General features: G+C 39.4%; 3 protein-coding genes and 1 long non-coding RNA gene across 23 annotated transcripts in view; 3 read left to right on the forward strand and 1 right to left on the reverse strand.

The window, feature by feature from the left end:
• The first annotated feature begins 7841 nt into the window (after positions 1 to 7841).
• On the forward strand, positions 7842 to 26840 carry HNRNPA3 (heterogeneous nuclear ribonucleoprotein A3). 17 transcript variants are annotated; one of them, XR_012044365.1, is made up of 14 exons: positions 9828 to 9979; positions 12067 to 12178; positions 12656 to 12679; positions 16682 to 16804; positions 16895 to 17041; positions 17124 to 17334; positions 17580 to 17669; positions 17731 to 17838; positions 17956 to 18036; positions 19109 to 19255; positions 20545 to 20670; positions 20759 to 20830; positions 23881 to 23955; positions 26241 to 26807. XR_012044365.1 is itself a non-coding variant. In XM_072874594.1 (13 exons), the coding sequence occupies exons 2-12, from the start codon at positions 12113 to 12115 to the stop codon at positions 20809 to 20811; spliced, it is 1176 nt and encodes a 391-aa protein (XP_072730695.1). In that variant the 5' UTR covers positions 7842 to 7988; positions 12067 to 12112; the 3' UTR covers positions 20812 to 20830; positions 20917 to 22047. The 17 variants fall into 17 exon arrangements, 16 of the variants coding, with proteins under 16 accessions (XP_072730695.1, XP_072730699.1, XP_072730702.1 ...); XM_072874594.1 differs by lacking the exons at positions 9828 to 9979; positions 23881 to 23955; positions 26241 to 26807 and adding exons at positions 7842 to 7988; positions 20917 to 22047; XM_072874598.1 differs by lacking the exons at positions 9828 to 9979; positions 23881 to 23955; positions 26241 to 26807 and adding exons at positions 7842 to 7988; positions 20917 to 22047 and having other exon boundaries at positions 12659 to 12679.
• Positions 26841 to 29392: 2552 nt separating this feature from the next.
• Positions 29393 to 55761, reverse strand: NFE2L2 (NFE2 like bZIP transcription factor 2). Of its 4 annotated transcripts, none has more exons than XM_072875300.1 (5): positions 55593 to 55761; positions 34859 to 35128; positions 34599 to 34694; positions 33740 to 33919; positions 29393 to 31680 (listed from the first exon to the last, which is right to left on the reverse strand). In XM_072875300.1, the coding sequence occupies exons 1-5, from the start codon at positions 55620 to 55622 to the stop codon at positions 30472 to 30474; spliced, it is 1785 nt and encodes a 594-aa protein (XP_072731401.1). In that variant the 5' UTR covers positions 55623 to 55761; the 3' UTR covers positions 29393 to 30471. The 4 variants fall into 4 exon arrangements, with proteins under 4 accessions (XP_072731401.1, XP_072731403.1, XP_072731402.1 ...); XM_072875302.1 differs by lacking the exon at positions 55593 to 55761 and adding an exon at positions 55068 to 55299; XM_072875301.1 differs by lacking the exon at positions 55593 to 55761 and adding an exon at positions 47328 to 47483.
• Positions 55762 to 56044: 283 nt separating this feature from the next.
• LOC140657771 (uncharacterized) lies at positions 56045 to 62569 on the forward strand. The gene is made up of 2 exons (XR_012044480.1): positions 56045 to 58186; positions 59357 to 62569. It is a non-coding gene; the product is annotated as an uncharacterized lncRNA (long non-coding RNA).
• Positions 62570 to 85759: 23190 nt separating this feature from the next.
• Positions 85760 to 144179, forward strand: part of AGPS (alkylglycerone phosphate synthase) — a 61035-nt gene continuing 2615 nt past the window's right edge. The window contains exons 1-20 of the mRNA XM_072874538.1: positions 85760 to 86064; positions 98396 to 98485; positions 102489 to 102579; positions 107130 to 107250; positions 107332 to 107406; positions 109089 to 109160; positions 111005 to 111084; positions 113302 to 113382; positions 116695 to 116820; positions 118893 to 119001; positions 119425 to 119552; positions 122160 to 122211; positions 124571 to 124647; positions 128260 to 128372; positions 130108 to 130177; positions 131184 to 131245; positions 133104 to 133193; positions 133648 to 133747; positions 135535 to 135592; positions 143376 to 144179. The exon at positions 143376 to 144179 is cut by the window's right edge and continues 2615 nt beyond it. Of these exons, the coding sequence (XP_072730639.1) occupies positions 85871 to 86064; positions 98396 to 98485; positions 102489 to 102579; positions 107130 to 107250; positions 107332 to 107406; positions 109089 to 109160; positions 111005 to 111084; positions 113302 to 113382; positions 116695 to 116820; positions 118893 to 119001; positions 119425 to 119552; positions 122160 to 122211; positions 124571 to 124647; positions 128260 to 128372; positions 130108 to 130177; positions 131184 to 131245; positions 133104 to 133193; positions 133648 to 133747; positions 135535 to 135592; positions 143376 to 143497 (1911 nt within the window). The 5' untranslated portion in view covers positions 85760 to 85870 and the 3' untranslated portion in view covers positions 143498 to 144179. The remainder of the gene's footprint in view (positions 86065 to 98395; positions 98486 to 102488; positions 102580 to 107129; positions 107251 to 107331; positions 107407 to 109088; positions 109161 to 111004; positions 111085 to 113301; positions 113383 to 116694; positions 116821 to 118892; positions 119002 to 119424; positions 119553 to 122159; positions 122212 to 124570; positions 124648 to 128259; positions 128373 to 130107; positions 130178 to 131183; positions 131246 to 133103; positions 133194 to 133647; positions 133748 to 135534; positions 135593 to 143375) is intronic.

A 144179-nucleotide genomic window follows, 5' to 3' on the forward strand; every position in this document is an offset into this window, starting at 1 on the left:
TAAAGAAGCTTGCTCCTGCAGACATATAGATTTCATGCTAGAACAGACTAAAGTTTGTGTTCTATTCTTACTGGAATACCACTAAAGTAAAACCCTAATAACAGGGTAAAACATGTACAGACATTTTTTCAGCTTACATACTGCCAATTCCCTCAGCATCCTAAGACCAAAATGCATGTAAACCACTTGGAAACATACATGCTTGTGTTTTAGCATAAATAGGATCTGAGATACAGATTTCACCAAAAAAAGACTTGGGTTCAAAAGATGGACTGTAGGCAGATTTTAAAATCAGTATTGACAGATTTAATCCAAAGGTCAAACCAGGAAAATCCGCCTCTTGTCATTGAAGTGAACAAAACAGAAAAAGGAAGAGCTTTAGGCTGGTGGCTGATGTTTCAGCAGTGCTGCAGTCATGTATAATTTAATACTCCATGACTGGCTAATAATACTCTTCTCTGTGTTCCTATCACAAGTTTTGCAATAATGGTCAAGATTTGTGGTTTCCAGCCGTCAGCTTGGAATATTGCCTCGCTGCTCCAGGCCTGACATAGTAGTCCTAGTTTTCCACTGGGATGTGCTATATAATTGCATCAGTCTGCTTTCTGAAACTCTTGGGAGGGTGTTAAGCTAAAAAAAATAGGCAAGACAGAGGCTTTGTTTGGGCACAGGACTACAGAACAGAAGAAAAAATAACTAATTCAGTTAATCTCATAGCCAACTTCACGAGAGGGAGGGAATAAAAGCAACAGGTGTACTGGAGCATTAGCACATGCCCATATGAGGACATAAAAAGCAGTTAATTCTTGCTTAGATAAAATGGCAACTTTAAATTACAGAAATAGCCAGCTGTGTGTTTTCTATATTTACATGTTAGAAGCACCTTTCTTGATTTTTAAATAAAATATTGTAAACTGATACACACAAAATTATAAGAAACTATTTTTATCATTGGAAATTCTGTGGTACAACTACAGCTGGATTCAAAATGGTACAGCCCTCTTTGTTGACTAAACTTAGAAAGAAACTCCAAAGTCACAGAGTCCCAGGTGATAATTCTTCGAGTTGGTCCCACTGAAGTGAAGCAATCAGACCCAATTATCTGCATGTTTTGAGTAACAAGTCTCTGAAATGGCATCCAGAGAGAATATGAAAATGGATAATACCTGCAAACTACTTAGGCCTGCTTAGGTTATAGGCCTCATCCTCAGCCAACATAAAGTGCAAGGAATGTACATCAGACAAGAATATGATCTCATAACTCTAAAGCCTTTATCCAGAATTTTTTGTACACTTTGGGGACATTGTTAGACAGTTTAATAAATCCCTTACCACAAACTCAAACTACATTTTAACTATATCTGGTACAAGATATTGTAACCAAGTCCTCCGACATCTGGATAATGTAGATTGATTAAATACATGTTAAATGCAGATGATAGAACTACAACAGTGTTATAGTTGCAAACATTAAAAAGGTACTAGCTTTTATATTACATTTCACCAAAAGCGATAGGTTTCAGGGGAAACTCCACAAAAAATACTTGTCTGTCATTTTTCCAAAAGCAAAATGGCACCATTTTAAGTGTGAATTGTTCCCATTTACACAACGTAACTTGTTTGAAAGTTACAGCCTTAAACATTAATACATTTTTATGAATTAGATAGTTGACCTTCTGTTAGATTTCTCTTGCATAATCTATCTGCTTATATTACCATCCTCTTATTAACACATAGAAAATGATTAATTATATGGCCAATGAATTCAAACCATGTGTGTCCTGAAGGCAGAAATGTCATCAGATTATATATTGCCATAAATATTTCCACTACTCAGCATTTTCCAACTGTGTTTATTGCACATGACCTATAATATTTGGTAAACAAGCATGTGCAGCCATTTCCATGGCAAATATTCTAGCATTACAGGGCATTTTTTTAAACTCATAACACCATTTTCTATGGAATACATCAGTTCATACACTTGAGGTCTCTGAATGTACAAATGACTAACTACCGGCTGCAGTTTCCTTACCTTTGGCTATATTCTTCCAGTAGTTTCAATATATTTCTTTTAATTAAGTGATTTAATTAGCCACAATGAGTAGATTGCTTCTTGACATTCTCTAGAGTTTTATTCTACTTGCCCAGCATCTTCATTGAACTCCTGGTATTGGTCAGTAGAATCATTTTAAATGTAGTGAGAAAGAATTATAAGATACTTAGCAGAAACTATTAAAATGCTTATGAGACTGGTTTAATTTACAACCACTTGTATTTGAGGGCATCATAGTTTTGTATTTAGCAATATCTATTTCTAACTAAATACAAAATTTCTGTGTTTGGAAAGAAAAAAGAAAACTTGTATGGAATTCATTATGAAGACTGGATGATTTTTTTTAAAAAGATACGCCTTAATGTTCCAAATGCAAACATTAGCACATGTGGCATTACCCTCTGGAATTTAAATTTATTTTGGCAGCTTTTGAAACACATAACCTTATTCACATACGTTTCATGCTATATATAAAGAACTGTACATATGTCCTTGCATCACAGTAATCTAAAAATCTCAGATACATGTTATAAAATTAATAAAATGTTTCTCAGCAGCAACAGACCAGAAAATAATTATGTAAAAAGTCATTTCAATGTATTTTGAAATATCTGACTTGCCAGGGGGGTGTCATACTTAAAAGTGGAGTACAATTTACAAACGGATTAAAACATAGCATGCCATCAAAAAGCATGATCCCAGCACCTTAAGCATAGCTGGGAGAGTAAGTACAGGAAAGGAATCATCTATGTAGCTGTGTTTTTAAAAAAATCCTGTCTGTGACAGTTGTTGGCAAAGTAGTTGTTAGGGTAGCTACAGTGTATACCAGATAAACAGTTAAAATTATGTTTGATATAAATCACAGCCTGAAGAATGTGTGCAAATTCAATTTAGAAAAAAAAAAGTGAGAGGTTTTCATGTTTAGCAGTCAGAAAAGGCATTTTGAGCCACACAAATCCAGTGCCAGATGTAAAGCTAACTATTGGCTGAACACTGACCATGTGTTTGAGCCGTGCGGATATGAAAACTCCTCCCAGAGCCAGATCTGCATTGCAGTCAAGGAAAGAACAAGATTTATTTCCCCTGACCTACTCTCTTGCACAGATAGGTAGGCAAGCAGGAAATCCACCTGCTTAATAAAATGTACCAAATAATGCTTACTATTTAGCTAGTTGTACAATTACTGCTAACTAGTGTTTTTCAAATTTTAGTAACAAAGAATGAACACTAAGATCAAGTATAAACATAGACTACTTTTTACAATTTTGATTTCAAGAACAGCACATATTACCTGCTACATCCTCCATTTTTCTTCTTTCTTCTACATCTCAGTTTCTTTTTCCTGTGTAGACAACATGAATCCCAGTTAAAAATTATTCCAGAAATCTTGTATTTCTTACCTTTTTCCCAGTTGTGATTATTTTATTACACAAATTTCAGCCCAGCTGACTCCTCATGCAGTGGCATCTCAAACACAATATATTAAATTTCATTTTACCTGGAGTTTTCAACTGTAAGTGGCTATCACATTCTTTTTTCCCCTAGCAATACATATATTCCTTTCTATTTGATCTACACTTAAAGAAAATGTATGTTTGCTAACAAAAGAAATCTAGCATAAACAAATTATATTGCTTTTAAGAAAGCCCTAAAATTACCCTAGAGCCTTGTGTAAATTGAGTAGCATAGAATGTTAGTCATACAATACTTTATCTCAAGTACGCTCCTTAAATATGATTCTTGACGCTTTAACATGACACCTTCACGCTTTGCCTAGTGCATAATTTTGCTAGTAACAGAATTCCTCCTATCCTGAGATCTAGACAATGAATGTGAAATTCTTGTGGACAAAGTTACAGAGCCAACTATGTTATAATGGCATCTCAGCAAGCTATCTTTCCTTCACTGCTAGAGGTTTTATTGTTTGGTTAGTCCTAATATCATTCCCAATGCACAGTTTTTCCTTTAATTTTTGTCAGAAGGGTTCAAGCAAATAAAATTTTAAGAAGAAAATTCAGATAAAACAGAGAGAGAGCAGGTTATGGAATAAAATAGAGTCTAGTATGTTCGGATTTAATTAGCATAAAAAAGGAGCAGAACAAATGGGAAAAAATATTTAGGAAACTATTCATTTTTATAGCAATCCAAAATGCAGGATTATTCTCCATATTACATATCTGGTACAAACATAAAATATTCTAAAGAATAAATATTTTATATAGAGGTACAATTTGTAGAAAGAATTAATACTGTGTCCCTGAATGAAATCAAAATATACAAAGGGAAAGCAGTTTAAAAGTATTTTTAATTGACATAGTTGCTAATTGTTTGATCTCTCTCATTTCCTGGATCACCTCTCTGAGATGTAGCTCTTGAGGAGTACAAGTCATGCAAAATTGACCTAAGGTCTCTGACAGATGGAGTCTAACGGACATAGTTGCAAGAGTTTGGTGTTATTTCCCCAAATGTTTGCTGGAGATTACTAAACCTGTAATAGGCTGGTGGACAAGTATGTGTGTTTTTGCTTCAAACTAGCTCATAGACTGACATATTACTTCAAACGCACCTTTATCAATTATTAAAGTTAATATAGGAGACTGTAAATTGAAGCAGCTGACCTATCTACATGCATTCAGTGACTTCCACAGGAAAAAAGCAGACAGAAAGGGGAAATACTATCTCAAACCACCGCAACTAAGTCCTGCAGAGACTGCCAGAGTTCTGGGGCAGAAGACATTTGAATTGACACAATCTGAAGTGGAAAGGGTCTTTAGGATTTGTTGTTTCTGGAGTGTGTGTGTGTATACAAATGTATGTATGTATATGTATATGTGTATGTATAAATAGTATTAGTAACAATTTCTGAAATAAAGCAAATACTGTAGCATAGTCATACTACTAATTTTGATATCAAGAATCAGGTTATTGTATCTATGTATTTTTAATTAATGAAGTAAAAGGTTTTCATGCACACTGCACTGCATACAACTACAAGAAGAATTGCCAAAATGTTACCAGACTTTACACTAATATATTATCCTGTCTTTGTTCAGCGAAGCTCAGCAATTTAAATCAAATTCAGAGAGGAAAACAATTGTTTCTAAATGAAGAAGATAGCAGAACCTGCAGTTGCTTGCACAATAGTCAAGTGTCTGCAGTTACACTTGCCCACGTTTAAATATACCATATTTCTACAACACAGAAAAAAGAACTGAATGTTAAACAATCTGTCGTCCTGAAGCTCACATGAATGTTTCACTATACAGCACTCAGGCCTTCTTATCAAAATTGTACTTTGTATCCTTTTCAAAGTATAAAACCTAAATATATTCAAACCAGCTACATTTACAAAACTATCATCTCAATACTAACATCTAATTAATGATTAGTCCGTTTGTTTCTGCAATCTAAGGGGCTTATGGAAAATATATTTGGTTCAGTGAATTGGCTCCATTAATATCACTATTCTGGAGACTAGAATTCAAGATCAATTTCATATTCCCATCCTAATCTCTGTGTAACACTAAAAAACCCCCAACCTTTGGACAATTTCACCAACAATATTTACATAACCAAAGATTCACTTCACAAACAAATGCCATGTAAGAATCAAGCAATAAAAACCTCCAACAAACCCACAACAAAAAGGGACAATTGAAGAGAAACTGACATTTCAGACACAGAAATATATAAAAGTTAAAAGCCTTTCACACTTGTTTTTTGAACCACGTACAAACTACTGTTCCCTTGGCTCACGAAGAGGAGAGTACGTTTGCAAACTCTGCTAGGAAAAAAAGAAAAGCATGCTAGCCATCTGCATAGATCACCAATACTGCATCTGCTACATTATATGAAACAACATCTGACTATGAAACGACATCAGACAGAATAGATACAGGTATATTAAATGCTACATTTTCTCTTAAGGAAATGGGTGATCCAAAATGGGAAGCAATATTCTACTAGATAACAACCAACCTGAAAACACTTTACTAGCAGAAAATTGTTTGCCTGAAATCAAAATTATAATTTTTCATCTAAGACCTCAAACTTGTGGATAATTTTCATCAGCAACTGTGAATCTTTGTAAAATGTGCATCTCCCTCATTTACTGACTTGACTTTTATGTCAGTGCAGTAAGCACAATATTATAAAATTATTACATTCTGTACAGTTGATTACGCATAAGGGAGGATGATCATGAACTGGAACTATAGCATTCAAACGTGATCTGCCTATGGCTGTGCAACCAAATGAGACTGCAAGACAATCTGCCTCCATGAGCGACAAACTGTGAAACGAATGACAATCAAACTAATAAAGGCATGGTATTCTTCAAATTCAGGGAGGCAGCTCTTGTGTACGCTACAAGAACCTTTGAAACTAAGAGACATATTTAGCCCGTACTGTTGTCTGTCTCACAGTATTCTCACCCTGTGGGTAACAGGGGCAAGAGAACAAGCAACATAAATGACACATATATGAAGAATTTTATTTGAAATAAAAAGTTAAATTGTGTGCTTTACTTGGTTCAGAGAAGGAAGATGAGAAATTGTTGGGTTTGGCCTCAACGCAGAGAACATCTGGAGGCTGCTGAGATTTCCAGTGAATTGTACTTTCTAGGAAGTCACCTACCTTCTCACAAAGATCAAAATGGAGGAATAATCTAAAAACTTCTTTCAACTTCTGTACACAATAGTAGCAAGAACATTTCTAAACCTATTGGGAATTTCTCTACGTACTAAGAAAATTCTCTTTAGTTAGAGAAATCAAATAGGTTTTGACACTTTTGCATAAATGAAAGATGTTAATCTGGAACTCAAATTTTTTTTTTTTTTTTTTTTTTTTTTTTTTAGGAACTGCAGGGTAAAGATATAAAGAAGTGAAATTAGCAGCTAATACGGAACTTCCAGGGATTCATAATCCTTTCAGTCAAGCATTTCACATGGGGGTACCCACCTACAAACCTTTCAGCAAAACCACATCAACTGGTTTACTCCTTTATATAGCATAAAGATATTTTTAAAGGGGGTAAGTGCCAACACCTCCTGCCTAGGTTAAGTCATCATACTAAAATAGCTACTGATACTGCAAGAGGATAGAGATACCCAAGGCACAAGAAACTTTGACTTTAAGGGTAAGTTTTTACAATGCTGTTTTTCCTGATGTCATTTTCCAGATAAGGAAAAAATTGTTATGTACGTGCTTAACTATGCTTTATTCTATACAAAATTCTTGCAGAAGACCCTTTCTTTTATACTCTGCTCGTTCATGATGACAAACGCCATTAAAAGATACAGGCAATTCCTCTGCTTAAGAAGCTATGCAGAAGTTTGTAAAACTTATCGCTTGGGTGTGTTTTGGTATTCAGTCAGAAATACACTAACCTACCCTCACTTTCAAAGGGTGAGCGCTAAACAGTTTCCGGAGAGCAAATCTTTTCGTTGCCTCCCTGCAGCGCCTCCAGGACAAAAGCAATACATGGAGACAAATAACTTCTTTTAGAAGGTCCTGGGCGCCTCAGGCATACCCTGATACTCCTGCAGAAGTCCTCTGTAAGCATCACATTCCCTCCTTTCCTTTTCTTTCCTACAAAGCGTTTTAACCCGTCTGATTAACAATCTCCCTCAAGGCCGGTATTTCGATGACTCCCCCTTCACACAGCAGCCCCCACGGCCGCAGGCAGACGAGATACAGACCAGCCACCCGCGGGCTGCGCTCGGGACTCGCGGCCCGCGCCAGGCAGGAGGCGGGGGCGGGCAGCCGTGGCGGGGGGAGGCCGCAAGGCCGGCGGGCGGCCTTACGTGAGAGGAGAGGCGGTGCCCGCCTGTGCGCACCAGTCACGGCTGCGCGCCGGCGCCGCCACCCCCACAGCGGGCGGCGGTTAGTGCGCCAGGCCAGCTGCCGGCGTGGGACCGACGAGGGCGGGAAGGTGCTTAACTGAACGCTGGCACGGTTATCTCTTATCTTCTCTCACCTCTCCTACCCCATCCCCACCCTCCCTCTCCGGCTGTCCTCGCTCCCGTCCTTTTCCGCCCTCTCGGTGGGGAAGGGGCCGCTCCGCCGAGCGCGGCCCAGGGCTCGCGGGGCGGGGGGAGGGGCGGCGGGCGCTGAGAAGAAAGCGGCAACGGCCGCCTGCGCGCGCGCGCGCGTGCAGCTGCCAACCCTCCCCTCCCCCTCCCGCCCTGTCGCGCGGTGCCTGGAGCCCGCCTTCCCAGCACGTGACCCCTCCTCCGCCCTCCCCCTCCTCTTCCTCTCGGCTCCATATTGATACCGAAGGAGGCGAGTCTGGTCACAAAATGGAGGTAACTGCTCGCCGCGTGGAGGGAGCGGGACTCGCTAGGCTGAGCTGAGGCAAGGGTGGAAGGGGAGGTGAAGCGGCCTCCTCCTCCCCGCGGCCGTAGAGCTGCTTTAACGCCCCGCCAGAGCCCCCGGGCGGGAAGGGGGGGCGCTGGGTGCAGCGGGCTGGAGGGCTCGTAGTGGTGCCCCAGCGGTTCCCGCCGCTGCTCCGGAGCGGCCGCCGCCTCCTTGTAGCGTTTCTGCTGCGCCCCAGACTCGTTTTTCCCTGCGACATGGTGCATTAGCCCGCAATGGCGTCCGCTGGCAGGAAGAGGGAGGATGCGGGAGAGGCTGCGCTTCCGCCGTGCGGCCCCTCGGGCGCAGCGACTGCGGCCGCCATTTCGCTGCGCTCCAGAGCGTGGGCGGGTGGGGGAGGCCTGGCCCTCGGCTTGGGACAGGGCTGTGGGTAGCAGAGGCCTCCTCAGGTATCCTGGGGGATGCCGGAACGCTTAGGCGCGTATTCGGGCGAGAGTGGGGAGAAGCGAGTCCCACACGTGCGTGTGTCATTGTTCTGTCCTCCCTGTGTGCCCCCCCCCCCCCCCCCCCAAGCTACCCGGAGTAGTGCGCTAGGGATATTCTCTTCCCACTCATTTTCCTGGGAAGAGACTTTTACCGTATTAAGGTCGTTTAGTGCCGTGCTCTGCTTCTCGCTGAGGAATGCTGGTACACGTTGCAGCACCTCCCTAATATCCCTCCCCCCCCTTCCCAAGGGGAGTTAGCACGTGTAGCGAGGCTTTGCTGCCCGGGCAGGTGGGGGAAGGCATAGTGCAAAGCTTTCTCGTATAGTTCCCATTTCCCTTTCTTCACTCCTCCAACCACACATGCACAAGAAACACCACATTCGGTGGCATCCCGCCATGATCCTGGTAGGCAACAGGAAGAAGCAGTCCTGCACAAACCTTGGTTCAGATTTTCCTCAACTTGAATGAAGTCGAGATCAAATGCACATTGGGCAATCATCTACACCCTACGTGGAGGGAAATTCTGTCATGATATCCCCCCTTGCTTTTCTTTCCTCTCTCCTCAAAATCTAAGTTCTTTTGCTCAAGTATTTCAAGTAAAGTATGGTGAGCAAAAATGGTGCAGGGTTTTTTGGATTTTTTTTGGGTTGTGGTTTTTTTTTTTTTTGTCTTGACCCCCTTCATTGCAAGCTGAAACCTTAGCAAATTAAGAACAGAGAAACCAACAGGTCACACTAGTTTCTGTTAAAAGCAGGGAAGAAACTGGATCCCTTAGCAAAACAGCTAAAAATAACTTTTCCATGTAAGCAATTGTTTTAGCTGCTTCAGAGTTGTTGAATAGTTTGACAACTGGGAGGGTTGATGGGTTCAAAGCATTTGAATGTGCTTCAATAAAGCTTGGAAACCCATCACATAAGTTATTAAGCTAATATCTTGTTTTTTTCCCAGCAGACGTTCCTATTGGCGTTGGGAATGAACTGCAAACACACTTAGAGCTGAAAATCTATTGTTTTGCTGCTTTAACTGTTAGGTTTGGCACAATATACCGTATGCACATTAGGTCCAACTTTAGCTATTCACAAAAAAGACCAATACATCTCCATAGTATTCTCTGAATGGACAGGTAAACTTCCATCTTTGGAATGTCTGTTTCACCTCTATTACCTTACTCCTTGTCTCTGTAAGAGATATGATAGCATTATAAGTTCCTTTGAGTAATGAGACATCTTCTGGTGACTTTCTGCTCATTATAACTAACAGATTTGTTCTGAGACTACTTTCAGTTCTGTAGTTAAGTTGCAGTATACAACTATTTCAGTGTTAGTTTAACTCGGCTGATAAAAATGTTCTGAATATTTTTATTTAGAGTTGAATATAGTATTTTGTTGATGTTAAGTATAACAAAAGCTAATATTGACAGGTTTTTTTAACAACTTTCTATGAGGCAAAATAGGAATAGGGCTGAACGGGGCTGTGTTCCACTTAGCTGAAGGTATGCATCAGCAAGGAGTCAAGTCTTTTGACCATCATGGCCTTCAGAGGCCATCGTGGCAGAGACCGTGCCTGAGAGCTTTATGCTGGCCAGCATGGAGCCTCACTGGGGAAATGAGCAGGTGACAAAATCAGAGAGGAATTGCATACTTTTCATTAATTAAAACTGTATTTAAATAGGCTTATCCCTTTCCTCCCTAACAATTCCCAAAGTTTTATTTTGCCATACAGCTACTTTTTTAAAAGCCCTTGAATTGTTAATGTTCTGTTTCATACCTCCCTTGTATGACTTAAGGAATTGAACAGCTCAGTTGAAACACTTAGTATCCCAATACCTCCTAAGTCAAACTGATGTTTGATTTAAAGGATTTCAAGAGCAGGTTTAACATTGTGTAGAGAGGAACTGAAGATAATACAAACACTTTGATGTTACTTCATAAAACCTTTACAATTGTTAATGCATTAAATCGTGGTACTCATGATTTCACAGTTGTTTTTAATTTGAAGCTGGATTTTAACATGGGATTATATTAAATAATAATTTTCACTCTGAATAACAGTACATATTGGTCATTAGTAGAGACCTGCCTGCCTTTCCCTATGCCATATTTGCAGGAATAAATTAAAAAAAAACAACCAAACAAAAAAACGCACAACCCAAACAAAACCCCCCACCGTAATATACACCTAATCTTGCAAATATCAATTATTTTAATGCAACACAAATGTAGTTTTACAGAAGCCTCTTATTTGACAGTATTCGATTTTGGCTACTGTAGTAAAGTTTCAAAAAACGTCCCAGTAGTGATAAACTGTAGCCAAAGATACTAATACAGTATAGTAAGACAAATTAGGTAACAATGATCTCAGGAAACTTGGAATAATAAACGATAAAGGGAATGTGATTTTTTTATTTGAATGCTGAGATAGGGATTAATTCACTGAGCTTATCTTGTGAAATACTTGATTTTTGTAATGATAGGTACATAACTTTGTTAACATTTATTGTGAGAACTTGGGCCTGTAAATAGAGAGTACAGGGTAGTAATCAAATACATCACTTGGAAGCAAAAGTAATGCAGATGGCTAGTGCTACAGATTGCTGAGGATCAAGTGTTAAAATTTCTGATGTTGCAAGAATAGAATCAGTGAAGGATTCTTGCACTGGTGTTAGTGGAAAATATTTTTCAATATAGAAAACATTTAACACATCCTCTAGTTTGTGTCCATCAGCAGTTTTGTAGGCTGCTGGATCACTGATTACAATAGGTTACACATAATTCTAATAAGCAGTATTTGCAAAACGTTAAATATTTTTTGATTTAACATCTAGAGAAGTAGAATTTTATTTATGTAATGGGCTTGGGTATCAAAGGTGGAATTTGCTTGCCCTGTACCAGTTGTATTCACGACAGTTATGTAAGACAGTCATTGACATAGGTTGTTTTCTACACATTTCAGCTTCAGGTTGTACCTAGTTATTCCAACAGTTGTAAAAAGACCTTTACTAGGGTAGCAGATGTTCCCTCTGCAGCTCTTCTTAACTGTGAGCAAAATAGTTTGAGGATTTTAACTCTACCCTTTTAAATGCTTATATTTTTTCTACTTTCACCCCTCTCCGGTTTCCTCCTATAAAGCCACACCCGTGCGTTGCAGCCAGAGAAGGCCCTGCTTCACAGGAATTTGGGTAAGTACTGACTTATCCAACCTGTTTTCTAGGTTTCCTAGATCTAAAAGAAAGGCTGAGTTAGAGTACCCTTCCAAAATGGCTGCTCTTAAGGAAGAGAGAGATGTGGAAGACTACAAGAGGAAAGGAAGACGATCCTCACAGGTGAGAGGATTGCTTTTTTTAATTTAAAAAAGTAGCTTTAAGGGGTAGAGATTAAAAAAAAAAGTAACCATTTCTATCTGATGTATTAATGCATAGCTTTTTTTCTACCTTCTTCATCCCCATATTAGCGGAGTAACTTTAAATTGCAGTATATTACTTAAATTGTAAGGGGTGGGGTGTTAAGCATAGTGGGGAAGTTTTGCTTTTCTAGTTTTCTGTTATAACAAAACTGATTAAATGTATGTTTGTGATTAAAGCAAGGTGTAATTATTTTTTTGAGAAATTCATGCATCCTCAGAGTATCAGCAGGAACTTGATTCCTTCCTATCTTCAAAATCCTGTTTTTAGTGGGAATGAAGACAGGTTCTTTTTTTTTTTTCTTTTTTTTTTTTTTAAATAAAAATGGTTGCCTAATAGTCACTGCAAATGAAAGCGAGGCTGTACTAAGTAAAAATAACTGTTTTCTTTTGCTTCTAGCAGAAATACCGTAGACTGAATAAGGTGCGTAGTATAGAGAAGATGTTGGGGCTGTTCTGGGAGGATGGGAGCTAGTTACTTTGGGGCAGGGTGTGGAAATGGGAGGGGGGAATAAAAAGTCTTGATACCCTTCAGAAAATAAACTCAATTCTAAGATCAGCAAAGAGGGTATTAAATATGCTTATGTAGCTTATAACTGAGACATTTTCTGATTGTTTATTTTTATTTGTTTGCTATCTAACATTACTTTTCCAGGGTGGCTGAATATTTTAGCTAGTTCAAGGCAACTTTTTCTGGAATGATACAGTACTGCAATGTGGGAGGGCCTGTACACTTGAATTAAGAACAAACCTTGTCCGAGTTGCATGTATCTGGTAGCGTATGGTTATTTTGTATTGAAGTACGGTGTGTAAAGTCCTTCTGGAAGGAATGTTGCAACTGTCTCGCTGATCTTGGACTTTGGATAGAATGTAACTCAGGTCACTCAGCTGCCTACTTAATAAGCTCTTGTAGTTTACAAAAGTAGCTTGACCAGGAATGTACTTAAAAGCTATTAAGTTTCTAGAGAAAATGTTGCCCAGAGTAAGTTGGTGAGGCCCCAGTTGTCTGTCAGCTTTCCCGTCTCAGAAGGCAGCCTAGGATTGGACTGCCTGGGAGACAGAGCAGTCTCATCTTGCAGGTTTAGCTGCAGATAAGCATAGGTGTGGTGCCAGGCATTTTCTGGACACTTGCTGCTGTTCATAGAGGTACAATGCACGGGAGGACTCCACCTGAAAACGGTGCCTTTAGAGAGAACTACTGCAACCCCAAAAGGCTGATTATTCAAAACCCTTGCCATATGAAAGTTAAGTTTATAACAAACTCAGCATAAAGGCAGTGCGAATCTGCAGCAGCGACGAGTTTTTTACAGGAATTGTAAAAAACTGCCATTTTTGCTTCCTCTTTTCTGAGAGGGGTACAGTTAGACTGCGCTGAGTGTTGGGGGTTTTAGGTAGGACGTAGGAACCAGTGGTTCAATTTTGATCGCGAGAAAGGGTGAGCAGAGGGAACCAGGTGTTCCCCCGCGATGCCGGCCTCTCCCTGCCCTCCTCCGGGGCCGCCCTTGCCGGCCGAGCGCCGCAGCCCCGCCAGCGCGGGACACTCCCATGGCGCCACTGCGGCGCTGGGACGTGGCCGGCGGGGCGGGCGCTGCTGCGCGCGCCCGCGCCCCGCCCCTCCGGCTCCATATTGCGGGTGGAGGAGACGAGATCGCTCACAAAATGGAGGCGGTCGGTGCTGCGTGGAGCTTTGCCTTGAGGGAGGAAGTCGCTAGTCAAGGCTGGAAAGAAAGTTCCACGCCTCCTCAGAGCCTAGTAATATGTTTGGGAAGTCCCTTAAACTGCCTAGGGGAGAAGCGAAGCTTCTTGCCAGCCTGCTGGTTGCAGGCAGGCTGCGCGTTCTTACCGCTACTCCCCACACCCCCGACTGAAGGAGCACTGCAAAATGGCGTGCTGGCCCACAGTATCAGCTGAGTGGGAGGGAGCCTGCTGATCTTGTTGAAGCAGTTGTAGTAGTTACACTAGGGAAGAAGGGAGAGATGTGTTGTGCAAGGTTGGCTGCCCAGCAGAGACTGCTGTTAAAACTAGCCTGCAGCAGAAGGACTGAGAAACAACATCTTGTGTTATAGAGGACAGCAGTCTGAAAACCCTAGAGATGCATATCGCCAGTGAGAACAAAATGCCTGAAAAAAGCAACTAATTCCCTAAGAAAATGTTGCCCTTTATTTCTGTGGATAGTTCCTATAACATAGGATATTTTCTTTAAATAATTTCTTTCCGATAGAAGGGAGAAGCTGTAACAGCAAGTGTTTTTCCTCCTATATGAGAGCAGCAGTTTATGTGCACATAATAAAAATAAGCAGAAAGGACTTCACTTTTCCTTTCAGGAGTGACCTGAAGAGTTCTGTGGTCATTTACTTTAGAAAGTAAAAGCAGTCTGAGTTGCTAACTGAAAACTCTGTAGCCTAGAGGGGTGTCAGAGAACTGTGAAAAGTCTGTCCAGTTTTATCTTGTATAGGTTTTTGGTTTTGGAGAAGTCTAAACTCTACAGTTTCACATAATAGATTTCCTTTAATATATGTAGGAGAGTTTGCAACACTTAATGTTCCCAGCTTTAACATAACTCAGCTAAAAATTAAGTAGTGCCAGTAGATTTTTAAAAAAATGCAATTAGCAACAGAAAACAATATTTCACTTAACCTAAATCAGTTTCTGTATACAGTAGGTGTGTTACCCTCTAAGATTTTAAGTTTATGTATAATTAGCAGTGAGATTTTTTTATTATTATTATACTTCTGTAGTCCAGACTGCTTGGAAGACCATAGAAAAGAAGCTTTACTTCGTAGTCACAAGATCACTGACTGCCAATCATTTATACGATGTTCCTGTAGTAACAAAGTTAGTGCCTTAAATAGAAAGTTGTTACCGAGAATGCTGGGGCTCTTTCTTGCTAAGTTTAGCAGGTATAAGAGGAAGGATCTACTTCCCAGCCAGCTTTTAATAATCTTAGGCATTGTTTCCTGTAGTACAACCTGAACATTATAAACCAATGGTTTCCTAAAGCAGTATATAATTCAGAAATTCTCTTTTGCCGTGTATTGCTTTACAGTATTCATTGCTCCTTAGTGTGGTTGTGTGGCACTCAAAGGGATGTATGCTTTTCTGACCAACCCTAGCCCCACCACCCCCTTTATTTAAACTGTGACAGCGGTTAAAGCACTTCACCTTCAGGTTTGAAGCAAGACATCTACATGTAGAAGTCTGGCTGGTTTTATATAGTTCAGCTCTCAGGCTAATGCTGCATCTAGTCTAGGTTAACCCACTGCAGCAGAAACAGTGAAGCCTGTTACGCATTCGTGCTGCAGAATTGAAGTCAAATGCAGCATAGCTAGCCAGCACCTTGTTGTGGAGTGTTTTACATGCACAAAAGTACCAGCTTGCTAAATAAGATTTTAATCTGGTTGCTTTTTTAAAGACTTCTCTGTTGTGGGGATGGGAGAAAGTGCTAAAATAATTTTTCATAAACTCCTGTTAAATGTATGGGGATATTCCCTGCCTAACTAAAAAACCATGCAACACTGAAATCAGAGAGCAGAAACACTAATGCACTTGTAAGCCCACTTTAATCAGGTTGTAAGAAACTGGGCTCTGAAAATTAGCGCATTTTAAAATATGGCTGGTCATATATAGGTGATATTGTCAAGAGCTTCAATTAAACTTAAGTTTCTTTTACGATGCTTGTTAAGGTACCAGTCTTATTCCAGTAGCTGTACTTGCTACTAGTCACTGATTAATAATTATTCAAGACTTTTTTTTATCTGTAAGATGTAAGTCCATGTTGACCCATGTTTAAGAGGTATTTCCTATAACACTGAGAACCACATATGTACTCCTACTTTCTTGCTTGCATGCACTCAACTGACAAAATTATCCAAATACAAAATTTACAGTTTTAAGGAAATAAGAATTGATAAACTTCTTCAAAATGCATAAAAATAACCTTTCAAAATGCATATCCCAAAAGACTAGACACTCAATTTGGACAATAACCTTTTTTCTTGTACACTGTGTTCTTAAATTTTTTATAGTTCCTCATGATTATGCTTCATAAAGTGTTAGAACTTCCCTTTATCTAGCGGTGCTTCATTGCTAATCCCTACAGAGCAATATGCAACTCGAACATAAGATAGGCATAAAATGAATGCAGTTCGGGGGCGGGGGGAGCAACCAAATTATTTAGTATATTGAAAGCTCTTTACTGTTGTTTGCATTTGAGCACTCTTGTTAGTTAGTTAGTGTTTTAATTAAAATCACACCTCATTAAGTGTTTACTATGCTGCTGCCTAAACCCATTAGAAGTCATTGTTTTTATGTAAATGTATTCCACCTATTTGTAGTTATAATGTGCACAGATAATTTTTAGTAATTCTGTGAAATTTTAACGCTGTAGTTTGTATTCAAAATACGTTTTTGATTTTTGATTTTGTAGGGCCATGAGCCAAAGGAGCCGGAGCAGTTGAGAAAGCTGTTCATTGGAGGTCTGAGCTTTGAAACAACAGATGATAGCTTGAGAGAGCACTTTGAAAAATGGGGCACGCTCACAGACTGTGTGGTAAAGTGTCAAATAGTAGTTTGTGCTTTTGAAAGGATATAGATACTTAATCTAGTGCAGAAATGCAGAGTACCCCCTATGTTTTTGCAGGTGATGAGAGACCCACAAACAAAACGTTCCAGGGGCTTTGGCTTTGTGACTTACTCTTGTGTGGAGGAGGTGGATGCTGCCATGAGTGCTCGGCCACATAAGGTTGATGGACGCGTGGTTGAACCAAAGAGGGCAGTTTCAAGGGAGGTAAGTTAGTGTTTCAGTTAACCTTGTTTCCTAATCTTTATCTAATAATTTAAAACACTGAACGTCATTTTTGGTGTTGTAGGATTCTGTAAAGCCTGGGGCACATCTCACAGTAAAGAAAATATTTGTTGGTGGAATTAAAGAAGATACAGAAGAATATAATTTAAGGGAGTACTTTGAAAAATATGGCAAGATTGAAACCATAGAAGTCATGGAAGACAGGCAAAGTGGAAAGAAAAGAGGCTTCGCTTTTGTAACTTTTGATGATCATGATACAGTTGACAAAATTGTTGGTATGTAACTCTTTAAGTGAGAAATTACTTAGGGGATAAAAGTGTGTAACGTTAGATTTCGGAACAGCAGTGTGTGGAATGTAAGACGTTGGCATAATGAACTGCTTGACTATTGTAAGAGATAGGGTAGATTTAATGTTCCTTTTAAAAGTGTGGTTGTGCCTTACAGTAGCTTGCTGTGAGTTTTACAGAATATTGCTTTCAATAATTTGATTTTCTAACTCCTATTTCACAATTTTCTCTAGTTCAGAAATATCATACTATAAACGGACATAACTGTGAAGTGAAAAAGGCACTCTCAAAACAAGAGATGCAGACTGCTAGTTCTCAGAGAGGTGAGTTTGGAGTTGTGCATGGTTATTTTATGTAACTGGTTTTCAATTAATGTAATTTAAGTAAAATATTTTGTAGGTCGTGGGGGTGGCTCAGGCAACTTCATGGGTCGTGGAAACTTCGGAGGCGGTGGAGGGAACTTTGGCCGAGGAGGAAACTTTGGTGGAAGAGGTAAATGACTGGAATGTTTATATAGACTGTGATTTCTGTTTTTTTATTTCCCATGTCACTTGACTTAAACACTTAACGTGTGTTCAGGAAAACATTCTCATCTGTTTTGTGTTCCAGGAGGCTATGGGGGTGGTGGTGGCGGTGGTGGGAGCAGAGGAAGCTTTGGGGGTGGTGACGGATACAATGGATTTGGTGATGGTAAGTGTATTGTTTGCTTCCCCCCCCCCCCCCCCCCCGTTATAACCAGCTGTAAGTCATGCCTTCTCCTTGGAAACCAAGTCTACTTTGGTGATAATGTTTTCGACATTGTAGAGCTGTGAAGAGTTAAAGCTGTAAAGAGTGTTTTGGTTTCCCCACAAAATGATGGGTGGAAAAAAAATACTCTGTATTTACCCTGTAAATAACCTCATGTCATGAGGTCATGCAGCAGCTGTTTATGATTATTGAGAACTAAATGAAGATTTTGCTGTCAGTTGAGATGACTAAAACTGAATAAAGCAGTGGCCAACTAACATACCAGAAATCTTTTCAATCAACTGTAAGACTTTTCATGGCTCAGTAGTATCTTTTTCATTATGAAGTTTGGATGGGTTTCCAAAATGCATCTGAAGAGAACTGTGGAAATTACCAAATGGCTGTGGAAGTAGCATTTTTGTGGGGGGGAGAAAATGAGGGAAGTAGCATGTAGTTATGTCCTGATTCTATAAGCAGATACACGTAGTGATGTTGAGTTCTTTGGAACAATTTTCCAGTTTGGAACTACTCTATCAAAATATTGGAGACCAGATCAGCATCTGGAATACTAAGTCTTTCAGATATGCTTTATGTGATCCTCTTGACACACGTGTAAATAAAACTGTACATCTAGATAAAAACTGTAAACCAGAATTCTTTTGAGGGCTTTGCCTACTGAGTCATTTCAGTTCGGACGAATAACGAGGATGATACACAGTACTGACAAAGCCATTTGTGTAAAGAGGCAGTTATTACATGTAATGGGTGCTGGTGGTGGTAGCAGCGTGTCTACGTATTTTTGTGTGTCAGAATGAACTTTTAAGTATCATGCTTCAAGGGTATACATAAACTAATGGGATTTTTTTGTTTGGACTAAATAGTTTAGATAAATTATGCAACCCCAACGGATATAATACAGGGAAAACATCGTGGGACACTTTCGTTGTGTGTTTTTGTTGTTTTTTTTGTTAAATGGACCTTTTCTTACCAATATTTCACTTTGGTGTGTTTACTTTGACTCCTCTTATATTCAAAGGTGGCAACTATGGAGGTGGTCCTGGCTATGGCAGCAGAGGAGGTTATGGTGGTGGTGGAGGACCAGGATATGGAAACCCAGGTGGTGGATATGGAGGTGGAGGAGGAGGATACGATGGCTATAATGAAGGAGGAAATTTTGGTGGTGGTAAGATGCCAGCTTTAATTAGACATCTATTTTTTTTAGGCGGGTCCGAGTTGTACAATGCCTGAAGTATGATACTGCATAAAATTAGTTGTACAGTTAGGTCTGAATGCAGAATGCTGCGTTACATAGGGAAAGTTCTTTTCCCTCTGGATCAGCTTTGATATGCTATACAACGTTATTTTGCCTGGAACTTATTTTTCAAAAAGCAGCAGCTATAAATCTGTGTGTAGCAGTAGAGTAGGAGAATTTTTAAACTTCTGACCATTTGAAGTGTGCTGTTGCTGTCAGATGCCAGTTCATATCGTGTAGATCATGTCCTCTTTGGTGAGGACTGTACATCTAAGTTTCTGTAGGCTTTTTTTATTGTTTGCCTGCGAAATGAACTACTCCAGTTATTTTTTATAAAAGCAGTCCTTTTGCCAGTTACACATTCTAATTAGACTAACTGGAAATTGCGTAATTATAGTACTGTTTTACAGCCTTAACTAGTGTAAGCTCTCGATGAGTATATTAAAAATCTATACTAATATCTAACCAAAATACATCTAGCTTTGTCCTGTTGTATGATCAGTTTAGCCATGTTCTACATTGTCAGTATGAATTTCCTTGCAGGGATTTCTGAACGATAGGGTTGATTTTTAAATCTGGGGTAACTTCTAGGGAGGCCTTTAATGATAGACAGGATGTTTCTGGTAAGGGTATCCCACAAATGCAAAAATAGCTTAGGTGCTTTACTAGAGTTGTTGGAGAAGGAGCAGTAAGAACTTGCAAGGACTAGTGCAAGTTTGGGGAGTTAAGCTGCAAAATCTGCTGCATACTTCATATGCATACTGCTGCATTCCCTCTGATGTGTATATGTAGCATGCCTGTTACACTTTTATCACTTTTTGGAGCAAATAGGTTGTATGTAGTTTACATTGTCAGACATGCAGAGCATTGGGCAGTGGAAGAATATGACAATGAAACTCCTGTGCTCTTCTGAGTTTGGAGGCCTTAAATTTGGCCTGTTGTATTAACTTCAAGTTGCCTACTCAAACCTGTATAAATTTTCTAATGTAGCATGGTGTTTTTCATCTTCAGTGAAATACCAGTTTCTAATCTTCAAAATGCTAAGGGTCTTCTGTCATTTGTGCATTGTGAGTAGAGGTAGCATGCAAAGTGCTTGCAGTTCTATTTTAAATTGTTTTAAACAATTACAATTTACATTTACATTGGATGTCATAATTAGGCAAGCTTCATGTCCTAAGTGTTGGAATGAAAGTGGCTTTATAAATCTGCATTTGTTTCAGGTAATTATGGTGGAAGTGGAAACTATAATGATTTTGGCAATTACAGTGGACAACAGCAGTCTAACTATGGTCCCATGAAAGGTGGTGGCAGCTTTGGTGGCAGAAGTTCAGGCAGTCCCTATGGTGGTAAATATGGTTTTGTACAGAAAATAATTATTTTTGTTTTAAATTTCTTGTTATTCTTGTATTTTAATATACACCTTATTTTTTGTAGGTGGTTATGGATCTGGAAGTGGAAGTGGGGGCTATGGTGGTAGAAGATTCTAAAAATGCTACCAGAAAAAGGGTAGGTGTAATGCATATTTATAATGATGATTAATAATGTACAACTGTTCACTGAGAGTAATAATTTTCTTATCCTGTATTCAACAGGCTACAGTTCTTAGCAGGAGAGAGAGCGAGGAGTTGTCAGGAAAGCTGCAGGTTACTTTGAGACAGTCGTCCCAAATGCATTAGAGGAACTGTAAAATCTGCCACAGAAGGAACGATGATCCATAGTCAGAAAAGTTACTGCAGCTTAAACAGGAAACCCTTCTTGTTCAGGACTGTCATAGCCACAGTTTGCAAAAAGTGCAGCTATTGATTAATGCAATGTAGTGTCGATTAGATGTACATTCCTGAGGTCTTTATCTGTTGTAGCTTTGTCTTTCTTTTTTCTTTTTATTTTCCCATTACATCAGGTATATTGCCCTGTAAATTGTGGTAGTGGTACCAGGAATAAACAAATTAAGGAATTTTTAACTTTTCAATATTTGTGTAGTTCAGTTTTTCCACATTTAGTACAGAGAACTCTATAACAGAAATAAAATGTAGTTTAGGGTGTTTCCTTGTTAGTTAATAGAGAGGATTAATGCATTTCTCAATTACTATTTTGTATTAATTTAAAGTTAACAATAGAAACACCTATTGATTTGCAGTCTTAAGGGGTCTAGTCTCAGTGTATATATGTAACTGTCATTGACATGAGTTACATAGGCATACAGAGGGAAAACATCTGTATGTTGCATTATAGTTTGTTTAGATGTATAACTAGGATTGAGTTACTCAAATTAGTGTTTGTGAATTATAGAACTAAGCTTTACCTTAATGAAAATTTCAAATTACTTTTTGGTTTGTGCATATTTTTTTAATTTGTAGTTCTGTATTAGTACTAGCGCTTCAAGAAAATAAGGCATGATAAATATTTTAACAAGACCAACTTTAGACACATTAAAGCTGTCTCCCGTCTCATTTGAGATGTATAAGGGATAACTGCAGTTGCTTAAGTCGTGGGTGAAGAGAAAAAGAAACTTGCTTTTTACCTTTATATTTATTGTAATTCCCAAGAAGTTAAGGTGGGGGGAATCAAGTGCCTGTTTCCTTGGGATATACAATGATTCTGTTTCAATAAAACTATACTTTGGGGAGGGTGGCTTGGAATTTTCATCCCCTTCCTTTGTCCCCATTTCCCTCTCCCTCACACCAGACTGCGCTGTTTCAATTAAATGAGGCGTCATAGCGAGAGTAATAGGTGTGTTCCTCAATAACTTAATGGCTATATACTTTCTTGCATGCACCCTAGGCAATTTTCTGGACACATTCTTCTGACTGGGAGCCAAGGGTAGCACAGGTGTAATCACTGACAGTCCCAGGTAATGCGTTCCAAAAGCCCGTTCACGATGGGCTCCAAGTAGTATAGTTCTCAAGCTTTTTCCCTTGCGAATGTCTGCACTCAGCTGAGAGCTCGAAGAGAAAACAAACCACGATCTAGTTGTATTTTACGGACTAGAAACACTTCCCACGATGTAGACTGGTACAGTCTTGAGTTTCCACAGGTAGAATGATAGTGTGTTACAATTTGATTTGATGCACTGGAGTAGCAAATCTTATCAGCACATGTGGCTAGAAAGTGTACCTAATTCTCACTTCTGACCCCCAAATGAAGGCACTACAGCCTGTCCTTTTCTCAGCTGATGTGAATTCTCTCTCGACTGTTGCCAGGACAGTGCTTTCTGTCAATTCAGACTCAGAAGAGTAGGGACCCAGTCAATAGAAGAAATGCTCAGACACTTGACAATATGGTATTGGAATTATTCACACCTGTTTCACTTCTGGGTCAATGTGCAGTATAAGGTAAATGCGATTCCAGTGTAGGAATGAATCTGCAAAGATGTATGAAATGGCTCAAGGCATAATCAGTCATATTAATAATGAATTATAATTTTAAGAAGTAGTAGAAATATGAGTGTGTTGTTTGAAAAAAAAATTAAACAATGTTATTTAAACACTGTTATTGGAGTGTATTTAGACTGCAGTACACTAAAACAAGGAACCGATGTCAAGATGGTAGCCTCCAAACTGGATTTCAAAGTCTGCTTATTTTCTGTGGAGTTTTAAAATCTCTAAAGTTAAAGCAAGAATTGGTGATTTAGTGAACGCTTCTGTTGTTGTACATATTAATTTGGGCTTGGGGTGGGGGGGAGGCTGTATTTCAATAAAGGCATTTTTTAAACAACCCATTTGGAGTTTGAAAACATTAAAACACAACTCACTAGGGAGTGAGCCACCTAACTACCGACTTGCTTTGTACGTTACTACGCCTAGAAGATGTGTAGACTTGTACCTGGGGCCTGCAGCTGATTGCAGGGACAACTGGAGGATGGGGTTGATGTCCCTTCTGACAATTGATCTGGTATTTCTAAATTTTTTTAGAATGTATTGACAGTGTTCTTTTTAACAGGGCCTCTTGTAGCTGTACTGTGACAACAATGTTAACTTTGAAAAATAGTGTCATAATAAACTTTATGAACAAGATCTGTATGCAACCTTTTAAGAGATGGATGTAAGTGACCGCTTTGTAGGTGGGTGGGGTAGTTTAGCTGTTGTTTGTGATGTGGAAAAGTGTAAGGACAGTGATTAACCAGCTTTAAAGAACCTAGGATGTACTTCTTTGATCCATACTTTGCTAAGGAGACTCATAAGACAGGACTTCAGCAGCCTATTGAGTATGGAGAAGTCAGCATAATTAAAGAATGACAAGGCAGCAGGAGCAACAGCTTCAACTTCCAGAAAAGTGAAGGCATAAGATACTGTGCTGATAGTGAGCAGCTTTCCAAAGGCTAGTTAAATCTGCTTATCACAGCTGAAATATCGAAGAAAGTCTAGCAAGAGTTCTTCACCTTTTGGAACCTCCTTGAGTGATAGCTACTTGAGTTGACTCAAAATCAATAGGTCTAGCGTTTAGACCTGAAAGGAAGGGCAATGAGCATAGGTAAGGTTTGCCTTTAAAATTTTTCATGAATTAAAGAGTAGTGGGAGGTTTTTAAACAAGGTAAGAGTAATTTCTTTAATTTTCAGGTTGAATGAGAAGCTGCTGCTTGACAAAATGGGGAATGTCTTGCACATCCTCTTCAGTTGAAGGTTTCTGACTGGGTAAGATTTGTAGTGTATAGTAAAACACTTGTTTAACCCTTATTTCCTTCGAGGCTTTCCTTTGCCAGCCTTTTAATATCAAGGAAAGCCTTAAGTACTAAGGAGCAAGTATTCCAGCATATGCCATCCAGTGCTGCCTGTTCTGGATGAGGGTTGCTTGCTGGCATAATTGCTACTCGAGAATCTCCTGTTCCTGGCAGGTACAAAATGGCTGTGTGTCTGAGATCAACAAGACAGAAATGATAAATGTTTTGAAACGTGTGCTCTGGTTTCCGGGGGGAGCATACTGTGGGGGTTTTGAGAATTGTTCGTTACCTTGTAATAGAAAGAGACGCCTTGCAGAAACCTGGAAAGGTGAAGACACTGAAGCTGTTCATCACAGTTCTTGGTAGTGTGCGCTACACTGCTGCTGCAGTAATTCTGTAAAGGCACCTTGGTCAGAGCAGTGATTTCCCTCCTAATACATTACTCTTGGCTTACCAGGCGGGTTTGTATTTCTCCGTACAATCCAAAGAGTTCCCGTTCAGATCTTCGGTGCTTTCAGGCAGGGTAGCTCGGTGGAGGCTAACACTGTCACGTGCTGCCCAGCTGAAAGCACAACTGCGTTTGTATGTACAGATGAATGGCAATGCAGGAACTTTCCATGGAATCTGCTTTTATGTGCATTGGTTCTTAACTCTTGGAACATGTATTTCCTTTTCTGCATCTTCGATTGTTACAGTCCTGGGATGTTTTTAACTCCTTTTATATAGTAGTCTAGTACCTATTTAAACTTACCAATATATTTTTGAGTCTGCATTATTTTTGTGAAGTCAGTTTCTATTTTAGTGTTGGTTATGCTTCCGTTACTCAGAAAATAAAGTCAAATGGAACCTGTGCGTTTCAGTTTAACCTGGGGCTTAGGCATGTTTGCAGACTGATTCAAGTATTTAAACGTGTTACCTGCTGTCTGTAAACATCCAGACAGCAAACTCTTGACATTGTAACGTACAATTAAAAGTTAACTTGGAAGTAATTTACAATGGTAATGATCAGGAGCGACTTAATGGAAATCTCACAATGACTGTATATATAGTTTAAAAAAAACACTGACAAATGTTTTTGGTTAGCCAAGGTTGAGCCAAAATTTAAAACCCCTGCAGTAAAGCCACAGTCTCTCCGTAGTGTAGTATGCTAGAGAGCTTGTTGCTGAGGTGACAAGCTGGCTTGCTTACACCTAGAGGTGGAAACCCTTTGCTCTTCCTCTGCTAGGCAGAGTTGCTCTTGTGAGCTCACCTAGGCATCTGTATGTAGCAACAGGCAATGGGGAAAAGCATTCGTGTGTCTTACGATTACTCAATTGAGGGCAAATGCTCTTGTACTTGGGGGGAGGGGGAATGTTACAATTTTTTAACAGTAAAATCTTGAAAATGTTTTAACAAAAGTAAGTTTTAACAAAAACTTTCTAGTTTGCATCCCATTAGTAGGCCTGTGTATAGAGCAAAGCTCTACCTTTTCTTAACAGTAGAGGATTCTACATTGCTGCAGACTTGTTCTGTGCTCTGGAGGGGTCTTCTTGCACCACATGTAGAACTAGATATTCACTGTTAGCATTATTTTCACACCTGGATTTACAACACTCTTGTTAGACTAATTTGTTCAGAAATAAACCTTGTCAAAGATAAGCACATCCTTAAGGAGTACTTGGTCAAGTGTATCTTTGTCCAAGAGGCACTTCCAAGAGTTAAGAATGTTGTTCCATGGCTAGGTTCTTCTATAGTGGCTGCTAGTGAAAATAGCAGCTGTAAATGGAGATGGAGATGTAAAGATACACTGTTAACGAAGCATTGGTCCCTAAGCTGCAGTTCTACAGAAGTTTATTTGATACCTATACCTGTGTGTTTATCTAAAAGCAAATGGTACTTCCAGGTAGTAAAAATGTATTTCCCCAAAAGGGGCCCAGGTTGATGCAGATGTGATGAGTGTTTTGTTGTTATAGAACACTGAAATTAAACACAGCATCTTAACTTTGATATCCTTTAAATGTTTAAGGCGGGAAGGGGAGTGCTCCTAGTCTTTCAAGCATTGATGGTGTGATGTACTGACTTGCTGTCTTTGGTTCCTGTGTTTAAGACATCAACGTTTTCATATACTGTCGACACTGCGGTGGAATATTGACTTGCGTATCAGTCTGTGGTCTCTGACAAGTGTTTGTATCTTAAGTTGTGTGGAGCATGAAAGATCTTGAGTATCACTAAAATTCAGATATCTGATGGATGATTCTTTTTCTGCTGTGGGTGCTACAGGTTGACATCTCTATCTAAGATTAGCTTTTTCCTGAACTAAAGTAATCCAAGTGTCTCCGTAGAAGAAAAATGGCCTTCATGTAGAAGATAATATCGCAAGATTGGAAACAGAATAATGTGCTATAATAACTGGCAAAGACTTCAAGAGCAATGGTGCTAGTGTGCTGAAATCTTAGAACTTGTGGTTAAACAAGTTGAAAAATAGCGTGGAAAGTAAAAATTTCAGTATAGTCCATAATGGATTGAAAATTGTTAAAATATTTCAATTTTGTATCAGAATAAAGTGTATGTTGTCAAATGACTTACAATCTAAAATGCGTTGCCATCACCTTTTTTTAGTGCTGTGAGGAACACAAAGCAGCTTAAATTATTGCAACACAGTATGAGTTACAGGATCATCTTTCCAACTCGGGACTGCAAGTCAGGAAACCTTGGTTCAGCCCAGCTCGTCAGCTTTACTTTTAATAGTTTTAAAACTGAATGTTTTGATCAAGAAATACATGGTCTCTGTGTGGAGCCTTGTCAGTGTATGAGGTCAGCATTGTGATGCATTAGACTTGGCAATGTCGCTGGTCACTCTCAGGTTTGTGAACATACTCTGTACCTCAGTAATAATAATAAAATGAAGGATATAGTTTGCAATCTGATGTTTTCACATATACCAAAATAACCTGATGTGGAATGTTTTTTTCCTTAATGATGTTGGGTGTTTCGAGGCGAGTACAACATTCACTGTGTTCATGATATGAAAAATACTGGTTTAAGTTGAATGCCAGTTGTCGTGATCTAAGTTACTTCAGACTGGTTCTTTGCCTGGTGGAATTCAAACAAGGCTTCTGCATTAACTGCAGGTTTGTTGTTGTTGCTCTTTTCATCTTGGTAATGGAATAACTATCCGCGTATTAAGTTTTAGACATGTGGGTAGTACAAATACAATGGCCCCTGCAAAGGCTGTGAGGATGCTGTTTGCCTTCGGCTTTTGCATTAGTGCTAAAATAAGGAACAAATTGAAGTGGAGGGCAGGGCTTTACTGAGGTCTCTGTTTTATAGCCAATTTGTAATTGAAGTGTTTCTATTACAGCTAGAGAGAACATTTTCTCTGTAAGTCAGACGTTTGATAGCCTAACTAATGGGGGGGGACAGGGAACCCAGGAGCTCTTCCTCTTCAGGTTCTCTGTGCTTTGCCATCAGACCTACCTGTGTATTACAGCTACTGTGTATCAGTGTTGAAAGCCAGTGTTGAAAGCCGGAGCCATAGCTCAGTGTGCTGCCTCCATAATGCTTATGCTCTAAAATTACCATCCCTAAATATGGATGAGATCCTCTTGCTTTAAAAGGCAGCATTCCCCTAGCATTCACCCAGGCTTGGTGATTGTTAGGGGTGTTTCCTTCCTAGGTAGTGCTGGTGGCGAAGTCAATAGAGGCACATTTGAACAACAGCAGCAAGAAAAATATCCCTCACTGCTGTGATGTCTTTGATTTAGTTTAGCTGGTGCTTGGCTGCCCTAGCTAGAGCAAATAAACCTGCTTCATCAAATCCAGCCTCTAGGTTTTCAACCATTGGCATTGACCATTTGCTCCAAAAAGGAGTGTTCTTGCATTCGGAGCATGTCAAGGACTGCGCGGTGGGATGGACTGATGTGCTGTTAACAAGGAAGGAGGTCAGTATAAACAAGGTAAGCAGCCTCAAAGTGCAAGCTGCATCACCTGGATTTATGTTTCCCAAGGTCTTCTGCAAAAACAGAAATGTTAGTACTTGATGTAACGGGCAAGGTTCCTAGTGCTTCCAGGGATGTTGGAGATCTGAGGCTACAATTTTTTTCATGACCTCGCTGTATCTGCTGCCTCAGAGCAAGTAACACAGTATGAGAAGTGATGTGAAACAGTTACTTTTCTCTTTAGGTAGGCAGGGCTGTAACAGCTGATGGCCCCAAAGACTTTCTTCCAGTACAGGCACTTGGCCCACTGCACCTGCCTTTTAAAGAGGATAGGATCATGGTTCCTGGCATTACGCTGCCCTGGAGCAAAACTGCCTTCTTGGCGAAGCTGTTGTTACTGCTCTGCTTTCCCACCCCTGCTCCTCTCTGGTTAGCTAAGGTTGCACTGCAGATGAAGCGCAAGAGAGTGAGTGTGTGTTTGCACCGGGTACTAGAGGGGCCTCTGCTGTTCAGAATCGGTAAATGAGTGAGTTAGCAGAAGATGGATGACTGACAAGGCTTGGAAATAAAATTATTTGGGGTAATGAAAACAAAAGCTGATTGTGAAGCAGTACACTGATACTACTCTGACCAGCTGGACAATAAAATAGCACCTACAAATTCCATGCATACAGGGGAAAAAACTGGTACCTACATAATCATAGGCTCCAAATTAGTTAATGCTGTTCAGGTGAGAGGGCTTGGAGTTGTTACTGGAGAGTTGTACAAAAGCAGCTAACAGCACAGAACAGTCAAAACCAGGAGACCTTCCACAGCATCCCCTGACAGAATTAATGCTCATCCAAACTATGGCTTTCTGTACTTCCTCTTTGCACTTTTTTTTTTTTTGAGGACACTCAGAAGGTCCATAAAGAGTGATACAGTACAGAATTGGGATTATGATAATCTAAAATTGTTCCTTGTCTCTCATGGCCAGCGATGAGATGCTTTCTGCTGGATATGTAACTCCAGCACAGTTAAAAAGTTTGGGAAATAAAAATCTCAAGACTGAATTCACCAACCACCATATCATCTTATTTAGCATTACTCTAACTTTGTGAATAATGAGCTAACAGAAGGCTGGTTTCCTAATCTGACATCCTTCTACAAACCCTTTTTCCTTAAACAATCTTTGTGGGTCCTACTCTACCCTTTTTCAGTATCTCCATTTCATTCTTTCAAAAAAAATGTACCACAAGGTCTTGCAAAACAACTTGGTGTTTAGTATACTAAATGAAGTTATGCATAATATTGTAATAGGCCAAATATTACTAAAATATAGAGCAGCAGTAGCAGAAAAAACATTTCAGATTAAATGTGCCTTTTAGAAGTTTCATAGGGAAGATAAGGAAGATGACAGTTTTTGATGTTCAGATCAATGTGTTATTTCAAATTACAAATTATGCATTTTCTGTATTCAAAAAATCCACAACAATCAAGTACAATGAGTCCATCTGAAGAGTAAACAAACCAATGCTATGTATTTGCCCAATTTTTATTCTCATCATAATTTAAACTCCACAATGCTTTTCAATTAATTGAGCACAGGTTCCGAACAGTGCAGTTGGTTGGCAGTTAGTATGCCTCAGTGACAAACGATGCTCGCTGGTCGGTGTCAGAGATACATGGTGTATTTCTAGAACAAGTACTCAAACATGTACAGAATTTTTAGTTGGAAAAATGCACAATGCTGACTGTCTTAATCAACAGATTTTAAATGCCTTTGGAGGAAAGATCTCATCATGAATTTAAGTAGTGTTCAAAGAGCAAAACAAAAATTACATAAACTTAGCATAGACTTGAAACTTAACTGTGTTACACAATCCTTCCAAATGGCAGTTAAAATTATGCTGAATGAAGCATTAGTAATGCTGACAATGCTGTGTGATACATCTCTGCTTATTAAGCATATTTGTTACATGAAGACTTAGCCTTGGAAAACTAGTGAGGATTTCCCTTCTTTAGGGAAATAAATGTGTATGAAGTAGAGTTAAAAAAAGTTTAATGAACTGATAAATCAAAATCAAACACTAAGTATTGACTTTTATACTAAATTAAAATATATTAAATATAAAGCAAGTATAAATGTGTAAGAAAAATGGGAAACAAACACTATTGCATATTTATAAAAAGTATCAGAAGGCATACTGTTTGTCTTGCAAGAAATTATATTTAGAAGGCTAAAATCATTTATATATATATATATCAAATAAATCTATGAATATAACAAGAGATAGGACCAGTATATAAATATGGTATCTTTAAATATTTACATGTATATGGAAACTAGTCAAAGTGGCACTATAAGACGGAAATGTCTGTTATAAAAGTGAGATTACAAATTTTGCATACATCCATCTGCATTATTAGTTTTAAACTTGCATCTTCCATAAACTAATTAACTTCAAAATTATCATTGCATAGAATTACTTGAAAAATATTACCTAATTCTGCATTCCACCTCACAGTAAAAACTATCAGGATAATGATACAAAAATAGTAACTCGGAGGACAGTAGCTAGCTGTGCTGCCCTTCAAAGTTTAGTCTCTGACTTCTTGCTTTTAGGAACAAGAAAGACATTGCCATCTCTAGTTTGCTGCAGTGAATATTCACTAGGAGAGTAAGACTTTCCATCTTCATCACGTAGCATGCTGAAGACCTCAAGGTATAAGGTGGTTAGTTGCTTTTTCATTTGACGAAGACTTTTGTCATGCTCTCCTTTTTCCTTAAGCAATTTCTCCTTCTCATCTTTTAGGTTACTCAAGTCTTGCTCCAGTTCCACTATATTTTCCAGTTTTCTTTTACGGCAATTTTGAGCAGCCACTTTGTTCTTGCCTCTCCTGCGTATGTCTCGAATAAGCGCAAGCTGGGCTTCGTTGAACTGCTCCTTAGACATCATTTCATTGAAGTCATCAACAGGGAGATTGATGATTTTTTCAACAGGAAAAGGGATCTGCAGAGCTTTTGCTCTTTGCTCATCTCTTGTGAGATGAGCTTCAAGGCAGCTTGAAGGTTTATCTTTTGTGAACAGAGCTTTGGGGTGGCCTGGACCAGCAGGGGGTTCCTTCTTTGGTGTGTTTGTACACTGCAAACTAGGTGTTTGAGTGCCTGACCCCACAGAAGAAAACACTTGCTCCTGGAACTGCAAAGAGTACACGCTAGCGTTGCTCTGCGGCACACTTCCAGGAGCACTATCCATGTCTTCCATTTCAGAATCGCTACAACCAAAAGTCTTATCTCCATAGGCAGAGGATTCAACAGAGTGTTCAGGCGATGCTACACTAGAACTTGCATTCAATGAAATACCAGAGTCAGACTCATTACATTCTGGTACGGTTCCTGAGTGGTTGCCATTAAAAGCTTTACACAGTGAGAAATCAGAAAGATCAATAGGTTCACTTAGAATTTCCGCAAGCGATTGACTGATAGCGTTTGTCGTTGCTGTGTCACCGTTCGCCTTTGTATCAATAAAGGTGGTGTAGAAATCCTCACAGAAATCAGAGTTTGAAGGGGACGTGTCATTTAAAGAGTTCACACTCAGCTGGCTGGTGTCTTCTGGTGGCAAAATGCTGGAGAAGGGACCCTCAATACTATCCAGGAAGTCTGGACCACAGTTAACAGCTTTTCTCATGATGGGTAACGAGCTGTAGTAATTATAGCTGTTGTGCATCTCTGTTGGCTTGGTTTCAGGGCTTGCGATTGTGCTTACCTCAGCCAGGTTATCATTTTCAATGTTAAGACACTACATGGGAAATGCAAGACAGAAGTTGAGCAACAGATCTCCAATTGATAAACCTTTTTCTATATATTCTATAAATATTTTAGCAATCAACATGCACGTAAAATGTGTATTACAACATTGCTATAGCCTAGATGACTACAACACACTTTTACTACGGAGAGGCAATCTAGGAAGAAGACTAGATACCTAAGCAAGAGTATGAAGCAACTTGTTCTGGACAAAGCTATTTAGACTGAGAGAGAGGAGCCTCTCAAGACTCATAGCAAGATGCTGAAGAGACCCATTCCAATGCTGTATGGCAGCTGCACAGAGCCCTCCTGCTCTGGTAAATTGCTAGCAGGAATCCTGGAGTTGCCAGGTCTGAACTTCTCACAAGCACCACTGCTAGGAATGGCATGAGTACAGTAAATGTAAAACTACTGAATGAGACTTAAGGAGCATTACTAGCAAACAATTACTTTTAGTACTCTTAATTTCATGTTATGTGATAGATTTCTGTTCCTCAAAACAAGATTCTTTTAGGATTTACTGAATGAAGCAGCTGTTCAGTGCAGAGAAATGTAATTCTCTGTGAAGTAAAAGGAGTACCAACATGAAGCCTTGCAAACATTAACTCACCCCACATACTTTTAGTTAAGCTGGCTAACATCAGCGTGAGTGCCGAAGACTATTACACGATGGGCTTTCATTGGCTACAAGACCAATGTTCTTTCAAACAGGGTGGCAGTTTCTTAATTGAAGCTGAAATAAGTGTGCCTGCTGTCCCCAAAGAATTAGGCAATTACCAAAATGATTCTGTTCCTCTTAAGAAGGGACCACACAGTGATTATTTAACCAGAAATCGTTCACGGCTTAAGCTAAGGTTTTGAATGCGAGAGTTCTTTTTTTTCTTTTCTTCAAACATAATTCATAAAAGGCAATGCCCTCAATTTAATTATCTCACTTCTTTCAGAAGATTATTCAATTACTATTCAGAATTACTGCAATAGATAATTTTGGTTTGGTTTCTTAATGTATTTTCAGCATCACTGCTGCCTCTTCACAGCCAATTGCCCCTGTTACTTATGTAAGGCTTTTAAGCCTACCACAGCAGTAAGGATTAGGAAGCTAGGAAAATTTTGAAAAATATAAAGAGACAAAGGGAAAATGTAGAGTGGCAGGAAAAACAGTTCCTGCAAACTTTTTTTAAAATATGATTTATATGATTTTTAAAATGATTCAGATTTATAGGCATTCCACTGAACATTCATCTCTTGTGTTAACAGCATAAAGTAGAGCAGCGTCATGCTGAAGCATGACGATGTTCTACAGTCATATACTTGAAAATAAATTTACTCAATTTTAGAGTCAAATCTAAGGAAGATATAAATAGAAACATAAGGATAGGAGAAAAAAAACCCTAGATGTCCTCTGTAATGCACAATTTAGAAATACAGAAATAAGTGATTTTTTTGTTCCTCTGAAATATTCAGTTCATGTACATTACATAATTAGTTTTTACTGAACATATATAAACAGTAGCTATATAACTATACATAGAAGAGTTAGGTATCTAAATGTATGTTCTATTATCATCTTTACAAAACCTTTTCCTTAGATAAAAGTTGAATGCAAAAGTAACCATGATTCACACAATCAGACACTGCAAAAACAAAATTTATGATAATGCTTGTGGAAACAACTCCTGTTGTAGATCCATAATTCAGACATGTCCATTTTTAAGCAGCTGAAATTTCAACCATGATCGTGCTGTAAGAAGTTGCATAAGAAGAGGCAAACAATGATTTGCTAAACATGGGGAAGTTCTGACTGGGAAGATAGATTGTGTTTTATTAAGGCCTTCTGATAAACAACTGATTTCCTTCCTCTTACATGTTTTTCAATGTATTATTTTTAAAAAATTAAAGCTTATATTGTTATAGACATCCTACAGGTGTAGAATCCAACATGATAGTCATAATCACTATCTGTTAAGATGCTATTGTATTGCATTCTCTGAAATACCATACTCCTCCAAAATATCATGCTATTTTTTTCAGGTGCTTACATAAACCTTTACCTGTAACTCTGGAAGGGACAATAGTTCTTCCCAAACTTGCTCTATGTTCTGCATATTCTCTGCATCAGTAAGTGGAACTAGGACAGGTGATTCAGGTGGATGAGTTTGATCAGAGGAAATGAAGACTGGGTTGCTATTGATCTGAGCAGGAACCAGTGACTGAAATGCAGCTGAAGAAGCCTAGAGTGTTTAAAAAAAATTTTTTTTAAATGAAACAAAAACAACAATAACAAAAAGCACCACACCACGCTAAAAAACCCACTCAAACAACTTTGAATTTTCTGAAGCAAAAATCTGGTTTTTGGTGTTCTACCATTTCTGCAGAACAGACAGGCAGGTATTTCTTAACAAAAACATTTCTGTGAACAATGGGATAATATAAAAATATTCCTATGAAAGGCATTTTCATATTAAGGAAAGAAATGGGAAAAAAGAAATCTAGAAACTGACTGGTGAAGGGCTTATCCTTACACATCAAACAGTCTGGGTCAGCACATGGAAATAAAGCAACTCAAATGCACTAACTCCAGAGAGCTGCACTAAGCTCACTGTAACCAACTGATAGAGTCTGCTACCGTTATTTGCAGTAATTGGAATGGTTGCCGTCAGCTGGCATTATACACTGAATCCTGGCTGCAAGATTCAGTAAGCAGAAGGAACACAAGAGTACCACTCCACTCCCTCCAGACACAGCCCTAGTTCAAGCTTACTACACTGCTTTATTCCATTTGAAGTCAGCTTGACCACAAAACTCATATCACAAATTAATATTATGCTGAAGACACATCTTAGTAAAAGACGACACGAGACTGATCCCCTAAAAGAGCACCTGTGAAACCGTTGTATTGAGCATTTTTACCTCATTGTTGTCTATAAATGGGAATGCTTCTGCCAAGAGCTGCATGCAGTCGTCAAAGGACAAGGCCTCTGCTTCTGGTTTTGAAGTCTGTGTGGTCTAAATAGGAAAGTTATGAAAAAATGTTACTGCATCTTTGAATAACTGAAGAATCTTCCATTACAGCAATGAATGCAAATTCATTTTAGGTAACCACTAACATTATGTCTTCCTGTGAATGGAAAAAGGTTTAAACACACTCACAAACACATATTAGAGTTTACCTGTGAAAAACCAATTGGTGGCTCAGTATTTTCTGGCTGAATGCGCTGAGCTGGCTGAACAGGAACAAATTCACCTGTCTCTTCATCTAACTCCAGCTGAGCCAGCAAGGCTTTCTCCTGCTCTTTTTGGAGCTGCTCTTGTCTTTCCTTTTCGAGTTTCTTCTGTTTCTCGAGTTCATACTCCTTCCGTCGTTGACTAAAATCAAAAACTTCACGCCTCGCCCCAAGGTCTATATCTTGCCTCCAAAGGATGTCAATCAAGTTCATGTCCTGTAATGGAAATGCTTTTTTTAAGCAAGCATCCTCCCCAGCAAAACTGGTTTAGAACAATAGCAAAGCTTTTAATTTCTGTATTAAACAGGTAGACTCACATAACTTTGTAGGATTAAGAGAATAAGCCTCAGTTATCTAAATAAAATATGGCTCTATATGACCTTTCTGAAGTGTGAGAACCAATGGTTTGGTTGCTGTGGCCCACACACAGGCTCATAGAAACTAAGCGATTTGTTACAATTGGTAAGGTAATACATGAACTAGGCGGAGGATAAATACGTTCTTCTTTCCTAAGTTAGCTCATAGAAAACATGAAGCTATAAAATGACTTATGCCACATTAAGAAAGGAATTTTTAGGAGAAAAGAACAGAAATTGAAAAGTTTGCCCATGTAATTTTTTTTCAGATTATCTTATAAAACTGTAAAAGCTGACTAAAAACATGACAAGGGCTGTCTGAAGTAACTACAATAGCCATACTGCAAAATGTATTTTAAAATATTTACGTTCCATCCTGGTATTAAGTATTAATCTTAACAATCAGCAAAACAGGGCTTCAGAGTCGGAGGACAACCTGGTTTCAAAGTCATGAAGTGACATAACATCACCGTAGCACTAAACACAATTACTAAGATGATTACTAAAAGACTGTAATTTAAAGCTTAGTCTAAGTTGATGTTCTAAGTGCAGTTGGTTTGGAGCAGCCGAGTATAAACTAGAGGTCAACAGGTCTCAAATTTTGTTAATCAGTTGGCCTCTGGCTCATCACAAAGTCAATCATTATCAGACAGCTAACAGTGACCTAAATTTCTTGGAAATCAGCCACCCCTTGCACCTGTAGTGTTTCAGAAGACAAATTAAACTCTGCTATTTAGGGAAAACCAACCGGTTAATATTATTTGATTTGGCTACAATTTCTTTAATTTATTGCTTAAGGGTTTTTGGGGGGGGAAGGGGTTAGCGGATTGTTTTAGTTTTTCACTGTTCAATTATTCAATATTTTTAAAGGCTGAAGTTTGGGCTGTTTTCTTCTGTGAAGAAAACTTAACACTCAAAAATCATCAATTTGGATGTCAGCTGATACAGAATTTTAATACTTGGTAGCCACATTTGTCAGATGGGTAAACGCCAACAATTTCTAACTAGTGCCTGGGAGTTTTGATTTTATGGCATGTTTCATTATTCTTAAAATTACCCTTTAGCAGCAGCACACAAAAATAATGTTCAGTGTTGGGCATTCTCATCAGGCTACCACTTTACAAATAGTATACCGAACACTACATTTCATTTAAACAGACCTTTACTGATTCAGTTAACAGTTCTACACCCAAGATAATTTGATATGATGGCAAAATAAATGTAAAACATTCCCTTATCTCCAAAGACTATTTTCAAACAGAGAAGCAAAGTAACCTGAACACCGAGTCATGTTGCCGTTCAAAACAATCACTTCTGTACAACGGTTATGGCAAAAAGCTTTAGGCCAAGTCCACATTTGAACAAACTAATTCAGTATTCTCATTTTTTTGTTAAAAATGCTATACCGTTAACACTCATATTTATACATTGCATGAACTACTTCTACCAGTTACTAAAAAAAATTACTTTTCGCTAAAATCGGGCAGTTACACAAAATATCTGTGTGTAACACAATGCAGGCATTCCCAAATCTAAGACACATTTAATATACCTTGCTGGGGAGACCAAACTCAGCTTTAATGGCCAGCAATGAAGAAGCTGAAAGACAGTGGCTGCCCAAGACAATGTTTGGTCTCTCCAGACTGGCAGGGTACAACGAACTAATTAAGTTCTGCAGTAACTGGAGATATTGCAATATGGTATAGCTTCATTAAGGGCCAGTAGTTTACCAGCTGCTCACTGTCTCCTTCTGCAGCAGATTTGAAACTGTTTCCTAGTCTCAGAGCATTTGCAATATGTTCTGGATAAAACTGCAGGATCTGGATTTTAGGGCTCACTTCTGAATTATTCATTTACAAGGCACCATTACAAATGTGACTCAAAAGATTTTTTGAGTGTGTCTAATGCAAAAGGCTGTGAATTAACAGAGCTGTTTCCCACCCTGAGTTGCAACAGACTACAAGCACAAAAATAGCAGAACTGGTGCTCAGTTTCAGTTTAAATCACAAAAAACTAAAGTGATTAAAAAAAAAAGGTACAGAAGGCATAACATGTTTTCCTTAAGAAGAAAACCCGTGTAGCCTTAGTACAAAAACTTAAGGCACAGCTATTAAATCTTTCAGCCATACTACTGGCTATATTCGTTATCAAAATAAGTAGCTTTGGGTGCTGCCTCATTTGTGGGATGAGATCTCTCCAAAGACACCAGCTGGCCAAAAAAAAATGCTGTGGCTGTACACATCTCTGTGTGTGTGCAGTTCAGCAGGCAAAATTATTTTGGAATGAATATGCTTGCATGGTTTTCAGGATTTTCAGCATCTTGGGCTGTTGTTTGAGAAATACGACAGCATTGACTGGCTCCTGTCACCATTTTTCAAGGGACCATATTTAGCCCAGTATCTTGTCTCTGGCAAAGGGCTGAGCTTGCTAAACAGCGTTGTGCTCTACCCTGGATAGCGATGCTTGTCAGGAACACCTTTCTTTATTTTATTTAGTTGTTGTGTTTCTGGCACTTAACACCAAAAGGGTAGTTTTTTTTTTTTTTAAGTATCACCATATAATTGGAAAAGACCCCTCCTATTTTCAGTTTTATAAGTTCTATATAAATACAACAATATTAGCCTTAACTTCAAGTAACAATTCAAGTAATTACTCTTCACATGAATGGGTTGCATGGAGGAAGTGTTCTTCTGTTCAATATGCTAATACTAATATTATCAAACAGCACACTGATTTAAATATTAACCTGCCATTTAACACTTATCTATAATTTTAGCCAATGCTTTTAGTAATACTGCCCTTTTCAAGAAGAAAAAAAAATCTGGGCATTAGTCCAAGGCCTCAGGTCAAAGTTAATGGAGTCAACATTGACCAGTGATTCACCAAGGAATGAATCACAACCCCCCAGCATGAGGTGATGGTAAAGAACTAAAAAAAACCCACCCAAATTTGCAGTCTAAAGAAAATATTTTGCAATTTTGTTCCTTCAGCCTCCCCACAGCCTTCCTCTTTAAATTATTTCTCTGCCTTGTTGAACACTATCACACACGTACACAGAGGTATTCACAGACATGGGCAGGCACTATATTAGGTTTATCACTGAAGCATTTTTCCCATTCCACTGTGAAAGCATCAAAAAATAACTGTATTTGATGCCTGGAGTGTTTAACTAAAGCTATTAAAAGGTATTTTACTTCTTGCCTGTACAACAGCTACCCTCTAATTTTTAGATGCCTCAACATGATATGCTGGTCTCAGAAAGATCCATTTGGAGGGATGAGCGAGCACAGATTCCCATCCAAACTGGAGCGCATGCACTGCAAGTCCTGTGAAAGATTCATCTGACCCAGGGCTGGTTGCTGCCCTTCAGAGCCATGCTAACCACTTCCCTTAATATTTACTGTAAAGGCACCAGCAGTCCCTCATGTGACAGAGTCCACAAGTACCCACTTGTTCTTTCCTCCATTGTGCAATTTCTTGAATTGCATCAGAGGAAACGACGGTTTTGGCAGGGCCAAGAGGCAGCGCAGGAAGAGCCAGGCCTCCCATGCAGGAGGAAGGGCCTGCGCCCAGGAGGGATTGCAGTCGCGATGGTTCCCCCTAATCTGGAGCTCAGCTCTTTCCCACTGAACACCAGCGCCTATTTTGAGGGGAAATACATTACGGTATTTAATGTGTGTATTACCATTGTCCAACATTTCTAACTTCTGGGAGAGTAATATGTTTTTAATATTTTTCCAAGCAGACAGACACTGATTTGATTTTATTTACAATATTTTCTTCACAATTTTGTAGACAGAGAAAGAACTTCCCTCAGAGAAGGACATGCTTTGCTTTCCCATGATCCATGTAAGCAGGAGGTGCCTTGTACTCATGGTTTGATTTTTTTTTTGTTCATTTAGTGATATGCTCTTCCAACCACATTGATAGCTTAGTTTGGACATATAAAGGCACTTTTAATAAGATAAACATAAATGTTAAACAATTCACATTAAGCCACCATCTGGCCCCCAATGGAAATTTTCATGTTTTAGATTTACATATCAGCATTTGCCATCTGGGCAGAGTCTGTTATACATTTTATGAGAAAATCTCTGACTACATTGTAAAGTTTGACAATTAACTCTTATTGCTCCTTAGCAAACATGTTTGCAGTAGGGTAAACAAAGGCAAGAAACCCTGTTTTCATGTTATTTTCATAGACTGACTTTCATGCTTTAAACAAAATGTTAAACCAAACAAGGATGAAACAAAAGATTATCTGACTGGTTTTGGTTTTGTTTGGAATATAAACTATTTACAGGTAGCATTGGTAAAGTGGAAACATCCAGTGGCCCAAGTGTCAGCAGAGAAACAGTCTCAGACAGCACTTTCAACCCATTATTAGCTATCCCCTAAATACAGAGCACATGCGTGGGTTTTGCACATTTAAAATCATGCCTTTTGCAACTTAATTGGGATAGCATTAGCAGTACCTCTCACCACATAAGGATTTGGTTTTCTTTCCCATGATCCATCAACACATAACTCCAAGAAGAAAGAATATTTCACATGGCAGCATGAATAAATGAAAGAGCAACAGAATCAATAGATATTGCATCCAGCTGGGGAGCCCGCACAGGAACCCTACAAGCAGCAGGAACACACTCCTATAGCTTATTCACAGAAAGAGAACTCAAAGTATCATCCAATTCCTATTTGCTTTTCAGAAAGTGAAAGGAATGAACAAAAGCACTTTAAATTTTTTGCTGTATTCAAAAAAAACACGTGGGAAATGAGGATCAAGGACCTGAGATACTCCAAGGCAAGAATGAAAGGGAGGGGATCAAGTCATAAAGGAAGTCCAAGAGAAGGAGCTGGGAGCGTCTTGCCACTTAAGAAAAGCACAGGCTGTGGAAGCAACAGCTGAACGTCTTCCCCTGATTATCTTCAGGAGGAACTGATTTGTTCAAGCAGGTTTTAAAAATTATTTATAAATCATTCAATGTTTTCAGATGATCTCTGAAATCACCCAAACTAGTGGTTTGTTTTCTAAATACTTTCAAGGTAAGTTACTTAGTTAATTACAACTCAATTACAGAAAATATCCTGGACACATGCGCCTCAGAGAAAGCACAGAAAGCAGATAAAGTTAGCCCAACACCACAACTTTTTAAAAACAATTGAGTTTTGAAAGCTGACCCATAATTTTCAATCCCTTACAACCGGAAATTGAAGAACGAAAGTTAATTCAAGAATGTGGAAGGGGCTATGAGGACCTGAAAAATCTGAACAAGCAACAGCCCTTATGAGAAGGATGGGGGAAAGGGAATGGCAGAAACTACAGTGGAGGGCAGAGGGGTACAATAGCAATTTTAGATGTCTGGATTTAGGATTTGGAAATGTGACAGAACAGACTGCTGTCAAACAAAGCCATGTGACACCAACCTGTGATTTGTGAATGCACAAGGTCAAATCCCTGATTGCCCTGTGGAGCTGCCTGCTGTCCCACATTCTTCACCAAGACCTTCCAGGCAATCTAGGAGGAAACAAGGTGCTTGGGTGGGTGTGAGGGGATGTCTTTTTTTCTATCTTTCATACCTGTGCCACTTACTACTGGTGTGACTGGACTGACACTAAACCAGTATGTCTTTACACTAGAGCAGCCTGCTTCTGCTTCTTGATGCCCATTTGCTCTTCCTGGCCCTAAAGAGTCTTTGGATGCCCAATAGCTTGTTCTGCAAATTCTTTTTAAGCCCTGGAAGGCTAACTTACCTGAAAAAGGACTCTAAAATGGTTGGAAAGCCATAGCTTTAAAGAACTGATGTTTTAAGAGAATTTCCACTCCATGTGTATATAAATAAGCCTGTTGAAAAATGCTGACCATGTGTCTTGGGACATTCTTCTGCCCTAACAGAGACATATGAGATAAGCTCAGTCCCTGAAAGGTGTTTATAGACAAATTCCATTTTCTTACTGAAGAAAGAAGCCTCTAGAATGCTTTGCCAGGCCAGGAACAGAAGTAGTAGTGATATTTCATTAGCTAAAAGTGTTTAGAGTCTGTTTTCTCCTAACATACATATCCTCTTTCAGACTGTACCTCCCACTGTATTCCAGCAGGCTCTCCTAATAAATGCCAAATTGTCAGGATCTACTCTTATAAATTAGATTAGTTGAAAAACCCCTCAGCTGGATTGTCCAGCATTCTTAAGAAAGTTTCACTACAAGCCTTGTCTGGGCATAATTCTGACAAAGACGGGGAGAAGTTCTGGCTGGCTGGAAGGACAATCTTCCCCTACAAATGCAACTCTGGATGCTACCCACCCACTCTCCCAACCCTCACTCCAGAAATAACTCCTCTGAGGTGGACGATTTATATGTTTCGCCTGAAGTGTCATCTTCCAGGAACAGTATCAACAAAGGCTACGACGAAGATCTGTACAGCTCCCAACATGATGGCTTTCCCATATGATACATCCCACGGCAAGCAAGCTTTCCAAACTGCCAGGGAAAACATATACCGCATATATTCTCCAGTAATAGTGAAAAGACAGCTTTAAGCCTGAAGAATGTAAAATGAGCAAGAAGGTAACTCCAATAAAGAATAGCTGCTGTAGGCTGTTTATGGTCATTAGCGTACTAACTTCATTCCAACTCCAAAAGCTGCAAAATCCTAATGCTAACAGCAGAGCAGTAGGGCCACAGCAAGCAAAGAAAAACACCCTCATCAGAAAGACAGCAAAGAGAAGGAAAAGGAGGGACATAAAGAGCAGTTTACTTCCTCACTTTGACAAGAGTTTTCTCTTTTTCTGCAGAAATCGATCAATCCTCACCTCCATGCCACTCCTTAAAATACTGAACATGCGCGATAGCCTCACAGCACTCCTTTCCAGCCTGGGGCACAGCAGCAGGAGCAACATTCTCCTCTCTGGCTCATTAGTCTCTGGAGTCAGAAATACATACATATATCCTTTTCCCACCACATTCAGTCTGCCTTGAGGTGACCATTTCTGGTACAACAGATCAGGGGATTCTTGCTCAGTACTGCAGACCTTTTGAAGAAGATCGTTCGGTGCTCTCAGGCACTCCAGAAGTAGCTGTGTTTCTAAATTGTTTAACCAATACATATTTTAGAAGGTAGATTTAAAATAATAAAGTTTAATATAGAGTATGTGGTTTCCAGGGGCTGAATGGTCCCCAAGACTGATCCTGCCTCAACATCTTTAAAAAAAAAAATAAGGGAAAAAAAAAGCTGAAACCCACTGTCTCATTTGCATGGCTTACAGAAAGCAAAGTCTTAAACCTGACATGGGTGCTTATGTTCTTTGTACAATATCTGATTTTTCAAAAGTTATTCTCTAGTATTCATTGCCAAATATGTCCTGCGTTGTATCTGCTCCAAATTTCCCTACTTCTGCCTTAGCCTAAAGGAAAAGACAGAGTGAGGTCTAATGTTGTGAGCTAACGACAATGAACTTTTCTTGAATAAATTTAACTATGGCCATATTTACAAGCACTACCCTGGCTGCTAAGCAAAAGCCAAAAATGGTCATAGGTGTCATCCAGCTTCTTCATCCCAGAGTGCTTTCTGGAACATCAGTATCTAAAGCAATGAATCTTACATGTTTTCAGAGTTTTGCTGTTTCAGTTAGATGGGTTCCATTCTTCCCTTTCAGGTCTTAATTATATTGTGTTAATCTAAATTCCACTTTTCCACAGTATATTTAGGTGGTATAAAACTGTTGTGGTCCCATCTACTCAAATTCTGAATCCCTCTTTCAGCTTAACAGAGCCAGTTACTTGTTACTTCTTTACTCACTCTTGCATCAGTACCATTACAAAATTATTAAGTCAATAAGCACACAAAGTTAATATGTATTCAAGTTACAATCTATTACACAAGTTGCATAATGAAATTGGGAGGCTGGCAAAAATACGGGATTGTTTTATAAAACAGTGGGTTAGTCTGTCTGTTTGTTTTTACATGCTTGATACATCAACAAAACTCTGCTGTGTTGCCCCAGCAAGTAAACTGAGTGATTCTGTTGTGGCTGACTTTCTAGCTGTTGTCTAATCACCATGTACTGCACCTCTTAACTCCATGTTGAAAAGTATTCAAATAGCAGCCATCTCAGACAGAAGTCTACTTCATTTCAGGAAAAGCTGGTCTTAATGGCTTTATTTGTGTTTGGGTTTCCTTCCTCCCAAGTTAAAACTGCATCATAAGAAAACTGGCATTTTTTAAATTTTGTAATTTATACAACAAAAAAAATCCTTACCCTACATGTAAACAAATAATATAAAAAAATATACAGCATCTGAAAATACTGCTGATCTTTTAACCATAGGAACACAAAAGCTTTTGTGTCCGAATTTTATATATTGAACCTACAGTACTTGAAAAACAATTACCTGTTAAATATTTATCTTCAAGCTATCCTGCTGTACCCAGCCAGGCATGTACTGTGTGTGGACACTGCCACAGGCTACTCATTAGTTTATCTACAAGAGGATTTATTTATAATAATGGTTCAGTCATCTGGGAAACACAATCCAGTCAAATTATAGCATGCTATGTCCAATGAAAGAAATCAGGAAGCAAGAAAAGTTGAACATAGAAACAGAGAAAAGAACCTAACAAAACTGCAAATAACATTTATTAGGTTAAGACAACCTATTAGCCACTATTTTGATTTCATCAGGATTACACACTTTTTGGAAAAGCATGTTTCAAACCAAACATTAAGACATTGTGTTTGTGGCTCGAAAGATTCTAAATAATCCTGGAGAATATTTCTTGCACTACACATTTTTACTGTACTGGGATCCTACTGTAAAGTCCCCATTTTTAGCTGTCATTTTGCTGATGGATGGGCAAATTATGGAGACAGGCACCAGATGGGTCACTACAGTTGCACTACAGCCTAGATGTGGAAATTGCGTGCTCTAGTATTACAAGAAGCATGTCTCACCAAGTTTCACTTCAGTGATCTCTCAAGCACCTTACTTTGTTGTTGTTTGTGGGACTAACTACAATGGCAAGCAACTAGAGTATCTGTGTGGGTCAGAAAGCAATGAGGTTCACTGACTGTACTGCCAGCATGCATCCACCAGCCCTCCTTCAGTAACAGACATCTACTCCATAAGGCTGCATCAAGAAAATTCTTTCACACTTCCAAGCTGAGCTGACAAAGAAAGAGTAAGGATGCTTTCAAACTCAGAGAACATGCCACACGAACACCTCATCAGTCTAGAAGTACTATCTTAAGACTAAAAGCTTAAGAGCACAGTTACATTGCAGGGAATACGGTTTGCTCCAGAGGTGGTCAGCTGTGACACCTTCTGTATATGTCAGCCCACACCTGGCAGATTATGGAGGTGCCTACCTCCCACTGCACCAGTGTTAAATACCTTTGTGGATCAGAGTCTTGCAATTAATGTGCACTTTTCACATACAAAATTTATATAGATAATGCTGGGAATTTAGTGTCAGTGCACAGTTTTGAATAAATAAGCAGGGTCTTTTTTTTTTTTTGAGTGTTCAAATGCACTTTGGAAAGGTTATTTAGTTTCTAACAAGGGGAAAAAAAAACCCAACTGAAAAAAGGCCAAAAATACGTTGCTATTCAACTGCTCACCACTGGACAGTACAGGATTGTAACAGATTTGAGGAAGGGAGGCCCAGTGTGGCAAATTTTTGCTGTGGCAACACTATCTTTCCAAAGATATAATTAATGGTTAAATGGTTTATTTGACACTATGCACAGCCTTCCTTAGCGACTGCACCTGGGTCAGGGCAACACCCAGTATCAATACAGCCTGGGGGATGAAGGGATTGAGAGCAGCCCTGAAGAGAAGGACTTGGGGTACTGGTGGATGAAGAGCTAGACATGAGCCGACAATGTGCACTTGCAGCCCAGAAAGCCAACTATGTCCTGGGCTGCATCAAAAGAAGCATGGCCAGCAGGTCGAGGGAGGTGACTCTGCCCCTCTACTCCGCTCTCGTGAGACCCCACCTGGAGTACTGTGTTCAGCTCTGGGGCCCCCAACATGAGAAGGACATGGACCTGTTGGAGCAAGTCCAGAGGAGGGCCATGAAGCTGATCCGAGGGCTGGAGCACCCCTCCCATGAAGACAGGCTGAGAGAGTTGGGGTTGTTCATCCTGGAGAAGAGAAGGCTCCAGGGAGACCTTACAGCAGCCTTCCAGTACCTGAAGGGCGCCTACAAGAAAGCTGGAGAGGGACTTTTTGCAAGGGCATGTAGGGATAGGACAAGGGGTAATGGCTTTAAACTGAAAGAGGGTAGATTTAGATTAGACGTAAGGAAGAAATTCTTCACTATGAGGGTGGGGAGGCACTGGAACAGGTTGCCCAGAGAAGCTGTGGATGCCCCATCCCTGGAAGTGTTCAAGGCCAGGTTGGATGGGGCTTTGAGCAACCTGGTCTGGTGGAAGGTGTCCCTGACCATGGCAGGGGGGTTGGACTAGATGACCTTTAAAAGACCCTTCCAACCCAAACTATTCAATGATTCTATGACATACTACAGAAAAGCTTCAGTAAATAACAATACCATTCAACTGTGCACTGATGACCAAAAATGGTCTCCCTAAGTTTACATGGAACATAATAGAAATCGTTACTTAATTTGCATGAAAGGAGTTTGTATAGCTTTTCCCCTTCCTCCAGTCACACCAAGATACATGATGAGAGTTGTTTTTCCATAGAATGAGGCAAGGATAGATTTTACTCATTTTCTTAAGCACTTGTAATTGACGTATTTCTCAGGAAAAAGCAATCCTCTAAAAGTCATCAACCCCCACAAAGGTTTCAGGAAACTCTTCCACTTGAAGGTCCTGCAAAGTTAAAAACTAAACTAGAAAGCTCAAGAAGGGCCAACATGTCAGGTGTCCACATGCCAATTTATTTTTTTTTTTAGTTTTTGCTTAAAAAAGGTAAACCCACTGAGGAACTGAACAACACTGTACAAAAGTAAAATTTTGTTTGTGTGGTGCAATCCAGCCCTCACTTTTTAAAGTCCTGTGTAGTACTCAATTTATAAATTTTGAAAGCAAAAGGAGCTAATTCATCTTTCAAGGCATGAACCAGAGTAGGTAAATGGTTTTATACCTCTTACCAAATTATATAAAAGCAGTTAATTCTTTATACCCTCAAAAGAACAAAACCCCCAAAACTCAACCATCGGTAATTGTGTCCTTCCACCCAAATCAAGAGCCTCCACTGCCCATCACTGCCCTTGGGGCTTCCATGTCTGACCCCCTGGAGTACACAGGAGGCTCACCGGCTCACAGCCTGTACAGCTGATTATCACAGGGCTGCCTCTTTCAGCCTTTTGATTTAATGGGTAGCTGTACCTAAGAAATCAAGGTAGAGGCCAATCCCCGATGTATGTCCCCTCACACATTCTACCAGCACCTATGATGGCCAAAACAAGACTGTTTGCCACAAATAATAAACATGTCAATATACCTTTTCCATCCATAAGCAGCAAACATACTCCAGGCTTGTTAAGATGGATAACAAACATTAAATATTGGAGGGAAGCTACCCAGTTTGCAAGTATATTAAGCAGACTGTTTCTAAAATCAGCATTTACAACTGATTTTTCTAGTAGAAGCCATTACAGAAGATTTGATTGCTTTCCAGATGTAATTAGAATCAATTTGTTGAGCAAAAGGGATAAGAAGATCACTTGTAACATAAGAAAATATGGAACGCAAAGAAAGTGTCAGGTTTGGATCTTAAACAGTTTTCTGCCTTTCACCAAAGCATTTTACTTCCTTATGCCTCAGTAAATACTTGGTAAAAAACAGATTATAGCAAATTATCAGTAAAACTTGCAAGATTCTAAAATTTCGCTATAGCATAGTTAATTCAGACAATTAGAGACAGAGATCTTGTTTGGGTAAATCACTACTCACAGAGTCAGCTATGAACTGTTAATTCTGTCATTACTACTTGCATTTTATAAGATCTTGTTCACCCTCTCTGCCACACACAATTTATCAAAACCTCTCATCCCACGCTTCATTTTGAATTTAAAACAATTCTATGGCTCTGACCTTAGTAACAGAATTTTTCAGAATACTTTAAAGCACTCCATTAACAGCTTCATTAAGTGGCTTCCATTCTTCATTTTGCCAGCAAAAAGAAACTTCAAGAGATGAGGGATGTCTAGAGATGTTCACACTGGTTATCAGCTGAGCAAGGGTTCCCAAGAGTGGTAGGTGCAGACTAGATTCCTGAAGTGGCAGATGACAGAGGACCACAAATCAAGCTGGAAAACATTCCACAGAACTACAACATTCCACAGAGTCACAACAATTTATACTAGTTGAAGAAGTGACCTGATAATATTGTAGTTCAAATACTCAAACCAAATTAGAAAGCACAGTATCAGAAGTCACTGTGCTGTAATTCTCTCTGTTATGGCATACACAGCTACAAGGCACCTAAACGTGATGTGCATTTCCATAGCCAGAGAACTCAATCTAAATAACTTGCAAAATCAGCTGTCAGGAGTTATGACTTAGGTTCAAATATAAGTTCTGTTTTATCATATTACACTATTTTAATTGTACCATTTTTGTTACTGAAGCACCTCCATTTTCATCCTTAGGTATCTTAAACCCTACTTGTTCCTAAAGTTTACTCAAGTTTGTTTGATTTATTTTACAAATATCAGTGGAACAATCTTCCAGAAATTCCTCAGCTGACACAGACCTGCTCAAGACCCATCTACAGTTGGAAAAAAACTGCAAATATAATTCAATGTTATAAAACAGAAAATATGTCTGTGCATCTCATGTCAAATAATTCACAGAAGATTGCACCAGGGTCTACAGTACACTTGTTCCAAGGACATGTAATGACTATATTATCTGCACAGGTGCATACGTATCAGTCACTACTTCTGCAATACCAGTGAAGACAAGCGTTACTGTAACAAGCTGGGGTGGAATATTCCCATTGACACATCTCAGATGACCCCTGCCACTGAAGTCTCCGTGTTCTCCTTCCAGCCATGAAGCTTCTTAAAAATTGTTACCTATCTGAGCTGTACCAGCCTTCAGAGCCACCCACCCACGACACCCTCTTTTGCCCATAATTGTATTACCCAGCTGGCTGCAGAACATGTCATCTGGTCCCATAACTGCACACAATCTCACTGGAAATACCCTGCTTTAGGACAAAATTCAGCCTTCTTACCCAACAGCACATAACTTAAGCAAACAGTTCCCGAAGACAGAAAGAAGAAATGACCGAGCATCCAGGCCCAGGTGGCACAAAATGCAAGTGCCACCTGTGGAGCAGACAGAAAGACTGGCCATTTTACATGGGAGCAGGCACCATTCAGAGTGGCAGACCTGCATCAACCGCGCACTGCCTGGGACTTCTGGATGAGGATCTCCCCACAGCCCAAGCAGCACAGGAATTGCTCCACTCTAATTATAGCAAAAAGTAGGGAGGTACTAATTTTACCACAAGGGTTCAAACAACCACCCCCTCCCCCCCCATAGATCTTTCTATCATAGCTTTTTATGGCTAAACAGTGGTGATGATCTAAGCAGGAAGCAAATCAAAGTCACAGCAGCTTTTCACATAACTCAGCTGTAGAAAAGTCACTGCTTCAACACTTAGTGGGCATTGATTTCAAAGACAGCAAATAGGCCCACCCTTAATCATAAAACAAACCTCTTCTTAAAAGCAGGCTATCAACCAAGCTCCTTCTGAGTCAATTTCTCAAGTATGCAAACTTTGTTTTGCAAGCAGTCTCCACAGTGGATTTTTTCATACTTACAAGAGACAGCATGTAAAACCAGTACAGCAAACAGCAATAAAACTTGGAAACTGCAAGACAGAGGTGGGGGCAAGGAGGGAAAGTTGGTATCTTTATGTTTCATAGTCATACAGAAGACACTTCCTTAAAAGGTTTGAAAGAGATGGTTTCAAACTGGTCTTACATAAGTGGTTGCTGCAACATCAAACTTAAAGGAACTTTCTTTTCCTTTCTCTTCTCTTTTTTTTAATTGCATTGCTTATAATACTGCAGAAGTTGGCCTAAAAGTCTTAAGACTCTGCAAGTACAAGGTTGGGTGGTCTCAACTCCCTCAGTACTGCAATAGCACCAACAACAGACACTTCTTGAAATGCTTTAGTTTAACTGTAAAGATAGGAAACATTAACAGTCATTTACAGCTCCTTCAAAATAACTTAGCTAAAAATAAAAACTATTTTATATTCCTTCTCCCCAGTCTAAAAACTGCAGCTAATCTGGCCAAAATCAGAAATCTAAACTGACATAACAAAAACTTCAACCAGATCTGTAGTATATGGATTGCACCCATGTAAGTATTATTTCTAAGCTATACCCATTCTACTACAGCCTTGCCAATTAGTACTTGTGCTAGGGATTACTCATATACCACTGAGCAGCGGTTATACTCTACTGGTAAAACAATGCTAAATTAACTGAGTTATTAACACTCTTATTAACTCCTATTTGCTTTCCATCATCTCCATGATCAACACATTGAAACACTTGAATTAATCCTTTTAAAGTGAATATTAAAGTAGAAATTAAAAGCCAAACACAAAGCCCATGAATCAACACGTAACTTTAGAAAAAAATCAATGTGGCAGTTAAAGAAAACTGAGCAAATATTTTACAAAGAATTCAAAATGGCTAAAGACAGAAAACAGAAGATGAAGACAAATCCTCTTCTGCAAAGCAGTCAAATAATTAAAACATTTTTATCTTTACTTGATGTTGTTACAGACTGCTTGGTTATCCAAATTAATATTTAATTTAAATGTATGTTTCTGAGAGACTTAGTTTATATTTGAAACAGGCACTGTTAAGCTATGCACATCAAGGTAAAACTAAACTAATATTAAAACAAGACACTCTGCTAGGGAATGTAGTATTTTTTTATTTCCTTACTTTAGAATGTGGTAAAGAAAAATGAATAAATATATATCTAAAAATCACTGAAACAAAGAAATCCTGAGACAGAGCTGTCCATGTGCTTGCTTCAGTACAGTGCTGCCCAGAGTAGTGATACTGTTCTTATACTTTAGAAAAACTTAAGTGCTATATGATCAATTAACTTCTTGCTACTGCAATTAATATGTGACTGTAACTAGCCTTGCTTTTCCTGTACAGAAAGCAGTTACTGGGTAGGAAAGATAAAAGTACACAATGCCTATCTTTACTTGAAATGTATTTGCCGGTAGCTGTTTCAGATAAGCCTTCCATGGTTTAATGCAATTTTATACACCACAGATAGCATTGCTGGCTTTATTTTTACTGGCTAGTTTAATTGTTTACCGTAATAAAACAAATATGCCATAAAAGCATTACTGTTGAGCAATCCTGAGCAGGATTTCAGTTCACTGTATATCAGTCATCTTTGGATTACATGAATTCAAATTCATGACTTCCAGCTCCTCCTACCTGACGTTTTATTGGATAGATAGGTAGCAGACGAAGTAGCAGACTCGTTCCAAAACCAGTTAAACCAGATTATTGCCGGAAAAAGAACTAATCTGGCCAACACATTGTATTCTTTTCCCTTCACCTAAAGCTGTATTCTGTGGCACAAAGTCCAACTTTGGTATAATACATGATCAGAAAACTGAACAGACTTCAAACCCTTTCAAGTTATCTAGGAATGTGCTATATTAAAATTATAGGTTACTTAGGGTTGGAATGAGATGGAGGCCAAAACAAACTTTAACTAGGTGATTAACCTGGAGACTTTGGAGGACTTTTTACTGGCTGCAATTCAAGCACAGCAGCAGGGGATTAATATTTAATTCGTGCCAACAGGTTACTGCTTGGACTTGCACTGCACTAGCCTCAGCCAACACAATCACTGCAAATACATCATACTCTCACAAATTGGCCTAATTTTAGTGAATGGTTTAGTCATTTTAAATCTTATCTTTACAATTTCAAAGGGAAAAAGAAAAATAAAAGAAGTAGTGTTCTAGATACAAAACAAATTTCTTCCTTCCAATGAAGCACACATCCAGTGTTACAGGCATGGGCACAGCTGGTGTCATCTACTGTCATAATCTGAACTTCCTATATTCTCTCATTCTCCCCTAAGCTCACCCTTTTCTGGACCTGCAACTGACTTTTTCCATCCTTCTTTAAAAGTCTAATGCTTTCCAAAAAATTTCAATGACAAATTCTGACAGCTTTTGCTGTTTTGGTGTTCATTGGTTCTATTGAAGGGCCAAATACAACAAAATTTTACAACTACTTAGAAAAAAATTATATTAAAAATAATATTAATTGATTTTACTGAGCAAGTGAATGACAAATATTTAACTTATCTCCTTCCACTTCTAGCATTCCTCAACTTCATCCCACAAAGCCCCACATATTCCACAAAGGCACCTGAGATTTCTTTAATGTAATAAACATGTTCAATATGCTATTGCTACATTCATTTCAGTCAGGATCACAAAAGTAGCAATACCTATCAAACAGATATTTTTCTGCTTTGCAACTTTAAGATATAGAACTTGAGGAAAAAACCCAAAAGAAAATCAAAAGGGTATTCAGGTGCAACAATAAATGTAATAAACTAACACATTTTTAACAATACCCTTGTCGTTCAGGATTATACATAACCTGCTGCATTCTTATTCAGGGTAAGTATTATACCATATCTATTTTTTCAATTACAAAAAGAAAAAGAAAAAAGGGACAGAGAGCCAAAATTTATTCTTGCCCATGAACATTAGTGCGAAGCATACACAAACCTTCCTAACCACCCACACAGTGCTATAAAAATGTCTCAAGTTCTTTAAAACACACAAGATCATCCAGCTGCCCTCTGCTTACACTGAATGTTCTTTTTTGTTCCAGTTCGGTGTCTTTCAAATATTTCCCAAGAAACTTTCAAAGCCAAACTCTCCTCCAACTTTGAGTCCTAACCACAAACTTCTTCAAGTCAGATTTTCAGAGGCAATTAACTTATTTCGCTTCCATCAATTTCCAATATAATTGTAAATTCTTAGCACATTTTAAAGACAAACTACAGAACAGTGTTCATATGATGGATATTTACTATAATAACAATAATATCCAATTAGCTGTTCTGAAGGGATGGACACGGTCAGCTCCTATCAGTCTACATTCATTTCGGCTAAACATACTACATTGCATTACATCCACTACTGGCTTAAGTGAAAGAGATTCTTTCATGAGTTTTGAAGGAAAGAAAGCTCTATCGGTGCAGCTCGGTATCAAGGTGAGCACAGAAGAACTGAGAGGGTCAGAATAAATGCATTTTTACTTAGGACAGAGCTTGTGACACTCATCTACTTCCTCCAAACTTGTCCATGATTTAATAGATAACATTATATTTGGAAATGTGGATGTTTTTTACATTGAAATTTATCTACATAGATAGATAAATAGGTATTTCTACAGATATCTTGATCAGATATTCTTATTCAGAGTTATTAAACCTCATTATCAAGAGACAAAACAAAAAAAAAACCAACCCAAAACCAAAGACTTGTTGCCAGGCCTGAGCAGTGCACTTGTTTGTCTTTGCCTGTAGAGTCTACCTCATGTGGAAATGATAGGCCATTAGGGAATAAAAAATAAACCCATTCACTTGACAATTTATGCAGCATGTCATAAAAAAGAGTATGTTTAATTCCTTGTTAAAGCCCTTTAGACTGACATCATCACACTAATTGAGCTGGAGACTCTTCAGGGCAGTTCTCTAGGTAGAAAAACCCTAACAGATATACTTACACAGGCACTCAATTATTTGCTTACTTGGTTTTGCCAGTTGTTACAGTTAGTCTTACTTCAGTCTAAGTGCAACCCACAGCTTCATTCTTTGTGTTGGAAAATGAATTCTTTTTGCTCTCTTCTTGTCGTGAGGCTCAAAATTTAACAACTGATGAGCTTGTTGAGCTGTTTTACAAGGCTACAAGCAACCATTTCAATAACTTCAAATTTAGTGACGAGAACAGCTACTATGAGAATATCATGCTTTCACATGTGATTTGAAACATCTTGACACTTGTTCCATTGCATTCTTTTTCCTTAGATGTTTTGATGTGTGTGTTGTTAGTGTGTAATAGGCAACATCCCATTTCACCTCTGCATACAGACGTGCATCCTATTTCCAGGCAGAGACGTGCAACAAAGGAATACTTTTTTTCAAGAATACTGCAGGCAATAGCATTGCTAACTCCCACAGAAGTAGCATATGATGGATATTATGGATACATAGCAGAAAGTAGCGATTTTACATTCTGGTCAAGGAGCTAGACCAATCCCAGTCCTTCAAATTCACCTTTACTGCTATGACAATTGCTACCAGGCACATAAAAGATTAAGAGCTTGTACTGTATTTGCACAAGTGCACACCCTTCCATCCACTGGCTTGCACAATCTGAGGGGCTAAATGAAGACCATGTTCCCTGTCTCTCATTTTGAGTGAACATTTTATGGGAAAGGGTATTTGAATTTTCCATTTAATAAATACATTTAAAACTATATGTCAAAGATGGTAATCATTTACTATCTAAAAAATGCAGTGCCTTTCCAGGCTAGGTCTGCAAGAGACCAAACCAGCAGCTGTTGAGCTCAGATAGGAAAACTGCAACAGGTGGATTGGTAGAAAGAGCTTGACAAAGGAGGCAAACAAGTAACAAAAGCTAGGTTTGCTGGCAGAGAAGTCACAGTGGCTTGGGCGAGAAGGTACAAAAGCAGGTACACAGGAACTAGTCTGTCAGGATTCTCTCAGAAATGAGAACAAAAATGCCATAGCTGGATACTATAGGCAAAAAGAAATTCACAGAGTGTCTACATAGCACAGGCCAAGAGCCTGATTTTTGTTGCAGTATTTTCCAAGAAGCCGAGGAGGCAAGGTGGAGGTCATGGCCGCGCTACCCAAGGCTAGAAAAACAGATGGGCCAGGCAGAGCTATGAGTGGCCTAAGACAGAAAAGCAACAGCATTCAGTGAACAGAAAAAGGTATATCCAACATTGCTAGAGAGATGTTACCTGTAGGAAGTACCCACATACATATCCTAAAGGACGGACAGACAATGTTAAAAGAAACTCTATTGCGTAGCATATTGTACTGACATACACTGAAAGAGCCTCAAAAGTCTTGAGTCTTAGATTTGTAGTATGGAAAGAACTAAAACAGCTCCAGATTAAGTTTCAAGTATCACTTCTTTAAACCTAATACTTAGTTGATAAGGGTATGTTTCCCATTTAAAAGCCCAAGAAAAACATGTAATGATTATATACATTTAAAATGGAGTTCAATTATGTTTTCAGTTATTCACCCCACTCTTATGCAACTAGTGTGCAATACAAGAGCACTGAACTTCCCCAGGCTTTCAGAGAAGAGGTTTCATAGCACAGGAGTACAAAACACAAATACATCCAAGAACCCCTGCGCCTCCAAGAGATTTGCCTTGGAGGAAACCACCAAGACTTAAATCTCCTCCTGCGTCAAAACCCCAGAGAAACGCTCTGGCTCAAAGCCGTCGAGAAGCGTCTCCAGCAGGTGGAGGTGCGAGGGGAGCACCCCAGTCACAGCCCCCCACCCGCGGCCCAGGCGAGGCCAGGCTGGCCCCAGTTTAGGCTCCTCAGGCTGCGTGTGAGAGGCTGAGCCAAACCCGAAGCCGCCCCAGGGAAGTGCATGATTGTGCAACAGCTCCCGCTGGCCCGCCCCGGGCCGCACGCCGGCGGGGACAGGGCCCCGGCGGGGCAACTGCGCTACAACAGAAGGAAACCAGCGGTAACTCACCCGAGTAAGGAGCGAGGCGCACGGACACGCCGGGGGCAGCGACGCGAGGCTGCGCCTGGCGCGGGCAGCCCCTCCGCCGGCGGGCGCCTCCCCAGCCGCTCCCTCAGGAGCCGGCTCGGCCCTCTCCCTCTCCCTCTCCCCGGCTCCTCCGAGCTCCTGCCCCGCCCGAGGCTGCCCGCAGCGGGCAGCTGCCGCGGAGGCGGCTCCTGAAGGCCCTGACTGACCTTCCGCGGCCGGCGCGGGCGGGAAGAGACCCGGCCCGGCCCGGCCCCCCCCGGCGGAGCGGAGCGGGGCGGGGGGCGGGGGGGGGGGGTTCGGAGGCCTCCGCGGCCCCGCCCCGCCCCCGCCGTGACTCAGCGCGTTCGCAGGGGCGGGGCGGCGCCACGTGCTCCGCCGGCCTCGTGACCGCCCGCCCCGCCCCTCGCCCGGACACCCGGCCGGGCCGGGCCGGGCCCTGCGGGGGGAGGCGGGGGGTGCCGGCGCCCCGGCCCCGCGCCCGCCCGCGCCCGCCGGCCGCGCTCTCACCTGGGCGGCGGGGGGCAGCTCGATCTCCATCGCGAGGGGCCGGGGGCACGGGGAGGCCGGTACGGCGCGGTGGCGGCTGGCCCGGCTCCGCCTGCCCGCTCGCTCCGGCGCGGTTTGTGGACGGAGGCGGCCCGGGCCGGGCCGGGCCGGCGGCCGCCCCCGCGCTCCGCCCCGCCGCCGCCCAGCCACTCAGCGGCTGCGGGAGGCCGCGGAGGTGGCTCCGTTCCCGGCAGCGGCGGCAGCCGTGCCGGGAACCTCGTCCGCCCCCGGCGCTTCCGCGGCCCCGCCGCCCGAGACCCTCTGCCGCGGCGCCTGCCTCCCTGAGGGCCCGCCCCTGCCGGCCCGCCCTGCCCCCGGTAAGGGCCCGCCGCATCTTGGTCCGGCCGCACCGAGCAGCCGTCGGTGCTTGTCCGCGCAACCCCCCGGAGCCGGGGGCGGCTCGGTGCGCTCCTCCTTGTGGCTCAGCGCAGCCGCGTATCTGCGGGCGTGTCTGTGCGTCTCCTGTCCGTACAGCACGTCTCGGCTTCGCGTAGTCAAGCAGTGAGTCCAGCACCGGTGCCGGAGACACGGGAGTGACGGCAAAAGCCGGCGGAGAGCGGCGATGGATCACGCTGCGGGGGCTGGCGCGGAAGAGCCGCCTCTGGGCCGGCTGCCGGCTGCCGAGCAGCAGAATGCCAAGCCAGTGGCCAAACTCGCACAGCAGCCAGAACAGAGATCTGGGGATTTGGGGTTCGACACGCACGAATCGTTTGGAATCGATACCTTCAGATGAGGTCCCTCACCGAGCAGTAGTGTCACTGGTCTTGACAACACCTGTGTCAGCCTTTTCACTTCTCCAGCTATTTGATATGCGCTCAACAACATACCGTATTCCTCGGGCGTAACAGCGAGCATGTGCCAGCACACCCAAAAGTAGGAGGGAATGCTTTACAGCGATGGGCCACAGGCCTGGATCCCTACCCCTATGGTCATAGTTACCAAATTACTGGAGTGTCTTATCTTAAACCACTTGTTGTTATTTGGTGAATGACATTAGTCAGAGAGCTAGCTGAATTCCACTTGGAAGTACAAGTAGCAGTCAAATAGTTACTCAATTCAGTGCACCGAATACGGCTTTGAAAAGGGTATGACCGCTGCCATTGTGTTTGTAGCCTGGCTGAAAGTATATGACAATATAGACCTTTCAAATGATCCTTTGGTCACCCTTTGGGCCCATTTTTGAGCCTACTTTCAGCGATCTAATATACCCAAGTAGCGTGGAATTAGGACACTTCCTAGCCATAACAGAAGATCTACCTATTCTTCTGCAGGTGCTTGTTTAGCTTCTGTGGCTTGCAGCCAGAGTGCTGCTATAGTCTCTCTCAGACTGGTGCACTATGCCTGCTTTGGCCGTTGCGCTGTGTTAGTGCACCTTGCAATTTAAACAGGGCTAATGTGAAGGTCTCATTTGCACGTTTGCCCTACAAGGTACAAGAGTGTGACTTTATAAATTAAAAAATAGCACAAGTGTATACATTTGATAAACCTATAATAATTTAAAAAATTCTTTGCACCATCATGTTGCAAGTGGGTGTCTACCCAAAGATATTGCTTGCTGTAATTATATGAAATTGATATATCCACTTGAAGGAAGAAGAACCTGTAATCTAAGTAGATTTATTGTATGTGTGTTTGATAACTGCACTAGATAGAGTGGAAGCACTTGCCTTACAGTGAAAGTTTATTTAAAAAACATCCATAGAGCCACTAAACATATTATGGGGGTCTAAGCAGAACATGTGCTGCATCACTGAATGAGCTAGGTATATTGAAGGAGCTCTTATGATGCTATGGCTTCGATTCCTTGGAGAGAGAATGCATGGTGACAATAAATCGTTTGTAATGGAGAACCAGCAGCAAAATTTTAAGTATATTCCTGTGTATTATTTTTGTAGTACCACTTTATTCTGTGGCCTAAAAGTGAACCCAACTGAATCCAACTGAAAGGACTCTGTTGGAGACTCTGGAGAAACAGAAGTGGGCTGTTGCAAGTTAAAAAACCTTTGAGTACAGCTGCTGCCAGCTCTTTGCAAATGATGTTTTTATTAAGCACCAGCTTTTGACATTTTCAGTATTACGAACGAAACAGCAAGCAGAGCACGTTAGCACAAAATGAGTAATACACAATGTCAGTTCATGAAAAATTGCCCTGAAGCTATAAAGGTGTCTTTTCTACATGCTTTATTTAATAGAAAGCAAAATAAAAGCAAATGTGAATCTTAGGCGTTGGCATAGATTGTATCATAGTGCAGAAACAGTATGCAAAGCTAAGCCGCTTGCTTGGAGCCTGGAGTGAAAAAAAAAGGCAAGGACACTTTCTGGCCAGGCCAGATAAAAGAGCATTGACTAGATATTTCGTTTGTGTTCCTTGCTTAATTTCTTTTCTCCTTTCCTTATCTTCACACCTTGAGCTCAGGCAGACCAGCATTTCATTTCTGATGAGAAGGCAGCCATCCAAAAATCTGCTTAATGAAAATGCTGTATCTCACTGCACTACTCCCACTGCACGCCACTGGCGAACGAGGTGTATGGCATTAGGAGCTTTCTGAAACAAAGTATGAGCAATACTTTTGCAATATTGTTATTTTCATCTGATTAGACAACCTGAAATACCTCGAAACACAGGCTTGTTTGTTAGTTGCCCTTTATAGCTTTTTGTATAGTAAAGTTTTGAAGAAAATGTTTTCAATTAACATTGCATCTTCCTAATCCTGGAGTTTCTTTGGCATATAGTAACATCTCCGTATGGTATTCGTAGAGGAATGTGGGCCCACATGTAATGCATTGGTCTCCACTTGTAAATATGAACTTTTGGCCAAGCACAGAAAAATCCAAATGCTTTTCCATTTGCTGTATTCCTGTTAGTATATGTTCATCTACCTTATAAAACTTACATACCTAGTCTATATGTATTGACACCCATTATTACAATATTACGGCTTATATGCAAATGAGATAGATATAATTTCCAGGAAATTTGAAGTAGCTGAAGTAGTATATTCGAGAACAACCCACGGTGGTACTTTACTGAAGAGTAACAAAGAGTATAGAGAACTTTGGATGACATACAAATTTTATTAGACATTCTCATTATTCCTATTCTTGCATTAGACTTTTTGTCAATCGTAATATTTCAAAAAAGATTTATTTTATTATCAGAATTTATTCTAAAATATTTTCATGCTCTTTTTAAAATGACAGGAAAATGGAAAGATCTGGCCATATTTTCAGATAATGGACTATTAACAACATTTGATGAAGTTCTTTCTAATGTATCTGCATAACATTTTATATTATTTTATATTAGAATAATTATGAAGATAGAAACTTCATAGTGCCACCTGCTGCTGAAAATACACATTTAAAAAACCTTGCTAGTTTGGGTACCTTCAAATAAAATGGCAATGGAAGAAAATATCTGTTGGAATAAAACCTTTCAAACCTCTGAAAAATGTTGGAGACAAGTCTTGACTTTCTAAGTGAATTTCAGTCACACTGAATTTCTGAACTTTGAACCAGTGACTGTTTTGACTGAGACTGTAATGAGAAGTGACGCTGAGGATCTGGGATTTTGACTAGAAGTTTTTTCAATGTTACATTTTTAATAAGAACTTTAATTTAAAAGTTAGTCCCTATGATGTCACTAGAAAAACACAGATGAAGGGATTCAGTGAAACAAAATTTATTTTTCACTCAGTGATAAGGAGACATCCTCTGTTTTACAGAGAGCTCTGCACGAGGTGTAAACCAAGGACCCTGGAATCAGCATCACATGCGGCACAAGCTGTTCCCTTCTTACATCACAAAGTCATAAGATGAACCACGGATCATTGCTTGGTTGTTGGCATAAGGTGGTATGTCCTCAGCCACGATGGTTGGAATTCATCTTCCCTAACCCTTACCATCTAAAGGTTAGGTGAGGTTAATGTACCATCTAAAGTACAGTAGCTGGTTCCTTCTTCACTTCATGGAGAAGACCCTGTCTCTAGTACTAGTGAAATAGTAACCATATGCCTACAACCTTTTCCCATGTCCCAGACGTTAAGTATTGGCTATGATCTCATTCCCAGAAACCACGGAAACACAAGAAGTGGTAGGACTTTGTACATGAGTACAAACAAATCGAATATAGACCCCTGTTCTTCCTGAGGAAAGTTCAACTTTAAATTTGGCTCTGAGGGATCAGGAATGGTTTGTCTTCTGCTGGTACTTGTCTCATCCTGTAGAATAAACTGACATTGAAATGCTTTGAGTGCATGATTGTCAGAGTTTCTGTCTTGTTATGGCTTGATGACTTAAAGATTAATTTCTTTTCAAGTTGAAAAATTATTGAGAGCAATGCATTTAAAATAGATAAAAGAGCTTATAAGGATGATTTAGCCACTTCGTGACAGTATTTTAGAAGCCTTTGGAGGCACTTTGCATGACCCCCCTTTTCATTCACAGAGGAGAAGGACTGCTGTCGTGACAGTATCACTCTGCAGTCCTTCAGTGTGCAACAGCAGCCTGGTCTACTCAACAGATAACAATTTTCAGAAGAGCTTTTTGTAATGTACAGATGCTTAGGTACAGGCAATTCTGGGTGCCTGTTTTACCAACATTACACATTAAGAATTCACCTCGTATTAAGTTAGCTTGATAAAAAACAAGATAAAGGACATTTCTTAGTTGTTGAGCTTATTGTGTCTTTCATGCAGTGGAAATTCATGCTGACTTTTTAATCAATTAAACTATTTTTTTTTTAATTTACTGAACTGGTTTTGGCTGGGATAGAGTTAATTTTCTTCATAGTAGCTTGTATGGTGCTATGTTTTGGATTTGTCATGAAAACTGTTGATAACATAGGGATGTTTTATCTATTGCTGAGCAGTGCTTGCACAATGTCAAGGCATTCGCTGATCCTCAGGCTGCCCCGCCAGCGAGCAGGCTGGGGGTGCACAAGGAGTTGGGAGGGGACACAGCTGGGACAGCTGACCTGAACCAACCGAAGGGATATTCCATACCATACGACTTTGTGCTCAGCAATAAAAGCTGGGGAGGAAGCAGGAAGGGTGGGGACCTTCAGAGTTACAGCGTTTCTCTTCCCAAGTCACCATTATGCGTGATGGAGCCCTGCTTTCCTGGAGATGGCTGAACACCTGCCTGCCCATGGGAAGTAGTGAATGAATTCCTTGTTTTGCTTTGCTTGCATGCGCAGCTTTTGCTTTACCTGCTAAACTGTCTTTATCTCAACCCGCAAGTTTTCTCACTTTTACCCTCCCATTATCTCCCCCATCCCACTGGGGGAAAGCGAGCACGTGGCTGCGTGGGGCTGAGCTGCCCACTGGGGTTAAACCACGACAGTCCTTTTTGGTGCCCAATGTGGGGCTGAAAGGGTTCAGGGTAATGACAGATTTGATTGGAGTTTGCTAGACTGAATTTATAGCTGCTATAGCTGTTTAGCTATGAATTGGCAGGGTTCTGTGTTTGCCATGGGGCTCGCTTGCCTTACTGTATATTACAGTCTAGTGCTCATTAGTGGCTGCTTTTTGCTCTTGCTGTTTGCTGTAGGGCTTATCATCTCCCCCTGCTGTGCCTGGGAGCATTTTGATAAGAGCAGTGGCCATGCGCCTGGGCTGGCCGATGGCCAGGGCATTGCTGCTATTCCTGTGCTGCTGTACTGGACAGGCTGGAGCTCCAGTGTCAACTTGAGTCGAAGGGACTTGACCATGCAGGAACAGGACATCCCAAAGTGTCTGTGGCTGTGGCTAAGTTCATGTCAGAGCAGAAGCGTCTGTGGCCGCGCATGTGTCCACACCACAGCAGGTATACCCCTGAAGGGATTGTGGCCCAAAGATAGGTCCACACTGGAGAAGGTACACCTTGAAGCATCTGTGGCCATGGATGAGTCCACAACACAGCAGGTACACCCCTGAAGGGACTGTGGCCCATGGATAAGGCTGCACCGGAGGAGGTACACCTTGAAGTGACTGTGACTGCGGGTATGTCCAGGCCACATCAGGTATACCGCTGAAGAGACTGTGGCCCATGAGGAAGTCCATGCCGGAGCAGGTCCACCCCTACGGGACTGGCGTCTGTAGATAAGTCCACGCTGGAGCAGAAGCAAGGGGAGGAGAACACTGCAGTGTCCAAAGGGACCAGAGGTGGAGATTGTAATGGATATAGCTTTAAATTATTGTAACCTATGATTCGAGTTGCATGTTACAGGAAGTACTATAGCAGGAACCACCACCAGTGGAGGACAAGCCTTACAAGAAGCAGTGCAAGTGCAGCAGTGACCCAACCTGAGCTGGCTTTGGTGCCCAATAACTCCACACAACACACCACCTCTCCTGTCCTGAGTGACCACCATAACAGATAGAGCCCAAGTCACCGACTAGTGAACTCAATGGACATTTCATGGACATTTTATGGACATTTTATAGGGGTGGTCCACAGACTAAGGGAATGATATCTATCAAAGGATAGAAAGGGGGAAAGTGGCTAATGTGAATCTATTGGATAGTGTGGGACCTGGATAGTGTAGGTATGGAATAAGGTGTGGAGATTGTACTGGCTTTGGCTGGGATGGAGTTAATTTTCTTCATAGTAGCTTGTATGGTGCTATGTTTTGGATTTGTGATGAAAACAGTGTTGATAAAACACTGATGTTCATGCTTCATGGTGTGATATAGGGGACGCCCACACTGTGACAGAGGAAGGGTGAGCACTCTCACTGTTGGCTAGGTAATTATTTTGCTCATAGGTGCACAAGTTACAAGTTATGAGTTAATGAATTGTGAGTTATGAATTAGAGAACTTGTGAGTTAGAAACCTCATGACTTATGTGATGAATTAGTGAATTCATGTGCTAGACTAGCCTGTACAAAGGGGACTGAGCCCTTGTTTGTCATGTTTGTTTTCTTTCCTAGCTCATAAAATAAAGTTTAATTTACAGAGTACATTGTCCTGTAAATATGAGAGATCCAAATGGACCATGACACAGAGTGAGTAGTCTGTGGCACTTCTTCCTATTACCTGTCCAAATACTTTAAAACTGCTTCTTTCCAAAGAGCGAACAGGCAGTGACTAGGGACGCTCCTCTGAAAGGAGCAGGGGAAATCCTTCACAACACTCAAGTTCTGTGTTGGTTGTCTGCCCCAAATTCCTGTTTTGCTTTAAGGGCCTTTGCCAAAGACCTCTGGTGTCTGCTTCTCTTCCTGGGTCAGTTATAATCCACCCAGTCCTTCCCTCTTGTTTCACTCACTATGGACTATGGACTTTCAGTGTTAATGTGTGTCAGCCTAAATAATTAAAAGCAATGCACACTGTATCCCAGAAAACTAGAAAGGTTGCAAATGTGCTTCTTCCTTCTCAAAGAAAGGCACAAACTCAAATCACAGTCAGCAGGAAAATGAATAAGCTATTTGGTGATACCGTGTACAACAAAATAGCATCATAAAAATGAAATTATTTAAAGTAATATTCAAATCACGCAGTCATCGTTGATTTAGTTTCCAATTATACAGAGGTAATTGTATTAACGAACTGCCTCATTCAGTTTGGTGGGAAAACAATTGAAAGTTTTAATGTCCTAGCATCTGCAGATAATAAATGATGTGATCTGTGCTCCTAACTCAACTAGAATCCTAATTCTTGTTTTACCCAGGGCATACTACAATATCGGTATGTCTGATGAAAGATACTTCTATGACCTTCTGGAGGCAAGACGATTCTGGAATAATTCTAGAATAGAATAACTGCTCTAGAATTAAATATTGAAATAAGCTAAAATAGATGAAGGAACTTATTCCAGAATTAATGACCCTGTATATATAGCGATTTAAAATCCAAGTTAAATTCCGTGAATAGAAATGTTTGCAGCCTGCATTTCACTGAATATACTGGGAATAGTTTTAAAAGACTTTGTTTTCTGACTTCAACTGCTGAAGGCAGACTAACTATAAATAAACATATTACAAAGAGTCTAAAGTGCATCATGTGCTTTGGAGTCAGAACCCCATGTCTGATATGCTGTTGAACTCCCCACCATCCTCTAAGTCTTGGAATACATTTATGCCATAGGTGAGCTGACCCAGCTCCTGCCTGCCTATCTTTCCCTTTAAATTCTCAGGTGTTCCCAGGAGCTCAGAGACCCTAGCCATTTCTCAAATGCATACTATAATTGTTCATGGATTTTTTGTTGCCCCTTCCACCCCCCAAAAAATCCAGAAAGTGTGAAAGCGGGAATAATACTGAGGTCTCTTTGACTTTCATTTTCTGATGCAAGAGATAACACAAGCATTGGGTAGAATATCTGTCCTATCAAAGCATTTTAGTATACTAGCAATATCTATAGAAATATAATTAATAACTCAAATAGTGTTTAATCTATGATACATTAATAATCTCTTCTAGGAAAGACCTTATCCTCTAACTCATCATTCTGTACGTCCTCTGCTGTAACAAAAGCATTTGCTAAATAGGGGAAAGCCCAAGTTATTTCCTGTTCCGTTTTTCAAAGAGAAAGGGAGAAGCTGGTTGCTTTATTGCCACTTACTTCCTTGTCTTTTCTCTTTTCTTGAGATTTTCCTCCTGATAGCCACATGATGCAGGAAAATAATATGTTGTTTACTCCTTCAGCCTTTTGTCATGCCCCATATATTCTGCTAACCCAGCAAGCAGTCCTTACTTACCATGTTTAAAATATAAGCAACCTGCTGACTCTATTCACACTGTTCCGCAAGAGCTGCTCTTGGAGCAGCCGCACGCACAGGATGCTCTGCTTCTCGTCGCCAGGGCTGTTAAGCAGGCAGCCTGGTAGCTATCAGCAGCTGTCAGCGCTGAGCCTGTCCCGATGTATCTGGTGGGATGCTAACTTCCACGTGCACGCAGGGTTGTGAAGATGGGCATAGGTAGGGCAGACACCAGTGCTGCATAGGAATGCTCGTGCCGCCTCACTGCTAGCTAGGCAGCAGAGGTAATACCTTGAAAAAGTTGCACAGACTGGCTTCCAGCGTCGACGTGTCCTCTATGCCTCACTATGAAGGCAACAGTCAGAAATGCAGAAACTCTGGAGTCACGACGTTTCTGTGGGTATTTTGCCTGGTTCTTCTTTGTTTCCTTTCTAGCTTAACTTGCATCTCTTTCTCCTCTCCTAAATATGTCATTACGTACATGGTGTTGCCACCCATTAGCCTCACTCCTAATCTCATCTCCCTTAGTGTGCTATAGGGAGAGGGTAACGCATAGGCCTAGGGATGAACGAAGACTGTATTTGAATAGGAAGCAATATCAAGCAATCGGTGTGATCCTCAGCATTATACTGGACCGTGTGCCTACTTTTTATTTAAATATGTGGTAGCAACAGGGAGGTTTGTCTCTGGAAGTGAGTTTCTGAGGAAACAAAAACTAAGCCCAATTCTCAGAATATAAATGCAGCCCTCATTTTTATGCACTCTTTTGGGATCTGCTACTAGAGTAATTTGGCGGCTGCTCAGCAGCAGCAGCTAACAAAGCAGTTTTGAGATCTCTGGCAGCCCATGACCTGCTGACCCTTTTTTTCCTACTTTGTATTTATAAGTACTCTGTTCCAGAAGAACTCGTCCATTATGGCTTCCCCTTAATCCCCCTTAAAGGTTTGGACAAGTTAAATATATACACGTATTTCCAAACAAATCTGGCCTCCAGCCGTTGATGGTTATTCTGGCTATTTTCAGCACTCTTTCTCATTTATCTTTTGTCTTTTTGATAGTGGTGTGAATGGAACTGAATATTTTAAGCCAAAATCATAAAGAAAATGACTTAACCTGATGCTGTTACAGCTCTTCATGTAGAGTCCAAAGTGACATTGCTCTTTTGCCTTGCCATACCCTGTGCAAACTCACACCTAGTTGCCAGGGTAGAAGAAGGAGAGTTTCCCATCATTCTCTTTTCCAATTCATGCTATTCAAGCTATTTCTTCCACTGAAAAATTATTTGGATTATTTGTACACTATTTATCAGTTTGCATTATTCTAGATCAAAACTATTACTTTTTGAGTGCATCATTTCTTTACACCCCATCTGTAATTCTCTCTTCATTTGTATTTGCAGCTTTTTGTGATGTACAATTGTAAATGTCAGGACCATGCTGAAGTTTACTTTATTTTCCTGATGAAAATATTAAAAAAAAATCAGCCCTCACACCCATATCTATCATACCCCAAACATCTCCTCACAGTTCAAGATATCATATGTCTTTGCAACACTGTATTGAGGTTCCCAGTATATACTGGGGGTTCCAGTGTACTGTAAGCCAGGTTTGAGAGGGAGAAGCCTACATGGGAGCCGGAGCAGCAATTTGGTAGCTGGCAGAAGGAGGCAGCTGGGCTGTAAGCAGCCTGAGAGCTTCCCAGGGAAATAGCTTGCTGCTGGCAGGGTGTCATTAGTAGCAGCAGGAGGACATAAGGAGGCAGGAGACACAACAAAACTGCATATGTGACTGGCAGAAGACTGGTGTCAAACGGTCCCAACAAGGCCCACCCCATACGATCGTAACCCTCATTTGAGATGCAGCTGCAGGGCTGATAACGTTGCCACTTTTAAGAGTTAATTGTGCTTAAGGCAGTTGCCCTGTTTGTTCTGAGAAAGCCATAAAGCAGTCGCGTTACTTCTGCAGACCCTGCGTGTTAAAGGACAGCCTGGTAACTAGAGCCTGCAAAGCCTCCTGCCTCCAACACCTCCAGCGCTTGGCACTGCCCGGAGGAGCCCCAGCTGGGAGGGGACGTCCTCGCCCGCTGTCAGGGCACAGGTGCTCCACAGCAAACTTACAGCTTTCCTAGCAAAGCCAGCTTAATTCATTTTTCAAGTAAGATTTTTATGGCATATGATTTGAAACCTTAACAAAAAATACTACATTACATCTGCTGCCTTCTCTTCAGCTATTCCTTTTATAAATCTGTCCTAATAAATCACTTAAGTTTGCATGGCAAGATTTTTTTTCATAAGACCACAGTGTTTGTTGCTTGTGGCCCTAGAACATTCCAGATGTTGAGCGATCGCTGTGCAATGTTTCTAGTATTGCCCACTAGGAACAGAAATTATGCTTATAGAGAGACTGATGCCAAGTACCACTCTTTTTTCTTCTGAAAATTGGTGAGATGTTTGGTGAATAAATGCTCCTTGGTTTCCTACATCTATTGTGATGATAATTTATGCTAGAATTATAATAAGTGTACCACGTGCATTCCAGAAACTACTGCAGAATGCAGCTAGCATCCCTTGACCCCTGCAGCAAACGTAAACTATTTCCTGTATTGACTTATAGTTTCTTAATCAAACCATTTTCAATCAAGCTATCTGTTTGCAAGGTCACAAAGGCTGTTTTTAGTAGCGTGCGGTGTGTGTTACGTTAGCTTGCAGACTGTTTGCAAGTGCAACAAGAGAGCTGGAGGTATATTGCTCGATGAAAACAAGTCCACTGAACACGTATGTATTGCTTAGGTGAGCTGACAATACCAAGCAGAAAAAGCAGGCCTGCAGTAGCCCACATGCTATAATTTGTGACGTTCAGGAGCTCTGCAAGTCCTTTTAGGTTATTATGCAAACTTATCAAGAATGAGAACTTTTCAGACTATGAGATTTTTACTGCAGTTCATGCATGCAATTTTTTCTCTGCTAATACAGACAGTAAGTTGGCTATATTAGTTGGCTAGCTTTTCAACAAACTAAATTCCTGGGACTCTGCCTGACTTCCTTGGGAAATCTGAAGCTGTTTTTAAGGAGGTTCTGTGAGAAAACGCAGCAGAGTGAATTTCACTAACTTTGGCTGGCTTATAAGGGAAAGGCTTGCAGTTACCCTCAGGCATGAACTTGATTACATAAAGACTAAGAAATACAAAATAAATCATATGCTTTAATTCTAAATTACTTTATTTGATGTAATAAGAACTTCCATACCAGATCAAATCTAAATTAGTTGTCTGCCAATAGTAATCCCCAGATGTCTCTGAGGAAATTGCCCTAGTCTTCAACCTCCTTTCCTCCCTCCACAAGTGTAATGGATAATTATATATCAACCTGACTATAGGCGAAGTTCTTTCCTAACCTCGGGCTGGTGGCTGACTTATGCCCTGAACTGTGAGCATTTATATCCATTAATAATTTTTATCAGGTGCAACCTAACTCCCCACATAAATACATGCATATGTATGTATAACCTTTTCCTGAATCCTGCTAAGCACTTGGCCTCAATGATACCATTTGCCAGCATGTTCCGCAGGGGTATTACTTTTGGCAATTTTAAATATATTGCCTTTTACTTTCATTATTACAGTCAGTGTTTACTTGGGGAATGTATCAGTGGTAGCAATAACTCCCAATACCCTTTTTCCCCAGTCACTCCCTGCCCTGAACAGCTCTGAAGCCTGCAGCCCCAGCTGGAGCCTGGGTGCCCGTGCTGGACCAGAAAGCAGCAATCTCCGGGCTGCTGACATTTCCTGCTCCATCCCCTCATAGACCACACCTCACCTTTTACGTTATGGGTTGATGAAAGGCAGAGGGATGATGCTTGCAGTAAATGAAAAGGTTAAAGTGTCCTAGGACTACTGTCATTCTGCGGCACCATGACTTCCTGAATTTGCAAGTGTCATTACAATTTAATGTCAAGAGAAGAGTTTATTTTGGGGGGAAGAAGTTGTTTTGGACTATGGGAAAGAAATTAATTTTGATTTGTGTTGGGTCGGGTAAAAGAGGTGCTTTTGTGAAATACCGGGGAGGGAGGGCTTAATCTTGGGATGGGCTATTACAGCTACATTTTATTGTGGGAGGAGGGTAGATTATCTTTGATTACAGGGAAATTGGTTATACCTGGTAAAAGAAGGTTGGATTAGGAATGATTCTGAATAGAAAAGTAAGAACTATTTTACCTAAAGAAGGAATTTCACTGTACGTCTATGTGGGCTGACTACTGACATAGAAAAGTGGTTGGGCTTTGACTAGATGCAAAAGAAGATGGGACAGACTGTAGGGAAGACCATGCAGAAGAAGCAAGAAAAGACAATGTTTTCCTTTCTCCTCTCAAACCTGGACATTACGGGTAGAATCTGCATTCACAGAAATTTGGAAGGCAGGCAATTCCTAGGGCTGTCAAAGGGAAGAGGCACCCTTGCAAATCAAACCTTGAATAAGCACCTATCATGAAAAGAAGGGCATGAGACCGACTGCAATAGTTCATATATGAAAAATCTTGAGTTTGTGAATCCTCAAAACACACTCTCAGTGACGAAATATTATTGGGCTGAAAAAGTTCATTTACAGAGAATGGGGATATATGCAAAGCCAACAGAGACATTCGGAGCAGTTACAACAGACAGCAGAAGTCGAGAGGCAGTAACTGCATGCAGAGAACTTCAGTGATCAGGGTCAGTACAGGGCATCTGTGGACGTAGCCACAAAGTTTCAATTTTGGTGTAAATTCTTTAGTGTGGGAGTGCTGAGACATGGTCTCTTGTTGCTTCACTTAATTATATAATGAACAGCTGTGAAGTTTTTATTTGGATTAAAATTTCCCTGGAACTCAAGGTAATTTAGATCTGAGTTTTTGGCTCCAGTCCCTTCCCAGCTTGTACTCAATATAAATTACTGCCCTAGAACCATGACACGTTCAATATTTCCTCCATTTTAGATGGCTGAAAAGTGCATGCATAATTCTGTGCACACCACAATTTCTGTAATCTACTGTGACAAATAGACCAAATGACTGAAACTACTAGGTAAGACACTTTATTTTAGTCATGAACCCACACCCAGCCTTAGTTTTAATACCGAGCAAAAATGACATTTGAATTATTTGATTTGAATCAATGCCAAATTCAATCTTATGCAAACTCAGAAAGAGAGAGGGAAAAAAAGGCTTGAAATAAACCCAGTGATTTATGCATGGGAACATAAGGCAATAACAAGCAGCAATCGATTCAATTGTAATAACAGGAGTGGACGGCCATGAACAATCTGACAACTTTTCATTGGAGCTACTGTGACTGAGGGATTGGGAACAGGGCGATATTTTTACACATGGATAATGACTACAAGAAAAGTAGACTCAAGCACCGGCATTCCCAATTCCACCTTCTATCAAAAATGCTGGTCAAGCTCTGTATGCCATGCTCCCCTTGCACCGTTGTGAGTTCTCCATTGCCCAGTACAATGGAGGATGACAAATATTCCCATTCTGGAGAGAAAAATAGAAAAAATAGTTGTATCACACCTGTCTGAGAGAAATATATTTATTTTCATGATCTAATTGCAAATAACTATGTTAAATTAAGAGCTGTATCCAGAAATGACAAACCTTGGTGTTGAGTTTTGATCTTCTGGGTCAGTCTGATTTGCTTGTTAGTGCCATGAGTTCAGGTGCAGGGAGGCAATGTCACCTGAACATCCCCCAGGGAGAAAGCAGGACTGCCAACAATTTTGTCAGACATCCCACAGGGATAATGTTTTCCAGGATTATTTTATACTCTGAAGTATTACTATTTTTCTTAGGGCTTTCTTTACTATGTAGCAAGCCTTTCTAATAAGGCTGTGTTTGCATAACGAAATGCTAGGAGTTCAGTTCAGAAAGGCAGCCGAGACAACTTTTTAACTACACCTACTAATTCCAACATTCAACTCAACCCAAGAAAAGAGACTGGGGGGTAGTTGCCTAGAAAGTTCATTACTGCAGTTCTCTTTGGCCACTTGTACCCAGAGAGACCCTGAATGAGCTTTCTCTGAAGTTATGCTCAGAAAGGTCTGACTCTCTAAGCAATTCTGTCCTCAGCCAGAGATCTCTCCTCTAATTTGATACCTCTTGGTGGAAATTTTTTTTCTCTGAATTGTCATGCCAAACAGTTGCCTGCTTTGTTGGTTTTTTCATAGAAAGGCACCTGTTCAATTTTAGATACTGTTCAGCCTGTTCCACTTCAGTGGTCTGCACTACTCCTCCGAGAGCCCTGAGTTTTTCACATATTTCAGGCTGCCAGCTCTCTTATGTGCTTTTCCCCAGCAGCCAATTTTGCGCTGAAGCTCTTACGACTGAGCCAACTTCCATTCCTTCATAAAGGGATACCCTCTTGTTATTGCAATTGAGGAGTTCCATAAGAGGCTTTTAATGTCTCCAGAGTGTTGTTATGTACAATAAAATCTTGAATTAAGCTGTACCTAACACTTGTTCATGCAATATTCATTTATTGGCAAATTGCATTTGTTTCTCCTGTTGACAAATACTTTTAGGTTTATTTCTAATACTGCAAGTACATGATCAGATTAATATATGACTGAATAAAATGTTGTATGCTCTGTTTGGGTAGCAGGAGCAGCTCAAAGCCTGAATTCACTACAATGTACGCTGCCATCTTGTGTTCTGAAGTTCTAGATAATATAAAAGTGCACACTATACATAGAGCTTTTCACAAAATAGGAGTTGGCTATATGAGTGCAATATGCAATGTTATCAAAAGATGTTTACTGTCATTTTCTTTTCTTTCTTGTAAAATGTAGAATAGTCCTTGAAATAGCAAGTCTCACTGGTAACTCTGAATTCATCCATTCCATTTAATAAGGATCCATTCCATTTAATTCCATAAGGATCCATTCCATTTAATTAGTGATTTGTGGGTAACCCAATAATAAAAAAAAAGACTACAGAGAAAATTCTGCTACAGCCAAGCCATTCTGTTTTTCCAGCAATAAGGTCCAATATGGAGTCCGAGGAATAGCTCTGTTGCAAGGCAGCCTCTGAGCTGGTGTAGAGTTGCCAGGGGAGTTGTATGCCAAATGCCTCTCTTCTGCAAAAAGGGGGTATGATAGAAAAGAGGAAAGACTTGTATTATTTCTGGAATCTCTGTCCCTTTGGAACAACTGTAGGCCGAACATAACTAGATCATCCCTGAGGCTGTTCCAGTATGCACCAGAGTACTGGTCACTTGGTTGAAAGAGGACCTAAAGTGCCATTTACTTACAAAATGACGAAAGTGATCTAACATCTCTGCCCTGTGGTGTTTATTCAAAACTGGTCTCAAAACACAAAACCAATGACACATCTTGGTGGATGAAGTAAGTACTGCACTCTCTTCCTCTAAAAATGATCATTCCTTCATTATGTGCTAATCAAAGAAGTCTTTTTGTACATGCATACTTCCAATTGCTTTCACTGTATAACAGTATTTAGCTCTGCCTTTTTATTATGTTTTTATTAATTCCAGCTTCTTTCTATAGTTGTTTACTATTGCAAACAGGTAGGAGCACTCTTAAACACAGCTTTGAACAATGGCTCTGTAAAACCCAAAGGATTTATTCCATGCAGCTGCTGTTGCCTGAAACAAGCAAAAGCATGAAAGGGAAAAGGGTGCCAAAAATCAAATACTAAGCTTAGAGACACCTGGGGCAGGACAGGAAATAGTAAAAGCATATCAAGGTAACAGATGCCAAGGTAGAAGGGCAGAACAGCAGAGAACATTAGCAGGGGAGAGAAGCATGCTCAGCCTTTCTTGCTCAGAAGTTCTCCTCAGGTTAGTTGCTTTCCATGCCAGAAACCTTTCCTTCCACCTGTTTGGCATTTCTTAGCCCATTTGCACATACTTTCGTACGTGAACTTAGAGTATCATTTGCCACCTCTGAAAGGCAAACGCTTACGGCACCCATTATTGAGTGGTGCAGGCACTGTCTCCCAAGGTTACATTTTATGGCTTACATGCATAACATACTACTGCACAAAGTTTAAACAACCTCCCTCTCTTGTGAAATGAGCAGTTGGAATGATTCAAAAGAGCTTTTGCTCCTGTAATGATACTTTGATAATATTTTACTGCTTTTTAAACTTGTCTTCAAAAGGCAATGCGTGTATTGTGGTCTGGTTGCATAACCTCCTGTTTCAGTAGGAGGAGAACATTAGAACTGTTTGCACAACACATTGCAGTCAGTGTTTAATGCAAAAAGGTTATTGAAAAGGACTTTGTCATTTCAAAATCTGGAATGCTTTGCTAAGATTGTTAATGCTATTTTATTTACTTTATCTGCCTGTAAGATTCCTGCCAGTTTTCTTAGTTTTCTAGCATAGAGTCATACTTTCTTAATTGTATTCTTTGCTGTGTTGCCATTTGAGAGATTTTCAGAAAGAAAAAGCTAATTGGCTACATATGAGGAATAATAAATCAGTAACTCAAATTGTGCTAGAAATTATATCAAATAAAGCAGAACACTGTTTTCTGTAATCTCTGTACTACAGTAATCTCTTACAGGGCATACATATACCTCCCTGGTGATTGAATAGCGCTGGCTGTAATAGTTACAGGAAAAGCAGAAGGAGGAAAACTACTGCAAACAGAGCAGGTCTGGGAAGGGAACTGACGCCTACTGTGTCCTCAGTTCCTGGAGACGTGGGTTGACAAAGCCTGTGACTGTGGTCAGTCTAAGCCTCTTGAGCACCCTATGCTCCAGCTTTTGAGTGTCTGCCAACTGTTGCCATACTGCGTTGGACTGCATGATGTCCTAGCAATGGATAAGAGTTTGTTGTTTCCATTCCAAGTTTGTTTGTTCCATTAGCTAGTTCATTCTGGCATTGTGAGACCTTTACTGATGCTAGAAGATGCCTGTCCATCAGCCTGCCTATGCTGGTAACTATCTACTGTGTAAAAGTTAACGGTGGGAGATACAACATTAGGGATAAGTCTAAGCATGTGAGTTGAACCTGTCCCCTCTGGATAAGTAATTGTACATTGCAGTACCATGTCTGAGCTGCTGGGTTAATCTTGAATGTGAACTTTGGAGAAAATGCTAGCTGAAGTTTAGACTTTCACGTTCCCATCTAGGAGCACCCTCCAAGCACCTGAAGTCACAGGCATTAGGCAGAACTGCAACCACTGGGTGCAGCTGGGCCCAGCTAAACCTGCAATGCCCTTGGGAACAGCAACAAACTTTCAGAGAAAGAACAAGATCAGAGAATGGCAGATAGAGTTTCATTGAACAAAACATCAAAACATTTATTTATATTTTTGCCTGTAATTAAGCTTAATATTTCTAAGCTTTTCCAGGGATATAAAGCCTACTGCTTCTGTTATTGCAGCCTTTCGCACTCCTGGTAGAAGTAAACCACCACACATCCCTGGAGTACATGCTACACTTCCCAGAGGCCTTGCATGTATTTTACTGCTCAAGGAGAGCTATCTGAAGAAAAGGGAGATCCACCACAGAGCACAAAATAATCAGGCCTTGAATTTAAAGTTATCATAGGTTTTTGTTTTCTGTTTTAACAAAGCTGCATTTCCGTTAAAGTGTCCATCTGCAGGGCTATAAATGTTAGCAAGAAAGCCTCTGCTTAGGTTTGTTTTCTGTTACCAAGAGCAGTTGGCCATCTGCTGGGTAAAAGGAAAGCTGTGCTTTGTTGCCTTTGGAAACAAAGGTCACAAATAGCACACCCCAGTCCTTTGCCAATGACACATTTAGGCTTTGTCTGATCAGAAAATGTCTTTTTAACCCACCCTGCTCAGCTTACCAGATCTCCTTAGATCAGAACTCAGTATTGTGCAACTTTAAATGGCTTTCACATAGAGATGCTGTCTATATGAGACTCTTCCTGTCCCCAGATGTGGTAGGACATAGGAAAAGATGAGGCTTGCTTTTTGCCACCAGATTTTGGGGTACAGCTTCAGCCTCTGTGTTCCAGCATGTGAGGTGGGGATGTCTGTGCTGGCTGGGGACTCCAGGACCCACTGCCTGCTCTGTCTGGCCTGTGCTGGGACTACCTGCAGGGATCTGCATGGCTGCGGACACTGCAACAAAAGCTCGCCACAGAGGTGCTGATTCAAATCAGCTTGTCACAGTTCAGCACTCCAGAAGTCTGGGACACACTTGCGTGCAGGGGCTGCTGACTCCGGAATCTTGGTCCAACATTTAGTACATTTTAAAGAGTCCTGGGGACAGTGGGCAAGGTAAGATGGAGTGAAAAATGAAGGGCTGGGGGGGTTGAAATTGGAAAGCTTTTCTGTTAAATCCAGTCAAAGCATAACTGACTGAAATCTCAAGTAAGATTGACAAGGCGTAAGGATCAAGTCTACCTCTTTTAACACAGCCAACAGTGCTGTATAAGTAAGAGCTTCGGAAGGCAGGAACGCTTGGCAGTTCTGGGATACACGGTATCACCAGGAAAAGAAATCTGAGGCAAATAATTTTTCCTTTTTAATTTTTAATGGTGTTTAGAAACTGGTTAGAAGCTACAATAAAATTTATTTAGACACTATAACAGAAGTGTCTAGAAAATACTTTGCTGATAAACAAATACAGACTTCAGTTTACTACAAAATAATTGCTGAAAAGCTTTCTGTAGAAGGAATGTGCTATGTCTTTGCATTCCTCCTCCAAGAGCAGAGAACTCTCCACTGAAGACCCAAAAGCAGTGCTTTCTGCTCTGAGTGTTGGAGAGTTTGGATGGTGTACTGAGCAGTAAATGAGGAATTTAAACATCTTATTGAAGGAATAAGACAGAAATGGTCTCTAGCCATTTAATGAAAAATTCAAACACAGAAGAAAAACTCAAATTGAGGACTCAAGAACAGGTATTTCAGCTCTGTCTTGCTTTTCTGTGTACCAGGAGTGTCACCCTCTCCATTCCAGCTGAAATTTGGTATTTAAATAAGGGTAAGGCAGTTTTAATGCTCTTGGCCCAAGCTGCTTTGTACCAAGATGTCCAGGGTAAGTACTATTATTGTCACAGCAAGACAATTGTCCTGATAAATGTCTCAGTTTTCTAACTCTCCCTCTGCTGAATTTGTTATCATGGTTTTATTCTTCCTTCAGTCACAAGGTTGTACTATTATCCTTAACTGCCCTCTTAAAACTAATCCATACATTGGCCAGGAGGGAGTGCTCTAGCAGGGGAGCCAACACTATTATCCTAGAGTCTTGCTGTTCCAGCAAGCTTGGGAATGATTGCCCTGAGGTTTCTCACCAAGCTGCTTTCAGTTCACAAGAGCATGAGGAATCACTCAGTACTTCTTTTTATGCCTAGCCATTAGGTATATTTACAGTAGTGCTTTCTCCCTCAAAGTTTGGCACTGCTTTCTTTGCCCCCACTTTCTGTTTTACAACTGTTCCTTTGCCCCTAAACTTCCAGTGCTGCAGCGCTGAGGAGCCGTGAACACAAGGACAGTTTGTTTTTTTACTTCTCAACATACAAAGAATGTTGTGTTAAAGAGAAAATAAATTCTGTCTTTCTCTCATTTGAAAATGCCTACCTTCTTCAGCAATATCATTGCATGTAATGGAGCAGTAAGCTGGTCCCCTATCAAACAAAGAAAGCAGTAGAGATTAATTATCTCACAAATATTTTGGAGAATCAAGCAGTTCACCCATTTGTGCTGCTCCATTTCCCATGTTTTCAGCTGAAAGAGCAGGCCGCTGTCTAAATTGATGGCATCCTTTTCAGCTGAGACCAGCTTAATCTATTTTGTGTTCCTCAAAAAAGGAGCTGCCTTTGTTATCCCTTGTATGCACCACATTTCTCTATTGAAACAAAGCACTGGTGAACAGCACTGGCTTGACAGTGCCCGAGACTGGAGCCCTCAGGTCTGGCAAGGCAGCAGCAGCAGGAGCATTTAAGGTGTCCTGCTGGTGCAAATTCAGCAAGATGAGCTGAAGCTATGCCTTAATTTTATATAATTAATTAAACTTCTACAATACAATAATCAAATACACAGATCAATTCAAATCACATCATCATCAGGAAGGAAACAAAATTTTAAAAAGTTAAAATCAACAAATTACCAATAATTCCAGAGGTGAAGGGGCGACAGTCTGCCAGGCTGCCTGCTATGACTCTCGTGATTCAGTCCGCTCTAGCAGTGCTTGCTTACTTATAGGTAATGATGCTTTTTAACGGTTCTTTCCCATGACTGTCCACTCTACCCTTCTCCAGGACACTCTCCCTCTCATCACAAAGACAGTTTAGCTGCCTGCGGAGCAGCTGCTGAACTGCTCTGGTTTATGGCCTTGCATATTCAGGTAAATTACCACTCATTCCTCTTAATATACTGTGCTGTAATTTGCAAAACCCTGAAAATCATCCCTTTTTACTAGCATCTCTGATGTTAAAACTGTATTTTAAAAACTGCAACAGATTTGCATCTGAGCAGAAATGTTGCTTTTACTCGTATAAATATTCTGTTCAGCTGCCTTTGACTCCCCAGCCTAAATTATAGTTGAATCAACATTTGTTTTGTTTCACAGAATGACAGAATTAGCTACATTTGTTCAAACTTCCTTGATTTACTACTTGATCTCATTATTACTACTTCAGCCTGTCTCCTCCTTCTGGTTTTTGTTTCTCAGATGGGGCAAAACTGAAGAGCTTGGACCCAGGTCTGGGAAAAGAAGAACGAAGATGAGGTGTGGCAGCTGCATGCTTCTGCCCAAACCAAAATGCAAATGCTGTCGTACTGGCATAATGATAATCTAGCTGAATGTAAACCAGGAAATCACTCCCTTTCTGCTATGGTTAGCCACGAGTGCAACACCACATGGTGGATGGTGCTCACCAGCCTGAGGTTAAGCTCCCTGTTCATGGCTCTGTGCCTCTGGTTCCTCTTTTGGTGACTGCAATTCCCCCTCCCCATTACTCCATTCCTCAAGGAACAGCAGAGGTACAAAAGAAATATGGTAAAAGGACACAGAAGATCTTGTGTTCATGGCATTGGCAGTCTCCTACTGAAGCTTTCTGAGGCACAAGCACATAAAAAGCCATTGCTAGATGTTTGGTTTGCCTCCATTATCTTGCCATATAATTGCTTTGGTGCTTGATCCCCTCTTGGCACAGCACATGAAGAGACCATTAAATGCCTAATACCAACACCTGTTTCTGTCTACACTCTGCCTGACTCTTATCTAATCTATTCTCATCATCTTTGCATGTATTCTGGAATGTCTTTCTAAACTCAGAATCCCAAAGCATGTCTCTAAAAATGAAGGTGAACTGTATTAGTCCCCTGTATCTACTTAGTACATACAGGGAAAGCATCTTTGATTTGTCAGAAGGCACGTCCGATGTGGCAATGCAGAGGGAAGCTGGGCCAAACTAGAAAGAATAATATAGCATTGCAGGAAACCCCGGGGGAACAGACTAAGAGGGAAGTGAATATCACTGAGGGCTGAACACAGACACAAGTACAGTGGATCGGGAGGATGGTGGCTGTTTGGATAAGAGTGCATGTAGCTTAGTGCATAAACTGCAAATCTGCTGCAGGACATCAGGACACAGCTTAACCCACACCCCCAGCAGACCTTAATGGAAGGGATAATATTCACACTTAGCTGTGTGTTGAAAGACGATGGACCTGAATTATAAAAGGATATGGGTGCCTGCATATATCAGAACAAATGCGGAGGCTTCAGAGTAGTTGTATTCTGTCTACCATTTTCACAAAGCATCTATCATGCACTGGGAAATTCAGATGTTTAATAACATTCTCTCCTATTAGTTATAAAATCTTAACTTCCCGTTAGTAGCTGCCTTTACAGGACAATTGTACTATTGTGTGGGAGATAATTATGGAGTAATATAAGATCATCTGAGGATAATATAAGTATTATTGAGACAGAGTTAACAGTTTTAATCTAAGCTATAGCTGTTTCATTCTGCTTTGACATCTAGTTCCCTCAAGATCATGGAAAAACCTATCATTCTAAGAAAAGGAAAAAAAAACCCCAGTTGTTTCATGTGAAAAGTGACCAAAAGAATGGCACTATTTTAAGGGAACCCTAAAAGTAGAATCAAGCACTTTAGTCAAATACAACTCACATTTAAAGAGTGTTTTGTTCATTTTGAAGAGTCACATGATTGTCAGTGCATTACATTTGGGAACAGTTTTTGCATGGTCTGTTCAAACACTCTGCCTGTCCCAAATACGGTGTTTATGCAATTACATTGCTTAATGGTGTGTCTGATGTTGCATACCTTGGTATTCCCTAGAGCATACTCAGGTAATTGTCTTAAAATGTAATAGGCACTAGAAGAAATTGTTCCTTCTCATTAAACTCTGAGGAAGGATTTGCAATAGCTGATTTGTTTGTTAAGCTGCCTTGCTATCTGATCTAGGAAAGCGTTTTTTTGAGTTAGCCACAACAGTTAACTATTACAGCTTTAAATGAAATATGTCAAACATTTCTGCTAAGTTATTTGATAAATGTCCATTTTCCAGCAGTAAAGAATTCTGTAATAAGATTCAGTCAAGAACTGCACAAATACACTAGGCTTTTCACCAACACCTTTTTCGTATTTTAATTAAGCAAGTAAAAATCCAACAAACTTAAACTGCATTCAAGCACAACCAGCTCTTTCCATACCCTTGTACTTGTCCTCCTCCTGAGATGCTATTTCTCACCCAGAAGTTGTAGAGCTCTTGTCATACCTATAATCTTCTCAAAAGGATACACAGGCCTTGAGTTTCTAATTAAAACCCAAGCAACATCCTCTTCCACAATACAGTTTATATGTTATATACCCTTAGGAGTAAAACAGTGGCTATTAGAAACAGTAATATGTCTAGGGACATAAGCAAGGGAAATACAGAATTAAGAAAATGCCATTACTAGGTCATTTCTTCTTCCTCCTCTAAATTCTGAGAAATTACGGCAGACTGGGAGAATTTTAGTGCATCAAACTACATATATAGAATGGATTATTTAACAAAATGCTATAATACAATCTAGCTTCCAGTATCTCTGCGGAGGATCAGATGTACATGGAGATCCTAGCAGTATCCTGAGCTGATCTCACACTCCATACACATTAGAGTACAGGCGACAGGAGAGTGCCAGGATATAGGATTATCAGGGCAAATTGTTGAACTTGGTTAGTGTTTACTACACCCAGCTTCTCCTGCCTCAATTCCCCATGGAACATTTCTCTACTGTCTGCTGGCTATCAAAGCAATATATTTTGGGAAAACAGAGAAGGGCATCTTTCCTTTCCAAACATACACAACTATCCAAATGAGGAGAGTATTATAATTATATGAATTAAATGTCTCAAAAGGAAACTACCAACTCTATTCAGGAGAAATTCATAAAGTGGGCTGAGAAAGGCAATGCTCCTTCTCAAAAGGGGATTTTTGAAGTTGCAACACTTCCTGCCAGTCTTCCACAGGAGGGCATAAAGCTGGAATGAAAAATGGAGGTTCTGAAAGTAAATAAAGAGAACTGAGAATAGTTATGAGATGAAGTCACCAAGACAAAATGCAGGTGTACAGGAGTTGCAACAGCCAGGGAAGTGTAGAGTCAAATAGTTTCTTCAGAAGCTCCCTTGTCATGCTGGGCAGTTACACTTCACTTTAATTGACAGGTCTCTTAAAAAAGGGGAAGGAGAGAAAGTCTTGGAGCAGTAAAAAAGAGTGTGCAAACCACACTTGAGCTCCTTTGGGATATGCACCTTGAAAGCTAACTGTCTGTAAATGTAAAATTATGCTTACTTTCACCAACACAGCCACGGGAAGCCATATGTGGTAACTATGTTTGGTTTTACTGAATTGCCTCAATAAATAAATATGAAAGCTTTTTCTCTTGACAAGCTTTTGACAGACGTTGCGCAAGAGTCGAAACTGGGCAGCGCTATACATCTCTACGCAGACTTTTCTAGGAAGCTTGCCTTTCTTCCCTTCAGTTATTTGGATGCAGCAGGACTGTCATTACAGTAGAATAAAGAAGGTGACATAAGTTCACTGGGAATCTATGAAGCATATACATTGATAAACATATCTGCCACTATTGCTACCAGGGATAGAGTTTAACTGGTTTCACTACCAGAAGTAATCAGAAGAAACAAATAGAAATGTGTCTTATTCAGTTTGCAAAGGCCAACCTTGAACTGATTGATGCACAAACTCATCTGTGCATACAGCTAACAATTAGCAAGTATTTTTCTTTCATGCACAATGTGATATACAGAAAAGTCAGATCTGGAGTTATTACTAGTATATAGATAATAATAATATATGACTAATAAGTCTGCCTTGGGGTACCTGTGGAAGGCTTAGTGAAGTCACAGCAGTTTCACAGAGGAGTTGATATGCATTTTTTAATATATTATGGACAAGGATTTAGCACTTGCTTCTCATTGATCAGTTCTTGTTCAGATACAGACTTACTTCTAAACTCTAGCATTTAGAAGCTGTTCAGATCATCTTGCTGACTGAAAGCTGAAATAGTTGATTATCTTTGATGCTTTCTCTCTTTACCAGGATAGAGTTGACCACCATGTACAAAAACACCTGTATTTTTTGTATGTTTAAAGAGAGAACATGCTGCCCACTAACCTTTTCTGTATAAAAAAGGTCAGCTTCTAGTTGGAGATCCTTGGATAGGAGGTTTCATTCATGGCCCATGCTCTGCAGGCTTTTATCGCCTTTTTCCTAGTTTCCGTTCCTCCTATCCTTGTGTAACCTTTCCAAATCCAGGCTGATCCTTGCCAATAGCTTGAGGTCCTGCAGGCTTCTCCCTAGCTGTAAGGTCTGAGACCTGGGCCCTTCTTGTTCTGTGGCACTGAGGCCTGCAAGCTGAGCCTCATATTGCCATAAGCTGGTGGTGGGTGGATGGATGGATGCGGAGCCTTTCCCCCAGGGTCTCTGCTGACTCTATAGAAATGACACAAAGCCTAAGCAGGTCTTAGACAAATTGGCTCCTTTCAGGCAAATTTCTTGGCCCATTCAAATATCAACAAAACTCCTCCCAGAGCATGAATTACTTGGTGTTGAATGACATGTTCACGAATGGGTGTAAGCTTTCTTTTTCTTTTTTTCCTCTGGTGAAAAAATGACTAATCCAGAGGTGATCTCAAGGGCTTATGCCCTCTTCCACCTTTTATTGCCCTATCAGCTTCTTCTGAGCCTATGATTCAGCTGTGGATGTCCCACACCCATCCTGTACCTAGGGCTGCCAAAACCCCACCTCTTCTGTAGGTGGTGGCTTTTTGTACAGGGGTACAGAACAAGAAGCTCTTCTAATATATATGTGTCAATCACATCTGAATAGTAGTTGAACTGGAGAAAGCAAGAACATCTAAAACACACCTTATTCAAGCAGGCGTTTCCTTCTGTTTTAACCTTGCAAGTAGTGCCATGAAATGAAGACTCTTGAAAAAATTCGTTTCTAATTTCCCATCTTTCTAGAAAGCAAAGGGTTCTTTACGTTCATTTTCTCATTGGCTACTACTATGATAATGTTCTTCTGTTGCCCACAGAAGCAGTGAGGTGAGTTAAGAATTATCTCATAACTCAAAGCTGTGCTACTTTAAAAGTGAAAAATAAGTAAAAAAGCTATAAGTAAATAGCCTTTTCTGCTATTTAGTCAGTAAAGGAACAGCACGGGTGTGTACTACAGCACTGGCAATTCCTGCTAGTTTCGGCTGGGACCAGGAACTTTCACAGGTTTCAATAAAACTTCTATGAAATTTTTCAAAATTCTTTTTACAGTTTAAGTTGAATATAGTACTCTACCTTCTCTTCTAGATGTGTGTAGAGTTGCTATTTCAGCAACTTCTAAGTTGCTGAAGCTTCTAAGGCTGGATGTGTATCCCATCAATTAATTTTCCACATCTGATACCTACATCTCAAGGGCTCTCATGCTACATTAGGTGATTTTCAACAATCTGTTGAAGAACTTCATTCAAGGCAAGAAAATTTGTCAGAAGAGTCTTTTCTTTTCACAGCCTGTGTATGGGTTGCCCAAGAGTGTAGCATTTGCCCTGAGCAGCGTGTTCCCTCTGTGCTCTCCCAAGGGACTACTGAGTGCTAGCGCTCTGAGATACATTGTTATGAAGACCTCTCTTGAAAGTTTAAAGTATTTTGGCTACTTTATTTTGTATTACACTGTAAACTCCCTTTAAAACTATGTTTCTTGAAAATGCCAGTTTGCAGAATTCTGGAAATGCAGGTCTTTGATGACATGAGGAGTGTCACGTTGAGCTGGCATCTCACTCACACTTGCAGATGCACGCAGGCATGTGGGAAAGAGCTCACGGAGTGGCAAATGCTGCGGCTTTGGTTCGGCAACAATTAGCATACTTCAAACCACCACGTTGTAGATCTGCTGGTATTTTTACTGAAATCAGTTCTCTTTGGTGCCACACCCTTATTACTTTCAAAATTGTTGTGCTTCCAAAGTTTTATTTTCAGCACTTCTACTTATCAGATAGACTTTATATGAATCAATTAGACATATTTTTTGAAAATATGCCAGTGGTTCATTTCAGGCAAATGATGAAAACAGCGACCTCACGATCCACCAGTATGTTATGTTACTGCTTCTTTTTATGAAGATTGCCACCATTCCAAGGAAGCTGAGGATTGCATGCAGAGCACTGGCAGAAACTCAGCATTCTTACTGTAAGCAAAGACCCCTCTTGCACAAAAACAAGGTGTCGCTTAGCTGTACCTTTGCTCTGCATAAGACAAGGGCTCTCACTGGTTTCCAAACCATACCACCATGCCTCTACCACCCCCAGTTAAATCTCCAGCCACACACACACTTGAAAATTAATTGGGAACTTTTTGGAGAATTAAGTTCTGAGGTGGTGACAAATATTTCTTATCAGATACTAGTTGAATTCAATTTTTTACTGGGAACCTCTATGATTAGGATCAAATAAATGAGCAATGGGCTCATTATTGTTCCTTACAAGTGACTGTGATTGATACAAAGAAACATTCTAGGAAATCTGAAGCCTACTACAATGAATCTAGTATCTCTTTGCCAGTGTTCAGCAACGTGGAAAGATTTAGATAACTGTGACTTAAAGTCCCCCCAGCTATATCCAGAACTTCAGTAAACAATGTGAATGGAAACTCAGTCGAGACCCGTGTTTGTTCCCTACAGACTGCCTCCACAGCAGCAGACAGTTAAATGTGGATATGCATGAGTTAATCCAGAAAGTAGTATACAAATTATTCACAGGGGGGAAATTTAACTCCATAACCAAACTATCAAACTGCCGGCACAGCTGTTTATGTTGCAGTAATACCAGAAACCTAACCTAAAGCTGAGACCCCATTGCAACTAGTGCAATTCCTGCCCCAGGAAAACTACAGACTATTTTTGAGTCAAAGTACACAAAAGACATAAAATCAATTAACAACGGTGAGAATAAAAGCAAAACAAATAGTAGTAATACCTGGGTGGCTTTTATGTACTGCTTTTCATCAGTAGGTCTTACAGGGGTTGATCCTATATTGCCACACAGTCCTTAGTGTATTTATCTTCAAATCAGTCTCCCTAGGGAGATACTGTTATCCCTGGTTTATATATGGGGAGATATGACTCAAAGAGGCACCGATATTGCATGTGAAGTAGGGAACGGAACCACCATCTCACTGCTTGTGCACTACATACTGCTCCCTGGAGAACTTTCGGCTAGATGCTGCTCCCTGGAGAACTTTCTGCTAGTTGCTTAGCTAATGGAAAGGTATCATGTTGAAGTATCATGGGAGAAATAGGTCCCTGAAAAAGTCGAAAGAGGGTAAGGTAACAATTTTATGAGTTTTCATGCGATTTTATTTCACATACATGACATAACAAGCATAGGGGTGTATGAGGAAGGAATGAACAAATAAATCAACAATGATAGGCAAAATGTCATTATGAAAGTATTAGTAATCATCTAGAAATTAGCATTCTACTTCAAGACTTCCAAAAAACTGGTCAGTGCCATCCAACTGCAAAAGCTGATCATGAAAGTAGCTCCTGTGTGACAATTAAGTAGCCTTCAACAGTGTGAGGTATTTCCCATCACAGGGAAAAAGTTTGAATTAATCGGAGTAGGTCATCTAGCCCATCACCTTGCCCTGAGCAGAACTGCTTATAATAATATAACCTCTGATACATGTATGTTGTCTGTTCTAAACGCTGTCTAATGAAGGTGACTTCATTCTCTATTTCAGCAGACTACAACAGTTTTTCATTTTCACTGCCATTAGAAAGTAGTCTCATGCTAATACTGAAGTTACGTCTTGCAGTTTGAGCTCATTACTCCTCACCAACATAGCTGGGACACGAAGGGCAGATTGATTGCTCCCTTTCACTTCATAGCAGTCTGGACTCAGTTTGTTCAGCCTTTTTTCATTCTCTGATGAAAAAAACCCTCTTCTCATCTGTTCTCCTTTAAAACCTTTCCAGTTTCCACATCTTTTCCTGAGTGGAAATTCAAAGCTGACCAAAGGACTCCGGTGCATGATGGTAAATTCCTAGTAGCAGACAGCACCTAGGGTTGGCATCACATCTGTACCTCCTCTTAAATGCCAATTCTTCTCCCTCTTCAAAGCGATGCTACAGGGTGAATCCCAGGTGTCCCCAGAGGGCTCAAGTGTGGTCAGGATTGACAGTTCTATACCCAGCCATGGCTGTCCCAGAAGGGACATTATTACATATATTCCCACCAGCCAGTCAGCGTTCATTTTGTGGGGTGGGTTTACGGGAGCCTGGAGCCTCTCTTCCAGCAATCTGTGGTGTGGGAAAACCAGCCACGTTACACAGCCCCAGGCACCTGGCTCAGCAGCCCGTCACTCACCAGGGCCTCGTGTACCTGTCAACAATCACGGTGCAATCTGTAACTCCTGTAGGATTATCTGTCACCTCACCAACCTATGTCTTAAGTAACCCACCTATGTTATTGCCATTAATTAGCATTTCATCATTAACTTAGGCAATCCTCATCTTTAAAGAACACACACTCATTTGCGTTCTCTCAAATTCGTTTAGAGATCTAACGGGGTGATAATTACAGCACAAGACGCGAGAAATCGCCAATAAAGCCTTTTTTTCTCCCTTGTTTTGTCATGGAAGCCCTGAACTGCTGAGGCAGGCAGCTACTCTGCTGCACGACTGCTTATGGAAACAGGCCTCGGCTTCGAAGCTCCAGCAACATGCGCGTCCTCCGCTGCCGTCTGAGGAAAGGAAAGCCGACCGGGACCGGGTCATGGCACAGAGCAGAGCGGGCCGGGCCGGGCCGCCCCGCCCCGCCCCGCCCCGCCCCGGCTCGGCTCGGCTCGGCTCAGCTCAGCTCCCGAGGCGGCGGCAGCCCCGCGCCTCAGCGGGTCGGGCCACCTCCCCCGGCCGCGGGGCGGGGCGGGGCGGGACGGGGTGGGGGGCGCGCGGGCGGCGGTGCATGCCGGGACGGCCCATGTGAGGGGAGCGCCGGGAGGCGCCTTCCGCTCGCCCGACCTCTCACCCGGCGGCGATCGGCGGCACAACACGGAAGCGCGATGGCGGCCGCGGCGGAGGAGGCAGCGGGAAGCGGAGGCGGGTCCCCGTCCTCCGCCCGGCGGCGGCTGCGCATCATCTCCGGGCACCTGCGGGGCTCGCCGCGGGCTCCGGAGCGGGAAGCGCTCTCCCCGAGCCCCTGCAAGGCGCAGGGGGGCTCCGCCGGGCCGGCCTCCGGCTCCATCCCGAAGAAGCGGTGGGTGCGGGCGGGGGTCCCCGCGGGGCAGCGGGCGCCGGGGAGTCCGCGCTGGGCTGGGCGGGCTCACGGAGCGGCCGGCTGTCGGTGCGGGTCGGCGCTAGGGCAGCGTGTGCCGCGGAGAGCGGTCTGCTCCCGCCTGGCAACGGGCGTGGGCTGAGGGGACCCGGGGAGGCCCCGCGTGGGCTGCACGGGGGACTGCGGGGTTAGCAGGGCTGGGAGATGTCGGGCAGGCCGCGGCGGGGGGAGGACGAGGCTAAACCCAAACGCGGGTACAGCGCTGAAGCGATTCACCGCTGTAGGGACTGAATGAAACCGAAGGAAGGTGGTCTTCCCCCTCCAACTTGTTTCTTTAGTGAGTGGAATTGTGTTAAAATGGAAAGTCATTCACAGTCATCTTAATAACTGGAGCAGAGGTTCAGTGTTTGCAAAATACTTTGAGGCCACTTTAGTGAAGAATGGCACATGTGAAAAGCAAGGCTTGTGTATGGGCTTCCCGTCCTCCTCTGTTCACAGACACGTGAAACCTTCACCTTGTGTGAATGCTGCCAAAAATGTACTCGTATATTAGGATCTAACTCAAGTTTCTTAGAAATGAATAGTTTTAAGCATGTTAACTACCTTTTTTGTTTCTTACAGTATTTTGTAGTAAAGAATGTCAGGTCACATGAGACCAAGGGAGAACAAATAGTTAAATTGTCTAGTTCAAAACTGTTTCACTGGCTCTTGGATTTATTTTCTAGTAGATTCTTTTAAATGCTACAATTACAATACCTTGATATAGTTTCATGTAACTTATCATGAGGCTCACCTTTCTGCTGGGGCAGACTTGTATTTGTTTTGTGATTTCCCCTTTCTCGGATGTGGGTTTTCTATGTATGCGTGTTTGTTTGCTATCCTGTAAGAGCATTTTAAGGTTTAGGTTATAGACAACCTACTGCTCTCCATCGAGCTGTGTACAGGGACTAGTATGTTAGTGTATGGAGGCAGTGAAGAGGCAGACAGGGCAAGTAGTGGTTGAGAGAGCTGTTCCTGCTTTGAGGAAAATCCACTCAGCCTATGGTTTGCTCTCAGCTTTTTCTCAAGACGAGAGCAAGGGACAGTCTGCGTTATTCTAACAGGCCATTTGTGGCCCAGGGCCACAAGCTGAGCTTGCCTGCTTTGGGACTGGGATGTCATGGGCATGTAGTCAAATGTTAACAACTTTGAAAGCCTTTAGTTCTCACTGAGCGGGGTTTAATGCTCTTGCAGGAGGTGTGTTAAACAGTGCTGCTCACTGGGAGAAATGGGTCATTCCAGAATTGCTGCCTTCCACTTTGAGTTTTTCTTTGGTTTGAATTTAGGAAGAAATCACTGTTTCTGGAAAAAATACCAGTTTAGCTAGTTTTGTGTATTGTGTAATTTCTACAGCCAGTTATTGCATCCTTGAAGAGCAGGAGAAACAGGCTTTTGTGAAGATGCATGTGACCAGAAGAGTAGCTTCTTTCTCCGTGGAAACACAGGCATAGTGAACTTAACATCTGTACTTCTACAAGTTATCGACATAACTCCCCCATTTTAGGATTTGCTATAGGATCATAATGGCTTTCTATTTTTACTCTAAATAACTTGTTCTGGATTAAGAATAAAAATTATGTTGCTTCAAGGAGCTTATGATCAAAATGGTACAACTGCTGGATACCTTACTATGGGAGTGTAAGGGAGCTGCTGGAAAGCTTGGTCCGCACCATAGGTACAAAAGTCTTGATGTAGCTACAGCCCAGCCTTTTTGTATGTATAGAAACAAAATAACCATAAAGGGAGCTGCATCTGTATCTTAAGGTTCCCTCTGAACATCTGAGATGTGGTTGAAACATGTTTGAGACGTTGCCTGTGAAAATTCTGATACGTAAATATAGCTTGAATATGAGGATCTGGGTAGAGTTTGTGTTAGAGGATAATACCCAGGTTTTACTGTGAGTAGTGGGGGAGAAGGACAATTCTGTTGCCTATACTGATTTGGAGGTGGCAAGTGATGAACACCTGAGTCCTGTTCTAGTGCCTTCCAGCTAATCTGGAGCTGGTTGATCTATTCATGAGACCTAGAAGGTTGATTGAAAAATCTGGTAAAAATAACTGACCTATAGATGGGTACAGTGATACTGTGTGACTTTTATCAGCAATATTAGGACAATTCAAACCCAGATGCTTTTTTCTTGCAGTCTTCTCTATGATGATTCAGCTTTTCTGCCTCTTTTGAACTATTACTTTAATTTTTCCTAGCAAAGCTGCAGTCAAAAGTACCTTAAGCAAAATTTTTGTTCATTATGCCTGTTGTATCTTTCCTGTAGTGTCTGAAATGGTGTCAAAGCTATGGACACTATTGTACCAGATTTAGGTGCACTCTCCTCATGTTGCATTTCTTCCACAAAGTAGAACACTCCCTATGATGAAAACCCTTTGTAGTACTTTAGGTGTATGTCTCCGATCATGGAAACTTTTTTCTGGCTGCTTATCCAATAGTCACTAGACAGTGACCTGCAGAAACATGGCTTTCTTGTTGATAGTTGAAAGACCAAACTGTTAAGGATCTTATCCAGACATTTTTCATCACCAGTGAGAGGAGGAAAGAGAGTATGTGGAATTGACTGAGAGTCTGTGGGTGCTCATCTAACTGTACCTGTTTCCAAATAAAAATGCATCTGAAGGCTAAACAGTGTGTTTGCAGATTGATGTGTTTAAAGATTGCAATATGCTTCCTAATTTTTAAAATGACGGTTATCAAGATGAGGAAATTCCTCAAAAAAAAGACAAGCAACTCTATTCTTAGATGAGTATACTCTTGAGGGAAATCTTAGGTACTATAAGAGTGGAGGAGATGTTATTTCTTGGTGGCATTCCTGGCTTGAATTTCCTATTTTAATTCAGTGTTGCAGTGGAAGATGGGGATCATAGTTATACAATGTGTGTCGAAGCTTTAACAGGATGATGGGCATGCTGAAAAACTTACTACAAAAATTGAATAGGAAAAGAACTCTTCCTTGAAATTATTTCTTCTGAGCTTTTATGTTATGCTGTTGACTTTTGCTGACTGGTTATTAGTAAGCTCACTTTGCTGTGAGACTTGAGTTAAAAGCTTACTTAATCTTCAAAATAACTGCATGTATGTGAAGTGTTCAACTTGCTCTTCTTTGGACATGCAGTGTCCAAAGCAGTACGATGAAGCTGGTGAAGGGTCTAGAGCACAAGTCTGATGAGGAGCGGCTGAGGGAACTGGGGTTGTTTAGCCTGGAGAAAAGGAGGCTGAGGGGAGACCTTATTGCTCTCTACAACTACCTGAAAGGAGGCTGTAGCGAGGTGGGGGTCGGTCTCTTCTCCCAGGTGACAAGCCATAGGACGAGAGGAAATGGCCTCAAGTTGTGCCAGGGGAGGTTTAGATTGAATATTAGGAAAAATTTCTTCACCGAAAGGGTTGTCAAGCATTGGAACAGGCTGCTCAGGGAAGTGGTGGAGTCACCATCCCTCGGGGTATTTAAAAGATGTTTAGGTGTGGTGCTTAGGGTCATGGTTTAGTGGTGGACTTGATAGTGTTAGATTTATGGTTGGACTTGATGATCTTAAAGGTCTTTTCCAACCTAAATGATTCTATGAAAACAGTGAGGTGCTACAATTCTCTAGAACACAGTTGTACCACAGTTAACTGTTACGTATGCTAGAAAGTAAGGGTGCCTCAGAGGTGGAGCATGCACTGACATCAATCTTGCCATAATAGCTTGTATTATAACTTACTCAAATCAAACTTTAAACAATTGGTCCCTGTTAAAAGGGAACATTGATTGAGTGTAACTAAATGTTGACTCAGTAGCTTGTAGGCTTAAAATTCTTCTGTCCTGGAGCAAGAGAAAGCAGGGCAGGATTTTCTGATTTTTCCTGTCTCTTCATGGAGAAGCTTCTTTCCTGTGGGATGAAGAGAGGCTTGTGGATATCTATTAATTATTATGGACATACTGTTATCCAGGGTAAACTAAGGGATGAGTGTATAGCCAGCTGCCTGCTCTGTATCAAGTTCACACCCACATTGCTCAGGATAATGTGTTAATATTGGCATACTTTATATAAACTCTTGCAATTCTTGCTGTAGTTGCTGGTAATGATTATGACTATATTAAGCAGCAACATGAATTAACTCTCTTTAAGAGAGTTGGTACTACTTGAATTTAACAAGTAACATCAAAGAGGCTTCATATCTTGACACCAATACTCAGAGCAATCTTTATTTCATTATAAACACTTAACTCGGACAACAGTGTTTAAGCAACACCTGACACTAAACTGAATCCTGGTATAGCTGACTTCTAAGCTTAAAGTGGTGGAAACTTAGGGCAAAGAAGGAAAGGGCTGCTGCCACTAGAGAGCCTTAACAAATTGGAAGAGTAAGAGCCTGTTGCATTGAGGAAGGTGTGGCAGTTCACAGGAGGCTCTGACTGCACCAAAGCAGTTAATTGCTAGTCAAGGTTAATTATTGAAGTAGAGGAACAGATGAAGTAAGAAGATTCTCATATGGAAACATTAGCCTGATAAAATAAAATGTCATAATCTGAAGGCAAATGTGACTTCATGTGCAACTGCATTTCCGGTCTGTCATCTAGCTCCAAGTAGTTGAATGTCAGGCAGATGACACGTAAGATATCTGTAAGAATTTAGGTAATATAATATGTATTGTTAGATCACTTGATACCAAGTAAACCAAACTGGATATATTCATTTGTTCAATTTTATTAGAAAAAACCTTGATACAAGATAGAAGTGTAAAGTATGTTTGATATAAAAAGTACAATATGGATTATTATATGAAAGCAAGTAGCAGTTTAGAGCAAAAACTAAAATTTTGTAGATCGACTTCTTGGTATCTACTGAGATCTGAACTGTTATGTGCAAGAAAATGAATGTGTATATATTGCTATTTATTTAAGCTTGATTTCAACTGAATAGAATGCTGTGTTAATGCAATAGATTAGAGTAATTACTTGGACTTCCTAGAAGCTACTTTGAGCTGGAGTAAAGTAAGGACATCTGTAGTGTAACAGGTTGCAGCCAACTAGACTTTCGTGAAGTGTTACTATACCTCTTAGTAGAGAATAAATAACGTGAGGTATTAAAAATAATTGTAGTCTGAATGTGGACAAGCATAATGGCTCTGTAGTGTTGTTATATGCAAAACTGGGCTGTTTTGTGCAAGTCTTCAGGCTTGAAGGTATAGGCCAAAAAGTGTTCTTCAGCAGTTATCTGATATATATGCTACAGAGCATGCTAAAAATTCCCTATGCAACAGGTAAAACAGTGTTGTCCAGGAACTGAGCTTATTTTGCTTGAGCAAATAAATGGCAGACAAGTGATTCCTTCATTAACTCAGGTTTTTTTAGATAGTGAAGAGATTTCCTGGTTTTGCAAGCTTTCCAAAAATACTTCTCAAAGGACTGATCTCTAGTGTTTGAAAAATCTTTAAGTGGTTGTTTGTTTACTGCCTGGAAGTAGCTGTGTGCATGCATTTTTGTAGTAGAGCAGTCTCTTCAAAGATAAAAATGAAACAAGTGTCAACTGAAGTAGTAGGTGGAATAGAGATAGCTTCTAGCAAAGTATTCTGTTGCATAAGAATCATCATTTGGCTAAGTGTATACTGAGAAGCATAGGTATAATGGCTTTCCTGAATCTTTAATTCACCCTAATTGACTTAACCTTTCTATGAAAGAACACTAGAGAAACACCAATTTCCTTATTCCTTGGGGTTTATTACAGTGTGGTGAAATGAAGAGTAATGAAATAGGCGAGGCTAGGAACATGTGTAAGGAGAATTAACATTTGTTTTATCAAAACAGTTTTTTAAAAAAAAAAGCACACTCTGCTTTGGAGTACCTAAACCCTTGGAAGTCTTATTTTATGCCTAAAATCTTGTGTCTACATTAGCTGCTTACTGTAGATGTAAACTGAAAATATGAACCCAGGTTTGTGTGCTGTATTGGATATTCAGCAAACAGAATAGCAACTGAATTGGGTGTCTGTGCAGCTGCAGGGGTTTAGCTGAAAGCGTGGGCTACAGAACCTGAATGTGTCTAAGGTTATAAAACAGATGTTATGTGACTTCAGACTTGAGAGCGATTATGTTTGGTTTGCTGCAGGGAAGATCATCCAAGAGGGAGGAAGTATAAGAATGACAAACACAGTAGATACTCCCTGCCTGCAGTACGGTGTTCTTCTCCAGATAAATTATGCTTTCACAAAGTGGTTCTTGAAGGGATTCTTTGGGCTACATTCCCTTTCCTAATTTCCAGGCACCTGATACTAATTCACTACTGGCTTCAAAACCACTCTGGAGTGGCTTGCTTTACTTAATTGAGAAGTGTGACTATATAACCCAGAGAGACTGCTCCAGAGGAGAGTGACCTTCTGGTAGCACCTGTGGAAAGGGTTCTGAATTTGCAGCTGGTGGTCTGAGTTGGTGACCAAAAATCCAGCTGAGATGGGCTTTGAGGAGTTACTGTTTGGGTAATGTCTTGTAACTTCTTAGCAACATAATACTGCACCCATGTGCTGAGTTTTGCAAGAACTCTACAACCTGCAACACTTTTTTGCATTGTTACATTAGGCAAATACTGGTGCTTTAGCCCATGTGGTAGCCCTTAAAACTGCCACTTTAAACTCATTTCCACAAATGTGCTGGCTCTTGGATCATGGAACACAGGAGTGTCTGTGATTATTTTCTGTGTATGTTGTTTTAATGCTGAGCATCAGCTGGTGATTGAATTGAAAATGCTGGTGGTTATTGTGAAGAAATTGATGTGAGCATCTTGGCTTTGCTCCACCTGAGTAGCATTGATTCAGCTGGGTTGAACTGCACTTTCGTCCTGCTTCTCTGAAGAAAATATGTGAAACTGTCACTTGTCCTTTGAGTAAATTAGCCTGTTTGTCTAAGCTTTGTGTATAATGTACCAGATCTTCAGATTATTTTGGAGAAGGAGGAAGTTCTATTGATATTTATGTGCTTAGATGGTATGTCTGTGTAATGAGGCAGTTCCAGTCTTTGTTAAATCACATGATGCTAATGTTTGGAGTTCATTCATTACTTTATCTTGGTTCTGATATTTCATTGAACGTAATCTCATAACTTCATCATAAGTGAGAACTTTCTGTTTACTTCTGGTGTTGTAATATCAATGTGCTTTAGACCTTGGAAAACAAAAGGCTCTGTAACTGTTGGTGGTACTTTTCTTTTGCAGTATAAAGCTCTTCTTGACTGGCAGTTGTATGTATTGTATATGCACTTGTGATGTGAATTTGAAACTACTGAAAAATTATGTCCATGGTATAATTTCCATGTGGGTTGAACTTTGGGTGCTGAGCTTGGATACCTGTGGGAGACCCTGTGCTTGTTCTTCAGTTTCCTAGGGAGATACAAGAACTTTCAGCCATTCACTGTGCCTCTTACTAAAACATGAGATTTGGAGAGTGCTGGCAGATAGTTTTGTTGAAATAGTGTAGGTCCGGAGGCCTCTGCCTGCCCAGCTGAGTGACTGGGTGCCTTGGGAGCAGTAGTTCAGCTGGGGGCCACCCTCCCACCCCCCTGAACTGGGCATGCTGCCACCTCGTGAGCTTCTGCCCAGTTTGTAGGCACCTTAATGATTGCTTGGGGGCTTAATATAATGCCTTGTGCTGTGACCTGAACAGCATCCTGCCCAGTGTCTCCTTGATTGTTCCATAGCCAGTTTTCCAGAAAACGCTTGATGTGTTGAACAAATATTTTGTTGTAAAAATCCTTATTGCATTGAGTCAATTATTTGGTGTTGGGCATTGTAATGAAAGTGAAATATTTAAATTCACTTAACCTAGTCGCACTGTTTTCAGCTCCTATTGTCACTGTTTCCATGGTAACTTGTTTTCTTTCAGGTTTTTTCCCTTCAGGCAATATCATTTTGTGTGTGTGTATATATATATAATATATATTTTTAAAATGTTAATCCAGCTTTGATTTATAGTACTTCATACATTTCCGTAGTGAATTTCTGGCTTTTACATTAGAAGGCAAGAAAGCACTGGTCACTTCCTACTATTTCTGGCTAAAATATTCCATATTTCTGTCAAAGATGAAAGTAGGGTTAGTGAACTTGATACTTTGTTGAAGCCAATGCACTGAATAGGAAAGGTGTTGTCTTTAAATGAGACAGTTCAGGTACAATACAGAGCTGAGTAACATTGAGTTTAAAGCAAGAATAATGCCAAATGTTGATGAGTCTCTTTGCTATATATATTTTTGGAAAGGGGGCTGGGAAGAAAAATAGAAGGATGTGTAAATTATGTCTTTCCACACATAGAACATGTGTAGCATGAACATGTCAGTTGACTAAGCCAAACAGGGCATCTTTCTTTTTTCAGGCTGGGGCATGAAACTTTTAAACATGTTTTGAGATATTATTCAGAGTATTCAGAGATTATACAGGGTATTTGGGTTACTTTGTTGTTGTTGTTTTATCATTTAGCAGTCAAATTCTTGAATTTTTGAAGAATGAGGATAGAAACAATTACTGCAAGGGAAATTTTGTTTCAGATGGTACAAAATACTGAAGTGTTAGAGGATACATAATTTGTAAAAGTTTATGTAGGTATAATGGTGGTACATATTAGTTGCAGATCAATGTGTAGTTTGGGTTCCTTGGTCTCAGAGCCAGGATTGGATACACTGACTGCTCATACATGGAGGGAGCTTTTAATGTGTGCTTAGGTCTGCAGATGCTCAGCAATTCTTTCTGCCCTTTATACTCTTCTGGAATATGAGATTTTGGGAATGAAAACCTTGGGAAATGTAGAAGGCTACATTGATTGCTCAGTCACAGCTTGGATGATTCTTGAGAGCCGAGGTAAACATGATGCTAATCTGGCAGGAAGCTCTAATTGCTACACCAGGGCATTATGGAGGGCAGTACGAGTTCTACACTGGAGCTGAGGTGTGAAAAGCTTTTTCTAAGGAATGGTGACTGTATAAATAATGGTGCAAGAGGGCAGTATGAAAACAAAGGAGGAGGAATGCTGTTACAACACTTATGCTTAGAAAAATACTTTTTTCCTTATTTGCCTTCTGTTTCTTATTATGCTGTCAAATTACAGTTTTAATTTCCAAATGTAAGCTGGAAAGACAAGGAAATACAGAGCAGGCCTGTGTTATAGTGTATTTCCCTTACAGGAGGGAGCTGGGGTAGGGAGGCAGACCTGGGGAAGAACAGCATGCTGCCCTGGCCTCTGTCTTGCAGAGCTGCTTGTGCCTTTTCTGAATAATATGTCAATTCATATGTAACAGTCTTCCAAAAAGTTATGTTACAGTCTTTGAATTATATCAGTATGACATTGACATTGCCTCAGTAGTCAAGGAGGCTTGTGGATCTCCTTTGGATGTCTCCTGCTTTCCTCTGTGCTGAAGGTAATTCTCTTGAGTGTTGAGGTTCACCAGCTCTTGTTCATGAAGAGCATACCTTTCAAACGGTGTGTGAGGAGATCTAAACAGCTTGGTCTTCACTGCAGGCTATATCAATTACAAATCAGAGCTGACTAATCAGTCTTTCTTTTAAAATCTGGTCTTTTTAGGCTGGCTTTTTTAGGGAGCCGCATGAAGTATTTCCTCTAACTTGTTCTTAGTGTGTAGGCATGAAGTGCTAGGAACTACAATAAGTAAATCAAACAGCAGTTTTTAAACTGGCAGTACTCTGGTAAGGTGGAACAAAAGAGAATAAATGTAAGATGACTCGTTACAAAAACAGCCCTTCCTGTTGCCAAACAAAACCTCAGACTTGCTCAGTATAGTTTTGAAAATAAAAATTAAATGCTTAACTCTTTGTTGTGGTGTTTACCTGTCACAAGATATAATACTACCCATTGTGTGGGGGCGGGGGGCGGATTTCCTCACTTTGTGTTGTGAGGTAGCTGAGATGTTTTAGAACCAGCTGTTCTACAAACATGCAAACTGTTATATTAGATTTTAATTTAAGTATTCTCATCACACCAATAACAAGAGCTATGTTGTCTGGCAGAATAAACCTTTGTGCACTTACTTTGTTCAGGAATAGCTCAACCTGAAAGTAAACTCTTAAAGAGTTAAAACTCTTAACCTCTGTTCTGTATTTTAAAGCCTGATGAAAGCACCAGGTAGTTTAACACCAATCTAGGAAAGTAGGCCTTTAGAAAAGAAAACTGGGAATGCAGTCAGCTTAGCAGAAAGACCTAGTATCTGGGTCTTTGTTCAGTGCCTTAATTGATAGTACCTCCCCTGGATTTTGTGGGAAGTATCTGTCTGTACCGACATCAGGACTAATGACAGTTTCAAAGCTGTGCTTTATCAGTGTATCTCATGTCACCAGTTCCTTTAGAGCCTGGTCTTTCGTGTCTAGGTCTGATTGACTCCAGCTTTGCAGCTAGTTTCTCTAACCTGTTTCATGCATCGTACTTGGCATACTTATTTTGGCACTGCCTTGCAAGAGGAGTTACCTCTTTAAATTAGGGGGGAAGATACTTGAGCCTTCCTCAAATTATGCTTATTAATATCAAGTCTGTTCTGACTTTACAGGATTTGACAAACTACAGGTGAGGTATATAGAAATACTACATTTAGTCAGCAGAGGGAGAAATCTTGCCTTGACAAGGACTGCAATGATGGGGATTTGAAGGGAACATTTAGTTTAAAAAATAAAATAAATGCCACTTGAGTTGGCCAGTTGTGTCAGTCTGTTCGCAGCTGGGAACAGCTCACCTATGTATGACTTAGTGTCTTTGTGGAATTTCTTATAAATATATACAATATTTATAAATGTGCATATGTAGAATATAGGAATACATGCAAAAATAGGCAAGACTGCATAACATGCATTAAGAACACTTTTTCATGATCCCTCATGTCAGTGCAATAGCACAAGGCATTCCTGTGCTATTGAACGAGTGGATCCTTTCCCTTTTCTGAGTGAACACTACATGTGTAAAGATCGAGTCTATTGAGAGAGGAGGCAGCCAGAGGGGCTTCTGTATCTGGACAGCTGTCTGCTCAAACAGTTTAATTTTGGCTGAAATTTTAGAATCAGTTCCTCAATGTGGAAGAACAACATAACCTGGCTATTTCACAAAACTGCATCAGTTACTGAGTACTGAGACTGCTCTATAAAGTTTGCTTAAAGTGCTAAATTTGTCAAAGGCTTGTTGAAATGTCTGATTCAAAGAATTGTAATGAAATACGTGTCCATATTTTTTTCCATTTGATTAATTAAAACCTTGTGTACAGGCAGTTTGAAGAAAATGAATTTTGATTAAGCCAAGTCTATTTAATTACAACACTGACAGTATGTCAGCAGCCTGTGCTAATATTGTCTTTATAATGAAGGCCTCTGGTAATCAATCATCACCCAGTTATCTTGTATGTAATGCTGGAGTTATAACTGACTTGAGGCAGTGCTTTCTCTGAATCGTGAGGTCTTTTTGAAATGGTCGCCTGTGATCATCATCTTACTCTTGCATTATACAGTCAAAGAATAAGAGCTATATTCACTGTATATAGTGGAGTGAGGTAATAATCTGTTTTCAGACTTCTTTAAGATGCCTTTTTATTAACTAAAATTCAGTTTTTAGGTTACTTCATTTCTAATGTAAATATATGTCAGACTTTTTAAGCAAAGTTAGATTAATATGTAATTACTCTTTGTGTATCTCTGAGTGTTGAATATATTTACATTGATATACTTCTGATGACTTTATCGTAATTAAGAGATCCTCTGTTTTGGTATGGTTGTGCTTAAGGTATTTCAATTTTGTGGTTGTATTTTGGCAGTTGTGGGTTTGCTGGTTTTTTTATATTCCCTTTCTTATGGTGGCATGATTTGAAGTCACATTCAGATTGTATTTGCTATGTTATTTCTGCAGTTCTTGGGGGTTGGGTTTTTTTTATTTTCCAAAATGTATTTTCAATCCAAATGTGTCTGAGTGCCTCATCAGGTGAATGTTATTAAGAATGCAGTGGGATTACAGTAGTGATGTCAAACAACTAAAACTTAAAATTATTCTCTTGACAGAGAATAATAATGCTAAATGTCTTTTTAAATTCTGAAAATAAAGCATCTTGTCTTTCAAGTCTTAGGATGCAATCTGAAGGAGTAATGGTTGTGGCTGCAGAATGACTTTTTGCTCTATTAAGCTATGTACTTTTGATATGTACTTGATTTCTTGAATTGCTATCTGATAAGACTTTTTTCCAAAGCCATATAACTGCAAATCATTTTGGGCTTGCAATATGCTAACATTCCTGCTTCTATATTTTTCTCCCTTTAAGGCAAGAACTTCTGAAGTGGAATGGATGGGGATATAATGACTCCAAATTCATCTTCAATAAGAAGGGTCAAGCAGAATTCACAGGAAAAAGGTAAGTTGAAAACTTATAATACTGAAGTATCTTATTTGGTGATTTTTTTGAAAAGAGTTTAACAACTACACTGTTCAGTTAAAGTTAATCCAAAGAAGGCAAAAAAACTTGCTTTATCTCATAGAATAGGTTATTAGCTGTTCTGCATTTAACAGGTTTACTGAATTCTATGCACTGTAGTCTAACATAGTAAAATAGACTGTGTGGCTTATTGAAAGGTTTATTAAAAGTATTATAAGGATAAATTAATGTGAGTCTTCTCTGTAACTTGATATACTCTGTGCATTAAACTTCCCTTGGAGAATGGAATCAGACTGAGAATCTGCACCATGTTCTAAGGCTTTAGATAACGTGCAGCAGGTCAGTGCAGTTTTGGTAGTTTTGAGAATCTCTTGAGCATCAACAAGTTGCTTTATTAAACTTCCAATTTGTATTTTAAGTTTCTTAACCATTGTGCATGGAGCTACTTTATCCCCTGAGCTTAAAATTAAAAACTGCTTTTCAGTTGTATGTTTTGTAGTGGCAACACTTCTGACTTATTATCTACTAGCCCTTTGTACAGCAAGCTTGTCTTTCTGAGAAATATTTTTTGAGTAAATGACATTAAAATTAAGTCTACCTGGGGATCTCTTAACTTTCTTCCAGTGGGATTTAAGCCTGTCACTTGACATCTTAACTGTTTGGGTTTTTTTTTCTGCCTCAGTGGAAAGTAGTCTTGCAGTCTCTTCCCTGGGTTAAAAAAATATACTTTTTGTAAGAGTAAAGAAAAAGAACAGGGAAGAGAAATAAGTCTGAAATAAGTACTGTCCTTCAGAAAAATTCCTTCCTAGTCTTTTTGGTTGTGTAAACTAGCATAAGCTAGTTTGAGTCAAAGCTGCAGAAACCTAACTGGGATGTTGAGCACTTTAATCCTTAATTTCTTAATTTTCAGTCCCAGATTAAAAGGCGAAGCCTTATCTTAGGCACTTGAGTTCACTGTATAATATTTAGGGAGATCTTGGTGGGGTCTATCCTCTTGCCAGGATTCTGACTCTTGTCACTTTGTCACTCATTCTTTCATCTGATATCTTTAGTTTATCTGAGGTAGGTTATGCTGTACAGAAAACTTACGCAGTGTGCTTTGAAGGAAGAAAAGGTAAAGAGCTGGACTCAGATTTTTTTTTTTTTTTTTCAGGAGGAAGCACCGAGGCTGCTGAGTACTAGTCACTGTTCTAGAATGGGGGGAGAATGTTGTTTTCCCCCCATCTGCGTTCTCTCTCTCTAACTTATAGATAATATTAGAAATGCCCTGTTGGGCCACACCAGTGTAGTTTCTATGGAATAGTTTGTCACAGTGGCAAAAGGAGAGTATTTGAAGTGAAAATAGGAGAATAGGCATCTGCAAAGATGTTGTAGATGTGTTGTCCTTTTAGTATCCCCTTACAGATCTGTAGTCCATAAAATTTGTCTAATAGCTTTCAAGTCTGCTGATACTGTCTGCCTCTACAGCATCCTGTTGCAGCAAGTTCCAGGTTGCTGTTGTGTAAAGTACTTGTGTTTTAAACCAAGTATCCCTTACTGTGTTGCAGGATTAGGTGAATGATAGTTCTTCAGCCTATCTACTGCTTTGTTGGTTGTATAAGACTCAATTGTATCCTCTCTTCCACTTTCTCTCCGTGCTGAGGAATCCTGGGCCCTTTAGTCTCGGCTTGTAAGGCCCCTTAGTCTTTACAATTGCTGTTCTCTGAACCATCTCTAGCTCTACTACATCTTCTTGGAGATACAGGGACAAAAACTGTGTGCAGCATTCAAGGTCTGGATACACAAGGGTTCTACAGAGCAGCAAAAAGAGATGAACTGTCTTCTTTCTTATACCTACCCGGTTGATGTGGAACACTGTTGGCTCCTGTTGTATGTTGTCAGTGAAGATGCTGTGATTTTTCCTATACTGACTACCAGTCTGATTCTGCAAAATATGCAAGTAATGCTTTTTTTTTTGCTCTTGCAGTTATCTACATCTTATCTTCCATCTTCACTTGTCTGCTCAGGTTTTTTAAGGTCCTGAGTTCCTTCCTAACAGTGTAGTATCTGTCTACCCAAAAGAGCTTAATATTATTCACCTGGTTGGAGAGTCCACTGATGAATCCAGATCACTGATGAAGGCATTATGTAAAACTGGTCCCAGTACCAGTGTGTGACAAGCTGCACTCCTTAGTCTGTCTTGGACAGTGATCAATAAACCCTGCCCTTTGCTTCTTATCTTAACCTTCAGCCCGTAGAAGAACCTTTCCTTCAGTACTGTAGCAATGTATTTTCTTAAATAGCTTTTTGGGGTGAACGCCTGTATAGAAGGTGTTCTAGAACACCTTATACAGAAGTATAAAGGAGTATGGAATTTAATGTTTGTTGTATCCGCTTTAGTCACTTTCTGTTTTCACACCCTGATAGAATTCCAAGGGTTAGTGAAACAGGATTTCCCTTTATGAAAGCCATGTTGAATTTCCCAACAGACCATGCTTTTCCATGTTTCAAATGATCTTCTTTGGTGTGTGTGTGTGGGGGGAGGAGTTCTTTTGGGGGGGCTTCTTGCACCATCAACATACATACAAAGCTTGTTTCCTGAGCAATCATGTGTTGCATTCTGTGCAGTAAACTCACTAACTCCCTCTATGCTGTGACTTCTGTCTGTGTCTTGACTTAAAAGTTGTTGGATTTCTGATAGCTTTAGTTTGTCCTTTGAATTAAGTGATTAAGGTTAACCTTGCAAGCTAGCTATAGTGATAGGTTGGCAATACCAAAAAGTATGTCTAGAGAAGAAAATACACCAAGCTGAGTTGAGTCTGTACCTTTGTTGCAAACTCCTGATGCAAATGCATTAAACTTTCATTGCTTATTGCACTTTTCTTTTCATAGAATTCACTTAACTGTTTCATATGGGTATAATGATACAATAACAGCTGTCACAGGAAGAATGACTGAATGCTGTCTTTGGAGCTGAAGCATCTAGCTTGAGTATATATATGGCTGTAGCCTTTTATCTCTAGGAATAGAGTAGGGATTTTTTTGTAATAGGAGAACTGGGAGGTAGTTGACTTGAGGAAACAAAAGGAATTGATCTTTCTGTGCAATAGGTGACTTAGTTGTAGAATTGGTTGCAACAGCTGTGAAGGACAGGGTCATAATAGGATTAACAGTGATTGAATAATCTTGGAAGGAAGACCCATGAGGCATAATGCAGTGACCCAGGTGCAAACTATAGTAAGGATTCTCAGCAGCTGAAAGCTCTTAATACCAAAGAAAGGTCCTTTTTCTCTTCTCCTAGGAGAATGTTTGTGCATACATAAACATGCACAAGGAGTGTATATGTATACAATTAATAGCAATAGTTTCTTCCTGTTTAAGTGTGTCCCCAGCCTTATTTGTTTTCACATGTGGTGCACATGTTCACAAATAGCTCCTTTGTCCCTTGTCTGTAAGTCTTCATCTGTCACATGGCTAAGCTCTTGCCAAAGAGTTTGCGATTAGAAATAAATTCACATTGCTCAATGGAATCTGATGCATTCTGATGATGAGAGAAGAATCTTTAACACTGTTTTTCTTCAAAACATGTAAGGTGTACTGAGCTGGGTTTGCAGTGTGTCCATACACTCATGGCCTCTACCTGTAACTGGCATGTAAACTGTGACACTGCTTTCTGCATTACTGAAAGCGAGAGACCTTTCTTAAAAGTAAAGATGGGGGGATGGGATATCTGAAAAGCCTTATGCCACAATTCCCAAAGATCATGAAAGAAAATAATACCTAAGATGTTGACAATTGATTTGATTTTGTGTGAAGTACAGAACAGTTAAATACAATGAAATGTGCAGTTGCATGAAAACTAAATGTGCAAAAGCTTTGCAGGCTTGTAGGTGGAGAATTTGATTTGAAACTTAACTATTTGTGCATATGTAGAATCAAAAGAAGTGTATCTGACATACAGTCTTTTAATTTAAAATGACCCTATGTAATATTGACTTTTCAGGTACAGATTAGGTGGTATGGTATTACCAACTTTTAAGGAATGGATAGAAAAAACCTTTGGAGCAAGTCTGGAGCACAAAACTACCTCTAGAGTAAGTAAATAGCTGAACCAGTTCCTTTGAACATTAGTCTTGGTGATAATCAAGACCACATTGTTAAAGATGATTCAGCTGTTGTCCTGAAGGTCACCTTGCATATGATTTAAATATGGTGTGTCAATACCTCAGTTTTTGAAAAAAGTGTTCTACATGAAACATTCAGTGACTTAGCATGACTTGTGGTTCCAGGTTAACTGGTAGTACTTTTATTGGAATGAAAGTATCCAACACAGGGAAGCTTTTTGTCCTTGTTTGTAGGTTGCTTTTCAAGATTGTAGGAACTCTTAGCCTAGAGGGAATTGTTTATGCAACTTCACTGTTGTTCATGATAACAAAGACAGAAGATACAGTGAAGTTAAATTGTGCTGTGTTTTCAGTGTATTTAATGATGTCCAAGTTCTTATTTGACAGTAATTTTTTTTATATGTCAGGGTTCTGAAAACTGGCTACCAGAATACTCAAGATTGAACTGAATGTTTTCGGAAAAACAACGCATTGAGACTGTTCTGGGTTTTGTGAAGCATCCATATTTTTCTTTTCAAGAAGAGTAACTCGTGTGAGAGTCACAAGACCTGACTCCCTTCTAAGAATTCCTTTGAGGCTGCAGGTTCCTGACTAGATAGCTGCTTAAGCAGTGTTGGAAGCAGGCTGTGCTTGTACAGCAACTATAGCAGCCCTGCTTTTGGTAACCATTTTACTCGTTTCTTGAGTGAGTTCAAGATTGCATTTTCCCTGAAGTAGATAATCTCATAGAGCCTGAAAACTTGAACACTTCTTCAGTCTTCTGTTAATCAAGGCATTCTTTCATCTGCTATGACTTGCAGGATCTCCATCTGCTAATATATTTTGAAAAAGTTCATCTTTATGTGCTTTCCTTGATCAGGATTGGTCTTAACTGGCAGCTGCTTTAATTTGCTGTGGCCAGGGGTCCTGAGAGACGTTGTTCCCTTTCTACATGCAGAGGAAACATAGAACAAACTAGAGTTGGGGGACAAGGGCAGATTCTTGAATATTATCTTGATTTCACAGCATGTCTTGCAAAGCAGCTCTTCAGGATATCTGCCAGCAATGTTGAATGCTTTCCTGTTATATTGTGCCCTTCCAGTTCTGATGTTCTTGTTGCAATCTGAAACAGGCTGACTACCTTGACACAGAATAGGACTCTGGAGTCTCCAGTATGTATCTGGACTTCTCATAGCTATTCTCAACTGCTACTGCAGGTCCCCAGTTTCATGACTCTGTCATAGTTCCTAGTTTATATTTCAGGTTGTCATGCTATATTGGTTTTTCACCTTCTACTGTCATCAGAGCATGAAGGAACTTGAGTATAGGAACAGCAGTAGGAGAGGAATCGCTTGGTCCATTTGTCTTTCTATCTCATCTCGTCCTGTGTCTATTCTATAAGACTGGAGGGTTCCCTGTTGCATGCAACTTTTCTGTTATAATTAACAACAGTGAATGTACCTGCTTCTGTGATCCTCAAGGCCTGATGATGTTTTTTCCTTTTTCACACTAGACATACCACAGACAGCAGCTTAAACCTATTTCACGTAGGCTTCCTGTCTAGCCTTTCAGTGCACAAATCTTAAAATATTTCAGACCCATAAGAATAAATAAAGGTATATTATTGTTTTGCATTGTAAGATTTATATGGATGAATATTAACTCTCCAATCTTGAAGATGAAAACTAAAGGATTAAAATACTTGTGGAAGATAAATAAAAATCAAGATACTTAAAGCTGTAACAATTCCTTGCAGATGGCTTTAAGTAGTTTGTGTCCCTCTTATGGAGAACAAAGATCTTCAAGCACTTGGTGTTCAATTTGAAATGATACGAAATAGTTCTGTCTATGGAAATCCATGAAGAAATCAAACTTTAAAATAGAAAATGTAAGCACAGCTAGCCAGGATTTTTTTTAAAGTGGTTTAAAGATCTTTATTTGGTACCTACTTGTTTGTTTCTCATGATTCCCAAGTTTGTCAGAGCTCTGCTCTTTGGGTTAGCAAACAGCACTGTGTGAATGTGCATTAATAGCAGAATAGTAAGAGCAGCAATCCAAGACCTGACTTCCTCTGTGCTTGTTGTGACTGGCCCCTAAAATCATGACCTCTCAGTAGCAGTGTACCTCTCACCTAAGCAACACTTAATCTCAACTTCTGTGTTCATGGGTGACCAAGTGAATATGTTGGAGGGAGAAGCCTTTTTCTCAGATGTCTGACACCTTATTTCAAGAATAATAATATTATCCTTAAAGCAAGTCAGAACAGCACATACCCTCTTCTAGAAGTCAAACCATTGTTAAAACTATATTTTCATTAGGTCATGTGTCCCATATGAAAACCCTAAAACAAACACTTGGCCGTCCTTTTGAACCTCTAAATGTTATTAGCTATCAGTCATGAACATATCTCATGCAGATGTTGCTTTCTGAATTATCCCTGTAAGTACTCTTAATTTCTACATAACCTTACATAGTTTCTTTTAGAGTGGACACTGGTAGGCAAGCTCCATCACCGTGGATCTTTTAACTACCTGAAAACCTTCCTGTTGAAGGTTAAATCTTCCCTTCTTTAGCTCTCAGTACTTTGAGACTCAACTCATTCAGAATAGACTGCTGTGGTGGCAGATGGGAGACTATTAATCTCTATTTTCCTTGCTGTTAGGTTGGTAACTGATGCTATCCTCTAAGCTTTTACCTTAAGATACACATTGGCAAAAAACATCAGCTGTTCTGGAGGTTATGTAGAGCAAAGATAGGCAAAACTCTATTCCAGGAAAGAAAACTTGGATTGGTAGGTATACTTCTTTGTAGAAGACTGAAACTTCAGAAGGTGAAAGAAAAGTGAATTCAGTTTTGCTGTTTTCTCTTTGTACTTGTCAAGAAGCATAGGCTAGGCTCGTCAAAGAAATGTCAAAGTTTCTTTGACTCTGTGGAACACTGTATACAAAATAACTTTTGGTGGTAGAGCTGTAAGCAAACTCTTTCTGGCATCATTAGGCAGCCTATAGTCTTTCCTGATGGCTTTATACCAAAATTGCAAGAACGTTCTTCTATTTGAGTTGAAGGTCATGTTGGTTAATTTGCCACCAAGGTTTTCATGACAGAAGTTTGAAAGCACTGCACTATGTTTTAACTAATTTTCGTGCAACTCCTAATTTTTAAAAGTGTATTTCAAATAAAAGATGGGGTAGTAAAATTTCAGTTCTCCTGTTCTTGAACTTGAGGGACTTTGATAACTAGAAATAAGGTTCTTGACCAACATTTTCTTTCAAAATAGGAGTTGAAGTCCAGAAGTTAGTTTTTACTCATAAGACAAGCTTTATCTCTAATTAAAGAACTCCTTAATTAGAGGTCATTTGTGATAGAAAACATATTCCTTTAGGGAGTTTACCCATAGAAAAGTATAAATTAATTTATTGGCTCCATTTTTAAGGAGGAAAAAAAGCATGGTGTGTTTTGATTTTTTTTTTTGAACCTTCAAAGCACTTAAAAGCATTACACTTAATATCTCCCCAGATCTTTTTTTTTTTTTTGGAACTGGGTCCTGTAAAGAATCTTCATTCTCTAAGTAGGTTTAAAAAGTCAACACATGAACTATGTTTTTGTGCCTGATATCTAAAGCAGACTTTAGAAAAGAGAATTAAGTGGCTAGGTCTGCACTTTGAGAAGCCATAAGAATACGGAGTGAAACATCTGTCGTAAGGACCTGGAAGAATGGGTTGTTAGAAAACCTTAAGCAGGGGTTCTCCCTCTGGACTTGCAGAACCTTGATTCAAGGCCTGTTGGTAAGCCAAAATGTCCAGTGTAGCTTCTCTGAAAGAAAAACTTTGTTCCAAAGTGGTGATCAGGACTTCTAGCTAGAGGCTTTCTGGAAACACCTGCATGTTAGTGACTGAACATGGATTTTATAAAGTCTTTCTGATGTGTGAGGTCTACTAAAGTATGCTGGTTATATTAGATCAGTCAAACAGTTTTGCCTTGCTTCAGACTTTTCATTAGGCTTTAGTCTGAGATGGATTTAACTTCCAGTACATGATAGGGGGAGGGGAAGTGGGTTGGTAGAAACAGAACTCTAAATAGAGGAATTTGCAGAGTGGATAGTTGCTTTAGTATGTATTTCTCTTTATTGGAGGAGGAATTTATATTCAAAAAGGAATTTTTACCTTCAATCTCTACCCCTTTATCAACAGGAGAGTCTCTAGTTCTGTTCAGGCAGCTGTTTTTCTTGGTTCTTGGGAAGCCTTTAAAAAGGTATTTTGTTCAGTATGCACTCAAACTACTGCATTTCTCCAGAATTCTCAGGAGGAAAAAGGGTAAGAATGTGCTACTGAAATAAAACTTTCTGTGTGCATCTAGTCAGCTGGATACTAGGTAGGACAAGTGGAATCAGTGATTGAAGATGAGGAAGAGAGCTTCTGTATTTCTGATCTTAAACAGTCGTGTTTGAGTGTCAGTTAGTGTTAACCCATTTTTTTATTATTTCTGTTGTACAGAAATGTTGTAAGAGTAAACCTACCTTTAATGAACTTATTTTCTTGTAGGCATCCTTAAATGTTAATGATGTACCTCCATCCATTGTAAATGAAGAATTTCTTCAGGATCTTAGAGCCACTAAAATCTCATATTCGCAGGATGCAGAAGATAGGGTATTCAGAGCTCATGGTAAGAGAACTTCATTTATGTAACTGTGCTGCTTTTGATGCTTCTTTGTTTGAACTTGTTAACTTATTGTTTGTGTTTCAGGTCACTGCCTGCATGAGATATTTGTACTCAGGGAAGGAATGTTTAAGCGAATTCCTGATATAGTTGTATGGCCTGGTAAGCTTTAATTGTCTTATTCTCCCTTCTGATCTGGGTGGCCATTGTTTACTAAACTCCTGTGCTTTCTTGTCATGGGGAGGCTGTCTCTTGGTTCACTGACTTCACTCATCTTTACGGAAAAGGAAGGAATTTTCTCATGAATGGTAATCATGATTGTTTAACATCTGGATTGCAGGTTGTGCCTGTGAAATCCCATCACTTTGTGGGGAAGTCAAATTTATTATTAAATATAGCCAAAGTTTCTGTTGACAGCTAAATTGATGACCTAAGTAACCACAGTGTAATTTGAACTTGTATATTCACAAAGAATAGTTGTCTAAACAGCAGTCTAAATCTTGTTTTTTAAAGGAGTACATGATGGTAGAAGGGTAGTTAAATGTTTGTATTAAAGAACTTTGTTTTACGACATGCTGTACTCTAATAAAAAAGTATAACACCTGTAACTCCTATCAGAACATGTAACAAAGGGTCATTGACTTGAAGAAAGAGCAATGTAATCTGAGTACAGGCTAGGCCCACTTTAGAGTAGTAACTAACGCTGTTGTAGATAATATGTAGCGGAAAATATGCTTGCTTCTATCTGGTGGAAGGATACAGATACTTAAAGTGATACGACTTCATTTGTACACTTGTGTGAGTTTTCTACTTGAGTCATGTTTCTCTGGTCACTAGGAACTACTTTCCATGTGCCATTCTTCAGTAGCTAACCAAAAAGTCATTTGATCTAAGTACCTGTCAATTTCTGTTCAGCTGTATGAATTTAACTCTAACTTCTATAACTCTTTCTGATACTTTGATAGCTGCACTGCATTAGAAACCCCAAAATTTCTGATAAGAACTTAATCTTAGCTCAGTTTTGCTTCCTTTATTTAGGGGGGGGAAAAATCACATATGGGAAGCGTAAAAAGAGGCACTATAAGATGCATCTCACTACTTGAGGACAGGTACTGACATAACAGCACTGGTGACTATGAACAGCACTTGCCACAGGTTTATTTTGTGCAGCTCCAAAAGCAACTGAAATAAAATGATTGACTACCTTTGTCTAAAGCTGCTCTGTATGGCAAGAGCAAAGTAGCCAGTGTTTGTAAGCCTATTTATTCAGTCCTCCTCATTCTCTGCTATTTGCATGAACTCATGTATGCACTCTATTTGATATCTTTTTCCTTGCTTGTGCACAAGCATTTCTACTTCCCTCTTTGACCAGATACAGAATGCCTTCTGAAAAAGTAAATTTCACCAGCAACTCTACTTTTGAAACTGAATGTCAGCCAGGAACAAAAAGATGTGTTGTTCAGCTCTCAGAAGAGACTTATTTCTCACTTAAAATAAATTGGACAGCCCATTTTCAATAAAAGCTTTAAACTTGATTTGTTCTACAAGATATCTAGATTAATTGTTTGGTAGCCCATCTTGCCCTGAGAATTTGCAGGAGGTCTCAATCCATGAGGAGAGCAGGAGACTGAGGCTGTAGTTAGTTCTTCAAACGTAGAATTGTTTCAGGTCTAAATGTTACTCTGGAACTCTGATACTTCTAAGCCCACCTCTTATTTAGTGCCTAACTCTTTGAAATGTCTTCCTTGCTGCTGTCAGAAAAGGAGCTGCTGCTTATTCAGACTGCAATATTTAGTACTAAGCACAAATTTTTAACTGTTTTTTAACTGTTTGGACTCTTTTAGTTTGCCATGAAGATGTAGTTAAAATTGTGGAATTAGCCTGCAAACATAATCTCTGCATAATACCATTTGGTGGTAAGTGTTATGAAATCTCAGATCTGTTTAACATTACTAGTAAAAATGTATTCTACTTGAATTCAATTTAAATATGTGATCTTAGTAATAGATTGTACCAATAATTCAATAGTTAGACTTTTTCAGAAGTATTTTAAGTGTGGTCTTAATTTTTTTTATGATCTTGTGGTATTAAAAGCTGCTATATTCAATTTAGTGGAAGTCATTAAAAGTATGTCAACACCTTGAATATTGAATGTGCAAGAGGAGTGATTATATGAAGCTGAAATCTACCTCTATGCTGTGGAAGTCTTCTAGGAAATAAGTCAAGAGATTCAAATATCTGTTAGAGGTGTCATGTTTTTGGACGCATTACTTGTTCTCTGTTCCCACAAACATGTATAAATTAGTTCTTTTGTTGTACTGTTGAAGCTCATAGATCCATCAAGACACCGTACTGCAAAATCATTAACCATAATTCTAATTTCCATTTAGACATTGTTCAGTTTGAAAGTTATAGTAGAGGGTCCTGTGGCAAGGGGTTTTCAGGAAATGTTCCAGGTACAGAGTACAGGTAAAGGTCTGTATCCTTCTGTGTCCTTCTCAGCTTAAAGAATTTCTAAAGGACTTCAGGTTTTTAATCGTGGATGCTTTTTCCTCTAAGCCTGCTGAAGTCGAGTGGTGAGCTACCTTGTTTTGACTTAGAGCTCAGGGAAGACGGGATGTTGATTTTCATGAGCTCATTCTGTGAGAAGCTTTTTGTCAAGAACTCTTAATTCTGTGGGATAAATCTGTGTGTTTTACTTGGTACTTGCTTATGCTGTAGGAGTATAGCCCCTGTAGGAAGGACATTTACTATTTGAGAAGATGAGCATGTCACTTGAAGACAGTATCAAACTAATGGAGCTGGTTTCTCCCTAAAACGCTCTCACCCTTGCCAGATACATCTGGAGAGCTGTAGGACTGCTACAAGTCACCTTTGCTACTAGTAAATTGGTATATAGCTGAAAGCAGCAATATTGACTGTCTCTTGTTCACTGACCAGAATACAGAAAGATCTTCAGATTGTTTTCCAAGTCTGTTTATGCTGAACTACAGTCAACTTCTGCAGTTATTACTATAGGGGTTGGTATTTAAGGAAAATGCCACCTTTCCTATCATTGGAAACAAAGGTGACGGGCTTTACTGCTCTTGGAGAGTGTTTTATTAGTTGGCACTGTCTCTGTACTTGCCATTGTTTGTCTTCTGGTAGGTTGCTGTGGCTCTCTTTAGCATCTTAGTCTCTCTTTTCCTATGGCTTTTGTAGTCTTTGAGAAGCCAAAGGCTCCTCGGAGGCTATTCTGTGACATCCTATAAAGATACATTAGAAACCTCCAGAGAAGTTTGACATTTGGTTATATCCATTTTTTTATACCCTTTTTATACCCTTTCAGTTTATACCCTTGCTTTCAGATAAGTGTTGCATTCAGCCTTCTAGGTAGAAGTGTAGTGACTTCCATAGTGGTCTCAAAAGAATATATAGAAGTCATAGCTATCTGTTTCTTGGATGGCTTTGCTATTTCTTATCCTTCCTTGTTTTAAAACTCTATTCTGGACTTAACAGAAGCAGCTGAGATGGTCACAGAATTTCATGGTTTGTTACTGAGTGCTGTTAAAGCATTGTTGGCTCCAATGCTGCCTTGATTTTGTGAAACCCAGTTTGGGAGAAGAGACAGCCTTAAAAGGCTAATCACTAGCCACAAACAGTTAACTTCAGTGATCTTACTTTATTAAGTTCAATATCAGAAAGGAGGGAGAGAGGGATGGTATGTGAATAAAAGCTACCTGAGAATTTTATGATTACAGTGTCACTCCCATATTTGCAGGGGGGACGAGTGTCTCTAGTGCCCTTGAATGTCCTGAAGAAGAAAAAAGAACAATTATCTCACTGGATACATCACAAATGGTATGTCTCTCAATTTTTTTATTTTAATTTTTTAAAATTATCCTACGGTTACTTTGAATGGTGATCACTAAAGAATGACATTTCTTTCTTTGCAAGAATAAAGTAGGGGTGGAAGTATTAATCTATACCATGCATGATTAAATTGGTACTCCTTCAGTTTAAGTGATACTTTGTTGATGTTAGCCCTGTACTACTTCATATGACCTGTACGTATTTAATAGGAAAAAAATCACTGATAAAGCTGCTATAAGAAGGCTTAAGTGAAAATCAGAGGAAGCTACTATTCCTCTATATTGGAACTTGTATCTGAGGTTGAATGAAAGGCTAGGAGGAAGTTATTTGTTATTGCAAATGTCACTATTTTTTTTCAGACTTAAAAATACTTAAAGCAAAGGTTGGTAAGGTGACCTAATATCTATAAATCAACTTGAAGGATCACCTTTAAAGAAAAAAAACCTAGATTTTTGTGTAGATAGCATCTTGAGAATGTGAAGTTCATAGCTTTATGGCAGTCTAGAAATGAAGTTCTGTAAAATTTAGTGCTAGTTTGTGTCCTTCCATTATGAAGGAGCTTTATACTTTTAAAATGATAGTTTTATGACTACACGGTAATGAGATGCTTCAGAAACAGCTCTGTATCTTTGATGTAATGCTTTACTGCCTCTGAGCACCTGCTGAGCTTAACTCCTTTAGCCTTGAAGGTAAGACATGGGTTTTGGCTTCATTTTCTCCACTTAGTCAGTGGTGCTTCAGTTAAACTTGTTGTTTCTCAGTGTGTCTGGCTACAAAGTGATCTTTTCTGCAAAGGTAGTAGTTGCGTATTGAAGGAAGCTCTTTGGGTGTCTATACAGAGTGAAATCCAAAGAGTACAATACTGACTCAGGCCTTCATTTGAACTCATTGATTTGACCTGCAGCTTTGACTTCTTTCTGGTTTGGGATGGGAAAGGAATGTGGTTAACTCTTATTATCATGCTTTTGTGTCAGCTAGGTATGTAAGTATAAACCAAGTCAGAAAATAGACCACTCTCATGTGTCTTGAATGACTGCCAGGCAATTCTTGTAATCATTAATGAGGGAAAATGAGGTGAAAAGAAGCATTGTCAGAGTTAAAACCTGGGTGTCTCAGAGCAGTTAAGATTGGCTAAGCTTTACTATTTTAATAGACACTTAATGGGTATCTTCATCTTATATGTAGGGTCTATATTGCATAAAAACTGATTTACATAAGCATCTTAGATTGGTTAAGCAGTTTTTGTTGAAACTGAAGGTGTCTGAAAGGAGCTGAAATAGCTGGCTTTGAATAATTAGTTAGCGCAGATGTTGTGAGGGGAGACAATTGCTTTAAAGCATAGTTTAAGTTGGACTACAAGATGTCCACATTTCTGTCATTTGAAAAATCAAGGCAAAGGGAAATTAGAGCTGTTCTATAATTTTGTGTATTAATATTGTATAGAAGGAGAAGTACACCAGAGCTGTACTTAAGAATGAAGAGTGGAAGCTGAAGCTTCTGTGGCGTCCTTACTATAAACAAAGCTAAAACCATAGTTAAGTTTTTTCCTTCATGTGGATTGTCCTCACTGACAATTGTGCTTAGTGCACCATGCAACTTGCAGTGTTTACTACTTTTTCTGTTTAGTAGAATACACTGATGGGACAGTGAGTGTCTCGTCAGATAAAATTATATAATCCTTCCAAGTATCTTAAATTTCTAAAGTACATACATACTCTGATATCCTGTAGTATATCTTGGTTCTAGCTTACTGTGTCAAAATCCAGAAGCTGAACTGGAATAACTGAATGCAGTCTATTTAACCCATGGACTATGTTTAAGAATACTTTTCTTGGTGTATACTTAATGTCCAGGTGGTCAAATTCAGGCACTTACGATCATGTTAATTGTGAAAATCACTGTATTGCTTAACTTCTGTAAGAGTTTTGACTTAATTCTTTCTGGCTTTTCTGCATAGTTTCTGTAAACATTCCTAGTATACCTTGACTAATAAGTATGTTACTCTCTTATAGTGGTGACTTCATAAATTGTAACCTGTTGTGTAGCTGTTTGAGGGAGTGAGGGGACTCAGCTTCCACTGCTGTAATAACTGGAGTTGTATTGATAGTAAACTGTATGACCAAGCATGTTGATCCTATAGCATAGGGAAGGAAATAAACAAAAATCTTTAACATTCATTCTTAGTTTTGATTGGCTTTTCAACAGAATCGGATTCTCTGGATAGATGAGAAAAACTTAATAGCCTGTGTGGAAGCTGGCATTGTTGGACAAGATCTGGAAAAACAGGTATTTAACTTGTCAAGCATCTAGTATTTGTCCATATTTTTCTTAGCTGTTCCTCATGTCTTGTCTAAATCATTGAATTCTAGCTTAATTCCTGTGTTTTCATGCAGACGGGTGTGGTAAGCATTATATGCATGGCTATGAACCATATCATATTGAATGTTGTGTTTGAACATTTTAAAATTTTTTTCTTCCTAGCTCTAGCCACAAAATGTGATTACAGTAATAAGCTGGCAATTCATTGGATGTAACGTTATGCTTTCTGTTTCAGACCTTAGATACACCCTTGTAGTTGCAAGGCATGACACTTGGTACCAATTACCAGGAAAAGTATAAATTGTCATTGTGATGCATGTTTTAGTCATTTTGGCCAGAGGTAGTTTCTTTAGAAAGGTTAAAGCATATAACAGATTTGCTGTTGTTGCTTCTTAAAGCCAGCTACTGGAAAGTAGCAGAAAGGATGGAGAGTTGCCCAAAACAAGAGTCCAGTGGAAGATTAGATCACCTTCATTTCTAAGGGACCTCTAATGGCTTTTAATTGCAGTTTGTCAGACAAGCCATAGCACCCTTCTCTGGGTCTTTCTCGGTGCTCCTCTATAATCAAGCAAGTTGTGGATGTTTGTTACTATTCTTCCAGATGTACAGTTCTGCTTATTTAAAAAAAAATATTTTAGGACTTGACTTGTTTGATAGCTAAAAGTTCCCTAAACTTTTCTTAGTGCCTAAATACACTTTACAAATATGCAGAGATTTGAAGGGTTTTTTGAATGCTTTTTCCCAGATCACTTTTTAGAAGAAAACTTGTTGTACTTGACTAACAGAGCTGTTTATTATGAGAAAGATGGCCTTTCCTGGCTCTTATTTTATTTTCCCTTTTATAATTCGATGTAATATTTTAACCTTTCCAGATATGTTTCTTTCAAGCTTGGAATTAAAATGCAAAGAGAATATTCTCTGCATTTCAGTGACATTTTTCTAGGGTAGTAGTTTGATATTTCAATACTATCTATCCTTTAAATGCCACTACTTTTCCTTTCACTTAAAGTAAGGGACAATATTCCCTTGCTGCTCTTCTGAGCTGACATACTACTGTTGCAATTATTCTTTTTTGAATATTTTCGATCAAAAACCTTTTTCAATCAGATTTTTGATTATGAAAAGAGTACTTGTCAATTTGTTAAATATTGAATATAAACTAGTATTTGTACAAAGGTTTTAATATATGGAGTGACTCTGAGCATGTGAGGACTTCTGTGCAATTCCTTCAATGTGCAAAGAATACAAAATCAGATAATCTACTTAGTGTGTGTTTATATATTTTAAAAACTCTTATTACATATACTGTAATTCCAGTATTACTAACAAATGAAATGTGATTAAAGCTAGGACTCCAAGTTGTGCTTGTTTTGTGTAGTACAATCTGAGCATAACTATGATTTAATATTATAGTTAGTGCCAATGCAAAATTCCACTGAAGTACAGGCAGAATGCAGATATACATTTGGACTGTGCAGAGAGGTAACTGTTTGAAAGGTTTTTTGTTTGATTTGCAGCTTGCTAGTATTAAGTAAGCGTTGGATTGGAGGTTAATCCAACTTCTGTGCCTTAAAAGGCTTTACTAGCATTATCTAGGAATTATGTTGCAGTGAAGAGGTTTGGTGCCTCTTACTGTGTTCCTCACTTTTTTTGGGTGCTGAAGTTACTTAGTATGCTATCTCATTTACAGATATCATGAACCTTATAACAGTAACTAAAATCAAGAGCCAAATTCTAAACAAATAACAGATTTGGAAAAGCTGATATTTGACAAAAGTTAGGCTGGAAGTGTTATAATGGGGCATTCAAACTCAATGTACGCTTCAGACATTTGTTTATCTTGGCTAGTGACTCTAGTGTGATTAAGACACTATTTTCTGTGGGATGAGAACTCCAGATATTAGTGGGCTCTATAAAGAAGCCTCATGTTACTTGTTTTCATCAGAACAGAATATGGAATACTAGCTGATAGATGAGGACTAAAGGTGACAAAAGGATCATGAAGATATCAAACAACACTTGATATCGTTTTTTGTAATAAGCATTATCTATCAGATTGTGATTCTATAGGAAAAGCTAGTACGTGCTCATATTTTCTGGATGAGGCTGTCTCTTGCACCTGCAAAGTACATAGTATATAATCTCTCCCCTGTCCTGCAAGTGCTCTTGCCACATGCTGTTCATACAACAGGATTCAAGGAGTTTAGACCAAGTGCTTTTTACATGCACAGTCAGTTACAAGTTTTCAAAAGCATGGTCTTCTGCTGTGCTTGTGTTTATACAGCTTGGAGAAGTTGGTGAGTTGTGAATGAAGTAAATTTCTTGTTTCTTGGGGAATGAGGAGGGTGCAGGCTCCAACCCTTCCCTAATATACAACCAGTAAGCATATAAAGCCACAAGCTCCTCTGGTATGAGAGGACCATGAGCTAGATGAATCACCACAGATATTACATAGAAGTGACTTTCAATCATTTAAGTTAGAACCACTTTGTACAACAGAACATAGTTAATGATCCACATTATGTGCTATACTTAAATACCTATGTCCAACTGGATTGTTATCAGTTGGTCAGTGTAAATTGATCCTCACAAATGCACTAACACAGTTATCATTTAATGTGAGACTGTTGGGTCTTTAATTCTTCCTGTCTGACAGTTTTGGTGTTGTGATTCTGAGGGCATCCAATCAATGTCAGGTGCTGTGCAGATGGCAAAGCCAAGCTAATACAGAAAAACGAGAAACAAGTGACTACTTAATGTACAGGAATCCGTGATCTGCATCACAAATAGTTGACAGTGTTGCATACAGGAAGCCCAACCAGATGGCTGTATATTAAAACACATCACTCCTTGAGAGAATTAAGTACAGGCAATTTGCTTGCATTTTTTGCAGACCTGCTGCATATCACATTAAGATAGAAAGAACAAAAGATTAAGTGCCTTATTGGCAACATTTGTGCAAAGTTGGCACTTAGTTATAATTTTTTTCCATATGTATTTGAATTCACACCTTCTTATGAATAATAGAGGTCTTAGTTTTAAAATATGGGGGAGGAGTATTATAGGTTGATATGTAGCACAGCGTATGCACAGTAGAAGCAGAATCAATTTGCATTTCATTTACATATCAAAGGCAAAACTTGGGCCTGAATAAATGGGTGTGTGATCAGGATACTTTTTTTTTTTTAAAAAAAAACAGACGACAAAACCCTAGAATATTGAGATTTGGAGTACTAAGCAAATGCAGGCTCTGCAGAATGTATTTTTTCCTTTATTTAGCTTGCTGAAAGTGGATTCTGTACAGGCCATGAACCAGACTCCATGGAGTTCAGTTCACTAGGAGGATGGGTAGCAACACGAGCATCAGGCATGAAAAAAAACATCTATGGAAACATTGAAGATCTGGTAAATAGTTCTAATGCTCTCTCTAATTATTCTGTTTGGTGGTTTAATTTTTATAATGACTCACAATGAGAGGGAAAAAGGGGATAGTAAATTGTGGTTCTCTTAACAAGTGATACAGTTTTGGCATCAAATCTTGACTGAAATGCTTGTTTGCTTGCTTTTGGTATTAGTACTAATAATCCTTATCACTGATCTAAGTCAATTTCATTTTGGTACTCACTGACTAGCTTAAGGAATTGTCAGCCTGTCCTGACTCTGGTGCCTTGTTTCACTGTTTTGTGCTCTCTGTTAATCCAGTGTAATAATCTGTCAAACTTTTAGGGTGATTCTAAAAGGCCCATATTCTCTCTTACCTGTTCGTTCCTGAAGTTGTCTAGTTGGATCATCTAACTCTGACAGCAAGCTAGCTTTTTCTGCCTTCCTATCTCCCCCTAGTCTACTAGTTTTTTCAAATCAGTAGCCTGATCTAATTGACCATGTGGATGCACAATGGTGAAATCTAATGCCACCACATGGTCTGTAGGAACCCTGAGGAAGAAAGCGATGGACTGGGAATGGCAGTATTCTACTCTTGAATCTGTTTTAAGCATTAAAATGGTTCATCTTTATATTAACACAGATAATTTTGTTTTTAAAGCATACTTTTTGATTTAAAAATGTACCTTTTTCTGTTATAACAAATATATTTAATATATTGAAGTTAAATCATCACTGTTCAGACTTTGCCTGCCTTTTTGCTTCAAGCTTCTAGCTTTCTCTCATAGTTTGTACAATAGCCACACATGTGGGTTTTTTCTTCTTTCCTGCAGCATGCTCTAGGTAATGTATCCCCATCACCTCAGGCTTTTTCATCAGCTCATAGTTCAGACATGTTTGTTCTGTGCACAGATGTGACACTTTACTATCAGTGATTGAGCTTGGCAGGAACTACACTGTTTTTATTCAGTAGGCCTGGCTGAACTAAAACTACTAGCACTTACCAAGTGTCATCTGTCCCCTACTGCCTGAAGTGTTACTGAATGGTATAGTTTTGCTTGTACTAGGAGATGTGAAGCAGAAGGCTTTTCCATCATGGAAGCATAACTTCAGGCTAAGCAGCTTCTGAAATTTTCATTAGGAGGAAATAGGATTGAAAATTGGTTCAGAACAGTTCATGAGTTTCAAAATGCCACAGTGAGAAAGTTTCAGGGAAGTGTTTACCTTCTGAGGAAACTTTATACCTAGAAACAGTGTGTTATATAAGCTGCCTAAAATCCACTTATTGCAGAATCAACAGTTCGTAAAATGCATATAATGAAATTCTTGAGCAACTCAGAGCAGGACAAATATTACGTAGCTACCTGTGCTTGAAAGTTTTAAAGCCATTAGTTGAAATTCAGTAATTTTGCTTTATTTAAAGGCTTCACTAAAAAAACCCTAAACCCACCTGTCCTTGGTATAAAATAATTGAATAATGGATTAAAAAAATACCTGGGCTCTGTATTGCATGTGCATTAATAAACCTGGAAGCAGTAACACTGAAAAATATTTTAAAAAACCCCAACCTTCTAGCCTTGCATATGTATCAGTCTTATGACAGATTTAATATTGATAATCTATTTCACAAAGCTTACTTCTGTCTTTCTTCCTAATAGAAATATTTCTGTAGCAACTGGTGACTGAATTGTATTAGCTTTATCAAGCAGCAGTTCTAAAGCAAAATCTAAACCCTCACTTTTTTCCTCTGAAGTACTATGTATATTCTGGATTAAAGTCCTGGTACTCATAAGTACTGTCTACACTGAGAAACAAAACAGTTTTAACTGGTACTGTCTGCATGTAGCCAACAGCTGATTTGATTGGACATAGAACTGGAAACAATCTGTTGTGTGGGCAAACCATGCTGTATTAGAAATAATTGTTGGTAACAGTCCTCAGGTTATCCCAAAAGTTCTTGGGGCTGCATGCAGAATGTCTAAAGTCTACAAAGCTGAACTGTATCAAGCTTAATATACATTTTGTAGAAAACAAATATACAAAAAAAATCTGTGCTTAATGTGAGTATTTACAGTAATTGCATATTGTTTAAACAGGTGATTCATATAAAAATGGTAACTCCTAGAGGAATAGTAGAAAAAAACTGTCAAGTACCTCGCATGTCAACAGGACCTGATATCCATCACTTCATTATGGGATCTGAAGGTATAAACGCAGTCATTTCACATAACTGCATCTTAGTTCATCTTCTGTAATGGCTTGATGATTTGAGCATCTTTAATGCTGTGGCTTCCAGTGTGTCTATGGGTGGCATTATGCAGGCGTGAATTTCATGTGTTAAGACAATACATTGAGACCTTAATTAGGACTTCAAAGTTAAGCAACTCTGAACAGTGCTTAAACAGATCTGTGGAGTTAGTGTACAAGTCTAGTAACAAACAATGATTTATCTTGTAAGAGTTCACCATGTAAATAGTCGGGAATAAATCACCTACTACTGCAATACTGAATTTTGGGGATTTCTGATTTATATTAACTTACAACATCCTGGTAAACAGTTGTTAAGTTGGGTAACTTGCAAGAAATACATCTTGCAACACTTTACTCAGTTTTTCTTTTTTCCTGAAGGAACTCTTGGAGTGGTTACTGAAGTTACAATAAAGATTCGCCCAGTCCCTGAATACCAGAAGTATGGCTCTGTGGTCTTCCCCAACTTTGAACGAGGGGTGGCCTGCTTAAGGGAAGTGGCAAAGCAGGTAAAGAAAAGCTGGATGTTGACTTCACTCAAGAACAGATTCTAGCACTAGGGATGTGCTGATGCTCTAGTATTTCTGGCAATTGATAACCAAGGATTTGAGATTATATAAACCTTGTAAGTGTATATGGTCCATGAGGCTTTTGGAAATTAAGCCGTTGCGGACTGAGCACGTTCTGAATTTGCTCAATATTCTGAGCCAAATTGTGGATGTGCCTTTTGGTGGCTTTTCTCAGTGGTAGTTATTTGCATATCTCAGCACAGAAAATCTGGCTTTGCGTCTCCTTCAACGGAGAGCTTTATCCTTGGATTAATTCAGGACTATGTAAAAGGGACCAGTATTTAAAGGAATTAAGTTGCAGCATACAAGTAAAAGGCAGTTGAATTTATGGCTCTGAAGTGACAAAGGAAAAGTCATGCAATGGAAGGATATGGCCTGTGTTTAGAAAACACTTCCTGAAGCACAGTGACATGTTCAGGTGAGCTGCATATTTTGAGGTGGAATTGTGCTTACACTGTAGCACTTAAATAGAGCCTTCTGAATAGCGTGGTCAGATGGTTTCAGGTAGCAAAACTCAGACATGGGTACCCAAACTGTGTAATGCTTTTCCTCATGGCTATGCTTCCAAGCAAATCTTACACTGGCTAGCCTCTTTCTTCATGATCTTAGACTAACTTTTCTTTGCTCTGTGCAAAACGCATCAAATAATTTCTATGAATGGTGGAATATACCCGGAATTGGGGAAGTAATTTCAGAAATGTTTTAATTAATGCCAAACTAAACACAGCTTTACATTTTTTCCAGTGATTGGTCTAAATTAATGACTTAATGTTCCAAGCCAGATGTTCAAACTGGTATGTGAATGACTTGTATATGCTAGTCAGCAGCACTTGCCAGTTCTTCTGTTGTGCTTCTACTGCTAGTGCTTGTTCTTCCTGTTAAAGGTACCTAAGCAGACTGTTTGGGAATGCTTAATCATGTGACTGATCAACATTTTAAGTCAATTAAGAAACTAGTGTCTTCCTTAGCTATGGGCTTAGAAGAGGAAAAAAAGGCACTATTAGACACTTAGTGTTGCTCCATTTCCAAGCTTCTGTTGCTGCTGCTGCTGTTTCACTGCTTACTTGAGCCTGAACTACTTATTCCTCTCTTCTGTTGCCCCTTGCATCAGTCTTCATAGTAATTACAATGATCGCTACCTGAAAAGCTGATTCTTGTCTGTATTGGTCTACTTTAACGTAAGAATAACCAACCTGCAGTTTGTGGGTCGGTTGGCTGGTCTCATTTAAAACCACTCATCCAGCCTTCTTCTGTCAACTTGCCTGGTGAGCTATCTTAGTTCTTCTTTATGTTCGTTCTTCCTATCGTGTGACCAAGTATGTCTTAAGGATACGATGGAGAGTGAATATGTCAAACCGGGTGATAGAGGAGTACTTCCGTATCCATGTGATTAGATGAAGACTAGCCTAAAATTCAGGCTTTGTCATATTCCTCTGGCCATACATTTCAGTATGACTGGACATGGCCATCAGAGATTACATGATGTAGGCATATGTGTGACCAGAATCTTGCCTGATTGAAGGCAGCTATTCCTACTGGTTTTCAGATTTCTGTATAGTGCAGAATCTAGATTGGACCCAGATACAGATTTTAATTGCAGTCTGATGGTAGAGCATTAGTGTACTGGGTCTGGCTGGGACAGAGTTAATTTTCTTCTTAGCAGCTGGTGTGGTGCTATGTTTTGTACTTGTGACCAAAACAGTGAAAACACCAATGTTTTAGCTATTGCTGAACAGTGTGTACACAGTGTCAAGGCTTTCTCTGTTTCTCTCTCTCCTCCCATGAGCAAGTAGGTTGGCAGTGGACAAGAGGCTGGGAGAGAATGCAGTTGGGACAGCTGACCCAAATTGACTAAAGGGATATTCTGTATGGTATAACATCATGGTCAGAAATAAAACTGGAGGGGAGAGTTTTCCAGGGGTTGCCATTGCTTGAGGACTGTCTGGATATTGGTCAGCTGGTGGTAGCTGATTGCTTTTGCATCACTTTTCAGTGGGTTTTTTCCCATTTTGCTTATCAAGCTGTCTTCATCTCAACCCATGAGTTTTCCCACTTCTGCCCTTCTGATTTTCTTCCCTGTCCCACTGAGGGCGAGTGAGTGAGCAGCTGTGTAGTGCTTAGCTGCCTGACAGGGTTAACCCACAACAATTAGACTTTTCAACGGATTTGTAATGTGTGTGTATCTTTGATTACATAGCAACATAAGCTCAATATTCTAATCAAGTATGGTATCTTTAGTGCATATGGAAATTTAGAAAAACACTCAATACTTGAAGGCCAAAGATCTTTGGACTATTCCTGTGACTTGAAGTTAAACTGAAAATTCTCAATGCATTATATCTAAATGTACCTAATAGATGTTGCTATTCAAGTGAAAACAAGCTTATAGTCACCCGTTTTTGATTATGATGATGGTCTCTGGTATCAAAGTGTGCTTTCTTGTATGCTATTTTTAAATGAAAATTTGATTGTCATGAATTTCAGCAAAACTGTGTACATAATCTCTTTATTCTTCCTTCCCCTCATTCCCTTAACTTTGCCCCCAAGAGATGTGCTCCTGCATCAATTCGCCTTGTCGACAATGCACAGTTTCAGTTTGGTAAGTATGTGGATCTTGGACGAAAATCGGTTTCCAAGGGTTTTGATTTTTAGTAGCTTAAGTCTGTTTTAGGTGGTAATTTTTTTGCTCAAACTAGACAAAGAAGGCAATGAACCCAAAATTCAAACTCCAGATAGTGCCAGAGCGTGTACTTTCAGAAACAGAAGGCTGTCTTTGTCTCTGGGAAAATAGTATCAACTACAACAGTCAGTAAAAGCCATGCTCTGCATATAAATACATAAGATTTTTTTTTTTGCTACCTTTCCATTCTTGGCATATAGCCTACTGGAGAGTGTGAAAATCTGGAAGCACTTCCTCTGTTTTGCTGTAAAGGAGCAGAGATGATAGTTTTGCAATATAGTACCTGAAACATTTTCTTGCTAAGAATACTAATGAGAAGTTGGGTATGGAAAAAAAAGAAATCAGAATGTAGGCACCTTACTTTGACGGCAAGTTGGTTGATTCCTTTAAATTTCATAAAAGCATCACAAGTGATGTACAGAGTCCTTAGAAGTAGGAGGTTTTTTGAAAATACTCTGTGGCAATGATTGTTTGGGTGGGAGAGAAGCAATGACATACTTGTCCGAAGTGAGCTGTCTATTTTTAAAGGAATCTCAGATGCAGTAAATGCCATAACTGTATGCAAATAGAGCTAAGCTGTAGGCTTTAAGTATAGAAAGTCAATTAAGCTACTTGAACATTACTGAACACAAAGATTTTATGAAATTTCAACTAGATCAAACACTTAAATAGGACAATGTTGGACATGCAGAACAATCATTTTTGAGCACTTCTTAGGGAAAGCTGTCACTTTAAACTGTAAGAAATTTGGCAAAAGATGTGTTCTAGCTTAAGACACTCTTGAGGAGAACCTAAAGTTCCACTACCCGAAAGCTAATAGTTTACAGAACTTGAAGGTCTTGCTGAGACATGCTATTTTGATTGTACCCAGAAAATGAAAATGTGAAGTGTGACTGACTGGGAAAACCTCTATTTTAATACCATTTGGACAAGTCAGAATTTCTGAAACTTCTTTTGGACAGAAGCCTCAGTGATGAATCTTGACTTCAAATGGCACTAATATGATGGTGTTGAGAAAGTGAAACTTTGTTTTTCAAACCAAGGAAGTCAGGATCTGTAAGACCCTAGAGCCCAGCAAGCCTTGCTGCTTGCTTTGGTCACTCTTGTGTTACACTATTTCTCTCAGACATGTACAACAGAAGGCAGATGCATTTTTCTTTCTTTTTAATTGGGAAGAAGTTTGACCAATTACAAGCTTTAAACCCAATACTTCATAAATCATTCTTCTACTTTTTAGCTTTGATCTGAGCTTGCAGCTTATACGGTCACCTGCAAAACGTAGTTTCAGGTGTGTCAATATAGATTTTTCTCGTAGTCATTATTAAGTAGGCTTAAATCCAATAGTTTTTACAGATTGTGGTTTAATAAATTCATGTCCTTTTGTTATCTGGTGCTTTTTTGTGTGCTTGCTTAAGTGTGCTTGGAGGTGTACTCCTTGGGGTTTGTTTATATCTTCAGGGAGAGTCCCTCTTTACTAAAGAGGGAAGGAGACTAACCAACTGCTGAAGTTCATGCTTTATTCAGGAGGAAATACTTTGTGAAGTATTTTAGAAGGAAGTATCATGTAAATGGTGCATAACTTTTTTATGAATTGGGCTCACAGCATGTAGACCAGATGCAAGACTGTTAAAGTGAAGCAGTAATGGGAGTTCAGAAGTTGCTTGTGACTGAAAACAATGGAACAAACAGTAAAAGACTTTCATCTCAATTAAACCCAGTCCTGAGGCAGAGATGTTAATTTAACAGACTCCAAGACACCATTTATATATCGTGGTAATTTTAGTTCCCCGTATGTGATTAAGGAAGCAATTACTAACTTTATGTAGGAAATTTTGCACAAATGACATAACCGTTAAGGAAAAAATTGCTTCACTCCTAACTTTCACCATTTTTGGCTATTGGCTTCAGTGGTTTTGGCATAACTTTAAAAAAGGTCACTGATTTTGCTTAGTTTTGTAGTGTAAAAACTAATGAAGTGCTCTTTTAAAATTTTCCGTGTGCCATATACTTGTGAAGATATAGACTAGAGCAGCTTTAATTGAAGTGTCAGATGACATATTTGTGCACAGTTGTATGTATGCCTTTTAAAAAAATTAGTAAAAACCTTTTCCTAAATCATCTTCTGAATGATTGAGAGGTCTCTCTAATTATGATAATCAAAGTGCTTCAAGTGATTCTTGCAGCTTTGACTACCAAGCTATTTTTTATTTGCCCATTGAAGTATGAATTTTAAGAGCACTGTTTGCCTTAACACACCTTTTTCCACTCTTTACCAAAGGTCATGCTCTTAAACCACAAGTTGCTTCCATTTTTACATCATTTTTGGATGGACTGAAAAAATTCTACATCACAAAGGTAACTTTTGGGGTTTAATACTGTTTGGAAGTTGCATGCTATTCATAGAATTCAGGATTGTTTGGTATACTGTCTCTAATGTGGCTGAGTTTAAGTGTAACATTCCTCCATTGTAATATCAGTTAACTCGAGATTCTCAAGGTGGTTTAATGCAAAATGAGATTATCTGTTTGAGGAGTTATTCCATAAGAGCTGTTCTCACTGGTGGTATCTGTAGATAAGATTAATGTGCCTTGTCTAACAGTGAGTCGGTTACAGAGCGAGACTGGAACCAATTTATCTAGCTTGCAGACCACTGATCATCAGCTAATACTGATGGAGCGAGGCTAACACTTTACTGTCTCTTCCTTTTCCCAGATTTTGTCAAGGCATGATCTACCTTGTTGTTACAGTGGACTGGAATTTTGGGGGAACCTCAAGTTGTTTGTGTTGAATTGCCCATATAAATTGGTTTTTTGTCTTTCTGGATTTCATCCCAATGAATACCCTTTTTAATCCAGAATTATCTGGTGCTAAAATGATTTCACCTAGATTTTTGTATTAAATAATTTGTCGTTACTGATTTTTTCCTCCAAATTAGCTAACTAGAGAGTTCCTGCAAATGTGGGTATTCAAATGTAGAAAGTTGCATCATCCTGGATTTAGATAACTGTTAGGTAGGAAGAGGTAAACATTCCATTCTGATCTGATGATATTGAGTGTCTTCAAGGAGTGGGCTTACTTGAGAGACAGTGGCTAGTGTTGATTCTGCTGCTTTTTCTTGTGCTACTGAAGTAGAAAATGCCATGTGTCTTGGGTCTTCTTTTGCTAGGGAATACCTATTAGCTTTAGAGATAGCCCAAAAATTATTTTGCCTTTCCTCCCTGATCTGCTGTAGTGCTGGAACATCTGAAGTAGTAAAGATTTTGGCAACAAGATTGCTGTCAGTTTGGAACACTCCTAGTTGGCAATATCTACTGCTTCTGTAGTCAGCAACAGGCATCACTGCTTCTTGGGATGTTGTATCACCAAGGGATGTTGTGTGCCAATTCCAATTCTTCCAGCTCTGCAGCAGAAAAAGAACATGTGGATAAATGAGAGAAATGCTATGTAATACTGATGCAGAGATTCCAGGTTGGTGACCAATCTGAAGCTATTATGTCAGGGCTCAGTCCCCTGGTGTATATGAGCAACTGCTACTTCAGAGAAACTCCCAGCTGGGATGGGAGGTAAGGGAGAAAGGAGCAAGTTTAATGACCCTGAGACTGATATTGCAGGTGTTACTGGGACCAAGATACTCAAATCCATTTTACACTTACTTCATCTGTGAATTGCTCCCTGTAAAAAAAAAAAAAAAAAAAAAAAAAACCAAACAAAAAACAAACAATCAGAATACAGAACACATCAGACTAACACTTCATTCTTTTATCAAATGGAATAGTTGATTCACTTAAGAGAATAGGGTCAAAGTCTTTCTGGATTGCTCCTCCATGTAGTTTGGGACTGTTCACTGATACATGAATGCTCTAGATATTGTTTGTCTACTAGTTCACACTGTAGCTAGTTCCTCCAATGCCTCTTAAAGAGAACTGTAAGGTGTTACCTGAGCATTACAGCCAAAAGATGACAGAATAGATGAAAGGATTCATACTAGATGAAATACAAGTGGTTCTAGAACAAGAAGGGACTGCAAATAGCATTTTAATAGACCTTTATTCCTGTCCTTGGGGTTTATCACTGTAGTAACAATATTTCTTTCTATTTGTTAGCTATGCTGTTTCTGTAGAACTAATGGATAAGACAGATCCTGGGGAGGTATATTCTATTTTGCAGTGGGTTTTGTGGTGTTTTGTTGCAGTGGTAGGATGCAATATCCATTTCAGAAATACTAATTTGGATGTCTCTGGGGCTCACCATACAGATTTGAGCTTATTGGCTGGAGGACTGGGCCACCCCAAGATACTTTGCCTCCTTGCTGTTTTTTTGGACCCTCCTGGTACCTTCAGTTAACTTCCAATACAGTTAATCTATTCAGTTAAGGGAATAATAAAAAGAATAGCAACTAACTGGGAATTTTCTCAGCATAGCTGTTGTACATAAAGGATGAATTTGAAGCTCCTGACTATTAATGTGACTTCATATAACATTGCTTGGTGCTTAAGTAGCAAGTTACTACAAGCAGAGTAGAGACTGGAGGAGATGAATGCCACTGGAAAGGGAAAGGCTTTAAAAAAAATAATTGCTGGTCAATATACATATTAAGAATACATTGCTCTAAATCATAAATTCTTACCCTTTTTAACTGTGGAAAAAGTTATTAAACTTTATTGCAACTTTATATTAATCTCCATTCCTTCTGATACCTGCTTAGTAGAGGTAGTTCACTGGAGCTAATTAATAAAAAATGTAGAAAATAAGTAAGGCTCTTACTGTTTGGACCAGTTGCGAAGATATGGCTCTTGACTGTTACTCCTGAAACAAAGCCATCCAGGCAGCCTCACTGCATTACTATTAAACCTTTAATAGTTGTCCTGGTTTCAGCTGGGTTAGAGTTGATTTTCTTCCTAGTAGCTGGTATAGTGCTGTGTTTTGGATTTAGTATGAGCATAACGTTGATAACACACTGATGTTTTAGTTGTTGCTAAGCAGTGCTTACGCTAGTCAAGGACTTTTCTGCTTCCCATGCTCTGCCAGGTGCACAAGAAGCTGGGAGGGGGCACAGCCAAGATGGCTGACCCAAACTGGCCGAAGGGCTATTCCGTACCATATGGTGTCATGCTCAGTACAGAAACTGGGGGAGTTGGCCGGGGGCAGTGATCGCTGCTTGGAGACTAGCTGGGCATTGGTCAGTGGGTGGTGAGCAATTGTATCACTTGGGTTTTTTTTTCATGGGTTTTGTTCCTCTCTCTTGTTGTTTTCCTTTTCATTACAATTTGTTAGTATCTTATTTTGTTCCAATTATTAAACTGTTCTTATCTCAACCCATGAGTTTTCTTACTTTTGCTCTTCAGATTCTCTCCCCCAACCTACTGGGAGAGGGGGTAGAGAGGGGGAGTGAGCTGCTCTGTGGTGCTTAGTTGCTGGCTGGGGTTAAACCACGATCATATGGATATTGTCAACAATATGGATCGTTTCCACTGGGATATGCTCCCTGCCACAAGTTTAGAAGTTATTTTCCTTCCGTAGTGCTTTTCCCAGCATAGAGATTTTCTGTGGCACACTACTGATACAACTATTTTGAGAGCAGTGATGTTTATGGTCATCATAGTCATCTTCCTGCTTTAATACAGGAATAGGTGATAGAATATAAATGTCTCCTTATTGCTGAAAGCATTTAAGACCTGTTCTTTCTTCAGCATAGGTAGGCAGCTGTTATGTTTATCCTGCTTTTTAACAGGAGAAAAAAGGTGACAGATAATCTGTTATTTCAGTGGGCTTGTGAATGTTTGTCCTGTCAAGGAAAAACCTTGTTTTGGGAGTAAATTTGAAAGATGGTTTTTCCCTAATCTTTCCTCTTAGTTGCAAGAACACTTATTAACCAGAGCACGTGGTGTGTATTTGAAAAGTAAAAACTTGTTGCTTGTATTCTACCACATGGGCTATGACATAATGCAAAGTTTTCTCTCTTTGCAGTTTAAAGGATTTGATCCCAACATACTGTGTGTAGCTACCTTGCTCTTTGAGGGTGACAGAGAGAAGGTTCTTCAGCATGAAAAGCAAGTCTATGATATTGCCACCAAGTTTGGGTATGCTTTTCAAAGAACTTTTTCATATGAAGCTGGGAGTTAACTGTCCAGGATAAAATAGGATTGCTGTATTCTTATAGTGATTACTGTATGGATATGTTCTCAGTTTACTAGTTTGAAGTGGCAATAATCAATTAGCTACTGAATGTTCCCTCTGATAACTATGGCTTGTACTAACTCTTAATAGGTAACTTTACTGAAAAATTGCAACTGTCTGTGTATTGCAGAAAAATAAGTATTTGACTAAATATAGAATTGATGTTATTAAAATGGAAACTAGCCCTTGTAATTGCTTATAGGCATGGAAGCTGTTTGTTTTGCAGTACTAGATTCTATATTTTAACTACAGAAGGGGAAGACAAAATCATAAGGGTAATATTAAATCTTTGCAGAATTGATGTGAGCATATGAATATAAGAAGCTTGTTCAAAAGAGAAGTTTGTGTTTAGTTAAAGGAATGCAGTGAATTTCTGTCCCACAGACTGTTTTCTGTTCTTACAAAGGAACAGAAAACATTCATTGGAGTGGCAGGCTGAGTAATGATCAGGTAGTTTCTGTCCTCCTGCTTTGATTAAGCGTGATTGATTGAAAACTGTCATTAAAAGTTTTCACAAAAGTGATTTGTTAAGAATATACTTTTTCTTTTTAAGAAAGTTACTGCTAGTATTAGTCTCAACTATTCAAATATACATAAGTATTGTTTTATCTATTTCAAGGCTATCCTTTCTGAAATTTGTGTTTTCATTGTGCTTTCATTCTACCACTTAAAATAGCTTATAAAAGTGGGATTTCACATGAGCAGCTTGCTAACATTCAGTGACAAGAATAACATTGCTCTTGATCTTAAAGAGCATTTTAGTTATTTTAATGTTGTATGCAAGAAAAGGCTTCAACTGTGAATCCTTTTGTATTTTGGTATTTCAGGATGGTGTATTGATAAGGGGGGGATCTTGTCTGTGTTAGGTCTGTTAGATGGTGCTGTCTGTGCTGCTCAGTTAAGGCTATTAGTTAAGTGTTTAATAGTTTAACCTGGTCTAAAATGCTAAACAGTTTAATGGTCTAAAATGCTTTAATTCTATCCTTCTTAAGGTTGTCTGATTTCCACACACCGCCCCCCGCACCCCTCTCTTGGATTTATAGGAGCTTCTACGAAGACTAATTACAGATACATAGCACTTCCTTGTTCTCAGAAACCAAGTTAAAATCAAAGATTTATAATGCTCTGAACTTGGTAGATTAGTGTAAGCAAGGCTTCCTTTTTCTTTTTAGTGCTGTGTCTTTTTTTTTAATCCATTCACATCACTTACACTTTTGGGATCTGAAGTCAATAGTCTTGCTCTCGTGACCTTTGAGCATGCAAGTGCACAAATCCAACATGCTTAGAAATGTAGTTACATGTGTTCCTGTAAATGAACATCAAGGACATACTATGTCTGGTTCTGTTTCCCCTGCTCTCTTGTGATGTTTGAAGACTATTATTTTAAGATCCCATCAAATGTTTTGTTATTGTTCATCTCTCTTCAGATTATGGAATGAAAAGAGAAATGCAAAGAGTTAAAGGTCTGGTCTGAAGTAACTTCTCATTTCTAGTGAAGAAAAGACCCTACTATTTGCAACTATTGTAACACAGCTTAGAGACAGCTAAACTTGCACCTATGTTTGATAAAGTATTAATTCTTTTTGGAAACCGGTGACTACTTTGTTGGAGAGTTAATTAAATTCTTGTTAATTGCAGTGGCTTGGCAGCAGGAGAAGATAATGGACAGAGAGGATATATGCTGACATTTGTCATTGCTTACCTTCGGGTAGGTCACCTTTTGTCTGCCTGCTGAAACTTCTGTTAATTAATATAACAAAACAGAGATGTCTTTTTTTTTTTTGAAGCTGCTTTCTCTGAAATCTAAATGCACGTTGCCTTGGATGATATCTCAGACTTCTCCCAGAGGTTGTATCTCTTACATTTCTGACTAGTGTTTACTTATGGAACTTCATCTGCAAAACACTATAAAAACATTAATTTATGTGCTTGTTAAGAAAATAGTTGCTAATAAAGGGTGGAGAAAATTAGATTGAAGAATCCACTAGAAGTTGCTAAACAAACCAGATCAGACTTACAAATCTACAGGTTGAATGTAATCAGAGGCTGGGAGAATACTGGAGATACTCATGTGCTCACTCAGCTCTTACTTTTCTTTGAACATCTGCTTATGGCTGTGGTTCGAATCAGAATTCCAGGACAAATGGACCTTTAGTCTGAACTGCTGCAGCTGTTCTTATGAATTTTAGTCTTACTGTTTAAGAGGTGGTGTGTTCTTTTTTCAGAATAGTATGTACATCCTGAGTGCTAGATTTTATCTGGCTTTTATAGTCAGGGACAAATCACTGAATTTCCCTTTATTTCAGCAGGCTAGATGTAAAATGGGCAAAATGTTTGTCTTTATTCTACCTAGATAGGAATTACATTCCAAATATTTCTGCTAGGTATTATATTGGTTAGCACAGTGGAGCTCTTGGCTTGATGCTATAGTGATACAAATATTTGATTAGTGTAGACATACTGACAGTCTGACAAGTTGTCTCACTATAGCCATGACATCAAAATGTTTGTCATCTGTGTCTTCAAAGAGCTACCTTATTTCCATAATTATAAACTAATGTCACTGGGACAGATGGGTGTTTTGGCTAAATAGACTTTCTGTTTTTCTTATACAGGCTAACTAAAGTTGCTCAACTGTTAGCTGTGTAGCATACACTGGAATCCCAGATGTTGATGCTGAATGTTACTGATAATTTCCTTTCTCTTTTTATTAGGACCTGGGCCTGGATTACTATGTAATAGGAGAATCATTTGAGACATCTGTTCCTTGGGATAGGTAAACTGTGATTATTCTTTAGAATTGCTTAAGACTTGTACTTGATTTCATTCAAATTATTCCTAACTCATGCTTGCTCATGGGGAAACTTAATTTAATTTAGGCCTTATGTATATTGGAGGCTCCCTGATGTGCCTCAAGTCTTGCACCTGTACGTTCTTGCTAAAGTTGCTAGTAAATTACATATCAGGATTTTGTAAATGCAATGTAGGCAAGCATTCAGTAATATTTCTACTTAGGTTAGCTTGCTGTAACAAATTCACAACTTGAAATTGCCCAGTTTAGGAAGCTGGACAATGGTGACAATAACTGTATTGTGTGATGAACAGCCACATGTGTGGGATCAGCAGTGTATTTCAAACAGAAGAGTTTGTAGTGAAGATCAAAAAAAATTATTTAAATATATTTAAATAAGATTTTTCTTTCCACAGTAATGTAGGGAAATGGAAGAACTGAAAAAATAACTTTTGCCCAAGATAAATCTTTTTCCTAAGCTCATTTTATTTGTTAGCTGTGGTTCAGAAACACTTGACCACAACAGAGTTTAATATATGAAATCATTTGGTAAGCCAGAAACCTCTTACACAGGATCTAAAGTGATTTGAGTCAAAGCTTTACAGTATTTAATGCAAAGTGGAAAGTGTTCTAAGTGTAATGACTTAAGCTGGCAAGCCTGTATTCTTGCAGTTGAATTTAGTGGCAGTGGTAAGTTCCAGCCTCTGCTTTGAAGATTGGCATAGTATCTTAAATGGGGGGCAGAAACTTGAGGACAATTTCAAAGCAAAGTTGCTCTTTATTTTACTTTAGCTTCATAGATCTTGAAGTATGCTAACTTCTTAGTCACCAATTTGTTTTGCCTCTTCCTCGTTTCAGGAGAGAATGACTTCTTATCTAAGAATTTCAGAAAATATTTGAAATTTCCCTCATCAAAGCACATGCTTCCAAAACCTTTTTCTACTTTGACTCACAAGAACTATGTAATTTTCCATAAATCAGTCAGTTACCTTGTTCCTGACTGGCTGAAGATAGTTGAATAAAATAATATTTAGCTTTACTTGCTTATTCTCTAAATGGATAAATTTCTCTTGTGTATTACTTCTGTCAATCTGCAAAGTAGTTTTAAATCTGTGTAAAATATCTTAAAAGTCTGAATTGTATAGTATAGCACTGCAGACCTTCGTGGGAGAACACTGAAGAAATGGTCATTTGAAAAACAGTGATTTATTTCAATTGTTCTAGCCCTTTGGATACACCTGGGTCTACCCTGGAAGAAAAAAAGTAATAAAAGCAAAACAAGTATGGCTTATGACAAGGTTTAATAGCTCATTGCCATATTAGAACTATAACATTTCAAGCTGGCAAACTAGTGCACAGCTGGAGTATCTCCAGTTTTGGCCTTGCAACGTACCAAAGGTATGGTATTAGTAGAGTATACAGGGCCTTAGAGTTCTCAAGCTTTCTACTGTGAGCTGTATTTGTCATCTACTTTGCCAAAACTTTGAGGCTGTTTTGCTGAGAAAGTAAGTAAAGACATACAGAAGTGGGTACCCTCCATTTTCCATTGAACACTTTTGACTCCTAGTCCTTATGGGAAGAGCTTTTGTTATGTACTCTGCTTCAGAGTAAACTTGCTATTCAGGAGAAGTACAGAAAAACCAATGCTAGTGCAGTCTTGATGATGAGGACTATTTTATTCTTGGAACAAAATGTAAGCTACTTAAAAATGATTCTAGAAGGCAATCTTCTGTTTTATTAGATTATACTTTTTTAAAAAAGATTACTAAAGCTGAAGTTGTTTTGCAGGAGGTTGTATAAAATCATAGACTAAGATTTTATATTAATGTGTTTTCTGTTACAGGGTTTTGGACCTTTGTAGGAATGTAAAGGAAAGGATAGTAAGAGAATGCAAAGAAAAGGGTGTTCAGTTTGCTCCTCTCTCCACTTGCAGGTAAGCCATGCAACAACTTAATCGTTTTTCTTGAATCTTTGATTAGTAAGAGAACTAAGGAAGATGTCATTAAACTTGCTAGCTAGTAGGTAAAGTGTATCTATTAATGATATTACAAACACTAGTAATCTTGACCTTCCTCTTTAAGCTGCAAGTGGATTACATGTAAGAGTGAGTAATTCAAGGGATTAGTAGCACTTGATTAGTCTTGACACTTACTCTTGCTTATATGCACAATGTGCATGCAGAAGTGTAACGACTTATTTAAGAGCTTCAATTCTCAGTCATAGTATTGAGTCATTCATGAAGTATGAGCAAAAAGGATACAAAACTATTTTAAAATAAAGATGCTACCCTTTTAAATAAGATAAGTAACCTTATGAATTGTGTAAGGTCACATAGTGGCTGGCTTAATACCATAAAGCTTTGTTTGTAATGCAGTTCTCTTCAACAGGGTGACACAGACTTATGATGCAGGTGCATGTGTCTACTTCTACTTTGCCTTTAACTACAGAGGAATTAGTGATCCTATTCATGTCTATGAACAAATTGAGGTAATGTATATAAGAACAATAGTTAAGGGGGAGGGCGAGAAGCTGATGTCCTGTAATAATATATAGTGAACCCATTGGCCAAGCTGACTGAATTTTGCAGGAAAGATCTCAAAAGTCTGTTTGTAAAGCTTTGATCATTAGCAGACAGGGAAAGAGGTGCACACTAATAGTGCACCAAGTAGAGGAAAGACTGCAAGGTGACTATTTTAGACATCAGTAAATGAACACATATGACTAAAGTACAGGAAAGCTTGAACTGGAGTTTGTTCTTGGCTGGCAGAAACTATCAACCACAAAACCCAAATCCACAGGAAACAAGACTTCCTTAGTTCCGTTATTTACAAAGCTACTTCTTTCACTTAATGCTCAATTAGTCTTTAAAATACATGGTAAAACTATCAAGACCATACTTTATTAATAGTGCTGCATGTAGAGAATAATGAATGTGAGGGGATCTCATGCTATTTCAGAGAATTAACTGTTGTGGTTATTTCTGTTTAGGCCTAGATAAGTGCTGGTCTAAGTCTGCTGTGTTAGACCATTTGTAAGCTGTGACATTTACCAAAAAGCTCCGGAATAACTCTCTGCTTTAACATTTTGGCTGGTGAAACACTATACTTACCTAGTTAGGGGAAACTAGTATCTTTGTTACCTTGAAGATGTAATACTTAGATTTAGGACTATGGGCAAACTACTTTTCATCCTATCTTTTGGTTCATATGCTAAAGCCTCAGCACCAGAAAATTGCTGATAGGACTGTGGAGAAATAGTCTATATTTATAACTAGGATATCATTCTTCTCATGCTTATTCTTTAGAAATTTCTCTTGAACTTGGCAAGTGGATGTAAAGTTTTATCTACAAGTTCTGAGGCTTCTGTGCTGTTGAATTTAGGGCATTGGAGAATGTAATACTTGAGTGCTTATTTAATGAAACTTTATTAATACTTAGATATTACCATTTATTGGAATTAGTTAGCAGTGTGATCACCTGGATGCATATGTTCCATTGTAGGTGACTAAATTTAACCTAACAAAGTGAGTTTGCCAACCAAGTATATGCACTCTGTGGCAGACTGAAAAAATCTAACTGCATAGGTATGGTTACATACATTATTCCTAAAAAAGTACACTTTCTTGAAAAAACACTTAGTGCTTGTGGTTAGGAAAGCTTTCTTTGTTACAACCTTCTAAGCTGTCTAACTATTCATAATCAGAGCTGGATGGGAAAGATGATTTTAGAGCTTCAAAGTGTTCAAATATTTCTTAACAAAAATATAAATTTTGTTTTCTGCCACAAACTTCACCCATGAAAGAGTTGTCAGTTGTAAAGTACCTCACTTCCTTGACTAGAATCTTTGATATCTGGGTCTAAACTCTGGTCTTAATAAGGGTCTCGAATCACTCTGGAGAGCCTGTTTTCAAACTTCTTTATTGCAATTTCCTTTTCAGTAGGCACTTAACCATCTTCCAGATGAGCATCCCAGCCACTAGACTATTTTACTTTCGGCAAAGGGGAAGTGATCCAGAATATTCTGTTCTGGAGTAATAGATTTGTTGTAACAGATGCTGTTTTTTAAATATATTGGCTTTGATAATGTTTATTTGGAAAATCCCCACTTAGATTTATCTGCAGGCTTGAATGAAAATGTTTACCTGTGTTGTGTACCCTAATTACTTCTGAAACTTTTTGTACACCTGTGTAAATGAGTGTGATGGCAAGCATTTCACTAAAAACAAACATCTTGTGCATTTGCTGTTAAATAAATACCTTATCTTTCCAATTTAGAGGGCTGCTAGAGAAGAAATACTTGCCAATGGAGGAAGTCTGTCACATCACCATGGAGGTAATGTTCTCAGTCTAATATTAGTCTCTTTGATACTGCTAAATATTCATGAGTACATAAAATAGTTTGTAGTAGAACTTTGAAAAATATTTCACAGGCATTAACTGAAATTACTGATGGGGGGGAATGTCCTGGCATTCTTTCTAGAAACTTCTCACCTGTTTGCCAGACTTTCAGGGTAAGCGTCCCTAGACCTGGTTTGCTTGATGTCAAGTCACACAATGTGGTGTATTTATGAGCACCAGCTTCAAACCTTTGATAGGAAGTCTACAGGCTGTCTAAGAACCCGAAAATGTAATCGATCAGTTTGTCTTAAGCAACTTCTACTAAACCTTGTGCAGACATATATTCAGTTACAGAGACCTCAAATGAGAGTTTAATAGTTTTAAGACAGTTTAGTGTCCCTTGTGGCTAGGTGAATGCTGTTAGCCCTAATTCCAGAGTGCTTAGTGAAAGTATCCACATAAAAGAGCTAGTGACTTTAAACTGGGCTATGTTGCAGTCTAACATTTGTTGCATAATTGATGTTATGTAAGTATTTATATTACTGGCTTGCTGTCTGCTAACTTCTGATTATTCAGTTTCCTCTCGGAGTTTGGGAATTGCTTGTCCTGAGTTACTAGCCTCTTTGCAAGCTATTTTGTGCTTTAATATTAAGTTTAAGAACCGATGTCATGTGTAAGTGATACTTCATATACCTGATGCTTTACATATGCTTTTCCCACATATTCAGATAGCCTAATTTGATTGCATGTGTCCTGTATAATGCTGTAAACTTGGATATCAGGAAGACTTGTTGTGAAGTCAGTTTGATTTGTGTAGCTAGCTGCTTTAAACTGGTTAACTTAATGCATTTCTTCTCTCTACTCTCTTGGGGCATTGTCTGGCCACAGAAATAAGAGCAAAGAGGAAGAAGTCTAATGGTTTAAAACTATATAAAAATTTTGTAATTCTAAAAGCTCTGCATGGGGAAAACTGAAGGGCAGAAATTGTGCTTTAAAACATATTGGTGACTTGCTGGACTTGAAACTTTTAGCTAGGGCTGTTTTCAGGCATCTAGCTTTGTGATAGAAACTGAAATGGATTCTGCGTTAGCAATATCAGGATATTGAAAGATGTGTAGGTGATGATAACATGAGTGAAAACAATTTCAGTATTTTTAGTTTAATATGCTCTTATTGTCCTCTGATTAAATCTTTAATATGGTGGTATAGTGGACCAGTCAATTATCACATGTGTGATGTGGAATTACCCCCTTAATGTACTGTTGTGCTCTCCCCTGCTGTGGCAGCTGTATTTTACTGTGACTAACATTTCATCCATTAACTCGCATGCAGCTGGAGCTTGTCACATGTTTGGATGTATTTGCCCTCACCATATGAAACCTTGCTTACAGCATATGTTGAACAAGAAAAAAAAGTTATGTAGCATTTTCAAACCCTTGCACACTCGAATTTTCTGCCTCCACAGATATGGAAAACTTGGTTTCTGTTAGACTTCTTATGCTCCTGTTGTATGCATGACTGCCTCTTATACTGATAAATATTTTCTGCTTTGAGTGTTTGTCTGGCAGTTCATTGTGTATGATATTCAAGATCCATTTTTTCCACTGCTTCTGAGTTGCAGTACCATAGAGCTTCTGAGAATTAGCCTAATAGTATCAGTTCTATTTACTGACCTTCAGGCCTTGTCACTGTTAGCACTGCTAAGATTTGTCTGTTGCTGGGGTAAAAGAAAATACTGGTGCAATTTCTTTTAGTATTTGTCTTGTAATTGTGATTAATAACAGTTGTTTTCACTATCTGGAAACGGACAGGCTGGTTTGTCTGCCTACAATCACACTGTGACAAATGGAGCTATTTTAACTCTGGTTTTGTGTATCAAAGAAAACAGATGTAGTCTGGGACTTGAGGCTATAAGAAATACAAAGCCTGCTTAAGTCAATTGTCATACACTCCTTGAGTGAAGAAGTGGTCATATATGACAGTTTGAGATCTGTAAAGCTCTAAATTACCTTACTTCTGGGGAAGTACTAACTGCAGGTAGACACATAGCTACAATCTACAGTGAGAACTGAAATCGTGATACTTCTAGTTTTATGAAGAGTAACTTCAGAAGGACTTTACTTTAGATTCTATTTTAATCTCAATATCTCTTCTCTCCTCCCCTTGCTCCAGGCTAATGAGAAATATTGTAACTTCTAGGCTTGCTAAAGGTAGCAATACTGTGAGAAGATTCTCCCCGATGACTTTTGAGACTTAAAACTTGTAAGAAGCATAACTTTTGTTAATGGATTACATTAAAGATAACACCTTGCAATATGTAAGAACAACAACATTCCAACAAAGAAATTGCAGAAGTATATCAATACCAACCTTGTACAGCAAGCATCTCATGGACACAAGAAGCTGTAGCAAAGCCAGGCGTATACATCTGTGTAATTAATTTATCCTTTCAATGTAACAGTTACTTGTATTTTGGGGTAGACTATCCGGATTTTTTGTTTTTATCAATATGGATATAATTTCTATGGTACTGCAACTTAAATGACTTCGTCCTTTTAATCAAATTGTCTTTTGTTTTTGAAGTCTCTCTCACTCTTGACTTTCAAATATTTAAATCTAATTGGTAAGTGTCAGGCATGGTTTTCCTACTTTAATGTTAGTATTTAACACTTAATAATGTTTCTGGATTGTGTAATGAATAGAATTTACATTTAGGAAGAACCTGAGACATATGTGTTGCTATAAAAATACACCTAAAATACATAGCTGATTAGATTCTTATGCAGGGGGAATTCAGCCATTCTCCAGTGCATCAGAAATTGATCCTTAAAGAGGAGGTTATCAGACTTTTTTTTTTTAAGATCCTGGTAGTCTTGTCTAAATGTGGTAGGTCTGTTTCTCACTAAATTGGTTGTGAACAAACTGCTGAAAGGCTTCTTAGTGGTTTTAAAGTAGTTTTTAAGGTGTGACTTTGAAGTGGTTTCTTATGCCTTCTTTGTCCCTTTTAACTAATGCTATGACATAATTTGTGACTTAGTAAAAGGTTTTGAAAGGTATTCAGGAATTAGATATCCTAGTTGTAGCATTCCTTGTCTTCATTTCCTACATGAGATTTTACAGTCCTGATTATAGTTTTCACCTTGCCTTGACTATGTCCTACACTTAGAAAGGGATAGCGCACATCTTCGAACACAGCTTTGATCCTTCCACTTTTCCGGCCAGTGAGTATCTTTAGATTTGAGAGTCATGTAAGTAAGGGTTGCTACAGCCACAGTTACCTTCTAGAAACTTAGCATTTAAAAAGCAGCATTAGGAATGACCATTTCATGTCGATACAAGTTTAAGTTTAGGTAGATGATTCTTCTAATCATTTAGGGCAAACCCTAAAACCACCCATGTAATGTGTCACACCTTGCATTCTTGAATTCCTATTTCATAAAATACATGTTTTTTATGTATACACAAAATAACATGTGCTGAGGAAGTATCAGTAGGTATGACTGGTGTATAAATAACAACTATAACCCCTTTGGGGTGCAGCATCAGAAGGGAGCTGGCTGGATTTGGGCCTGATCCCTTCTGTATTACCAAGCTAAGCACCCATGTAAAACTAAGAAATGGAGTAAAAATTAATGATAGATCGTTTCCCTTGCAGGGAATGTTCTAACTAAAACTGGTTACTTAAGGAAACAATTATCAGCTTGTGGGTTTGAGGAAAATACCGCCATTTAGCCACTTAACATAATAGAACTAATTTTCTTCCACTTTCTAGACAGATTGACCAGAATAAAGGTTAATGTAGCCCAGGTTCCACAGGTTTGGGTATAGTATCAATTTCCTGGCAGTTTATGTAGGAAAAAACAAACAAAGAAAAAAAAACCCAAAACACCCTCCCAATCCACCTCCCAACCCCCCACACCTTATTTGCATTCAATTGCATGTTTGACATTGCACTTCATTGCAATTCTTTGGCATCATTAAGAGGCTATGGCTTAAGCTATACACTGCAGTAATTAACCCACACAAACTACAAAATGTGGAATTATAAAACTCCCTTATGGGGGCAGTTGAACACATTCTTTTCTCTTCTACACAGAAAAAGTATCTTCCTACCTTTAAGTTAAGCACTGGAGACTGATCATACTTTCATCTTAAAACTAGAGCTTGCTCTACTGATTAGAATGAGTTTAAACTGTGACATTTATCAGATGTGGAGTAACCTTATGTGAAATAATATAATAATGCAGTTGTATTTTCCTCCTTGGTCTGTTGAAAGTCTTAATAGAATAGTCATCTTCAGTGCCTTTTCCACCAAATAAATGCAGAGGACTTTCTGATTCATCCACGCAGAACTTGAAAGTACTCAAGTTGTTTAGATATCAAGTGAAAACATGCAAGATGTTATGGTGATGGTAAGTGTTAATTATGTAGTAGACTTCAGGTACGCTGATCCATTATACTCCAGCACTACCACAGTATTGGATTAATACACTGACCTTTCTCAGTATTGCAGAGCTCTCTCTGGAAGAGTAGTAATCTGTTAAGCAATTTCAAAGAGCGGAGAGATGCTTTCTGTAGAGACAACTAGCTTCAGGAAGAGCATGCAACAGCTGGAAGAGCCCCATGCTTCTTATGACCCATTACCATTTCTCCTTTTGCAGAGCTATTGTTCTGCAATAACTGCCTCTTTAAGTTGAAAGGGCTGGCGCAGAGGAAGTCTAGGGCCATGTGCAGTGCCACCAGAGCCTATTGCCACTGGGACTGCACACTGCTATAAATCTGTTCTGCATGGGTGTAGTGTTATTCCTGGGATCCATCAGCTATACTAAAACTTTCCTTACAAGATTGTTCATGTGTGCCCAAGTACTTCATATTCCACAAGTGAGAAAACCAATTGCTGCCTGCTGTTTGCTAGCTCCATTGTTAGTAGCCAGATTTTTTTGCAGCTATCCAGATGCATTTTCAAAGATGAGAGAGTGTAGCTTTTATGAGCAAGGAGAGCTGTACTCCCATTTTATCTTCTTTGTGGCCAGCATGTATGTGCTGTTTATCCAATGCCCTTCTCTTTGAAAAACCACGCACATGAGAAACTGTTGTCACTTTTGGCAGCGAGGGTAATGTCAGTGTGTGTTTGCCTGGTTGGTTATTTCAAAAGGTGGGTTCTACAGGAGCAGCATAGAGTATGGTTGCACTTCACCAAAGTGCATTTTATTCCCTAACATAGTTGATGAGTAGTGACTTGTTAAGCTACTACAAATTGATTGTACAATGTTATGCTGATTTGAGAACCTTACTAATAATGTAGCATATACAGTTATGACGTAGCATATAGAATCAGCTGAATTTGATCTCAGTTTTTACTTGAGAAAAGTATACTGGGCTGAAAGCCGGTAAGTGGTAGATGCTTGGATAAAATCTGGTTCTGTGCACTGTCTCATGTCAGTTCTACATAAATGGCATCATCTAGGCCTAAAACTAAAAGGTCTACTTTCTCTAGGCTAGAAACAGAAAGGTGGTTTTCTGTAGTCCATGGTAAGATTAGGCTTAACTGAGACCTTTTATTGTTGGGGAAATTAAGGCTTCCTTGAGCCCAAAGCTGTTCTTTGCAAAGCTGTTCTTTGGCTAGGCTTAGAGTGGAGTTAAGCAACTTTGCCACTTGGAATTTTTACATTCACGGTAACATCTATTACTATTATGGCATTTTCTTACGCCCTTTCCCTTCTCATTGTTGAAGCTAATTGGATCGTCCTATGGAGGAGGAACAGAAACTTATAGGGCAGCACTAACCTGAAGTGAAACAAATACAAACATTGCTTTTTTCTAAGTGGTGGTCTCATCTGCACAGAGCCTTTCCTTCACTTGGTCTATTTTCCATTTAATCAGATGAACCAGCTTAGAATTCTAAGAGCAAGATTGCTTCAATGCTTTTTAACTCTAATATGAAAACGTGAACAGCAGGAGCAGGGGCTCAACCTACTGTTATCAAGGGGTTAAAATCTTTTCATTGAACATGTTTGTGAAGGACTGACGGTAACTGTAGTACAGCTTTTTTTCTTTCCAGTTCACTAACCAAATGTATGTTAGATTTATTATTGCAAAAGTATAAACCATAGAAAATTTGACAAGATAGATGTGTAAATTATCACTTTGACAGAACTAATGATGCACTCCAAGCACCTTCTGTTTTCCAGCACTTGGTGAGCGACTTCATTAAATATGCAATGGCTGTTTGGTGCTGCTCAGACAGTAGTTCAGTTCCTTGTGGAATTGCATTATTACTGGAGGTGTAAAAGAGGCAGGCATGCTAGCTGTTGGGCATCTTGCTGTGATTCTAATGTGCTCCATCTTGTTGGAGCAGTTGTTTGCAGTCTTTTCAGGACAATTACATCCATAACCACAGGACACATTCACTGAAACTGTATTACAGAAAACAGTTGAGAATGGTAATGACTGTTCTTCAGCTGCTTGTGTAAGAGCCAGTATGAGTGACTTGAGGTGATGGTCAAGCCACATGCATGGTTCTTTTTTTTTGTAGTAGTAGTAGTATTAAGGTATCCCCAGATAAAATTCAGCTACATCAACTTGCTCAGACAGTCAAATTGTAGTGATGGTATATTTACAGATGGGGATTTTTTTTCTTGAGCTGGGCTGCAAAATACAACCACAGTTCCTACCACATGACAAATTCTTTTGTCCTTCAGTTATGATCTTTGCTTTTGACATGCATGCTGCTAATAGTTGTTTTCTAGCAAACTGCAAATTTCATTTTTGCTCACATTATTTGCTTTTTCAGTTGGCATTGTGATTAGCTCATATTCCTTAAGGTATAAACAAATATACTCTGTTCTCCAGAGGTGTCCCTGTAATTTATTATTCTGATGACAGTTTGATGGTTACCCTGAGAACAGGGCACAAAAGATGGCTTGATTTTAGCTTCAGATACTCTTAAAGCATCTGTCTCTCAAACCTGTACTATATCGCATCATACTGACAAATGGATTGTGTTTCAAGCTGACAAGTTAAATGCTATAGTGTGTTTAATGAAAAAATTCCGTTATTTTGAATGATTTGTTAAATCAGAGTTGATGACTTGGTTAATGAGTATGTGAACACTCGGCCATTTAACAGGACTATTGTGAGACTAGTGAAATGAGTTCTTAAATGGCTGGTGTTTCAGCTTTGCTTTGTATTTGGTATATATTGTGAATATCCATTTTTACATGGGAAACTAAGCTCTTATATAATGGAATGAGCAATGACCAGCCCATGTAAAGGTTTTTGAATGAAATAAGGTATTTTGTTGATTTAAAACTAGGCTTTAAGCCTCCTCCTTAGAAAACATTTGTTTGCTATTTAAACCAATGCTGGTTTTGTTTGATTACTGAGTTATGTTTTCACTTTAAAGCAATCAAGAGGTGTGGGGTTCTGCCTTCTAGTAACCTCCTCTTCAGTTTCCTACTTAAAATGAGTCTTATAGCTTTTTAAAACTTACTACTAATTCCCTGTTTTAATAGAACATGGGACTTCAGCCTAAGCTTCATCTACATTTCATAGTTTCTAAAGAAAGTAGACAGTGTGGAACACAGTCTTCCTCTGGGAGTATGCTGAGCTTAATGAGCTTGATAGTCTGGTGGGCTCAATAAATCAAATAAAGCAAAACATTTCTCATTTTTGAATAAAAGCATTTATCACACAGTGTTTATTCATTCATGGTCACAAGATTGATTGGCTCCTAGAATCCTGCCATATATTGAAACACTTTGTTTTTGTTTTTCCAGTAGGCAAATTGCGGAAGCACTGGATGAAGGAGAGCATCTCTGATGTTGGCCTGGGAATGCTGAGATCTGTTAAAGAATATGTGGACCCCAATAACATCTTTGGAAACAAAAATCTTTTATAAAGCCCTGCACAACGTGATGTACTAAAACTTCTTCAAAATTACTGTTGAAATTCCTCCACTTTCATTGTATTGATATCCCAGTAATCAAATATAACATAGACTAAACTTTAAAAACTAGTAACTTGCATTGATTTTTGCCATCCCCTTCCCCCTCCCCCCAATAAAGTGTAAACATCACTGTTAATGTTTATGGATTTTTACTTACAATGCTCTTACTCTTAAACAACCCACTGGGCACAAAGTGTATTACCAACCAGGAAATGCAAATTTGGTTTTCCAAGTTTGGTTAGGCAACACAGCTGACACTATTTTCAATGCTGGATACTGCCAGATGTTTCTTACTAAAGCATCCCCTGCAAGGAGAACAAAGACTGACAACAGTGTTTTCTACAGAAGCAGCTGCTCAACCCAGCCTCTTGCTAAAGGAAAGCTGCTAGGAGACAGATGAGAGAACACCAAAGAGTACTTCACTGTGCTGAAGGATTAAGTATGTAACAGACTTGTAACCAGTGAATACTTAAAGTACAAATGTAGGCTTTGATCAAAAGAGACAATGTAAGTCAAACTGCTTCTAAAAACTCAGTAGTCTCCCATCATAGTACTATTGGAAAATCTTACACAATTGAGCTGTTCTGAGTTGTATTTGCATTGCTGGGATAATCTTAAATTAATCGTAGGTCAG

The sequence above is a fragment of the Ciconia boyciana genome, chromosome 10 (genome assembly GCF_034638445.1).
Source record: "Ciconia boyciana chromosome 10, ASM3463844v1, whole genome shotgun sequence".
NCBI lineage: Eukaryota > Metazoa > Chordata > Aves > Ciconiiformes > Ciconiidae > Ciconia > Ciconia boyciana.

Excerpts from the sequence above, each read along its gene's own strand:
- NFE2L2 (XM_072875299.1), bottom strand. The coding sequence starts at position 40,761 with ATGTGGGACAGCAGGCAGCTCCACAGGGCAATCAGGGATTTGACCTTG. Across the intron at positions 34,695-34,858 it reads CACCAATTGGTTTTTCACAG|ACCACACAGACTTCAAAACC; the intron begins GTAAACTCTAAT and ends TTTCCTATTTAG. Across the intron at positions 33,920-34,598 it reads CATTTATAGACAACAATGAG|GCTTCTTCAGCTGCATTTCA; the intron begins GTAAAAATGCTC and ends TAAACACTCTAG.
- HNRNPA3 (XM_072874589.1), top strand. Across the intron at positions 16,805-16,894 it reads GCACGCTCACAGACTGTGTG|GTGATGAGAGACCCACAAAC; the intron begins GTAAAGTGTCAA and ends ATGTTTTTGCAG. Across the intron at positions 17,042-17,123 it reads AGAGGGCAGTTTCAAGGGAG|GATTCTGTAAAGCCTGGGGC; the intron begins GTAAGTTAGTGT and ends TTGGTGTTGTAG.